Source organism: Gorilla gorilla, chromosome 23 (assembly GCF_029281585.2).
Source record: "Gorilla gorilla gorilla isolate KB3781 chromosome 23, NHGRI_mGorGor1-v2.1_pri, whole genome shotgun sequence".
Taxonomy (NCBI): domain Eukaryota; kingdom Metazoa; phylum Chordata; class Mammalia; order Primates; family Hominidae; genus Gorilla; species Gorilla gorilla.
In genome coordinates, this window is record NC_086018.1 from 14,904,387 (window position 1) to 15,048,565 (window position 144,179).

The 144,179-nt window shown below is 40.6% G+C and overlaps 2 protein-coding genes and 2 pseudogenes across 2 annotated transcripts; 1 reads left to right on the top strand and 3 right to left on the bottom strand.

Annotated features, from left to right (window-relative positions):
• Nucleotides 1-6,083: 6,083 nt before the first annotated feature.
• On the bottom strand, nucleotides 6,084-44,385 carry XKR3 (XK related 3). Its single transcript, XM_031005514.2, has 4 exons — nucleotides 44,319-44,385; nucleotides 30,440-30,784; nucleotides 22,497-22,750; nucleotides 6,084-7,091 (listed from the first exon to the last, which is right to left on the bottom strand). Exons 2-4 carry the CDS (start codon nucleotides 30,772-30,774, stop codon nucleotides 6,379-6,381), a joined length of 1,302 nt encoding a protein of 433 aa, XP_030861374.2. The 5' UTR covers nucleotides 30,775-30,784; nucleotides 44,319-44,385; the 3' UTR covers nucleotides 6,084-6,378.
• A 5,868-nt stretch (nucleotides 44,386-50,253) lies between these two features.
• LOC101136391 (heat shock transcription factor, Y-linked-like) lies at nucleotides 50,254-51,920 on the top strand (annotated as a pseudogene).
• Nucleotides 51,921-69,159: 17,239 nt separating this feature from the next.
• On the bottom strand, nucleotides 69,160-120,000 carry GAB4 (GRB2 associated binding protein family member 4). Its single transcript, XM_055374848.2, has 10 exons — nucleotides 119,827-120,000; nucleotides 98,715-99,016; nucleotides 94,807-95,019; nucleotides 76,783-77,033; nucleotides 75,141-75,226; nucleotides 72,695-72,959; nucleotides 71,771-71,861; nucleotides 71,359-71,455; nucleotides 70,318-70,422; nucleotides 69,160-69,471 (listed from the first exon to the last, which is right to left on the bottom strand). Exons 1-10 carry the CDS (start codon nucleotides 119,998-120,000, stop codon nucleotides 69,328-69,330), a joined length of 1,728 nt encoding a protein of 575 aa, XP_055230823.1. The 3' UTR covers nucleotides 69,160-69,327.
• Nucleotides 120,001-133,319: 13,319 nt separating this feature from the next.
• LOC129523526 (putative vomeronasal receptor-like protein 4) lies at nucleotides 133,320-134,556 on the bottom strand (annotated as a pseudogene).
• Between the last annotated feature and the right edge of the window lie 9,623 nt (nucleotides 134,557-144,179).

The following is a 144,179-nucleotide window of genomic DNA, read 5'->3' on the forward strand; positions in this document are numbered from 1 at the left end:
CACATGGGTTACTGTGTATTGTTCTTACATTCCTTACTTCATCATATTTTGTAAGGCCAATCTAATCGTGATGTACTCTCTTTAATTGTTTGCTTGGAAATGCCTTACTCATAAATTGAGTAATTGAGTTCGGTTTTGCCAGATATTGAGTTTATGACTGATTTATGTTTTCTTTCAGCACTCTAAATATGTCACCCCAGTGACTTCTTCCTTCCATAAATTTTAATGAGAAATTGGCTGTTAATATCATTGAGGATAACTTGCATGTGATCAGTTACTTCTGTCTTGCTTCTTTTAAAGTTCTCTATTAATTTATCTTTTGTCAATTTCAGTGTATGTGTTTCAGTGTAGATATCTTTGAGGTTATTCTTCTAGGAGTATTTTTGTTCTTCTGGGATTCTTGAATAAGTAAATTTGTATCTATCAGCACATTTGGGAAGTTTCAGCCATTGCTTCTTCAAATTATTATTTTTTATCTCTATGTCTCCTTTTCCTATGGGGCTCCCATTATGAATATGTTGATATACTTGATGTTGTTCCATGGCTACCTTAGTTTTATTCATTTTTCTTGTTTTTCTCTTCTTATACCTTCCTTAGACTGAATATCAAACAATTCATCTTCAAGTTCCTTGATTATCCTTCCTGCATGCTCATGCATACTCTTCAGTCTTTCTAGTTACAGGGTATGAATTTCATTTTTAAAAATAATTTGTAGGTCTTTATTGGTATTTTCCATTTTTGAAACACTGTTCTCCTGGCTTCTCTTAGGTATTTGAGAACATTGAAGTCAAGTAAATTAAAATATTTGCCTAGTAAATACCATGGCTGGGATTCCTGAAGTACAGTTTCTTTTCATTATTTTCCCATTGAGGGTGCCATTTTTTTGTCCTTTTGAATGCCTTGTATTTTATTGTTGAACAGTGAACACTTTGGAAATCATTCAGCATATCCAGAAAACATATTCCTGCCCTCCACAATTGCTTAGTTTTGGGGGTCATTTACTTGTTTTGCAACCCTCTAAAGCTATTTTTGTATCCTGTATTCTTTGTCATGTATGGACACTTAACCTGTGTTCTGTCACTGTGTTTGCCATCTACAGTTTTTGACAAATTTTTAGAACACTCCAAGCAAAGAAAAGGAAAAGGAGAAAAGAAAGGAAAGAAAAACTGCCCAGACTTTGCAGATTGACTTTTTGAGGAACCCCAGTGTTTAGCCCAAAGTCAGGGAAAAGTGAAAGCTTCAGGAGCTTCTCTGTGCATACATCCAATACTGGAAATATTTATAACCTTCTAAATATACCAGTAGGAGGCTGGGCATGGTGGTTCATACCTGTAATCCCAGCACTTTGGGAGGCTGAGGTGAACAAGTCACTTGAGCCCAGAAGTTTGAGACCAGTTTTGACAACATGGCAAGATCTCATCTCTATAAAACATACAAAAATAAGCTGTGTGTGGTGACCCATGCCTGCACTGTGGGAGGCTGAGGTGGGAGGATCACGGAATCCAGAAAGGTTGAGCTGCTGAGGAAACTGAGGTGGGAAAATCACTTGAGCCCAGGGAGGTCGAGGCTGCAGTGGGCCAGGGTCATGCCTCATGACTCCAACCTGGGCCACAGGGCAAGGCTCTGTCTCTATTTAAAAACAAAACCAAAGCAAACAACAACAACAAACTGTGAGAGTTTTTCAAAGCTGATTTTCCACAGCAATTTCCTTCCCCAACCTCTTCCTTCCAGGCATTTTCTTTGTGTACTGCTTGACCTGAGTGCCAGGTGGCTCTCACTAGTACATTTCCCTTCCGCAAAGGCCTCTTGGGAGTTGACTTCTCACCCCAAGAAAGCTATGAGGTGGGCTAAAGAATCTGAGCTAATAATCTTCAAGATAACTTCAGAGAGTTCAAATCATACAATCATTATTATTATTACTATTATTATTATTATTTGAGACAGAGTCTCAATCTGTTGCACAGGCTGGAGTGCAGTGACAGAATCTCGGTTCATTGCAAACTCCACCTCCTGGGTTCAAGTGATTCTCCTGCCTCAGCCTCCCCAGTAGCTGGGACTACAGGCTTCTGCTGCCAGGCCCAGCTAATTATTGTAGTTTTAGTAGAGACAGGGTTTTGCCATGACAACCACAATTCTTTGAGATAAGCTCCATATTTTTCCCACATGCATCAAAAGCTGCACCTAGAACTTAGTCTTCTTCACTGTTGCCATGAAGTCATGGAGTGGGTGATAATGGACAGTTAAAATACCACATACTGGCTGGGCGTAATGGCTCACGCCTGTCATCCCAGCACTTTGGGAGGCCGAGGCAGGTGGATCACCAGGTAAGGAGGCTGAGACTATCCTGGCTAACACGGTGAAACCCTGTCTCTACTAAAAATACAAAAAATTAGCCAGGCATTGTGGCACGCACCTGTAGTCCAGCTATTCGGGAGGCTGAGGCAGAAGAATCGCTTGAACCCAGGAGGCAGAGGTTGTAGTAAGCCGAGATTGCACCACTACACTCCAGCCTGGGTGACAGAGGGAGAGTCTGTCTCAGAAAAAAAAGAAAGAAGAAGACGAAGAAAAAAAAAAGACACACACTGTCTTGCCTAAACTCAGGGGTAAGGTCTTCTTTAACCACTCCCGTGAGTTATGTTATTAGACTTCAGAGCTCCAAGAGTCAAGTCTGAGGTTTTTTTCTCTGCCTTATACCCCTTAATTTTTAACCCAATTAAATGTAATGACAGCATAAAATACAAACTTGCTTAAATTTACCTTGCTTTTTAATGTTAAGGCGGCGTTCAGCCTGTTTAGTAAGATTTCATACAAGGCTGCATCCATCATTATTATGAGAGCCATTCTCTCTTTCATTTAATAACAAATAGTTGGCTGGTCACAGTGGCTCATGCTTGTAATCCCAGCCCTTTGGGAGGCTGAGGCGGGTGGATCACAAGGATGAAGACCATCCTGGCTAACACAGTGAAGCCCTGTCTCTACCAAAAATACAAAAAATCAGCCGAGCGTGGTGGCGCATGCCTGCAATCCCAGCTACTCAGGAGGCTGAGGCAGGAGAATCGCTTGAACCGGGGAAGCTGGGAGGCAGAGGTTGCGGTGAGCCTAGATCACACCATTGCATTACAGCCTGGACATCAAGAGTGAAACTCCTTCTCAAAAAAAAAAAAAAAGAAAAGAAAAGAAAAGAAAAAGTAATGATACAGGGAGATAATAAATAATAAGTAAATAAGTGTTTTAAGAAGCTGTGAAATCTAAAGTAAAGGTAAAGATGGTCACAGGAGCAGGAAAAATTACACAAATCCACATGAGCTTAACTTTTGGTGGTGATTTCTCATCAGAAAAAAAAAAACATAAAAGAAAGTATGAATAAGAAAATTGTCCACATTGCTTTGGTAGAAAAAAGTAGGAGGAAAAACAAAAACAACAAAATAATGAGAATTATACAATATTAAGCTTTAGTGTTCTTCATCATTTATCATGGTGATTGTTTCCCCAAGAAATAACAGAAGCAAAATAGTCAAAATAGAAGGACACATAGGCATATATTACTGTCTACGTATATCAAGCCAAGTTTAATTTTAATTCGTTCTTTCAGAAATTTTATTTTAAATTAACAATTGTAAAGATTTATGGGACACAAAGTGATTTTATAATACATGTATACACTGCAAAATAAATTGGGCTAGTTAACATGTACATCACCTCACACACTTATCATTTCGTTGTGGTGAGAATATTTAAACTCTACTTTTCCAACTTTTTTTTTCAGATGGAGTTTCGCTTTTGTCGCCCAGGCTGGAGTGCAGTGGCACAAGCTTGGCTCACTGCAACCTCCACTGTCCGGTTTCAAGTGATTCTTCTGCCTCAGCTTCCTGAGTAGCTGTGACTATAGGTGTGTGCCACCAAACCTAGCTAGTTCTTGTATTTTCCGTAGAGACGGTGTTTCACCATGTTGGCCAGGCTGGTGTTGAACCCCTGACCTCTAGTGATCTGCCTGCCATGGCCGCCCAAAGTCCTGGGATTACAGGCATGAGGCACCATGCCTGCCTTTTTCAGCAATTTTGAAGTGTACATTTTTTAACTGTGATCACCATTCTGTGCAACAGATCACCAGAACTACTTCCGGCCTCACAGAAATTTTTTACCCTTTGACAAATGTCATCCCTTCCGTATGTATTCCTATCACTACCCCACACTCCAATCTCTGACTACTTTCTGTGTATTTGTATAAAGAGTCACGATCTTGCTGTGTTGCCCAGGCTGGAGTGCAGCGGCACAACTATGGCTCACTGTGGCCTCAAACACCTGAACTCAAGTGATCCAACCGCCTCATCCTCCCAAAGTGCTGGAGATAACAGACATGAGTCACCACACTTAGCATATTCACTATTTTTATGAGTTCAACGTTTTTAGATTTTACATATAATTGTGACCATGCTATATTTGTTTTTCTGTGCCTGTCTTATTTCACTGAGCATGTTTTCCAATTCCATTCATTTTATCATAAATAAATAACAGCACTTTCTCTTTTTTTAAGGCTGTATAGTATATTCCATTGTGTATATGTGCCACACTTTATCTGCTGATCTGTTGATGAGCACTTGGGTTGTTTCCTTATCTTGGCTATTGTGAATAATGCTGACATGAATATAGGTATGCAAATATCTCTCTGAAATACTAATTTATATCATTTGAGTACATATTCAGAAGTAGAGTAGCTGGACCATGTTGTAATTCTATTTTTAATTTAATTTTTGAAACCTCAGTTCTATCACCCCAGAAGCACAGGCTACAAAAGCACAAGAAAAACAGCAATTGGATTGCATCACATCAAACTAAAAAGTTTCTGCACAGCAAAGGAAACAATTAGCAGAGAGGGTGAAGGGACAACCCCTACACTGGGAGGAAATGTCTGCAAATCATATATATGATAAATGGTGAATAATAAATACATACAAGAAACTCACACCACTCAACAACAACAAATCAAGTAAGCCTATTAAAAATGGGCAAAGGACCTGAATTTACGTTTCTCAAAAAAAGACAAAAATGGTCAAGTCTATGTTTAACTATGTTTAATTTTATTTATTCATTTATTTTATTTATTTATTTATTTATTTTGAGATGGAGCCTCACTCCGTCACCCACGCTGGAGTGCAGTGGCGCGATCTCACCTCCCCACAACCTGCGCCTCCCAGGTTCCAGCGATTCTCCTGGCTCAGCCTCCTGAGTAGCTGGGACTATAGGTGCATGCCAACACGCCCAGCTAATTTTTATTGTATTTTTAGTAGAGACGGGGTTTCTTCGTGTTAGTGAGGATGGTCTCCATCTCCTGACCTCATGACCTGCCCATCTTGGCCTCCCAAAGGGCTGGGATTACAGGCGTGAGCCATCAAGCCCGGCCTTATTCATTTATTTATTTATTTATTTATTTGGAGACAGAGTCTCACTTTGTCGCCCAGGCTGGAGTGCAGTGGTGCGATCTTGGCTCACTGAAACCTCCATCACCTAGGTTCAAGCAATTCTCCTGCCTCAGCCTCCCTAGTAGCTGGAATTACAGGTGTGTGCTACTGTGCCTGGCCAATTTTTGAACAACTGTATATTTAATGATGCTTCACCACCAATCATCAGGGAAATGCTAATTAAAACCAACAATGCACCTTCTCTCAAAAATGTTAGAATAGCTATTATCATGAAGATGAAAGATGACAAGTGTTATTGAGAATGTAGAGCAAAGAGAATCCTTGTGCACTGTTGGTAGGAATGTAAATTCGTATTTCAAATTATTAACATGATTATTTATTTTTAGTTGAAAAGTTTTTGTGCCTTGAGATGCATTAATATGAGTTGCTTTCTGTTAGTCAAAGTTCAATGAGAAATGCCTTAGTTACCCTAAATTAATATAAATAGGAGCAGTCTCATAAGACTTGCCTTTCAGATTCTCCTTAAGTACAGAATAAAACCTGTGGTAAATACTCTTTCTGAAGAAAACATGTTCACTGATAATGTATACACTACAAACACTTGTTAAAGGCATTCCAAAAATGTACTAGGTGAAAAATGCATTACGGTTATTTTTCCTGCTCAGTTTTTGGATCCAGATAGATTTTTTATTTTGTTTTATTTAATGAATTGTATAATTATAGTTAAGAAAACAAAAATTACTAATGCACATTCACAGGAGAACATAAATGAATTTTATTAGAAACCACTTCCAAGATTTTGCTGTGTATATTTTTTAAATTTAAGAGCCTCTTAACAAGTCACATTCAGCATCTTTACTCATTGTTCTGTGAAAGTATATATGTATATTTTATGAATATGTCATACTTTTTCTGATTGAAAAATATCCAACCCTACTGCAGGAGTGACAGTAATTCCTCAGCTGCTTATTTTTATTCTTTTCAGTTTTCTCGAATAGTACGGTGCTTCTGGCTGATTTTCAGTACGTCCTGGCAACACTTTGCCTGACTGCCATGGGTACAAATACTGATAGAAGAGGAGCATAAAGCCAATGGCCAATAGGTAGCTTATGATGAGCTGCACGGCAATTAATGAATCACAGCAATTCAGCGAAGTTTTCCCTCCAAAGAACCTAAATACCAATATCATTATCACATTTTCTAAAAACTGAAAGCTGTAGTGTAGGATTCTATGGCCCCACCTCTGTCTCCCATCAATTATTTTGTCATCTGACAACTGCAGTTTCACTGCTGACCAGCAGGAGAAGTTGATGGCAGCATATAGCAGTGTGATCAAGAAAAGCATCAGTACTGTACCCACCATATTGGAATTATTTTCTTTGTTGCTAGGAAGATGAGCTCCACTTTTCCAAAACTCCAGCCACGGTGCCAACAATGATACAAAATATATGATTAACAAAAAGGGTAGGCTGTTCAGTTTCAGAGATGCAATGAAAAATGCCAGAGTCACTACACGTGAGATAACCTCCAAAAAACGCCACATCACGACACAGAAGAATTCTATCGGCGGTAGCTTAATGGTAGTATCATCATTGCTGATCTGGATGGCCAGTATATTGCAGCGAATGGCCCCATAAGTAACTGATAACAGGGAACATGTCATCAGTAATGCTATTAAAGACAAACATGAAAATGTTAGAGAATATTTTTCATTAGTAATGACCACTTTCTTTTTTAAACTTGCCATTTTAAGATATATTCTTCCTCACCCACCTCCTTTAGAAAATCATTTACTTATAAAAAGAAAGGTTTGTTAATCTTCCATTTTCAGGGACACAGTAAGTATAGGCATGCAAAACATATATTGCACCTTGGAAAAACAAATAATAAGCAAATACATACATATCTACATTTATACATGTATATACACATTCCCTCAAAGAGAAGACTGGCACAGATAAAATGGAAGAGACACATTCAGATCTGATGCTATAAGGTGTGACAGCACATATAAAGCAGTCTCAATTAAAAAAAATACCTGAATTAGACACTGAAAAGACAGTTCCATTCTTTATAGAAAGTTAAGAGTGTCAACTAGGAAGTTAGCATGTGAAATAGGAGACTAATGTAATATAGACTGTGTTTTAGACTATGGTGGTAACAGAAAAGAAGAAATAAGCTGTGGAGTTAAAGTAAATCCTGGAAGTGGAGCTGACAGATTCTGCTGAGTGATGGAATACAAGGTACTAGAGAAGCAGAAAAAAATAAAAAGTTACAGAAATTAAGAAGTATGTGTGGCCGGGCGCGGTGGCTCACGCCTGTAATCCCAGCACTTTGGGAGGCCGAGGCGGGCGGATCACGAGGTCAGGAGATTGAGACCATCCTGGCTAACACGGTGAAACCCAGTCTCTACTAAAAATACAAAAAATTAGCCGGGCGTAGTGGTGGGCACTTGTAGTCCCAGCTACTCGGGAGGCTGAGGAAGGAGAACGGCGTGAACCCGGGAGGCGGAGCTTGCAGTGAGCTGAGATCGCGCCACTGCACTCCAGCCTGGGCGACAGAGCGAGATTCCATCTCAAAAAAAAAAAAAAAAAAAAAAGAAGTGTGTGTGTGTGCATGTGTGTGATTGTATGTATCCATGCAACTTTATGAGAAACTTTTTCATAAGAAAAATTATTTTAATTTCAACATTGTTCTCTCAACAATTAGACAAATAAGCACATGGAAGAAAACCAAAATTATGAAGTAGTTGAATAATTGGTTTAAGCACTTTTGTACTACATTCAGTTGAAAGAGAAAAAATTCATTTTACATATACATGCAGGTTAAAAAAAAATACACTCTTCAGCTGGGCATAGTGGCTCACACCTGTAATCCCAGCACTTTGGGATGCTGAGGTGGGTGTATCAAGAGGTCAGGAGATCAAGACCATTCTGGATGACACAGTGAAACCCCATCTCTACCGAAAATACAAAAAATTAGCCGGGCATAGACCCAGCTACTCGAGAGGCTGAGGCAGGGCAATTACTTGAACCCAGGAGGCAGAGGTTGCAGTGAACCAGGATAGCGCCACTGGACTCCAGCCTGGGCAACAGAGCGAGACTCCATCTCAAAAAACAAACAAACAAATAAACACTAACAAAAAACACTCTTCATACACAATGAACTTAAGCCAGAAAACAAAAAGAGGCCAAATAGCAAAATAGTCATTCCTCGTCTAAATTTATTATTCACTTTCTAACACCATTTAGAAAATGAATATTAACACTCCATTTATTCCTTAAGGAATACACAAAGTGAAACTCTAAAACATTAGCATTGTAACTGCATTTATGAGAAATGAGACTGAATATAATAAATGACCTAAAAATTAAATGTTTGAAAGTAAAATTTGGCCAGGTATGGTGACTCATACCTGTAATCCTACCTTTAGGAGGCTGAGGTGAATGGATCACTAGAGCCCAGGAGTTCAAGATCAACCTGGGCAACATGGTGAAAACCTGTATCTACAAAACACGTGCGCACACACACACACACACACACACACACACACAAATACACAAATTTAGCCAGGCATGGTGGCACATGCCTGTAGTCCCAGCTATTCAGGAGGCTGCAGTGGGAGGATTGCTTGAGCCCAGGAAGTAAACATAGGACTTTCACTTGGGTCTTTATTTTTCTGTGCCTTCACCCCAGCACTTTGGGAGGATGATATCAAGGGGCAAACTTCTAGACACATCCCGACAACAGATGAGAAACTGTGGCCTCAGCAGGATGGAGTCGAGTTCCAGTCAACGTTCCTACTGGTTGACTGAATAAACCTCAGAGGGAAGACCATGGCAGCTGCAGGCCTTGAGTGCATCCAGTGCTCTACTGTGGGCTACAGGTGCAACCTGGCACTGAGTCAGCTTTGGTGGTCAAATTACTTTAGCCATCAAAGTCTAGGCATTAGGATTCCCCCTACTTCTACCAGGGCTGAAGCTATCATAGACTTAAAGACCTTAATTTCCTTCTTCTTCTTGCCCTGAATCTCTGGACAGGCTTACTGTAGAAAGAAGCTTCCAAACAGAGCCCAGACATGAACACTGAATCAGGCACCTATATCATTGTGCAGATAACAATGCGTAGCCACAAAGATCAGGATCAATGACGAGAACATCATGGCGCCAAGTGGACAAAATAAGGTGCCAGTTGTGAGTGACCCGAAAGAGATGGGCATGGACACATAGCCTGACAAAAAATTCAAATACTTATTTTAAGACAATGTAGTGGACTTAAGGAAAACGCAAACAATTCAGAAATTTATCAGAGAACCTTAGCAAGGAGATTGAAATAATGGGAGGAAAAAACTAATAAAAATGTTGAAGATAAAAACACAATAAAATAAAAAAAATGCAGTTGAGAGCATTGACAGAAGTGGCCAAGCAGAAAAACTCAAGGACAGATCAATTAAAAATATACAGTCAGAAGAAAAAAAAAGAAATCTAGAAAGTTCATAGGATTTATGTGATAACATCCAAAGAACAAATGTATTAGTCACTGGTGTTCAAGGAAAAGCTGGGTGCAATGGCTCACACCTGTAATGGCAGCTATTTGGGAGGCGGAGGCAGGTGGATCACATGTGGTCAGGAGTTTCAGAGCAGAGTGCCCAACATGGTGAAACTGTGTCTCTACTAAAAATACAAAAATTAGGTGTGGTTGGTGGACGCCTGTAATCCCAGCCACTCAAGAGGCTGAGGCAGGATAATCACGGAACCCAGGACACGGAGGTTGCATTGAGCCAAGATCATGCCATTGCACTCCAGCCTGGGCAACAAGAGCAAAACTCCATCTCAAATTAAAAAAAAATAATAAGCGTATTGTAGGAAAAAAAAGTAAAAAGTCTATTTAGAGAAATAATAACAAAAAATTTTCCAAATCTAAATAAAAATATAAATATTCAGGTAAAGGAATATTGAAGTCTTCCAATAAGATTAAATCCAAATAATATCGCCATGGCTTAATATAATCAAACCAACAAATATCAAAGACAAAGAGCATACAGAATTAAGCAGGATAAAAAAGAAAATATCATATCAGGAATATACAGATATATTTAATATATGCATATATGTAATGTAAATATTAATAGATGCAAAGGGAGAAAAAAACTACAAGGTACTAATAGAAAACTTCAGCACCTTACTTTCAGAAATGAATAGATCATGCAGACAGAAAATCAGTAAGTAAACATCAGATTAAAATGCACTGTAGGGCAAACGGACAAAACAGTTACAGAACTATCCATCCAAGAGTTATAGAATACACATTCTTCTCTACTGCATACATGGAACATTTTCCTGGATATATCATACATTAGGCCAAAAAACACATCTTGATGAATTCGAAGAGATCAAAGTCATACAGGGTATCTCTTCTAATATCACTAATTCATAAGTACATGAAAATTAAATTACATACTCCTGAACAACCAGTGAGTCATTGAAGACATTACACAGAAAATACCATATTTCTTGAGACAAAAATAGAAACAGAACACATCAAAACCTACTGGATATGACCAAAGCAGTTTTAAAGGGAAAGTTATGGCAATAAATGTCTTCATCAAAAAGAAGATACGAAATACACCAAACCAAAGAATTAGAAAAACAAAAAGCTAAAATCAAAAGTATAAAAACTCACTAATAAATATAATCAGAGACAAAAAAGGAGATGTCATAACTGACACCCAGAAACAAATTAATGGTAAGAAATCAAATCAGCAATAAAAAGTTACCCATTAAAGAAAAGCCCAGGACCTGATAGATTAACTGCTGCATTCTACCTACCACTAAAAAATAACTACTATCAATTCTTTTTAACCTAGTGGAAAAAAATAAAAAAAAGAAGATAAGTGAACTGTTCCAGTTCATTCTGTGGGGCCAGCAATATGCTCAATACAAAACCAGTCAAGGACACAACAAAGAAGAGAAAACTACAGGCTAATATACCTGATTAACATAATGTAAAAATCCTCAACAGAATACTGGGAAACTGAGTTATAACACACATTTAGAAAATCATTCATGATTTTCCATGATCAAGTGAGATTACAGGAATACAGGAATGGTTTAATACACAAGAATCATTAAGTATCATACATTACATCAACAAAATAAATAACAAAATCTAGGTGGTCATTTCAATAAATAAAAAAGCCATTTGACAAAATTCCACCTTTTTATAATAAAATCTCTCAACAAATTATGCATAGAACAATTGTAACTCAACACAACAAATGACATAAACGAGAATAACCAAATAATGCTCTACATGACAAACCCATAGCTAACATCACACTCAGTGGGAGTTCAAAGTTGAAAGCTTCTCTCTGAAGATCTGAAAGGAGACTAAGAAGTTCACTTTAGCTGCTTATATTAACATAATCCTGAAAGTCTTTAGCCAGAGCAACTGGACAAGAGAAAGAAAAGGTACCCAAATTGGAAAGAAAGAAGTAAAATTGTCCATATTTCCTAATGATATTATATGGAAATCCCTAAACACACCACTAAAAAGCAGTTAGAACTATTTCAGAAAATCAGTCAAGTTTCAGTTTACAAAATCAACATATAAATTAAGTAGCATTTTCATATACTAATACGAAAATGTCTACCAAAAAAACCTCAAGAAAATAATCCCATTTACAATAGCTATGGGAAAACAAATGAGTGAACAAAAAACCTTTAAATTTTACCAAGGAGGTAGAAAATAATCTGCATTCTGAAAATTATGAAGTATTAATAAAAAAATTAAAATAACATAAATCAATGGAAAGATATCTATGCTAATTGATTGGAAAAAAGTAAAGTGGTTAAAATGTTTATAGGACCCAAATAGGTCCACAGATTAAATGCAATCTCTATCAAAACACCAATGGCATTTTTCACAGAAATAGAAAGAAATTCAAAATTAATATGAAACCGCAGAAAAAAAACCCTGAATAGCCAAAGCAATCCTGAAGATGGCCATAGGTTTGGGGAGTGAATCCATAAAGCTGGAGGCATCACAATGCTATAAACCAATGCAACTGAGTATAGTGAGCACAAATAAATCCACACATGGATAGCCAACTGATATTCTACAGAGGTGCCAAGAACACAAAATGAGGAAAGTCAGTCTCTTCAATAAGTGGTGCTGGGAAAACAAGAGAGCTACATGCAGAAAAACAAAATCAGAACCCTATCTCTTACTACATACAAAAAATAACTCAAATGCACTAAAAGCCTATAGTGCAGTGGCATGTACCTATAGTTCCAGCTACTCTGGGGTCTGAGTCAGGAGGATCACCCGAACCTAGGAGTTCAAGGCTGTAGCATGCCACACTCATGCCACTGCACTAACCCTAGGCAATACAGTGAGACCTCATCTGTAAAAATACATTTTTAAAAACGTTTAAAAATAAATATGTAATGAAAACCCTAAACTGTCAAACCTAATAAAACACAGGGCAAACTTAATGACCTTGGTCTGGGCAAGGATTTTTTTTTTTTTTTTGGATAAGATTTCAAAACCACAAGCAACAAAACCACCAACAGACAAATGAGGTTTCATCCTACTAGAAAGCTTCCACGCAGAAAAAAAACAAAACAAAACAGAGTGATAGAATGAGAGCAAATATTTGCAAATTATACATCAGACAAGGGGTTAATTAAAATATACAAGGAACTTAAAAATATTCAAAAGCAAAACAAACAAATACCACGTGTTCTCACTTATAACTGGGAGCTAAATTATGATTACACATGGACAAATAGAGGGAAACAACATACACTGTGGCCCATTAGAGGCTACAGAGTGGGAGGAGGGAGAACATCAGTGAAAACAACTAATGGACACTAGGCTTAATACCTGGGTGATGAAATAATTTGTACAACAAACCCCTAGCATACAAGTTTACTTATATAACAAACCTGCATATGTAGCCCTAAAACTAAAATAGAAGTTAAATTTTAAAAATTAGAAAGAAAAAAATAAACAATTCTCCGTAAAGAAAGCAGGTCTCTTAATAGGCCTCTCTCAAAAGGCATTTTTCAAAAGAAGACATGCAAATCAAAACCTGTATGAGACTTCACCTCATCCTGGTTGGAACAGTCATTATTTAAAGAATAAAAAGAAAAAAGAAACGTTGGAAAAAAAAAAGAATATGGAGGAACGAAAACTCTTGCACATTATGGGTGATAATGTAAATTATTACACCCATTTTACATCACTAAACCCATTTTACTCCATGAACGGTTTGGAGCTTCCTCAAAAATTAGAAATTAGTACTAATGCATTATCCAGAAATTCCACTTTTGAGAATGTATCAAAAGGAATTGAATCCAGTATGTTGAAGAGATATATATACTCTCATGTTTATTTCAGCATTATTCACAGTAGCCAAGATATAGAATCACCTCAAGTGTCCATCAGTGAATGAATACATAAAGAAAATGTGGTACATATACACAATGGAAGAGTATTCAGCTATAAAAAAGAATGAAATTCTCATCTGCAGCAACAGGGATGAACCTGGAGGACATTACATTGAGTGAAAAAAAAATGGTCTCACTTTTATGAGAAAACTTAAAAAAAAAAGACTCTGTAGATATAGAGAGTGAAACAACGGTTACCAGAGACTGGAGTGGTTACAGAAAAAGAAAGAATGAGGAGAATTTTATCAAAAGATTTATAATTACACTCAGATAGGAGTAATAAATTTAAAGAGATCTATTGTATAGCAGGGTCACTACAGTTAGTGAAGGTATATTGTTGAAATATGTACACAGAATGGATATTAATTGCTCTTACCAAAATAAAAAAAAACAGATAACTACGTGAGAAAATGCATTTGTTAATTCTCTGGATTTAACTATTCCATGTTATATATATACTTCAAACATCATCTTGTACACAATAAAAACATACAATGTAACCTGTCGATGTAAAAAAAAAATAGAGAAAGAAAGGAGGCGGGGGGGAGAGAGAGAGAAGAGAGGGAGAGAAGGAGAAAGAGGGAGAAAGAGGGAGAGAGAGGGAGAGAGAGGGAGAGAGGGAGAGAGAGGGAGAGAGAGGGAGAGAGAGGGAGAGAGAGGGAGAGAGAGAGAGAGACAGAAAGAGAGAGAGAGAGAGAGACTGACTCTGAGACTAAAGGGGAAAAACAGCCACACCATAAAATTGTATTACACTGACCACTGGTACCATTTTCTTTTTGTTTTTTTTCTTGTTTTTTGCTTTTGTTGTTGTTGTTGGAGGGGATGGAGGTTTGCTCTTGTTCCCCAGGCTGGAGTGCAATGGCACTATCTCGGCTCATTGCATTCTCCGTCTGCTGGGTTCAAGCCATTCTCTTGCCTCAGCCTACTGAATAGTTGAGATTACAGGTACCTGCTACCATGTCCAGCTAATTATTGTATTTTTAGTAGAGACAGACAGGACTTCACCATGTTGGCCAAGCTAATCTTGAAACCCTAACCACATGTGATCCACCCACCTTGGCCTCCTAAAATGCTAGGATTACAGGTGTGAGCCACCATGCCCGGCCTACACTGACACAATTTTCATATGTTTATAAATAGGTGTCCGTCTACATTTTGTCAGTTAATAGAAAGCAAATAATTATGAACCTTGTTAAAAAAATTAGTGGTAATAGGAAAAGTGAACACACAAATACACGCAGTCTACAGATCTGTGCGTACAATGAAAACTGCATCTAATGCCATGAAGCTAGTAGAACTTATTTGTAAAAAAATTTCCAACTATAGATCCTATCCCATGGGATATGGTTGTGGTTGTATAGTTATAGGTTTATTCAGCCATCATTTGTTTTACTGCTGAAGGTCCCATATAATTCAATAATTTTGGACACATGTAAACATGTACCTAACTGCTTCTCATTTGGTTTGAATGCCCACTTGTCAAATATCTATTGATTTGGCAAACAACTTCTTAGTCTTAGTTTGTTGTTCACATATATGCTAAAAACTTCCCTTGTTATGAAAGAATTTCAAATGACATCTGATGTCAAATGACATCTTTGTAATAAAATACTGTATATTTCATGTCTTTTAGTGATGTTTTGTTCAAGTCTATATTTATCAACTCCGAAAATAAAAAATGATTACCTTCCTTTTACATGTTGCAACCAGCACTTCCCTCTTCAACGCCAAATAAAAATGTTTTGATTTTATTTTACCTTTGCAGATAATCAACATGCGTCTGGTTCAACTAGTTATCTTCCTATTCACGTATACTTGAATGGCATATATCTAAATGTCTACATTCCTGCTGACTATTTTTTATTTTTTATTTTATTTTATTTATTTTTTGAGGCAGAGTTTTGCTCTTGTTTCCCAGGCTGGAGTGCAATGGTGCCATCTTGGCTCACCGCAACCTCTGCCTCCCGGTTTCAAGCGATTCTCCTGCCTCAGCCTCCCCAGTGGCTGGGATTACAGGCATGCTCCACCACGCCCGGTTAATTCTGTATTTTTAGTAGAGGCAAGGTTTCTCCATGTTGGCCAGGCTGGTCTCTAACTCCTGACCTCAGGTGATCCGTCCGCCTCGGCCTCCCAAAGGGCTGGGATTACAGGCGTGAGCCACTGCCCCTGGCCCTGGTGACTATTTTTTGAATTTGACATGATAGGGTAATGAAAAGGTGCAAAGACAGTGCAGACATGTTCAATGTACACTTACATATTCCCCCAAAGGCTGCATTTTAAATAATTTTGCGTAATTCCAGTACACGGGTTAAGAGAAAACTGACATTGGTTCAGTGTGTGTGTTGGGGGTTCTATTTCATGTTATTTAGGTGTAGATGCAGGTAACTGCCACTACAATCATGTTATTGAAGAGAGCAGAAATCTCCTGGTGACCATAAAACAGACCACCAAGAGACAAAACTTCTTATCTGAGGAATTTAAATGGGAGCAAAGACCACCTGGTGACCATCAAATAGGCTGTCAAAGAGGCAAAACTCCTTGCCTGGGAATTTAGAATCAAATTTTCTGAATATCTAAAGTCAGCATGTCGTTTTGGGTCTCTTTCAACATTTACTGCAAGTTACTAAAATTTCAAATCAACCCAAGGAAGCCAAGCAATGCAACAAAGAAATTCAAGAGCTGAAAGATGAAATAGCCACTTAAAGAAACACCAAAACTTGACTTCTTCAGCTGAAAACTTCACAATAAGAACATTATAATACAAATGGAAGTGTTAAGAGGGGAATAGACCAAGCTGAGAAAAGAATTTCAGAGCTCCAAGACTGGTTCTTCAAATCAACTTGGTCAAATAATAATGAAGCAAAAATAATTCAAAATGAATAAAACATCCAAGAAATATGGGGTTACGTAATAAAGCAACCAAATCTATGACTTGACTCACCAGCATTCCAGAGAGAAAAGGAGGAAGAATAAGCAACTTGAAAAAGAAATTTGAGGAGACAGTCATGAAAGTCTTCCTCATCACACTAGAGAGGTCAACATCCAAATCCAAATAAAATAGAGAACCCCAGCCAGATGCTATGTAAGATGACCATTCCCAAGGCACATGGTCATCAGATTCACCAAGGTCAGTGCAAAAAGAAACAAACAAACAAACAAAAGAAAGGAAACAAATGCGAAAATATAAATGCAGCTAGAGAGAAGTGGCAGGTCACTTACAGAGAGAACACCATCAGGATGGCAGCAGACCTCTTAGCAGAAACCAGAGACTGGTGGCCTGTTTTCAACATTAAAAAAAAAAATCCAAGAATTTTATATCCCACCGAACTAAGATTCATAAGGAAAAAAGAAATACAATTATTCTCAGACAAACAAATGCTAAGGGCATACACTTCAAGTAGATTAGGCTTTCAAGACATCCTCAAGGGAATGCCAAATGTGCATTTGAAAGAATGGTATCTGCTCTCACAAAAGCACACTTAAGCGCAAGCCCACATGCACTTTAAAGCAGCTACACAATGAAGTCTACCTAACAACCAGCTAACAACATAACAGGATCAAAATCACATATCAGTACTAACTTTGAATGACACACAGTGGTAGGCTGAATAAAAAGACAAACCCAACCATCTGTGGTCTTCAAGGCACTCATCTCACATCCAATGACACCTGTACCCTCAAAGTAAAGGAGCGGGTAAGATCCATCATGCTAATGGAAAACAAAGAGAGCAGGAAAACAGATGTGAAACCAGTGAAAATTGAGAAGGACAATGAAGGTCATTACATAATAATAATGGGTACAATCAAACACTATCCTAAATACACATACATACAAAAATGGAGCACCGATTTGTAGAACAAGTTCTTGACTAAAAAAGAAACTCTGAACTTAAACTCAACACTTGACCAAATGGAACTAACAGACATCTACAGAATGAACATGCCACCCAACAAATGAAAAATTGTCATTCTTCTCATCTGCACAGAATATAGCCTAAGATGGACTCTGAGCAATTTACTAAGGCAAGCCTCATTAAATTCAAAAGAAACAAATCACACAAAGCACACACTCTTGGTCCATGGTGCAATAAAAATAGAAATCAATACCAAGAAGATCTCTCAAAATACAAAAATACAGGGAAATCAAACAACTTACACCAGAATAACTCCCAGGTGAATATAAAAATTAAGGCAGAAATTAAAATAATTATTTGAAATAAATGAAAATAGGAAAAACTTTCCCAAATCTCTGGGATGCAATCAAAGCAGAGTTAATTGGAAAGTTTATAGCCCTAAAATGCCTTCATCAAGAAGTTAGAAAAATCTCAAATTAACAATTTAACTTTGCACCTAAAAGAACTGGGAGGGAGGGGGAACCAACACCAAATCTAGCAGAAGAAAACAACTAAAGCTAGAGAAGTTAATGAAACTGAGATGCAAAATAAATATAAAAGATCACTTAAACCAAACCAAGAGTTGGCCTTTGAAAATAAAATAAATAAATAAATGGGTAGTGTGCTACCTAAATTAACAAAGACAAAAAAAAAAAGGCTGCGTATGACGACTCACCTCTGTAATCCCAGTACTTTCAGAGGTTGACATGGGAGGATTACTTGAGGTCAAGAGTTTGAGACTAGCTTGGCCAACATGGTAAAACCCTGTCTCTACTAAAAATAGAAAAATTAACCAGGCATGGTGGTGCATGCCTGTAATCCCAGCTACTCAGGAGGCTGAGGCATGAGAATTGCTTGAACCTGGGAGGTGGAAGTGTCAGTGATGCAAGATCATGTCACTGAACTGCAGCCTTGGTGACAGAAAAAAACTCAGTCTCAAAAAAAAAGGGACCAGAAAATCCAAAGAAGCACAATCAAAAGAATATAGGCTATATATGACTGATCCCACAGAAATACAAAAGATCCTCAGAGACAACTATGGACAACTCTATGCACACAAATTAGAAAATCCAGAGGCAACAGATAAATTCTTGGAAGCACACAATCTCCCAAGACTAAATCAAGAAGAGATTGAAACTGAATAGGCCATTATCTATGCCTTAAATTGTTTAGGTAATAAAGAACCTACAATATTTAAAAAAAAAATCCCTGGAGCAGATGAATTCATAGCCAAATTTTTCCTGATGTACAAAGAATTCATAACAACGCTATTATAATTCAAACAAATGGTGGAGGGGCCTTTTTCCCATCTCATTCAATGAGTCCAGATTCTATGAGCCCAGCATCAGCCTGATACCAAAACCTGGCAGAGACACAAGAAAACTTCTGGCCAATAGCCCTCATGAACACAGATGCAAAAATCCTTAACAAAATCTCAGCAAACTGGATCTCACAGTGCATCAAAAAGCTAGTACACCACAATCACAGTAGGCTTTCTTCCTGGAATGCAAAGCTGGCTCAACATATCCAAATCAATAAATGTGATCACCACATAAACAGAATCAAAAGTAAAAACCAAAACAGAAAAAGGGATTGATAAAATCAAACATCTCTTCATGATAAACTCAACACATTAAGCATCAAAAGAATGTACTTGAAATAATGAGAGTCTTCTATAATGAACCCATAGCCAACATCATACTGAATGGGCAGAAGCGCAAATTATTTAATGCTATCCCTGTCAAACTGCCAATGTCATTCTTCACAAAATTAGAAAAAAATTCTATTCTAAATTTCATGTGGAACAGCAACAACAAGAAGCCCAATTAGTCAAAGCAATCATAAGCAAAAATAACAAACTCAGTGATGTTACACTACCTGACTTCAAACTACACTTAAAAGCTGCAGTAGCAAAAACAGCTTTGCACTGGGGCAAAAACAGACACAGAGACCAAGAAAACAGGTCAGGGAACCCAGGTATAAAGCCACACACCTACAACCATCTGATCTTTGACAAGGCCAATGAAACAGGCAATGGGAAAAGGATTCCCTTTTAAATAAATGAATCTAGGATAACTGGCTAGCCATACGTAGAAGAATTAAACTGAACTCCTACCTTTCACCATATACAAAAATTAACTCAAAATGGATGAAATGTTTAAATGTAAGACCTCAAACTATAAAAATTGTGGAAAATAACCTAGGAAGCATTATTTTAAACACTGATAGTGGCAAAAAAATTTTAGCTAAGTCCCCAAATGCAATTTTGCATAAAACACAAAAATAGAAAATTGGGACCTAATTAAACTAAAGGTTTTCCGCACAGCAAAAGAAACTGTAAACACAGCAAACAGACAACCTACACAATGGGAGAAGATATTTGCAAACTATGCATCCAGCAAAGGCTTAAGATCCAGAATCTATAGGGAACTTAAATCAACAAGCACAAAACAAATAACTCTGTTAAAAAATAGGTAAAAGTGGCCAGGCGCAGTGGCTCACGCCTGTAATCCCAGCACTTTGGGAGGCTGAGGCGGGCAGATCACGAGGTCAGGAGATCAAGACCATCCTGGCTAACATGGTGAAACCCCGTCTCTACTAAAAATACAAAAAAATTAGCTGGGCATGGTGGTGGGCGCCTGTGGTCCCAGCTGCTTGGGAGGGTGAGGCAGAAGAATGGTGTCAACCCAAGAGGCAGAACTTGCAGTGAGCCAAGATTGCACCACTGCACTCCAGCCTGGGCGACAGAGTGAGGCTCTGTCTCAAAAAAAAAAAAAAATAGGTAAAAGAAAATGAACAGATACTTCTCAAAAGAAGACATACAAGTGTCCAACAAGCATATGAAAATCTGCTCAGCATAAGTCCATGTGCGGTGGCTCACCCCTATAATCCCAGCACTTTGGGAGGCTGAGGTGGGTGGATAACCTGAGGTCAGGAGTTCAAGACCAGCCTGGCCAATATAGCAAAACCTTGTCTCTACAAGGTTTTACAATGTAAAAATTAGCTGGGCATGTTGGCACATGCCTGTAATCACAGCTACCTGGGAGGCTGAGGCAGGAGAATCATTTGAATCTGGGAGGTGGAGGTTGCAGTGGGTCAAAATCATGCCAGGGCACTCCAGCCTTGGCAACAAGAGTGAAACTCCATCTCAAAAAAAAAAAACCAACAACAAAAACCCCCACGATTTCAGCATCAGTAATCATCAGAGAAATGCAAATTGAAACCACAATGAGATAGTATCTCACACCAGCAAAAATGGCTACTATTAAAATGTCAGAAACCAACACATGTTGGGTGAGGATGCTTTTGAGAAAGGGGAATGCTTACACACTGCTGATAGAAGTCTAAGTTAGATCAGCCATTGTGGAAAGCACTCTGGAAGTTTCTCAAAGAATTTAATACAGAGCTACCATTTCAACCCAGCAATCCCATCAGTGGGTATGTACCCAAAGGAATATAAATCATTCTAGGTCCAAGACACATGCAGTCATATGTTCATTGCTGCACTATTCACCATAGCAAAGACATGGGATCAACTCAGGTGCCCATCAATGGTACACTGGATAAGGAAAATAACTGATTAATTTCTTTCATATGGTTGCATAGTATTCCATGTATGTGTATGTGGAATACTGTGCTGCCATATAAAATAAATAAATCATGTCATTTGCATCAACATAAATGCAGGTGGAGGCCATTATCCTAAGCAAATCAATGCAGGAATAGAAAACCAAATAGATTTATTACTCATAAGCAGAAGCTGAACATTCAGCACACCTGAACATAAATATGGAAATAACAAACATTGTCAACCACTATTGGGTGGAGAGAAGAACAGGGTGGCCTAAGAAAAACTCCCTATTGTGTACTATGCTTACTACCTGGGTGATGGGATCCACACTCCAAACCTCAGTATCTCACAATATTCCCATGTAACAAACCTGTACGTATACTGTACATATACTCCCTGTATCTAAGGTAAAAATTTAAAATAAAATATACAGAACTATTTGCCTGGTGACTTTTATACAATTTTATAGTCTTAGGCACATTCTAATTTTCATGCAGTTTCGACTTCTATTAAAAGCAATGCTTTTTGGCTGGGCGCGGTGGCTCATGCCAGTAATCCCAGTACTTTGGGAGGCCAAGGCAGGTGGATCACGAGGTCAGGAGATCGAGACCATCCTGGCTAACACAGTGAAACCCGATCTCTACTAAAAATATGAAAAAATTAGTCGGGCGTGGTGGCGGGCACCTGTAGTCCCAGCTACTCAGGAGGCTGAGTCAGAAGAATGGCGTGAACCTGGGAGGCGGAGCTTGCAGTGGGCCGAGATCGGGCCACTGAACTCCAGCCTGGGCGACAAAGTGAGACTATGTCTCAAAAAAAAAAAAAAAAAAAGCAATGCTGTTTATACAAGGCAGATTATAACAAAAATATGTTTTAAATAAAAACTTATTCCTCCGCTTCATCTCTAAATATTATATCAAGCTTAATTTAACTCTTCAGGGTCAATAAAATAAATTGATGCTAACTTTTAATTATATTAAATTTCTATGGATTCCAGCAGCATCTTTTTATAATCTGCTAATCAAATAAATTCATAGAAACTCAATCTTATAAAAAATTTAGTGCAATTATGGGATTACATATTTCAACTTCTCAATTTCTATTATACTAGTACACCTTATTGACCTTTGTGTGTCTTTCAGCATCAAGTAACTCAACTTACCTCTATTCAAAGGCCATTCTCGTATAGTGAGACTGATATATATCTGCAAAATTAATTGTGGAACAGAACCGAGAAAAGCCTGAATCACTGACATGTACTTGAAAGCCTTCTGCTGCATGAAATTATCCCGGATTGAGAATGCAATCTCCCTTTCCAGCATCGTGTTTCTCTTTGTGATGCTAACTTGAGTCTCTTCCTTCTCCTGTTTAAGATTTTTCAACCATTTGTGGTAATTTCTAATGGTGTGCAAACACCTGTTAACATGAAGTAACATCCAAGATTAACATTTATTGGTGACAGACATCTAGAAATATTTGAAAGTTTATCAGGAGAGGAACTCTTAATTTTGAAATTATACTATCAAATGGCAAATATTAATCACTCTGGATAAAAAATAAGTTTCTAACAGTTTCTAATATTATTATTTATGGTAGTTCTTCCCCTCATTTTCAACTTCAAATAATACATAACTGCAGTCTGATAAACAAAAATTCAAACAGCAGATGAAAAGTAAAAATTTCCTCATTCATACACAATTCAATTCACTTTCTCAAGGTCAGTTTGATTAAATAATATCACAATGTTTTTCTAATGCATTAATATTCTGACACATACAAAAGCTATTTCTCCAGAAACATACTATTCTGACAACTTTTAAAAGACATCAATGTTTTTAGGTGTTCTTCCCATGATACAAGTGTCAACTGCCTCAAAGGAAGGACCCCAAATTTTCATTGGAACACATTTTGACTTATGATTTTTCTCTAGTGATGAAATTTAGCTCATTTAGCATTATTTTAAGACAGCAGTCTAAAAAAACTCAATGAATGCTTAAAACAGCCACACGTAAGTGACAAAAACATACACAGATATGATCTATAGTGGAGTTTAACTTCAAAGTAGTCCTCAAAGAACTTTCACAAATAAAAATCTATGGGAAATAAGCAGATCTTTATAAAAAATCACAAAACATGAATAAAAGCAAGATACCATGAATAAGAAGCACAGGATGACCCCAACGTATTTCCTATGTAAAATTTACCAAACCAAAAAATATTTACTTTTTGAAGAAATAATGGAGTACTTCAGAAGTATGAAAAAATAATGCTTCTCAATGATGAGCAAGTATTAAAAAGAACCAACAGAATCTCTAGAAAACAAAATATAAAAAACACTGGGTAAATTAAATAGTTGAAAGCTAATTCGATAATTGAAAAATAAATAACTTTAACAAAATTACAAAAAAATGTAGCAAAGAGAGAAAGAAGCATCTAATATATGATGGAGATTATAGGGCATTTAAGAAAAGAGTGACAAAGCCTACACTTCTGATCAGAATTTTAAAAGAATACAGGAAGTGGCAGTATTTTTAAAATAATGACTAGAAAAAGAGTTTCAAATTGTTACAATCATGAATTCTCAGATTAAGGAAGTCTTATATATCCTAAGCAGAAAAGATTTATAAAGAATAAAATTAAATAAGTGTGGCCAGGTTCGCTGGCTCATGCCTGGAATCCCAGCACTTTGGGAGGTCAAGAAGGGGCGGATCCCTTGAGCTCAGGAGTTGGAGACCATTCTGGGCTACATGATGAAACGCTATCTCACCTAAAAATACAAAAATTAGCCTGGTGTGGTGGTGCGTGACTGTAGGTAGTCCCAGTTATTGCTGAGGCAGGAGTATCGCTTGAGCCTGGGTGGCAGAAATTGCAGTGAGCTGAGATTGCACCACTGCTCTCCAAACTGCACAACAAGGCAAGATGCCATTTCAAAAAAATAAATATATAAGTAAGTGTAAGTTTTAAAATAATGCAATGCGGGCAAATAGACTAAACGTACATGTTCAGAACTACAAGTTGTCAGGTGTTAAAGAGTTATAATTAAAGCATAAGAACAAGAAATAAAAGCTATCAGCAAAAAAAAAAGCAAACAACAGAAAAGGCAGAAAAGGCTGTTTGTGCTTTTATAAAATCAGAAGAAACATTTCAATGCAAAAAAAGCATCATCAGCATAATAAAGGTCAGTGCAAAATATTATTTTGTCAGAAAACTGTATTAATTTTAAGCTTCTATACACCCAATAACTTGCAAAAATGAACAAATCCAGCACAAATCTAAAAGAAAAGTATGTGACTGGTATGGAGCCCATTTTCTCTAATACAAACTGCAATTTTCCAAAAAGGAGACATTGTTAAAATTTATAAAAAAAATCATTAATGTAAGTAACACCCTTCTTTAAACAAACAGAATATTTTCAATATCTCCAAAGTCTCCTCTGTCATTGTCTACTGTTGTACCTCTCTCTCACCACATAATCCAATGGCCATAATATATCATTTCATTAGACCCTATTAACTAGCTCTTCTTTAGCAATTATGAAACGCATGATAAATTAACTAGAAAATCATATCACTATACCTTTTAGATACTTTTGACCTTTAAGTACATACTATCATTTATTATCTCTATCTTCTGACCAAATAGAAAACAGTTTTTCTCCCATCCCTTGTCTTTCATTATCTTATATGAAGAATTTTATCAGGGTTTGGGGAATGAAAAATTTATAGATACTTGATTGAATTGTCTTAGCTTCAAAAAGGAAAAAGAAAGAAGGTAAGGAGTAAAGGAAAGAAAGAAGATAACTGACAACATTTAGAGGTAGAATGTCTAATATTTAATCCTAACAGATAATTCATGTAAACCAACCCAGTCTTTCTTTTTTTTGAGACAGAGTTTGCTCTGTTGCCAGGCTGGAGTGCAGTGGCATGATATTGGCTCACTGCAACCTCTCCTTCCCAGGTTCAAGTGATTCTCCTGCCTCAGCCTCCCAAGTATCTGGAACTACAGGTGGGTGCCACCAAACCCAGCTAATTTTTGGGTTTGTAGTAGAGACAGGGTTTCACCATGTTGGCCTGGATGGTCTCGATCTCTTGACCTTGTGATCTGCCTGCCTGGGACTCCCAAAGTGCTGGGATTACAGTCATGAGCCACTGCGCCCAGCAGTCATCCCAGTCTTCCTACAAACTCATTAACTGACACCAAAGGTGATGCTTGTGAAAAACAAAAAAAGGTTTTTCCTTCATCCTTTTCTTTTTATTTTTTTGACATTAAAATAAGACATTAAGACAGCTTTGCAGAAATAAAATAGTCACACAAGTTAAAAAGTTGGCCATGAAAGTAAGACTTTCTAAAACCTTGTGGAGATCGTGGAAAGGATGTTAAGCTGTAAAGTTATGTTAATCAGGGACTTCCATGTCAATCCATCTTAAGGTTGGTAGTGTCCTCAATTGACATATATATATATATACACACAATTTTCCTTAGTTACAGTAGACCAGAATTTAACAATCATTATGTTTTCATAAATTACCTTTCCACTTTTGCATACACTTGTTTTGTTGTCTTAAGGCATAACTATAATAAAATCTATTAAAAATGCTATAGCCTGTCAAAAATGAGAAAAAACTAGAAGAAACTGCAGACCAATATCCTTTATGAACCACAGACAAAAAAGTCCTCAACACCACACTAGAAAGCCACACTCAGCGACATATAAAAAATGATAATACACAACAACCAAATAGGATTTATTTCCGCAACAAGAAGAGATTTGTCAGAGGCATGTGAACTAGAGCAACTCCATCTTAAACAGGAGCTAGGAAAAATGAATGTGAAACATACTGGGCTGCATTCCCAGATATTTAAAGCATTCTAAGTTACAGGATAAAAAGGAGGTTTTATAATGGCTGCCCTTAGAGAATACATGGCAAATGTGTTCTAAAATGTGTGTAATAAAAACTACAGGTCATAATGAACTTCCTAATAAAACAGGTTGCAGCAAAGGAGCCAGTCAAAATGCACGAAAACCAAAATGGCCACAAGAGTGACCTCTGATCGTCCTCACTGCTGCACTCCCACCAGTGCCATGACAGTTTACAAACGCCATGGCAACATCAGGAAGTTACCCTATAAGGGCTAAAAAGGGGAGGCATGAATAATCCACCCCTTGTTTAGCATACCATCAAGAAAGAACCATAAAAATGGGCAACCAGCAGCCTTCGGGCATGCTCTCTCTATGGAGTAGCCATTCTTTTATTCCTTTACATTCTTAATAAACTTGCTTTCACTTCACATTGTGGACTTGCCCTGAATTTTTTCTTGCACAAGATCCAAGAACCCTCTCTTGGGGTCTGGATCAGGACCACTTTCCCATAACAGATGCAACATATAAAAATCAGTGAAATACATCATGTTAACAGAATAATGAACAAAAATCACAGGATCATCTCAACAGGCAGAAAAAATCATTTTGCAAAATCCAACACATCTCAAAATAAAAACACTCAACAAACAGTACTTTCTCAGACTAGCAAAGGCCATCAATTAAGAAAAAAAAAGCTAGTACAATATTTCATGCCAAAAATGAGGACTAAGCTCTCATTTTGTAATCTTGCCCAAATCCCTATATAAGGGGTCTGGGTACTAATGCCCTACAAACCATAAATTCTCATCAGATGGATTCTAATTAACCCTATATAATGTGACTTACTTTCTAGTCTGACTCTGGCATAACAAAACAAAATAAAGAAGAAAGTAAAAATATTTTACCCCAAAACATGTTTTTTTTCCCCGCATGTTTTGAAATGGCCCTACAAAGCTGTCCTATGTGGGGGAAAATTTGGATCTGCACGGAATCTCTATAAATTTCCCCAGATCTTTTACTTCCAGGCCCTCCCAAATCTGAAGAGATTAACTGAAAGTCTAGCACTTTTAAAAGGTGTGAATAGAACACATTTGTCATGTATTCTCTAAGGGCAGCCATTATGAGACTTCAAAAGAACCTTGGTCTCCACAATATTTTATCTTAACCTATTTCCTTTCTATCATCCCAGCTGTTTAGACACACTCACCCAGTTGTCAACCAGAAAATGTTTAAATTTACCTATAGCCTGGAATCCACCCAACCACCCCACTGTTTTGAGCTGTCAAGCCTTTCTGGAACAAACCAATGTATTTCTTAGTTTATTTGATTGATGTCTCATGCCTCCCTAAAATGTATAAAACCATGCTGTACCCTGACCACATTGGGCACATGTACTCAGGACTTCCTGGGAACAGTATCATAGCCCATGGTCACTCACATTTAGCTCAGAATAAATCCCTTCAAAATATTTTACAGAGTTTAACTCTCTTCATCGACCAAAGACTGAAAACTTTCTCCCTTATATCAAAAATAAGTGAAACATGTAAACTCATTTTCAATATAGTACTAGAGGTTCTGACCAAAACAATTAGTTAGGGAAGATGTGAAAGGCAAACAGATTAAAAAAAGGAGATGTGAAACTACCTCTATTCAAGATGGCATAATTTGTATATAGAAAATCTGGAGGAATCCACACAAAAAAACATTAAAGCTAGTAAATAGTTTCAGCATAGTTTCAGTACACAACATCTGTATGCAAAAATGATTTGTATTTCTACATACTAGCAATGAACGATTGAGAATGATGCTTTAAAAACCTTATTTATAATAACCTAAAAAAGAAAATATTTAGAAATAACTTTGACAAGTAACTGTAAGACCTGTACATTTAAAACTACCAAACATCAACAAAAGAAGTTAAAGACCTAAGTAAATGGAAATACATCACAGGACCGTGAGTTGAAAGACTTCATATTATTAAGATGACAATACTCCCCAAACTTATCTACAGATTCAATTCATTCCATATCAAAATTCATTGCCTTTATTGTTGTTATTATTATTCACAATATTTGGCAGAAACAAACAACTGATCAGTTGGGAAATGCAAAGGACTCCACACAGCCAAACAATTTTGCAAAAATAATATTATCAACTTAATTAATTTGTTAATTAATACGTTCGACTTAAAAACTTATTACAAAACATTATTCATCAAACTGGTAATAAGGATTAATACATAGATCAATGGGATAGATAAGACACTCCAAAATATACACTCATATTTACCGTCAGCTGATTTTCAACAAGGCTGCCAGGACCATTCAAAAATCAAATAGAAACCAAAATCACAATGAAATTTTATTCATTCGCATTAGGAGCTATGATTTAAAGAGACAGTAGGAGTGGAGACATAAGAACCCCTAATTATTGCTAGAGGGAGGTAAGGGTGAGGAAGTACAGTTACTTTGGTAAACAGCCTGAGAGTTTCTCAAATGTCAGTCTGACAGTCTGCCAATTCCTCACTAGAGGTCAGGAGTTGGAGACCAGCTTGGCCAACCTGGTGAAACACTATCTCTAATAAAAGTATAAAAATCAGTTGAGCGTGGTTGTGGGCACCTGTAATTCCAGCTACTTGGAAGGCTGAGACAGGAGAATCTCTTGAGCTTTGTAGGCAGAGGTTGCAGTGAGCCAAGATTGTGTCAATGCCCTCCAGCCTCGGGAAAAAGAATGATAGTTCATCTCAAAAAAAAAAAAAAAGAAAAGAAAAAAGTCAGTTAAGCAATACTTTCTTATTTAGCTCATGTGAAAAACCTTTGTAACATCTGACATCACATCTGGTAATAGTTCAAGGCTCCCTTTATATATTTATATTTTTAAATTTACATGTTTATATAATTCATATATAAACATGTATTTCCACTTTATAATGCAGATCACATTTTGTGATGGAATATAGTTAAGGTTTTTTTTTTTTTTTTTTTGACAGAGTTTTGCTCTGTTGCCTAGGCGCAACTTCTGCCTCCCAGTTTCAAAAGATTCTCTGGCTTCAGCCTCCCAAATAGCTGGGATTACAGGCATGCACCAACACGCCCGGCTATTTTTTTTGGTATTTAGCAGAGACGGTTTTTCACCATGTTGATCAGGCTGGACTCTACTCCTGACCTCAAATGATCCGCCTGCATTGGCCTCCCAAAGAGCTGGGATTACAGGGATGAGCCACCACGCCCAACCTACAGTTAAGTTTTAAATCAATAACAAAACAGTTAACAATAATAAAAAGTAAAATGAAAATATACTTTGCATTGTATTAACCTAAAATGTAAATCCATGATGCAAGAATCCTAAAAAATATAAAAACTTCAATAAAGAAAACACACCAAAAAAAACCACTTAAGATACATCAATCTTAAATAAATATTAATTCCTATGTGGTCCATAAATATGAAGAATTGTTCTTTCAAAGCACGTTAGTCTTTCCTAAAGTTAATCTATAAGTTTAATTGGATAAAATAAAATTTATCAACATCTAGCTCTGAAATTCACACAGAAAAATAAACTTGAGTTTACCTAAAACACTCAGTGAAAAGAAAGTTATAAAAGAAAGAATTTACCTGCCAAATTTTTTGTTTATTCACATATATAGTAACTAAGAATTTAGAACTATGAGTAAGACAGATTAACATAACAAAATTTACAGTACTCATGCAAATCAGTGTAGTAACAGACAGAAGTGATATGGAAATGAATTGCTAAGCTATGTTTTGATATTCCAAGTCACAGCTACAAATTCCAGGATGTCTGGAAAATTACCACTAAAAAGTTCAATTCGCTTCAGTTGACAAATAAAATTTATGAGATTATTTTCAAGCCTTTCTCTCTTCTCACTCACTCTACTCTCATTCCTTAATTTAAGGTTATATTTCTAGGCCTCGTAACTATTTAAAATGCCCGTTAGGCCGAATGAGAAAAACAGTAAAGACTGGACTACAACACATACATGGAAAGAATAGAAGAAATGACTGACTTATTCCCATTTGCATTTTTAAAAAACTATCATTACCTTATAACTGATGACAATTAAATAGGAACAGTTACGAAAGTGTGAAAACTAAATAAATCTAAAGAGGGAAATATTTCCATTCAGTAAACGATAATTATGGCATCCTTAATCTTTTTAGCCATCTATTTATATTCAATTTACTTGTTGGAGGCAGTGAATGAGAAATATTTGTGTCACTTACCTCACAATAGGTCCTAAAAGAAGAATGTGCCAAAAAAGTAATGCAGCCTTATTTCTCCTCAAGTCTTTGTTGAAAAACATCAGGATAATTTGATCCAAAATTACCCCCACAATAATAAAGCTGATGGTAAATGACATCCAGAATGTGTCATTAGCTTTTCGATAAATTTCAAACATATATAAACCAAAGGCAACCTCACCACAGTAGAGAACAGTTGAGAAGATAATGCTAAAAGGAAAGCTTATATGGAGTCTCTGGCCAAGGACTATTTCTTCTTTCGAAGATGAAACTCCTCCTGTGTTTTCTTCATCCATCTCTTCAAACACTGTCTCCATTCTCAGGGTGCTGCTAATTCAAAGTCATCTTGTCAGTGAATCCAGTAGAGTTCCGTATTAAATTTAAACAGAAGTAAACAAGATTCTCTATAATTCACTATTCATAGAAAATGTTAACAGGTAGATATGGATCACTAATCAGAATAGAAAAATCTATGTCTGGTTTAGGGAATATTGAACTATGATGTCTAATTTGACATACTATTTCTTCAGAAAACATTGTTTTAAAGAAGTAGACGATCAAACTTCTATGAGGCATCAACTACCTCTTAGCACTGAGATGATAGTCCTATCTCCAAGTAGTATGAAAGAAATGTTCATTACTCATAAGTTTTCTTTTTGTGCTTTTCAGCCAATGTCTGCAGCTGACATCCACTAAAATAAAACGGCACAATCTAAGCCAAGTCTAACCATGATGACACTAAGAAAACTATCCCCAGATATTCCTGATTAGTAAAAGAATACAGAATAGTGAGGCCTTTAAGTTCCATTTATTGCTAGATGTTGGTTATTTGCATTTAAAATACTGTTTCTTGGCTGAACTTAACTCCATGAAAGTTATTAATCTAGTAAAGTTTCAATTTAAATAGATGTAAAATCCAGACTGCACGGCAATAGTAGATTTAAACTCTCTTTTGTTGGGGGGAAAAACAGCTCATTTTAGGTTCTCTGTAGACAAACCGCCAGAAAAATTACTGACATACTGTGAACATCAATTAGTCACTATGTGTGGGAAGCAATATAAAACAAAATGAATAAGAAGGAAGATAAAAGGCAACAGTACTTTTAAATCAAGTAAATATTAAAATGAAATTGTTTTAGAGAAATATTTTTCTGACTAAAAATGCTGTTAATATATTGAAAGCACAAAAAATGAGTAAGCATCTAATGCAAATTTCCAGAAAGAAAGATAATATTTCCCCAGAAGATGCTGGTCGTTTTTAAAAATACATTAATGGGAAAAGTAAAAGCAGTAGTTAAAAAAAGTGGGAGGGAAGAAGCAGGAAGTTATCTATTTTATTTGATAAGTTGTTCATTTCTTGAACTTTCTTTGCATTGCTTTGTCATAATTTATCATAAATATTCCTCAAATTCTTTAAATTTTATGCTGCAGAATATTAAATTCCTCAACTTCTTTTGTTTGTTATTCTGATCTAAATCACAGCTTTATCTATATGCACTTATTTATTCAAAGACAAAACTTTCATCCCATTTTAAAATATGTCCTCCTGGACCCAATCCATCAATATGATTGATCTTTTTCTCTTTTGTGTAATTTATTTTATTCTCCTCGTCAGTGCTCTGATTTCCTTGTCAAACATGTATTTAAAAAACCATATTTTACAATTCAAAACAAAAACTGTCTCTCATGGTGCTGAACTTTTTCTCTGCTTTTAATTGCCACAGAGAATTTCTATTAGTTATTTCCTTTCCATCACTTCTTATTATTTCTCAGGTTTTATCCCACAACAGTGAAGTCACAGTGGTTTCTCAAAAGTCATCAGTGACACCCTAATTGCTAAATGTAATCTGTTACCTTAAACTTCAGTTGAATATTTTTGCCATTGATAATATGCTCTCATTTGAACATTCCACTTACCTTAACCAGTCAGGCTTTCATCCCCAACAGTCCACCAAAAGTACTATATTTAACTTTCTTTTTGCCAAATATAATAGTTTTTTTTTTTAATTCCTATCATTGTTTGTTTACTGAGACACGGTCTGGTTCTGTTGTCCAGGCTGGAATGTAGTGGTGCGATCAAGGACTCACTGCAGCCTCAACCTCCCAAGCTCAAGTGATCTTTCCACTTCACCTTCCGGGTGATTGTGACTGCAGGCCACCAGGCCTAGCTAACTTTGGTATTTTTGTAGAGACAGGGTCTCTTCATATTGCCCAGGCTGGTCTCGAGCTCCTGGGCTCAAGCCTTCTGCCCGCCTCAGGCTCCCAAACTGCTGGCATTGGAGGTGCAAGCCACCACACCTGGCCAATTATAAGAGTTATTTTTCAGTCTCCCTCTTACTTGAATTATTCCTGATGCATTTACTCTCAATCTCCTGGTTATCTTTTCCTGTACAATGGATTTCTGAATGGTACTGAGTCCCATATTTATATCTCCAGCCAGTCTCTTACCAATGCCCCAAACTTATAGGAGTCTGTTGTACATATTCGAGTTTAATCGGCAATTTGAACTCAAGGCTACAAACTGAATTCTGATCCACTTTCCAAACAACTTTCCCCATATGTTTCCCATTTCACCTGATAATAATTACGTCCTGCTGCTAAGGTACATAAGGTCATCCTTAATGCTTTTCTTTTCATTGCATCATTTCTATTAATCATCAAATTCTGCATGTTTTACTTTTAAGACACATGCAGAATCTAGCCACTTTTCCCTGTTCCTCCTGCTATCACCCAGATGCAGGCCATCCACATTTCTCAGGCGATTAACTCAGCTTCTTTAGTGATCCCCTACCTTCCTCGATTACCTCTTATGTTATGTGAGTTGTATCTCAGATACTGTAAAAGTAACCATTTTAAAGTACACATTTAGTGATTTTTAGGGTATTCCCAAAGTTACAGGAAAGATCAACACTATTTATATATAGAATGTTGCCATTACCTTAAAAAGAAACTACCCATTAGCATTCAATCCCAGCCTCCCCCTTTCCTAAGCTAAAACCATGGTCCTTATAATGTAACAAAAACACATATGTAATTTTATTCTTATTCACTTTTACATATCTTCTTCTACCATTCTTTTTCTTGGTCAAGGCCCCAATACATACTACAACCTCAGAGGTTCTGCTCTCCTTGCCATTTCAAAAAATTTGCTCAAATCTCCTTTGAGTTTATATTATGCACCTGCATATACATGAACCCACGAGCCTTATGCTTCTTACTTAAAAGTCACTAGTTGTTGTCACTGCTTCCTACTAAAGCCAAAATGTAAGTTCTATCAGTACATGGATATTTGTCTTTTGTCAGGTGAACTGTGGAAAACAATACGTGATATATTTTCAGTTCACTTTGATCTTTTTTTTCTTTTTCACTTTCTTCTTTTTTTTTTTTAATAGGAAGTAACAAAGTCTTGCTCTGTTGCTCAGGCAGAAGTGGCAGGATCTTGGCTCACCACACAACCTCTGCCTCTTGGGTTCAGGTGATTTCCTGCCTCAGCCTCTCAGTAGCTGGGACCACGGGCGCCCACCACCCGACCTGACTACTTTTTTTTGGTAATTTTAGTAGAGATGGGGTTTTGCCATGTTGGCCAGGCTGGTCTCGAACTCCTGAGCTCAGGTGGTCCACCCACCTTGGCCCCACCAAAGTGTTTGGATTCACCCTGAGTCCACCGTGGCTGGCCTGATCTTTATTCTAAAAGGTTCACAGACTTAATTTCTGTAACAGGCTTACTATTCGGTCTTCTTATTAAACTAAGGAGACTAAAGCAAGAAAAGATTAAGTAATTTGACTTGATTCTTTATCCTGGTGGTTTTGTTATCAAAATAGAAAACTCTGTTTGCTTATATGTATGTATAACATGAACTAAAATGTAAGTTATATTCTTCATATGTACGCTGAACAATTTATAATTTAATGTTGGTACTGCCAACTCCTTTCTAGATTCTGAACTTCACTTTCTTATTAAAAAAATGATTTAATATGGCCGGGCACGGTGGCTCATGCCTGAAATCCCAACACTTTAGGAGGCTGAGGCAGCAGGATCACGAGGTCAGGAGATGGAGACCATCCTGGCTAACATGGTGAAACCCTGTCTCTACTAAAAATACAAAAAAATGATCCCAGCATGGCGGCGGGCACCTGTAGTTCCAACTACTCAGGAGGCTGAGGCAGGAGAATGGTGTGAACCCGGGAGGCAGAGCTGGCAGTGAGCTGAGATCACACCACTGCACTCCAGCCTGGGCGACAGAGCAAGACTCTGTCTCAAAAAACAAAACAAACAAAAAACAACAAACGAAGACAAAACAAAAAAAGGTTTAATATTTAGGGGCATATTTACAGGCATTTGTTATAAGTGAAAAATTATCCAACTACATGGCCACTTCCTCCAGTTTTTCCTACATAGACTGGAGAAAGCATTCTTTCATACTCAATGCCAATTTTGAGTTTAGCTCTCACTGTTTTCCAGTTGTTCACTTCCCTGCCCCTTTATGTCACTGGGGCACATTCAGTACTTTTGTTTGTGTGTTTAACCCGCATATACATTCCTGTTAAGGCTGGTAGTGCACACAACTTTAACCAAGATTTAAACACTTTTTGGATTGAGAGATAGATAACTCACATAGTATAACATTAGCCATTTTAAAGTACACACTTGCTGGGCGCGGTGGCTCACGTCTGTAGTCCCAGCACTTTGGGAGGCTGAGGCAGGCAGATCACGAGGTCTGCAGTTTGAGACCAGCCTGACCAACATGGTGAAACCCCGTCTGTACTAAAAATAGAAAAATTAGCTGGGCATGGTAATGTGCACCTGTAATCCCAGCTACTCAGGAGGCTGAGATAGGAGAATCACTTGAACCCTAAAGGCAGAGGTTGCAGTGAGCTGAGATTGCACCACTGCACTCCAGGCAGGGAGACAGAGTGTGAATCCATCTAAAAAGTAATAATAATAAAATAAAGTACACACTCGGTGATTTTCAAGGTATTCACAAAGTTGTACAAACATCACCACTACTTACATACAGAAGATTTTCATCACCTTAATGAGAAACTCTGTACCATTAGCATTCTATACCAGCTTCCCCCTTTCCTAGAGCCCTTGGTATCCAATAAGCCATTTTCTGTCTCTGTGGATTTGCCTATTACAGACACTTAATATAAACAGACTCATACAATAGAAGCTGTTCGTGATTTACAGCCTTTTGTTGTAAATTATCTTCATGGAGCTGTGTATAACAATCACTGTAGAAGATAAAGATAATGGGCCGGGCGCGGTGGCTCACGCCTGTAATCCCAGCACTTTGGGAGGCCGAGGTGGGTGGATCACGAGGTCAGGAGATAGAGATCATCCTGGCTAACACGGTGAAATCCTGTCTCTACTAAAAATACAAAAAATTAGCCGGGCGTGGTGGCAGGTGCCTGTAGTCCCAGCTACTCGGGAGGCTGAGGCAGGAGTATGGCGTGAACCTGGGAGGCGGAGCTTGCAGTGAGCCAAGATTGCACCACTGCACTCCAGCCTGGGCGACAGAGCAAGACTCTGGCTCAAAAAAAACAAAAAACAAAAAACAAAAAACAAAAAAAAAAAACAAGAAGAAGATAAAGATAATGCCTCTTTCTGAGGCAGAAGTTAAGCAGGTTTGCTGTTACCTCCCTTTAAAAGGCTGGGGTTTCCTAAACTCGAGATTTCTATAACTGGCTTGCTATTCTGTCCGATTTTTAAGCCGAGCATACTGAGGCAAGAAAGTTTAAGTAATTTGTCCAAATTCTTTATCTTGGTGGTTTTATTATAGAATATGTGGATTTGCACCAATTATATCAGATATATGGTGAGTGAATGTATGATGCAAACCCACTGCAAGGGTAACATCAACCTAGGCCCACCTCCACATCTGGAGTTGATGGAAACATTTATATTGTGAATAATGCTACTAGTAACATTCATATACAAATGTTCACAATTATATCTTAATTTTAGGAACATATGGTGAATGTATGTCCAATCTTTTGAGAAACTACCAGACTGTTTTCTAAAGAAGCAACCTCACTTTATGTTCCCGCTAGCAATTGGATGAGGTTCCCAATTTTTCCATGTATTCACCAACATCTGTTATTTCTTTCTGATTACACTCCATTCTATTCAATATATTTCATTGTGGTTTGAGATTCATTGTATCTCATTGTGGTTTGATTTTCATTTTTCTGATAGCTAAATATCATTTCCTATGCTTAGCTCTAGATATGATGTGACAATATTTTTCTCCCATAGTGTCATTTTACTTCATAATCTCTTTGAAGCACAGAAGTTTAATTTCAATGAAGTTCAATTTAATTGATGTTTATTATTTGTGTTTTTGGTTACATAGTGAAGAAACATTTGCCTAATCTAAGGTCACAAAGATTAACGTCTACCTTTTTTCTAGAGTTTTATTTTATTGTGTTCAGCTCCTGAATTTAGGTTTTTGATACATTTTGAGATAACTGTGGTAAAAGACAGGGTTCCAACTTCACATGAATATCTAGTTGTCTCAGCTCCATTTCTTGAGATTTTGACTATGTTTCCCCATTTACTTATCTTGGTACCTTTGTTGGAAATCAATTGCACACAGGTGGGAAGGCTTCTTTCTGAACTCTCAATTCTATTTCATTGGTGTATTGTGTCAGTACCACACTATCTTTACTGCAGCTTTGTGGTAAATTTTGAATGGAAAGTGTATTGTTTTGGCTATTCTGCATCCTATGAAAGTCCATAAGAATAGTAGAATTGCCATAGCTATTTTTATAAAGAAGCCACCTGGGATTTGGTAGAGACTTAATTGAAACTGTAGGTCAATTTTGCGGTGTTGTCACTTAATGTTATCTTCCAATCCATGAATATTCGATATCTTTCCATTGATTTCAATTTTCTTTAATGTCTTTCAACAATATTTTAGTTATTAGATTATAATGTTTGCATATTTGTTAAATTCATTCCTGAGTATTTTATTCTCTTGTTATCTTTGTGAAATGTTTTTCTTAATCTCATTTTATTTTTGGATTGCTCTTTGTTACTGTGTAGGTATATAATTGACTTTTGTATACTGATCTTGTTATCTGCAATTCTGCTGGACTTAATTATTAGTTCTGATTTATCAGATTTTTTTGTATACAGGATCATGTCATCTGCAAACAGAGATAGATTCACTTTTTTCCCTTCCAATTTAGATGGCTTTTTTTTTTTTAATTTTCTTGCCCAATTGTCCCTCATCAAAATCAAACTCCCAGTAAAATGTCAAAGAGAAGTGGCAGCAGTGGACATCCTAGCCTTATTCTGGATCATGAGGAAAATGCATTCAGGTTTTTGCATTAAGTTTCATGTTAGATTTGGGGTTTGTGTAGATGCCTTTTTTCAGGCTGAGGTATTTTCTTTCTATTCCCACCTAGTTGAGTGCTTTTATCGTAGAAAGGTGTTGGATTTTATAAAATATTTTACCACGTCTGTTGAGATTGTCATATGGTTTGGGTTCCTTAATTGTATCAGCATTGCATAGCTGATTCTTGAATATTAAGCTAACCTTGCATTCCTGAGATAAATCCTACTTGGTTATGAAATGTACCTCTTCTCATATATTGCTGGATTTGATTTGCTAGTATTTCCTTGGGAATTTTTGTCTGTATTCATGAAATATATTTGTCTGTAACATTCTTTTCTTCTACAATCTTTCTCTAGTTTTGTTATCAGAGTACTACTTGCCTCTTAGAATGAGCTGGAAAGTCTGTTAATTTTATATTGGTTACATTTAACCATAAAATCAGATCTATATGAAATTATCTATCTAAAACTTGTTGAGATCACATTTTTGAACCAAGTAAATCATCATTAAAAAAGAATGCTTTCTTGGTAAGTAGAAGGTATATAGTGGTTAAGACACATATTTACTTTTTAAGAGTGAAGGTAGCAACATTTATATACATATAAAAGGATTGTTAATTGTTAATTGCAAAGTATTCCTATTAACAACTAAATGTCTGTATACTCATCAGTCTAGATGATTGATATATTAATCACCTCTCACTACAATTGTGATTTGTCAATATAAATAAATATCCATCAAATTTAATTCTGGCATATATTGTGACAATGCTACTGAGGCATTTAAATTTGTGACTGTTATATATCTTTAAAATTTTTTCACATTTTGATATTTCACATTTTGCCTGTCACCTCTTCTGTTATCTATTATTGTCCCTCCTTATTGCTTGCATTTTTTCTAAAATTCTCTTCTGTCTTATACAATTGTAGTGGCCTATCTTTTTAAATAAATATTTGTTAATTTTCTCTACACCTTTGTTTTAATATTTCAGTGTGATTATTCCCAAGTAAAAGCATATTTTCTCAAGCCAGTGTTAGAGTATTTAATATTTTAACACATAATTTGGAAGCATTTGCATCTAATATGATTACTCTCTTATCTACATAATATCTGATTAGATATCTTTTTATTTACCCAAGATTTTCTCTCTGCCTTTGCCGCCTCTTTTTCAGCCTGTTGTTCAATCCCTCTCCTTACCCTGAACCTTTTTTTCTAATTGTATTATTTTTCTTGCAGAAATTTATTTTTTCCTGCTTTTGACATTAATTACCATATTTTTACACTTTCTGTAGTTATTCTTTTTTTGAAAAAATATTCATTTTTCCTGGTTTTGACATTAACTACCATATTTCTACACTTTCTGTAGCTAATCAAAAGGACCCAGTTAGTTGACATTTTTTTCCTAAAAATGTAAAATGTATTTCTAGCCCCCACAAAAAAAACCCACACAAATTCCTACGTACCATTTTAATTTTGATATTTGTTTCTGTCCCTGCTAAAAAATAAAAATAATAGGTTTTATACTTCTTTTCCTTTGGCTTTCACTAAGTCTTTAATATTTGCTTAATCTTTGTGAGTTGAAAAACGTATTTTTATTAAATGACAACTTATGTGGAATAATATCCAGTGTAGAATTTATTTTCATATTCTGCCCTTTGGCCCTTCTATACATGTTTTCCTTCTGGTGTATCTTGTAATTTAATATGAAAGTTGTCTACTCTGAGCTCAATTTTTATTAACTTATCTTTCATGTATGGTTATCAGATATAACATGGAATTCCCAGTTGCATTTTCATTTTAAATAAACAATAAATAGCATTTTAGTATAATTATATTCTCAATATTGCAAGGAAGAGACTCATACCAAAAACAAATTATATGTTGTTTGTCAGCAAACTATCAAATTTCAAAATGAAATGTGACATTTACATTTATGTATTTTCCCCCACAACTGGCAAACTTACTTTCAGATCCACTTAGAAAATTACTTATTCTTGCTATATTTGTGCTGAATCTACTATACAAGAAACAAAGAAACAAAAATTTGTTTGACTTTTTACTATATGGTTCATTTTTCAACGAGGTATAATTCTCTATTTAAAAAATTTATTTTTGTACTCCTACTCACCTGTTTTGCCTTTAGATTCCATTTATTCATCTCAGAGAACACCAAAACCTACTTATTATGAAGAATCTTTAAATTCAAATTTTTATCCTTGAGTGTTCCCCTTAGTGTGTCTTTTTTGGCTGTTTCTTAGGGCATCGAACGTCCACCAATCAATCAGTTTCTGCTTTTGAGGTAGTTATATCTTGTACGTAATATAAAAAATCTGACCTCAGTCTTGAATATCACATAGGATGGAGGTTGAGATATGAACTTTCCCCTCATGGCTTTGAATAAAAACCTCATTCTGTGTTAGATCCTAGTATCTGTGGTCAATGGCTTTCTATATTGGCTCAAATATTCCAGCTAAATGTCTAAACAACACTTTCTTTAACAAATTATTTAGGCAGGAAGCCCAACCCCACTGGACTCAGAAATGGTCTCTTCCCTGGAAATATATCCACATTTACTCCTCAGCTGACTATTTCAATGAACTATCCAGTTTATCCCAAATTAGTGATATTGGAGTTCAAATCTCACAGATGTTTTCTTTCTTGACAGCCATTTTTATTTTTTAAAAAAGAATATTATATTACACTTTTAATCTTTGGTTTTCATAATATTTGGTTTTGCAACTGCTCACATTGCCCCAGAGAACTAGAAACAAGTGCTTGATTTCAATTAAATTATTTGTTACTTAACAAATAAAACCTATGAAAAGCCATTATTACTATATCCCTTCTGCAGTTGAAAAAGAACATATTTTTGGTAATATTTTCTGGAAGCACTGCCAACTTTATTTTTTTCCAAAGTGTATGGCAGGTATTTCATCTGTTCTTCATTGACCTATATTATTTATATGCTATAAATCATTGGCTTTTTCACATATATTATAAAACTTCTTCGAGATTAATTTTGGTGAAAAGTTTATTCTATAAAATCACTTTATTATAGGTAAATCATATCATTTCATTCTCTGCAATCATACCTCCCCATGTTTTGCTCTATGAGATTTGGTTTGCTTTGTACTTTAAAGCCTTCCTCAAACTTTGACTTCCTAGGACTTCCAGGTACAATGCAACACCCCAGTGTTTCCTCTGAACAACTAAAACACCACGGACATAATGACAAGAAACAAAGACAGACTCTGAAAGGTCTTGTCTAGGGATTTCAGGACTTGAAGAGTGATACTATGGTAAAGATACTAGGTTTTCTTATTGCCTTCCATGTATCCCACATAATGGACTATAGAAGTTTCCAATTCTGAATCTCCAATAGGCACAGACAAAAAGAGCTTCAAGAAAATCCTGTTCTCTCCGAGCCCAAGGACCAGGAGAGGATAACCTAACTACAAACAACTACACAAAACCATTCTATGGGGAATAACCAAACTACTCCAGACGAACACCACAGAAAAAAAACTACTACTTCAGTTTCTCTGCAGCCATGTACAGAGACAAGCTTCTCCCAGGTCAGTGATGCTCTGATTCCCTCTAAAGTCAGAGGAGGCAGCTAATCTTCTATTTCCCAACCAGCTAAAACAGAGGACAGCATTCCAATTCCAATTCCCTAACCAGTGTCAGCAGAGTCCAATAGCAAGCTGAGCACCCAGGTCCACCCAACAACAATAGTGGTTAAAGAGCCAGATCTAAGTAGAGATGATTGCACTGTGCTTCTTGACTGCTCTTTCCACTACCCTACCCTATTCTGTCAGTGGGCTCCGCTGGGGAGTTAAGCATCTACCACCACCCAACCCCCTATCCTCTGAACAGTTGAAATGAATCTAAACTAGTCAGCAATCTGCTATTTCCCTATGCTACAGGTCAGGAGGACCTCAAATTTGCAACAGAATCATCCACAACTGCTCCAAAAAATGTGATATGCTCTGATATACATTAAAAAAAAACAGGTATGGGCTGGCTCTGTATGCTGAAACATATAAAACACTGGTGAAAGAAATCAAAGTAGTAATAAAGAAGGATACATTGTGTTAATGGATTGGAAGACTCAATATGTTGTGTTAATCTTCCCCAGCTTGATCTATATATTTGATGCAATTCCTATCAAAATCTCGAAAAGGATTTTTTGAGATAAAGCAAACTTACATCCTTGGATAGCTAAGACAATTTTGAAAAAGAAGTATATAATGGGAGGAATCTGTCAACAATGTTTTAAAGACTTATTACACAGCCAAAGTAATCATGACAGTGTGGTATTTGCCTACGGATAGATTCATAAAAAATGTAGAAGAGAAAGCCCAGAAATAGAGTCACACTGATTTGAATATGATGCAATATCTCACAAAGCTGGCAAACACAAATCAGTGGAGGAAAAATAGCCTTTTAACAAATTGTGCTAGGGCAGGTGGACATCCATAGGTTAAGGAAAAATAGCCTTAACATAAAACTCACCCTACAGAAATTAATGCAAAATGGTTCATGAACTTCAATGCAATCTGAAATTCTAACACTTTTTAGGAAACTTTAAAAAATAATAAAGAAAATTCAACCCTCTTAGGTGTGGCAAAGAGTTATTGGATTTGATACCAAAAATACAAGCCATGAAAAAATCTGATAAATTAGATCAAATCAAAACTTAAAACTTCTGCTCTGTGAAATAACTTATGAAGAGACTAGAAAGCCAATGTGCAGATGGAAGAAAGCATATATGAAATGTGTACCCAATTACTATACCTAGGTAAAAATTAATTAGCTAATGAACAAAGGGTACAAAGACATTTCATTAAGAAGGATATAAACATGGGAAATAAATGCACAAAAAGTCACTGAACATTACTAGCTACATCACTGCATCTATTAAAACCACTACAATTTTAACAAGTAATGACAACACCAAATGCTGGTGAAGATGTAGAAATAACAAGCCACTCATGCGTTGTTTGGTGGCATGTAAAATGGTAGGGTCAGTCCAAAACTGTTTGCCATGCAGCTGTCAGACAACCTTGCAACTCAGTGCAGCTATCCTAGAGAAAATAAAACTTACGCAAAAAAACCGTACATGAAGGTATAAGGCAACTCAACTAAGAACATCCCTTGTGTTCTTCAATTGTGAATGTTCAAACAAGCTGTGGTACATTTATACCATGGGTTGCTACTCAGCAATAAAAATGAAATAGACTATTAGCATGTATAATTGGAAGAATCCCAGGGAGTTAAACTGAGTGAGGAGTCTTGGCAGGGAAGTGTTCCTCCTGTTTCTGCCACACTATGCAACACAGGGAGATGGAAACAGATCTACTGACAAGTAAAATGACATGAATGTTCATACTCCTTTTGCTGGATTCCTTCATATTTAACATGGACCTGGGTGCTGCAGCTTCTCAACTGGTCTCTGGAGCTCTCACAAAGGTATTGTGGTCCAAATATTGTTATTAATTCACTGACTCTGTGAAGGCTTGAAGGCCTGACACTTCCTAGTATGCCATCTTGTTGACATCCCTCTCCAGTATATAATACAGAGACCATTCTTTCATTCAGTCACTTACTATGCTTACTTAACAAAAAAACAGTTGCATAATATCTAAGAAATGACAGAGTAATCAGGAAAGAATTGTGATGACAGGTAAATAATATACTCATTTTTTAAAAAAGATTTGATGTTACCCCTGAAATGTCATGCACAGTTATAGATGAGAAAGCAAACCTAACAGATGCTAGAAATAGGATGACTGTTTCACAATCTCTTGTAAGTTATAACTCCTTCATGAATACCCCTCTTTTGTGATAGAATACCCTTTTTCCCGTTTGAAAACTAAAACACAAACTATTATCATCCATAAAACAATTATGACTAAGACAAATAAGATATATGACTGACATAGATTTCAAGTAAATGGAAATATTATACAAAGATGTTAGAGTTAAGTCTTCAACTCTGATGTTATCTGATGCTCAAGTTTAAGACTAATAATATTAAGCAATATCTTCATGTTTAAGAGTCACAAATCAGACTTTCAACCCACAATTTAAAAATAAAATGTAATTTTCTATGATAGCATTGACCTTAACTGAAAAAATGTATATATCAAAGCTGTTAAGCAACTTTACTTGCTTTCCTTCTAGAAAGCTCTATTATGACAGTACAGCCAAACTTAAGAAAAATATCAATAGAAAGAATACTTAAAATAATTCTAACAGATTATCTTAAGAGTACTATAGAAGATAAACAAAGCATCTCAAAAATCAGGAGCCTAATTATAAGGAGTATTTTTATTGGTTACTGTGTTTCAAGTACCTGGAAACAGCTGCAACTTTGTACACAAAGTGAATTTGCTTTCCAGGTATATTGGCAATAAACAGGTACAACTGATGAGAATTTTTTTTCATTTGTTGAACAGTAATACTCAGCAAGATTTGGAAGGTAAAAAAATAAACACAGCAGAAATTTTTTTTACCTTATTTTTTCTCGCTTCCTTGATGCTAATACAAGAGACAGTGGGAAGGAGTTTCACTGATACGTTCTGCATCAGAATTTAGAATTTCAAAAGATTTTGTTACAAGAATAATCAGAAGAATTAGATTCTAACTCTGTAGGCAGCAGGTATCTAGGAAACCTCGTGCTTCAATTTCATATAAATTGAATTTACACTACATCTTTAAATTTTTTGGACTTCAATATGATTATTTTATGTGAATTTCAGTTCAAACAAACTGTGCTATAGCTGTTACATGCAGTTACAGTTTAGTTTTATAACATACTCGTTCTGGGCATTTATTTTTATTATTTTTTGCCACCTAATAAGAAACTTTAAAATCACTATTAAAAACTTTAATAAATACATGACATTCTTACTGTATCTACAAATTAATTTATCAAATGGCTGTGATAGGTGCCACAAAGATATAACAGATCTTATAAAATGACAAAAACTGAAAATGGCAATTTCGTATGTTAATTTTAGACTTTTTTCTTTAATCAACTCTTTGAAAAATGCAATTGACTGTTGAAATAATAAAATATTGTGGTTATATAATTTTAAAAGTGCATGTAGCACAGAGGCTGAGAGGGGAGAATGGTACATGTTATTTTAGTGTTTTAACATTGTCCATAGAGAAGTGTAATACCTCTTCAAGGTAGGTTGTGGTAAATTTGAGATGTACACTACAAACCTCAAAGCAAGAACTAAAGTAACAGTAACAGCTAAGAAACCAACAAAGGCCATAATAGGAAATTAAAAAATAAATAAATAATAGAAAAGAAGACAGATAAGAGAAAATGGAACAAATAACACATGGAGAAAACAGAAAGCTACATCAATGAGCACATTAACTGTAAATGGCTTATATACCACAACTAAAAGGTAAAGCCTATAAGAGAAATAAAAATAGTAAAATCCAGTTATATGTTGTCTCCTGGAAACACATATTTGACATAAAGACACAATTACTACAGAAGAGATGGAATAAAGCTGTGCACTACTAACCCTAGTGATAAGACCGCTGGAATGGCTATATTAATATCAGACAAAGTAGAGCAAAAAAATGGAAAATATCAACTGATGCTCAAGTTGTTCTGGTTAGCAGTACAAACTCTGGAACCAGACTTTCTGAGTTACAATACTGTCACTTCTATTTTTTTCTTTTAACTATAAAATAAATGTCCACATTTCTAACAAGCATATTAACTAGCTTATTATGCTTGCTTTCTTTGCTTTTGGTTGTGGTGGGTATTTATTTGTTTATTTTTTAAGACATGATCTGCCCTTGTCACCCAGGTTGGAGTGTAGTGGCATGACCTAGACTCACTGAAGCCTCAACCTCCAGGACTCAAATGATCCTCCTGCCTTAGCCTCCCAAGTAGCTGGGACCACAGGTGCGTGCCACCATGTACACTAATCTTTGTGTTTTTTGAGGATATGGGGTTTGACCATCTTCCTGGTCTCAAACTCATGAGCTAAAGTGATCCACCTGCCTCAGCCTTCCAGTGTTGGGATTACAAGCATGAGCTACCACACTGCCAGAATCCTGTCATTTCCTTGAATTGCAAAATTAAAACCTAATAAGCTACAGTTTCCGCATCTGTACAATAATAACATCATTAGAATCTTCCTGGGGAGATAGTAGTGTAGAGAAAATAATACATCGGCAGCAGGAAGAAGAGTTTGTGGTACACAGTGAAGTTTGGAAAGGTGTTCCTATTGATATCATTATAATCATGACCACCATCATCATTTCTTAGAAACACAGAATTGACAGGACTCACTGATTAAGAGTAGTTGACAGTGAAATATGAGAGAAGAGATTGCCTTGGTCAATTCTTGAGTATCCATCTGGTAGAGCTTGGAAAAGTGGTGGAAGCAGAATTTTTGGGAAAAACATTTAAAATAAACTTAAACACCTTACTTTTGATCTGTGTGATGTACATAACTGGTGATGAACAGGGCAACCTTGTCACTTTAAAATATATCTGATTGCCAATTTGCAGCATCACAAGACTAGTAAACATTTACTGTGAAACATTCAGAAAATACAAATTACCAAAAGAATAGAGTTTACCTATTGCTTAGTTTTCTCCAGCAATGGAGAGATCAATAATAATAAATCTGACACCAATTCAAAATATGAAACTTTAGGGTACTCAAGTACTAAAAGGTTTTTTTTTAAATGTAAACAAACTCACAGGTAACAGAGTGTCCAAAGTAGAACATTAGAAATTAGAGATTCTTGATGTAACAACAGGTCCAGGTGATGATAATTCAAGGCTGCTGAAACAAGTGAATGAAATCTTGAAGGGATCTTAATGATGAGAACTAATTCTTGCTTGTTGGAGTGATGAGACAAATAGTCCAAAAATTAAAAAACAAAACAAAACAACAACAACAAAATAATTTGTTGCTTGCAAATAGGCCCTAGAAGCAATATGAAACAGTCTTCAAATGAATAGATGAGAAAAATCGCATCTGATGTAATTAATTCAATGTCACAAAAAGAGAGACAATGTGTTATTTAAAGGGATGACACAGAAAAAACACTCTTGTAAATAAAGAGAAAAGAGTACAATGAAGTACCCATTTCCACCTACGAGGAACGGGCATGTAAGAAAATACGGGAATCATGTGCAGATGATATAATTACTTATCTAGAGGCACCATAAAAATGTTTTTTCCCCAAATAATGTCCATTAGGGATAAAATTTTAAGAAAGAAAGGATGTTACTTTTAAAGACAATTGTTAAATACCTAGTAAATAGAGTAAGTGAGTAAGAAAAGCAGAAAGAAAATAAGTTGCAGCTACCAGATACCCACAAAAAGAAAGAAAAGGGAAAAAGAAGGAATGGAGGGAGAGAGCACAAATGGAAAGAAAAAGAGTGGGAAGGAGGAGGGAGAGTAGAGAGAGAAATTACAGAAGTAGGCAAGGGGTATAAAGGAAAGCATGGAAAGACAACTGCAGAGACATCAGAGTTTCTGGGCCTCAGGATAGGGGAAAAATATATCCAACATTATAAGAAATATATCCCACTCTCTCCCCAGCAATCCACACATCGAATATGATATTAATGCAGATTGCATCTTTCTGGCTGCCCCAACCACTTCCTTCTCCTTTCGACTCACAGAAGGACCTCTATAATTTATTTCTGGAAAACACTTATGAAAATATGCACATATGAAAAGGGCCACAGAGTTTAGAAATGGGTCTTCCAGAGTCTAAAATTCAAGGTAGAAAGTGAAAGTCACTGAACAATGGAATTTAGGCATGTGTTTGTGATTAAGTGAACTTGTTTCTTGTACTCACATAGCCAGTGCCTCACTGCATCTGAATAACAAAGAATATGGTAGATTTCTGCCCCTTTGAGATTTCACTTAAATACGAAGCACTTTCTCCTTCTGATGTTTAAAAACATGCTGAAATTTGTAATATATTAGTGACAACCACTGTCCCACCCAAATGCTAAGCAGCTGCTTCCCTTCTCTGAAAATCAGAATCAAGAGAGGGAGTTTCTAGGCTCAAGACTCGGGAAAAGCCACCCCTGATATCCAGAGATTTATGTTAAGATCCCCAGCTGAGACAGGCAGAGGTCAAGGTAGGCTGAAGTAGCTGATTTGAGATGGTCGAGGGCTGCTCCTACCTACCTTTCCTATTTGCCACCCTCACAGTTTTGAAACTTGTTCAAAAAGTAAATGCTTTTGTTCACCTCTTTAACAGCACCATTTCTGGTCTCGTTTTCAATACTACGTCCTTTGCTTTGCAGGTAAAATTGCTTATTTTCTTGCCTTTTTATGACTAAAGTAGGCTTGCAGTTTGGAGTCAGGTGACTACACTAGCTGAGCCATCTTCCCCTGAAAACACCAAGGCATTCTTCCTCCCTACACAGTCACACATCTTAGCTCCCCAAAACGCTCAGCCACAGTTTGACTTCGATTGTCCTACATTTAAGGTGATATTTTTCTGATTCTCCCATTAACTCCCTCTTTTCTTCACACCCATGGCCCATCTTTTGCTGCTGTCTAGTAGCCATTCATCCCCTCCCATCACAAAAGAAGTCTGTACTTCCTTCAGACAGAGCAACAAGAAAATTCCCCAGAAAGCAAACAATTAAACAAATTTTAATTTTGCATTTTTTAAATGAAAATTCTGTCAAAATTGATGAACCACATCTGGTAGGAGCACCTGTTTTATTTTCACAAAGAGTTTTCTGATCTGGACATTTTTGTTACTTACTGCTAATATGGAAAATTTTGAACTAAACAAAATACACCCCCAAAACTTAAACTATGTTAAACCAAGACAAGCTTCTAACAATGACACCTCTTTCCAGTATGAGAGAACTGCCTCCTACAGTATAAGAAATATCAAAATCATTATTTTTTTTATTCCACACATATTCAACACTTACCAAAGCCAAGGCATTAGAATTTTAATATACCACCTCTCAACGATGAACATATAAAAATTCTTACTGTAAATGGGGCATGATTATTTTTCAAAGAGAAGAAATATTTTATTCAATTCTAAGATTAATTCACAAATTTGACTCCTGTTTTATAATGATAACTTTACGTTGCAGGACACAGAGATTATTCCTTAAGAAATATTTTTTAAATAGATATTTGGCTCTTGGAACCAAATAATAAAATTCTCTGCTTAGACATACATACAAATTTACTTTACTTAAAACACTTTCTTGTTATTATTACATTTTTAAATCTCCCACTCTTTGGGATCTCCTTATAAGTAGGTCACTTGCTTTTAAAATCTTACATAATTAACATGTCAGATATTTACAGACATACCAAATGAAAGTATTATTTATTCTATGATATGAATAAAAAATGTTTTGAATAGATACATACATGAATAACTTTTTATTCTGAAATCTAATCAGTTTTATTCATATTTGATTTTATTTTAATTTTTTAAGGTATGTATCACATAATATAAAATTACATTATTCAAAATTATATTATTAAAACATTTCTATCATCAAACAGGAAACCCCATATCTACTTAACAGTTCTTTCTATTCCCCAGCCCCTGACAACCATTAACCTACCTTTTGTCTATATGGCCATGTCTTTTTACCATATATGTTTTACACTGCATCAGTTTTCAATCCAACATGCCAAGCTGAGAGAGTTTTTAAAATATTTATTTTTATTTTTTTGCACCATCCAATTACCAGGCCCTATGCTCCTCACACCAATCTAGTAAGACTGTGTGTGTCAAGGAGAAAATTATGTTTATTTCAGGGATTGAGGATATTAATCTCCTTATTTATTTATTTATTTATTTATTTATTATTTTCTTAAGACAGAGTCTTGCTCTGTTGCCCAGGCTGGAGTGCAGTGGCGCAATCTCAGCTCACTGCAGCTTCCGCCTCCTGGGTTCAAACAATTCTTCTGCCTCAGCCTCCCGAGTACCTGGGACTACAGGCACATGGATCACACCTGGCTAATTTTTGTATTTTTAGTAGAGACAGGGTGTCACCATGGTGGTCAGGCTGGTCTCGAACTCATGACCTCATGATCCGCCTGTCCCGGCCTCCCAAAGCACTGGGATTGCAGGCATGAGCCACCATGCCTGGCCCTCCTTATTAATTTAAAAGATTCTGCAGGCATGAAACTTTCACAGAATAAACTGTGTAAGTAATCATTCTATACTTTATTTTTACCAGATACATTTCTGAGACTGGGAAGTAAACAGTCTTGGCCAAATTTTTATGTTTGTTGCTAGGTGACCAAAGTCCTCTTGTGATGCCGTTGCTACTCAGGTTGGAAACCACTGTGGTGATCTCGATTACTTTACCTGAGTAGGCTACTGAAGCAGCATTTGAAGCTGCAGTCTTGAAACACATGCAAGCTGGAAAAGTAGCTAAAGAATTACTTATTTGAGATGGCACATGTTTCTGCAGAAACTCAAGATGTTTCTCCTAAAGATGAATCAACTGGTTCAGAAGCCTCCTCTGGGTCTCCATTGTGTGAACACATAATCCCTGGGGATTCAGACTTAAGGTCAATGACTGAATAAATGATTTTCAGGTTTTGCCACAAGGATCCTTGATAAAAAGGCCACATTACACTTTATGTCTCTGAGCCAGATAAAGATTATGATTTTCCTTCTCTGACCTTTCCCAGTAAACTTTGGAAAATAGCTGAAAGTGACCAATTCAAGTCTAATTCATGGGATAAGAATGAAACTTGCATAGTGATTAATGAAGAACTTTTCAAGAAAGAAAATTTGGAAATAAAGGCTCCTTACAGAATATTTCAAACTGACAGTATGAAAAGCTTAATTTGACAGCTCAACCTTTATGGATTTAGTAAAATTCAACAGAATTTTCACAGATCTGCTTTTCTAGCCAACTTCCTGGCAGAAGAAAAAGAAATTTCTGTTTTAAGCAAGGTATTCAAAATATTTCAGTTACCACTTTGAGTATATATGTAATTTCATTTTATATATCAGTAACTATGTTAATACATGCAGTAAGATCAGATTTTAAAAATTATATCAAATATTAAGGTAAAAATTACTTAATTTTTTTGAAATTATTGAGTGCAGGCTGAGCATTAAACTTTCAGGTTTTAAGAAATGTTGCTAACAACATTCAGTCTTACCAGTGAACTCCAAATAAAGATACCAAAGCCACTTAGTGAAATGTTACTATTAAATGTATAACATGTTTTCACCAGAGGGCTTCAAAACTTGAGTGTTTTTTTTTTCTCAACAAGCATGTTCTTAAAAATAGTAAACAATGTTCATTCATTATTTGATGATATTAACTTTGTGTGATAAAACAGAAATCTGAGATTGTATGTGTTATGTTTGTTATTGTTACTTGTCTCTTGGTTTAAAAAGGCACTGAATTACCTTCTCCTTGGTTTTAGTTAAAGTTGTATTATCATCCGAATTTCAAACGTGGCTGTCCCCAACTTTTAATAAGAACGAAAAGAAGAATTCAGATTAAAAACACTTCTCTTGTATCTACTTCACTGAATATTTCAAGAAACACTTTAGAGCAGGGGCTAACACAGATAAACATAATTCTGTCTTAGCTGCTGAAACTAGTGAAGAAAGTTCATTTTCAACATCTACAAATTTAAATATGACTCTAACAAGGAAATCTTCTGTCAGCCAGGGAATTGCTGGTTCACCTGACCCAATTAGAAGTGGTTTCCCTCCTCTTCCATTTCAACCTCAGTTGGACAATCAGAACAAATTACAACAAATCAACATGCTATTTTAAATCAATTGACAAATATTCACATGCACTCTCATAGCACCAACATGTAAGCAAATGGCCACGTTGTGAATTTTGTTACAACCACAGTTTCTCAATACTACATCATATCTCCCTCCTTTGGGGCTGATAGTGAAACCATCTACTCTTTCCCACCAGATATCCTGAGGTATTAGCCAATGAGGCTCCTCATTCTAACCTGCTACCAGCAGGCAACCTGTGGTTGTAAATGACTGCGATAGCTGATACATCAGTTGCCTTTCGTTACAGGCCAGCTCTTCAACCATCTTTACTGGAAAAATATCACCCTAGTTACAACTGATCTTCCACTAAAAGAGTACCAGATTATGCATGACAACAGAGACTGAAATTTATGTTGACAAGAACATTAAAAATTCCTGCAATAATCTTACTGAACAATAAAATTACATGTTGACCTTTATGGTTGCTTTTCCTTTATTTCTAAAAATACAGTTAGGAGTAAAATGGGGCTTTGTTTCAGTGGCAGGCTACTGTACTGCATTTTAAAAAATATATATGTGCTTTTTTATCATTTGATGGGAAATGTGACATGGCCCTTTGTAAGCTAGTTTATTTAATTATCTAAAGAGGAAGAAATAATAGAGTGTTTTAGTCCATTTGCTGCTGCAACAACACAATACCACTGACTGGGTAATTTGTAAGATGACTTATTTTGCTCATTATTCTGAAGGCTGGAAAGTCCAAGGGGCTGCATCTGGTGAGATCTTCTTTCTATGTTGCAACATGGCAGGAGGCCATCCTACGGTAAAGGACATGTGATAAACAGAAAATCAGGGCCAAACTCATCCTTTGTTCCAAAGCCCACTCACACAATAACTAACCTGTTCGCCAGATAATGCTATCAATCCGGCCATGAGGGTGCACACTCATGATTTTATGGTTTCTAAGTCCACAGTCAACGTTGGCTAATTCACATACATATGTTTATATATCAAAACCATGGCAGCAGGCAAGGGAAAAAGAAGGAATTGGAGTTAGAAAAGAGTAATAACTGACTTCTCAAGTAGTCTGGCATAAATCAAATGAGGGCCTAAATTACGATGGCACAAAAAGAAAAGATGTGCACACACACACGCACACACAGAAAATCTAGAGAAACATTAACACACACTATATACTTCAGCATTTTCTCACTTTTTCTCAGTTATTTTAAACTTGGATTTTAGTTGGCAAAGATTTTCTTCATTACAATTCATACCTAGTGAGCTCAGTAACCATGATCACAATTATTTGTGCCATCACTTGCGCAATAAACTTCACATATTTTACTCATGGATTGTATCACTGTAGGCACATGGTAGAATTTTATAGCTGGCATTATCAATAGACCTTTTTGATCTTCCATCAAAGCTTGTGCCTTTAATTACTTCCTGTAAGAGTCCACCTTTCATGTTTTCTAATGCACATTTTCCTTCTTTTCTTTTGAGACAGTCTTGCTGTGTTGCCTAGGTTGGAGTGTAGTGGCATAATCTCAGCTCACCGCATCCTCAACCTCTGAGTTCAAGCAATTCTGTGCCTTAACCTCCTGAGTAAGTAGGATTAGATGTGCACCCACACCGTGCAAAATTTTGTACGTTTAGTAGAGATGGGGTTTCACCATGTTAGCCAGGCTGGTCTTGAACTCCTCGCCTCAGGTGATCCACCCACCTCAGCCTCCAAAAGTGCTGGGATTACAGGCTTCAGCCATGACACCCGGCCTCTAAATGCACATTTTCATCACACTGGTTTCATGCTCCATCCAAAATCTGATTTAAATTCTTTTGTTGGCATTTAATACTTTCTAGATTATGAGCCTATATCCCCAGCATAACTGAACAAATCCCTTCAAGACCTGATATTTGTCTGCCTTGCAGCTTCATGTGTTTCTGTTTCATCACCGTCCTATTTGAAGCAACATTCAGGCAACTCCACTTTCAGCCATGCCTTTTATCATCTGGTAACTTTGCCCCCATTTCTTTCCTGGAGATAAAAACTCTCTCCCTCTTTGCCTACTTAAGACTCCTATAGCACAGACATCACTTCTTCCAGGAGGTGCTTCTTATCTATCAGATTAGTTTTCTCGTCTGTCTTGGACACTCAGTACTGATGTAACACAGTACCTGATGTATGTATGTATGTATGTGTATTAGTCAATGATGACTGTGGAGTTAAAACCATAAAATCTATCTTTATTGTCAAAAACAAACATTCCTGGTGTTGCGGCATTACACTTTACTCTTCGTTCTTCACCAGAACTTTTCTTTAAAGATTAGGTCACAGTAGTGTTCATTAGAGAGGCAATAATTTTGACTTACTAAAACTACTGTCACTAGTTATCACTTCAACTATCACACTTTCTTTTTAGGTCTAGTTCTGATTTTCCCCTGCTTCTTCTAAAATTTCTTTTTCATCTTCTGCTTTGACTCGCAGTCTTTGCCTGAAATAACTAGGTGTGTGCTTACTACTCCTTCCTTTATTTGCAGCAGAAATAACCAGCTGTTGTGCCGAAATGGATTACACTGAGAATCCCAGCTGCGCAGCTTTTCAGAAGCAGCATTCATGGTGGATTTGGTGTACTATACAACTTCTGGTGTCACAAGCTAAGGCCTGACATGATTTATCACTCAGTTTTCTGGGAAAGCTGGGGTTGGAATGGGGTTAGAATTGGGTATGAATTTGGACAGCCATATTCCTCAGGCTGGAAACCTACTGCCGCCATCCTACCATACACATATATTTTCAAGTTATGCCTAAGTAGAAAAAGTTCAGAATCAATTATGTACACGGGGAATACTGATTCTTTATCCTGGCATACCGTGACACAAGACAATGGTCATTTCACCTATGTCCACAGGGTATTACGATATATACCACATTTTAGTTCTCAAAACTGTATTTTCAGAGGGTACTGTGATATACACGGTTAAATGCTGAACATGAAGAATGGTAAAAAGAAAAAAAAACTGGGACAAACACGGTGGCTCACGACTGTAATCCCAGCACTTTATGAGGCCGAGGCGGGTAGATCGCCTGAGGTCAGGAGTTTGAGACCAGCCAGGTCAACATGGTGAAACCCCATCTCTTCTAAAAATACAAAAATTAGCCAAGCATAATGGTGGGCACCTTTAATTCAAGCTAGTCAGGAGACTGAAGCCAGAGAATGGCTTGAACCCAGGAGGCAGAGGTTGCAGTAAGCCAAGACAAAAATTTCCCCTAAAAGCCCAATTTTTATAGCCAAAGGCTAGGAAACGAACATTTTACTAAGGCAAAGATAATTTTTATAATAACCATCCTACTTTAGCCAAACTACACAGCACAAAACAAAGGAAAATAAAAAACCTAGCCAGGACAACAAAGTCCAAGTCGGAACATCCATTGTACCAGGCAGTAATGAAGCATCCCAATCCCCTGCTGGAGTGGAATTAGAGAAGGTAGAGTAAAGAGCTAGAGTTTTCAACCCTGCCATGTAGTAACAAGACACCCTTCCCCTCCTAGACAGGGAGGTACAAGTAAGGCCTAGGGTGAAGCTACAATCTGGATATTTATTTGTCAGTAATGAGGAGCCCTGCCTTTTGTGTCAAAGAGAAAAAGGGAAATTGGAATTGTGCCCCTACTTGACAAGCATACCCTTTCCTCTGTTAGGTTGGTTTCAGACAAAGCCAGCTACACATGAAAAATAGAATGTCATAATAAGATCCAGAGTCTCCTAGTAGTCTCCCAAATGTTTAACTTGAAAATAAAAATCTCTCATCTTGGCAAGAAAGAGGAAGCCCTGCACATCAATGAAATAACATGATAAATATAAACACAGAAATTTCAGTGCTATTGTTACAAGATCCATGAGATGTTGATTTTTCCGGCAGGAAACCTCTGTGGCCATTGCGCCTTTGCCTAAGTTCTTGTCCTGCATGCAGGAAGAATGAGGTACACAGACAAGCAAAGGGTGAAGAAGAAGAGTTCTATTTAGTATTAAAAGAGCTCAGAGGAGTGGGTAGCTCCTCTCTATAGGCAGCTCCTCCCATGGAGCATTCAGTTCTCAGCAGAGAGGAGGCCCTGGAGAGGGTGTCTTCTCTCTGCAGGCAAGTTCTTTAAATGTCTCTGCAGGTCTCTGAAGCTCTCTGCTGCAGCTGCTGCTCTCAGCAGAGAAGGTACTGCTCTCTGCGGCTGGTCCTCCCATTGTCCCCAGCTATCAGCAGGAAAAGTACTCTTTTCTGTAGCAGATTGGCTTTTTAGTCTCTTCATAAGTTCTTTCACAAAGCGAAGTTTTTAATTTAGATTTGATCCAGTTTATCAGTTTTCCTTTTATGTCTTATACCTTTGGTATAAAATGTAATAACTCTTTGCTACACCTAAGAGGCTTGAATTTTCTTTATGAGTTTTTTCTAAAATGTTTCATAAAAACTGTTATAATTTTATATTACATTCAAGTTCATAAGCATTTTGAGTTAATTTCTGTAGTGTGAGGTTTATGTTAAGGCTTTTTTTCTTTAGCCTATTGACGTTCACTTGCCCTAGCACCATTTGTTGAAAGGCTATTTTTCCTCCACTGATTTGTGTTTGCCAGCTTTGTGATGTATCAATTGGTAATAGCCATACCAATGTGGCTCTATTTCTAGGCTTTCTCTTTGGATCCATTTTTATATGAATCTATCCCTATGCCAATACCACACTGTCATGATTACTTTAGCTGTGTGTAAGTCCTTGAAATACTGATGGATTCCTCCCACTCTATACTTCTTTTTCAAAATTGTCTTAGCTATCCAAGGATGTAAGTTTGCTTTGTCTGCAAAAATTCTTGCTGAGATTTTTATAGGAATTGCATCAAATATATAGACCAAGCTAGGGAAAACTAACACAACATATTCAGTCTTCCCATCCATGAACATAGTGTATCTCCCTTTATTTCTGCTTTGATTTCTTTCACCAGTGTTTTATATGTTTCAGCATACAGATCCCATATCTGTTTTGTTTTGTTTTAATGTACAACAAAGCATTTCACGTTCTTTGGAGCAGTTGTAGATGGTACTGTTGCTAAATTGGGGTACTGCTGACCTGTGGCACGGGGAAATAGCAGATTGCTGACTAGTTTAGGTTCACTTCAACTGTTCAGTGCCTAGGAGGTTGGGTGGTGGTAGATGCTTAACTCCCTCACTGGAGCCTGGTGACCGGATAACATAGGATAGCGGGGAGGGCAGGTAAGAAGCACAGTGCAATGAACCCTACTTAGATCTGGCTCTTTAAAAACTGTTGTCATTGGGTTGACCGGGATGCTCAGCTTGCTACTGGACTCTGCTGACACTGGTTAGGGAATTGGACTGCTGTCCTCTGTTCATGCCAGGTGGGTAATAAAAGATTAAATGCCTACTCTGCCTTTAGAGGGAATCAGAGCATCACTGATCTGGGAGAAGCTTGTCTCTCTACATGGCTCCACAGAAACCGCTGTAGTACTTTTTTCTGTGGTGTTTGTCTGGAATAGCTTGGTTGTCTGGAATAGCTTGGTTATTCCCGTAGAAGGGTTTTGAGTCATTGTGTGTGGTTAGGTCATCCTCTCCTGTTCCTTTGGCTGGGAGAGAACAGGATTTCCTTGAAGTCTGTGCCTAATGGAGATTCTGTATTGGAAGCTTCTATAGTCCATCACCTGGGATACATTGAAGGCAATAAGAAAATCCAGCAAATTTACCCTAGTATCACTCTTCAATTCCTAAAGACCCTAGACAAGCTGTCTTCCTCTTTGTACCTTTCAGAGTCTGTCTTTGTTTCTTGTTGTTATGTCTGTGGTGTTTTAGCTGTTACAAGGAAACACTGGGGTACTGCATTGTAACTGGAAGTCCTAGGAAGGCTTTTAAAGTACCATGCAAACCAAATCCCATAAAGCAAAATGTGGGAAGATATGATTACAGAGAATAAAATGATACATCTACAGTGAAGTGATTTTATAAAATAAAGTCTTCACTAAAATTAAAAAATCTCAAAGTCTTTATAATATATGTGAAAAAGCCAATGATTTTTAGCACATAAATAATATAGGTCAATGAAGACCCAATGAAATACCTGCCATACACTTGGGAGAAAAACAGTGTCAGCACTGCTTCCAGAAAATATAACCAAAAACGTGTTCTTTTTCAACTGCAGTAGAGATATAGTAATAACACCTTTCTCACAGGTTTTATTTGTTAAGTAACACATGATTTAATAGAAACCAAGCACTCATTTCTAGGTCTCTGTTGCAAAGTGAACAATTGCAAAAGCAACTCTTATGAAAGCCAGAGATTACGAAAGAAAATTCTTTTTTAAAAAATCAAACTGGGTATCAAGAAAGAAAACAGCTCTGAGGTTTGGACTCCAATACTATTAATTTGAGATTAAACTTCGCAGTTCATTGAAATAGTTAATTGAGAAGTAAATTTGGATATATTCCCAAGAAAGAGACCATTTCTGTGTCCAATGGGGCTGGGCTCCCTGCCTAAATAATTGGTGAAAGAAAGTGTTGTTCAGACATTTAGCTGAAATATTTGTGTCAATTGGAAAGTCATTGCCCATGGATACTAGGATCTAACACAGAATGAAGTTTTCATTCAAAGCCATGAGAAGAAAGATTCATATCACAACCTCTGACCTGTGTGATATTCAAGATTGAGGTTAGATTTTCCATATTACCTATATTATATAACTACCTGAAAAGCAGAAACTGGTATAACATACTAGATTGAATAATTAAGTTCTTAAAAACCTGGAAAGATTAACATAAAACTGCCCCCCCAAGAATAAATTTACATTTAAGAACTTAAGATTGCTTTACCACCTCAAAGGCAACATTACTAATTCATGGATGGACATTCCATGCCCTAAGAGATAGCCAAGGAAGACACACTTAAGGGTCACACTCAAGGATAAAAAGTGGAGTCAAAAAAGTCATCATAATAAGTAGTTTAGGTGTTCTCTGAGACCAATAAATGGGATCTAAAGGCAAAACAGGTGGGTAGGAGGACAAAAATACATTTTTTAAATAGACAATTACACGTCATTGAAAAATGAACCATATACTAAAGGAACGCAATTTTTGTTTGTTTGTTTCTTATATAGTAGATTCAGCACAAATATAGAAAGAACGAGTAATTTCCTAAGTAGATCTGAAAGTAAGTTTGCCAGGTGTAGGGGGAAAATTCAAGAATTTAAATATCACATTTCAATTTGAAATTTGATAATTTGTTGACAAAAAACAAAGAATTTATTTTGAGTATAAACCTGTCCCATGCAATATTTAGAATAGTGCTAAATTACTAGAATATTGAAAATTATATTAAAGGCTATTTGTTGCTTATTTAAAATGATAATGTTACTGGTAATCCTGTATTATATCTGGTGACCATACATAAAACAGAAGTTAGGAAAGATGAACTCGACACTTTTATATATTCATAAGAAACACTAGAAGACAAAAATGTATAAAAAGGGCAACATGCAAATTATGAAAATAATCTCTACCCAGGATATTATTCCACATAAGTTATCATTTAATAACATTTAATAACATTTTTCAACTCACGAAGATTATGCCAATATTAAAGACTTATGAAAAGGCCATGGAAAACAAGTATAAAAGTTTTTTTTTTAGCAAACAGAAAAATAAATCTCAAAATGAAAGAGGTATGCAAGAATTTTTTCTAAGAGGGCTAGAAATATGTTTTAGCTTGTTTAAAAAAAGTCAACTAACTGGGTCCTTCTGATTAACTACAGAAAGTAGAGACATATGGTGATTAATGTCAAAAGCAGGAAAAGAAATAAATATGAGTAAGAAAAGTAAATCAATAAAATTAGAAAAACAGGTGGCAGGTGGGGAGACAGAGAAAAACAAAAGCAGATAGGAGGCAAAGGCAGAAACAAAAAAATCTAGGGTAAATAAAAAACTGTCTAAGCAGGTATAAGTTATGTAGATAAAAGAGTAACCATATTAGATGTAAACTGTTTAAACTTATGTTTAAACATTAGATTGGTAAAAATTTTCTTCTGCCTAGGAATAATCACACTGAAATATTGAAAATAAAGGTTTAGAGAAAACTAACAAGTATTTATCAAAAAAGTTAGGCCACTCGTATTATATTAGGCAAAAGAGAATTTTAGAAAAAATGCAAGGAATAAAGAGGGACAATTATAGATAACAGGTGACAGACAAAATATGAAATATCAAAATATGAAAAAAATTTAAAGATAATATAACAGTCACAAATTTAAATGCCTCAGTATCATTGTCTCGATATATGCCTGAGGCAAATTTGATGGACATCCATTTATGTAGACAAGTCCCAACTGTAGTGAGAGGTGTTTAATGTATCAGTCATCTAGACTGACGAGTATACAGACATTATTTAGTGGTTAATTAAAATACTTTGCAATGTTTGTGTACTAACTTTTCATCAGCCTTTTAAGGTGAAGCCAACTAGTATAGCATGCTTTAATGATTTGACAGCTCTGCTAGGAGAGCAAGTATTAATACAGAGTAGCCCTCATCCTCTTTAAAGTCAAGTCCATCTAATATAACTAGCACCTCGCTTTGCCTTCTCATATGCTCACTAGCCATCATGCTTACCCTTCCCTTCAAGATCCACTTTCTCATGATACAGTTTTCTAACTGGGCTTACTTGGATGCTAGCAAAATGCAGGCTTACCAGGATATCAAAGCAAAGAAAGAACAGGAACTGCAAGATATCCAGTCTCAGTACAAATAATAACTTAATTTTTACACACAAATATTTGCCACAGTGTTTCAGCCAATGCATTTACAGCTCTGACACATCATCAGACAACTGCTCTGCAGTACAGATGCCTATCCCACCAAACTAACGCAGACGTTCAAACACCTCGCTTTATGTCTCAAGCTGCTGGGCTTTTAAGAGCAAATACTGGCAGTTTCATGTTAATCATTTTAAAAGGCAACACTTTGACAAAATGATTGTTCATACTTTGGAAATTTGTGGAAGGTTCATATTTATCGCTAGAGGATTTCTACCAAGACACTCTATGGAATATGTTATACTCCTTGAATAGGTACCTGTGACATGCCAGCATCAAAAGATGAGACCATAAATTCACATATATGCCATCTATCCTAAAATAAGTATTATCTACATAGAAAATAAAATGAAATTGGTGTGAAGTTCCAATTCTGACAGCTGACATTTGTTAAACTTTGGCTCAAAGATAATGTGATTCTCATACTGACTTTACAAATTATCTTTTCTTCCCAAGTCCAGGGCCAATTAACTTCCTGAGCCAGTAAGAAAATATTTTTCAATAATGCTAATATTAGCTACAATTCTGCTGACTTGACTACTAAAGAACTTGATTAAGACTCATTGACAAGCTTTCCAGAAACAATTTTATAATCTATTACTAAAGAATCTGGATTCTGACTCATTGAAAATCTTCCAAGTGCAATTTTATAATAGGTCTTATTTCAACAAAATACTGATCCAGTTTCCATTATCCTTCGGAAATACACGTCAGCTCTGTCTTAAGGAGTATTTGTTTTAAATTTCTAAGAATTTATATTATAACCAGAGACCCAAATATCTTTCACAGAATTTTGTTCCATAAATGTTTTTCTTAATTAAGAAGTGTTACCTTATTAAAATGAGCACCATTTTAAATAATTTTTCAGTGGTCTGGGTAAAGTTTCATACCAACTCTCTAAAACCTAATTTCAAACTGACCACAGACTTCTAATCTTTTATTTTTATAGATTTGAAGACATAATTTAAATTAGGGTTGGTATTTCTTTTTGTCTTATCTAAATCTTAGTTTCCTGGAATAATAAAGTTTGATGTTCAGCAAGAAAACTGCTTGACTTTAAGCCATTTTCAAAAGAAACTTTACTTCTTCATTATTGTGTTCCAGACATTAAGTGACTATAGGTACTGGGTATTAGTGTTGATCTTTCAGAGTGTATCTAACTTAGATTTAACAACAAATTGGTAAAGGCTGTTATGGTTCATTTTCCTATATTTAGAAATAACTCTGGAATCACAACTCCAATTGAAGGGCTAAAACTTAAGCTGAATACATGCAGAGACAGTTTTTGTGATCTACATGCCTAAGCTCTTTATGAACTGTCTCCATCTCAGTCACCTTTACCAACATGGGCCTAGAGAAATTAGGATGCTAGGTTTGCATTTTCTTTGAATAAAATTTCAATATCTGAGTTTCTCTAGACTTCAGCTTCTTCACTTCATGCAAAACAGAAATAACATGATATGATCAAATGTTATCGCTGGGCTATTATGAGTGGCTTAAAATTATAAAAGTTTTACAGACAGACCAATAGGATGGACTAGAGAGTTGAGAAGTAGACCCCAAGAGATGACAAACACGTGACTTATATAGCCCTGTTCCCATGCTGTTAATTGGTATCATTCATCAATCACAGCATTCTTCTTCAAAGACAAGATACAGCCTCAGAAATCCTTCTCAGCACAGCACTCCAAGAAGCCACTACCAACAGAACAAAGGTGGCATCATAGATAAATCCTATCTAGCCTTAACTGCCCTGGTACATATAAAAACTATATAGGAGTGGCCGGGCGCGGTGGCTCACGGCTGTAATCCCAGCACTTTGGGAGGCCGAGGTGGGTGGATCACGAGGTCAGGAAATCGAGACCATCCTGGCTAACACGGTGAAACCCCGTCTCTACTAAAAATACAAAAAATTAGCCACGCGTGGTGGTGGGCACCTGTAGTCCCAGCTACTCGGGAGGCTGAGGCGGGAGAATGGCGTGAACCTGGGAGGCAGAGCTAGTGAGCCGAGATTGCACCACCGCACTCCAGCCTGGGCGACAGAGTGAGGCTGTCTCAAAAAAAAAAAAAAAAAAAAAAAAAAAACACAAAACACAACTGGATAGGAGAAATCAAAGGATTATTTAATGATGCTACAATAATTTGTTTAACTATGTGGGATATTTTCCTAAAATCAAGAAATACTTCTATGCTTACAGCACTTCCCACTCTAACATCTAGCAAATCTATTAGACAAACAAAAAAAGCAAGATCGGTGTGGCAGACTGGGAACAGAAAACCCGTGCTGAATGTGTATTCTTTTATAAATACAAACCATATTCTAATAATCTATTCTAATTTTCCCTAGGTAGCCAGACTAAGGTAGAAAGGTGTATCTGGGCCAGGCATGGCGGCTCACGCCTGTAATCCCAGCACTTTGGGAGGCCGAGATGGGCAGATCACGAGGTCAGGAGGTGGAGACCATCCTGCCTAACATGGTGAAAACCCCGTCTCTACTAAAAATACAAAAAAAACAAAAACGAAACAAAACAAAAAAAATCAGCCAGGCGTGGTGGTGGGCACCTTTAGTCCCAGCTACTCGGGAGGCTGAGGCAGGAGAATGGTGTGAACCCAGGAGGCGGAGCTTGCAGTGAGCCGAGATCCCGCCACTGCGCTCCAGCCTGGGTGACAGTGCAAGACTCCATCTCAAAAAAAAAAAAAAAAAAAAAAAAAGGTGTATCTGAAGAGTTATGCCAACAGGACACCCCAACTCTCAGAGTTCCACATATAAATATATTGCCTAATCTACCTTCTTTTACCCTAGAGGCTTAATCCCTCCATCTTCTAGACTCTGATGAGTTGCCAGCTGTAATTCAGAGGGACCATCACCAACATCTTACAGACAGAGTCCTTGTTCTCACTGCCTGACAAAAAGAACAGGCAAAATCCATAAGAAGCATGTGGAACCTCAAATTGCAAGTATGAATGTATTTTCAACATTAAATATGGTATTAAGTAATAAAAGCAACTCTTGGGGGGAAAAGCTTGTTTCTAGTCTCATCGCCTCAGTATAACCTTACAAAGAATAAAGATAAATGACATTTATTACTGTCATTGCAGATTACTATTTACTAAGTATCCTACTTTAAATAAATAAACCAAAAGTCGTCTGCTTTTAATGTTTAGGTGTAGAAGAAAATGAATTGTGTTACCATTGGAGAACAGGATTAGAATAGGAAGGGGTAGAGTTTGTAATAATAAGCATGTATTACTTTTCTTCCTGACATAGAAGGTTCCACTCCACTTCTACCTTCAGTGAGCTTATAAATCAATTTAAGAAATTAACAGAAAACCAAAGAAGTTATGGGTTGCATAGGATGCCTAAGTAGATTAGAAAAATGAATAAACTGTCACTTCAAAAACCATTAGGAGGGCCACGACACAAACGGACGTGGGATTCTTTATACTGTGGCTAAAAAAATAGTTACTAGCTCTTAGTTCCATTCTTTTTCCTCCTAAAGTTCCTGAATGTGGAGACTAAATGCTTCTGCAGAAGTTAGGCTTCACACAGTTTGAAACTGATCACTTTTTACATACATGTATAGTCTCTGGGTTGTTATTACACTTAACTGGTGATGACGAGAATACTGATAATAATGATGGCAAAGAAAAATAAGGGCCAAGTGCAGTGACTCACACCTGTAATCCCTGCACTTTGGGATGCCAAGGCAGGCGGATCGCCTGAGGTCAGGAGTTCAAGACCAGCCTGACCAACACGGAGAAACCCTGTCTCTATTAAAAATACAACATTAGCCGGGTGTGGCAGTGCATGCTTGTAGTCCCAGCTACTTGGGAGGCTGAGACAGGAGAATTGCTTGAACCCGGGAGGCGGAGGTTGCAGTCAGCTGAGATTGCACCATTGCACTCCAGCCTGGGCAACAAGAGTGAAACTCTGTCTCAAAAAAAAAAAAAGAAAAAAAAAGGAAAAGAAATAAAATAAAATAACATTTTTAAAACTTGTTCTACTTGACATTTTAATAGGATAACTTTCAGCTTTCCCTATAGAATGCAATAAGTTATGCTTATTCACTGCTACACAGAATTAGGTTGTTAAAGTCCTTTTCGGCATATAGCTATTTGAGTATAGCTGTGAAAATTAATGTAATATAATGTAAAAAATAAGCAAAACTGTTAAAACCAGTGATTTGCTTAGAAATATTTTTTCCAAAAAAACTAAAAAAAAAAAATTCTTTTTTTTTTTTTTTTTTTTTTTTGAGACAGAGTCTTGCTCTGTCACCCAGGCTGGAGTGCAGTGGCGCGATCTTGGCTCACTACAAGCTCCGCCTCCTGGGTTCACGCCATTCTCCTGCCTCAGACTCCCGAGTAGCTGGGACTACAGGCACTCGCCACCAGGCTCGGCTAATTTTTTTTGGATTTTTAGTAGACACGGGGTTTCACCATGTTAGCCAGGATGGTCTCGATCTCCTGACCTAGTGATCCATCTGTCTCAGCCTTCCAAAGTGCTGGGATTACAGGTGTGAGCCACCATGCCCAGCCAAAACTGAAAAAATTTTTGAGTGCAGTGGCATGATCATGGCTCACTGCAACATCAAATTCCCGGGCTCAAGCGATCCTCCTTCCTCAGCCTCCCATGTAGCTGGAACTACAGGTGTGTGCCATCACACATGGCTAATTAAAAAAAAAATTTTTTTTTTTAGATATGGGGTCTTGCTATGTTGCCTAGGCTGGTCCCAAACTCCTGGCCTCAAGTGATCCTCCCACTTCAGCCTCCTGAGTAGCTGGGGTTACAGGCACAAGCCACTGCACGCAGCACAGAACTGCTATGATCTGCACTAATTAGAAGACAGTATATTTATTATGTTGTTTACTTAAAAAGACAACAGTCTACTGTTTAGGAATTTCTAGTAAGATCATATGTAATAGTTTTAATAATTAGTTTATAATTTAAATTGATATCACTAACAGAAACATATAGCATCATGATTCAAGGCATTATTTAATACTGAGCTATGAATAAAGTATTTCGATGGAAAAATAATATCTCAATGCCAGCATCCCACAGAAATCACAAGGGACTACACAATTTCTAGATGATCAGGACACAGAAGAAGTGTCATAGAAATTTAGGCTTTTCCTTTTACTATGGTAAATTAAGAAACATGCTATTACTACTTGTTTGGATAAGAAAACTTGGAAGTTACTACTTGAATTTCAAATAATTTCCATGGCAGGGCTTTACCAGTAGAGTACTACTGAATAGTGGTGATGGAAAACAACAATCTGGAAGTAATAATTTGAGTCTCTGATGGAGCCCAAGAAGCAGAAGGCATAAAACACACAGAGGTTACACTTAGAAAGCACTTTATAGTTAAACAGATCATTTTTGCACATAGTGTCTCTTTGTTCCTTACAAAATCCTCCATGGTTAAGATGGCTATTTATAACAATCCTCATTTTACAAATGAAAAAACTAAGCCTGAAGCATTAAGAAACACAAATAGTGGCAGAACTGGAGCTTAAACCCAAGTCTTTTAGGTCCAATCTGCTTTATATTACTTTACTTTCCTCCTCTCTATTCATAAACTAATGTGAAAGAGAAAATGCAAACATTTTCCTAGACAAAGCAAAACATGTCCTCATATCTTACTTAAAAAAGAAGGAAAAGGAGTAGGAGGAAGAAGGAAGGAGAGAGAAGGGAGAAGGGGAAGAGGAGAGAAAAGCAAAGAGAGAGGAAAAAGGGGAAAGAGGAAAGAAGAGAAGAAAATGGAGAAGGGAAGAGAAAGAAGTGGTTACTTCGAGACATTTCTCATTCCAAGAAACTGCCATGGGAAAGTCAATAAGCTTATAAACATCTGAACAAAACTTGAGAGGAACCCTAAACAATTTTGAAGAAATCTAATGGAAGAGTTCTGAAAGTTTGCCTACCAAAACAATCCTGACAAGAGAGACAAAAACTGCATATATTAGAGCTGATGCTAGTTGCCATCAGGCACCATGATATGTCTGTCAATTCTATTCTCTTGTAACAACCAATAACCCTGCATTGTTATAACACACAATATTTACTATATTCATCTGCCCCATAGAAAACTTGTCCTGTTCAATGAATGAATAAAAAGTCAAACAGTGAGGAATTTCAAGAGAAAGCTACTATATTAAAAATATTCTCAACTTGAAATCAATATTATAAACTCTCATAAATGTCTCCAAATTCATGAAAAAGAAAAAGTTAGAAAGTCAGCTTCAAATAAAGACTCTGCACAAAGCCTCCCATTCACAATTGTTACAAACAGAATAAAATACCTAGGAATACAGCTAATGAGGGGTGTGAAGAACCTCTTCAAATAGAACTACAAGCCACTGCTCAAGGGAATAAGAGAGGACACAAACAAAGGAGAAGGCCAGGGCATTGACCATGATCACCACGAAAGGTGTGGTGCCTGGTGGCTCTGCTGAGAGCATGCCCTCTGTGTGCCAGTGACCTCTGTAGGCAGAGGGAGGAGGGCTTGCCCTGGCACCAAGATCATTAAATGCACCATCACAGGCATGACAGGGTGAATCGTGTCATCTCATGGGAAGCATACCTCAGTTCCCCTCACTCTTCTGAGGACAGATACTGGGTCCATCCCTGGACCTAGTTGCTCAGCAGTGGGGCTGAGATGGGCTCTGGAACCTAGCCCAGCCCTGCATTCATCCCCCAGACCGCTCGGCCAGCCACAACCCCATGTACCAGAAGCAGCATCTGTTCAACAGCAACCTCCACTGGGACTCCAGGGCCTTCCGCAGACTCAGCCACCTGGTGCGAGAGACTCACCTCAACTTCTCAAGGTAACACAGCTGAGCTCCCTGGAGTTTGGGAGGTGGGAAGGAAAGGGGTGAGGTTCCTCCGTGCAACTCACAGCCTCTCCCTCGACTGGCCAATAGGAGAACACAGGAGACTGCAGACCATGCAGGTGACCAGGCCAGAGCCCAGGGGCAGGAGAGGCCTCCTGTTTACGAGGCAGAGGGGAGCTTGGCAGGCGGGGCCTCCTGGTGCCCAGCAGGGGTCATGGCAGCTTCCCTGGACCAGAGCCTCCAGAGAGAAGTAACAGAGCAAGGAGCTCCGAGACCAGCAGAGCCTCAGCCTAGGAAGGGGCCAGACAACATCGAATCCAACCACCCACTCCACAGATGGGAAAGCAAAGTCCTAGGGAGATGTCCTTGCCCGTTTCTCATTGTTCCCACCTGACTGCTCTCTAACTTTGCAGGTGGTGGGGGTGGGTGAAGACGGCTCCCCTGGAGAGCCCAGCAGGACAAGCCCCCATGTGAGCTGCATTGGCTGAGGTGTCCCTTTTTGGGGTCTCAGTCCTGGCCAGGCCACCAGGGGAGGTGGACTTTAACCTCAAGATAGGTCCAAGGACCCCTGTATTAAGCTGAGTTGACTTTTCCTTCTGGGATGGTGGGTGGAGGGGGGGATACATGCTAGATGCTAGACATGGCTGGAGTCCAGGCTTGGGAGTAGAGCTCTGCTTCCAATAGGCCAGTGTCCTCTTCTCTTGTCCTTCTTTCCATCTCCACCCCTACTTTCACCCTCAGGGTTTGGTGGTCACAGGAACCAAGAGCTGGAAGGAACCCCTCTGGAGATGGGACTTGAACACCTCAGTCTCTGAAGCCTCCACCAGGTTCATGCACACCATGCACACTCAGAACATGCAGCACTTTCTTAGCAGCCTGGGATCAACAGGGAAGGTGGCTGGGCTGGGAGCTGAGATCAATACTGGGCCCCACTGTAGTCAGCTGAGGACAGTGGATGGCAGTTAAGAGCTGCGCTGTATGGGACCCCTTGTAGAGGACCTTACAGGGACACAGTCAGGGCTGGGCCAGTGAGCCAGCACCCTGCACGCTCTGCCCAGTGTGGTCACACGGCCATCACCATTCCACCCGTGGGAGCACAAAGGCCCGGCCCCTGCAGTTCTGAGCAGCTGGACCTGCCCTCCAAAGCTCCTGTGGCCCCTCAGCACAGGCTTTTCCAGTCTGTCGTTCCTTCCTCCACTGCAGCCTGGCCCTGCCCTCCTTCCTTGCAAAAATCTGACCTAACCTCTCAAGACTAATTCAGGCACCCCTTGTCCTAAAAACCACCTTCTCTGCCTCCACTCCCTGAGGAGTTTTCACTTCCTGTGCACCCCATCAGCATCTTCAGCCTATCTTGGCCATCACCACTGTCTGTGTCCTTGTCCTTTCCCTCACTGATGTGACCTTGTCACGTCTGGGAAAAGGTCTGATAGATTCCCCGTGTCCTCAGTGCCTAAGCCTGGGGCCTTGCCACCTGAGCCTTTGAGCTGCCAGGGGAGAGGGCTCCTGCTGAGGGATGGATCCCCAGAAGCCAGCCAGGCCCCTGGTCTGGTGAAATGTGGTGCTCACAGGTGCTGACAGGGTGTGGAGGCCGCCTCCATCAAACCCTATGGGCAGTCATTTTTTGGAGGAGGAAAGTCTGTTCACCCCAAGGTAGGATGAAGTGTCCGCTCTGCCCTGTTCATTCTGAAACCCTTCGAAATTTTGGTCAAAAACTTTCAACAAAAAATTCAGATCCCTACCTGAACTTTGGCACAAGAAGCCCTGGGTGAGGGCCTACCTTCTGAACCTGCGATCTGAGAATCTCTCAAGTCACAGGAGGAGGAGACTGGCTTCTCCTGTCCCCATAGCCAAGTTTGAGTCCAATGTGGCACTGGAACGCCAAGGAAGAGGGCGAAGTGAGAAGGAAACATGGCCTGGCACAGAGCCAAAGGCACAGGTGGGCCCCAAGCAGGCAAAGGATGTATATTGATCAGGCCTCTGCTCTCTATGTAAGGGATGCGGTCCCTGGTATTACAGAGCTTTAGAGTGTGGAGGAGCAGCTCTGAGGCACTGTCCTGGCCCCACTCTGGTTTTGGTGGCCCGAGTCACAGCTTGGCGCCCCTGGGAGGCTCCGAGGACTGCCGCAGGCACATCTGTTCATGCATGGTCTTCTGCAGGGCCTGGGTCTTCTCCAGATCCACCCGGACATAGTCCACCTTCTTGCCGGACGTGACAGAGCCTATGGATGGCTGAGGGACAGAGGGTGGAAGTGGGAGTGGCAGTGTCTGTGAGTTCCTGGTGAGGAAGGGCAGGCCAAGGAGTGGGCTCTCCCAAACTTTCTCAGGGGGAAAGGAACCTCTGCCTCCTGCTCTCAGCAGCCTGGGGGGGCCTGGGCTTTAAAGCCTCAACTCCAGGCTAACCTCTCCTGCTGGATGCCATAGCCCTGGCCAGCACTTCTCAACTCCCACCTCGCAGGAAGAGCCAGGCCCTTCTCTGGCCCAAGGACTGGCCAAGGCCTTCCCCTCTAAACACTCATCCATGGCAGGAAATTTCCCAGGTGTCAACAAGCACCAGCCTAGGCCTTTCCAGGGGTGCCCTCGGTGAGCCCTATCTCCCCAAGGGGCGCAATGCACAGAGATGGAGCTCTCCACCCTGCTGTCTAGACAGGCTGGCTATATGTGCTTTCTCGGGAGGCTTTCCTGGACCCAGGAGTTCCTTCTGAGGTCCCCCCCATCAATGGCCGGGCTCTAGAACCCTCCCACACAGTGAGTTCTCCTCACAGAAGAGTTTGGCCTGGAGCCAGGTTGCCGGTCCTGGGTCTCTCCTGATTTATTCCACAACCTCCACAGATCAGGTCTCCACACAGTCATCTGTCTCTATGGGGAGTCGGGGCAGGCTGATGAAGGCACCACGCTGAGAGGGAAGGAACAGGAGCCCCGAGATCCAGATCAGAGCACCACTGAGCATAAGAGCCAGGCACTGGGCTGGGAGTGGCAGCCCAGCAGCCCGGTGCTGCCAGTGCTGAAGGGCCTGGCCCCACAGTCTCTCCCCCAGGGCCCAAGGGCTCTGCCCAACCCCAGCTCCACCCCAGGCACCTTGCTCGGCTGGAAGTCCAGGGCCACGTAGTGGATGTTACCAGTGCTCCTCGGCGGGGCTGAACTGCTGGTGCCACCGGAAACAGGAAATGCAGATGCCGGGTTCTGCTGTCACAAGGAGGAAAATCCTGCAAACGAGTTCAGGACACAGACCCAGCACCCAGTGGAACACACCTGTGGGCGTAGCTACGAGCCCACTGGGTCCTACTCTGAGCCATGCACTGGGGCACTCTCTGCTCATTCAAACCCTCTCAGCAGTCCTGTGAGCCAGGTGTTACTACTGTGCCTCTCCTTCACACACTGGATGCTGCACCCAGTCAGTCATCTGCAACTCCCACCCATGGCCCAGAGTAGGTCCATACTATGAAGCAGCTGCCTCCCCCTCCAGCTCCCAGAGATCGGCAGTGCCCACCACCTGAGGCTGCATGGAGCCTGCCCCCTTGGCAGCTCTCCAGGAGACACGCGGGGTCCCGCAGCCTCCTCTCTAGAAGGCTGCCACCTTGCTGGGACATTCCTGAAGTCCGGCTCTGGTGAGAAAAGTGGCCGCCCTGGGCTCTGGGTTTTGGCTGCTTTGCTGGCTGGCTCATTCTTCCAATATCTATGCAGCAACTATCAAATGTTGGTCATGATGCCCTCTTCAGTGCCAATCTAAGGGGCATCCTGTGTTCCACCTGCATCTCCACATCTCTCACAGCCCTCACCAGGGTGAAGCATGTACATGTGTGTCTCCCCATGGCGAAGCAGACACCTCCAACTCTGCCTCTTCCAGGGCAGGGCACCACCTGTATCACCGTCATGAGGGCGAGGTGGGCTGCCTCTGCTCTTCAAGTTCCAGACTTCCTTGAGGGGAGACCATCATCTTCCTAACCCTAATGATTGCCTGATACACCTGTGCTCAAGAAGAGCTTGCAATAGGAGACCAAATCACACCTGACTGGGCTGGGGTGAGTCAGCTGAGGTAGCTAAGCTGGGAAGCGGGGACATGAGTGTGGGTCCCAGGGGACTCTGATAGGAGCCTTACAGTGACCCCCAAGGACTCACCGGGAAAAGATACCTCTCTCCACTGTCTTCTGAGTCTGTGTTGGTGATGCTCTGCATGGAGATGGGGTGTTGGGAGGAGCTGGAGTCAAAGGTGTGGCTGTCATGGGAAGAAGGCAAGGAGTACATCCTGGGTGGGGCTCAGGGCTGCTGTCAGGGCTCCAGCCTCCAGCTGGGCCCTGACTTCAAGCATCCAGGCCTCACACTGTTACCAGATCAAGAACTGATAGGGACAGGGATCATTATTCCCCCTTTACAGATGAGAAGGCCGTCACGCCTCATGAGAGGGAGACAGGATCAGCTATGTCCACATCAACATCAGCATCCAGTTATCCTGACCACAAGCCAATGACCATCCCACTCACTCCTCCACCGGCCCGGTCCCAAGCTCCTGTTTCCACTGACAGACACTCACCTGGTCCCAGACCAGGGCTCTGTGACAGGTGGCTTGAAGGAGAGCTCATTGATGACCCTGTTGTTTCTCAGGTTGGGCGGTGTTGGGTTTGCTGGAGCAGGAAAAGAACCTTCAGTCATCAGCCAGTGATGACACCACACCCATCTCCACTTTGCTACAAGGCCCAGGTGTGCTTAGAAAGGCCCACCCCGTCCACCCAGTCCACCCAGCTGTGTGCGGGGGACTGAGGCTTGGCAAGGCTCTATCGGCTGGGTCATGCTGAAGGGCCTTAGAGTTCTGTTCTCAGATTCCAGATCGTATGCTCCTCCCACTGTATCTATAGCCACTGTATTTTCAGAATCCAAAATGGGGACTCATAGTCTGACAATAGATTTTTCTGCCTAAATTTGACTTGATATAAAAAACAGACACAATGTTTGAAATGGATTTAGTCCCCATGCCTGCCCCTGCTTGCCTTGGACAGGGCTGTGTAGCCCACTGTGGAAGCAGGTAGACACCATGAGGTGCTGAGGCTCCAGCGCCACTTGCTGGGTCTGGTTCCCTGTGGCCAGACCCACAGGACTGATCCCCACCCAGTTATCCCACTCCTTCCTTGAACCCCGTGCTGGGCCAAGGCCACAGGGTGAGGTCATGGCAGCCTGGAACCTGAGCTCTAGCTCTTCTTCCTGGTCTACATGTGGAGGGCACAGACCAAACTTCACTGGACACCTGCTGTGAGCCAGGGCCACTGTCCCAGACACTCTCCTTCCAAACAAACCCGGGAAGTAGGAGTTACTATCTCCATTTCACAGACGAGAAAACTGAGGCTCAGAGAATTCACATGACTTGCCAGAGTCAGACGTTCCACATCCAGGATCCACCTGACACCTAAGCGAATGCAGAGTCCCTGGACATTGTCAAGAAATAGAATGGGGAAAGACTTACCTTTCTGGTTAGGCTTGAGGCTGCGGTTGACAGGGGGCAGCTGGACCTCATGTCGCTGGCTGAGGTCTTGGTGCATAGAAAGCTCTGTGAGTGGGGAGCCAAGCAGGTCAAAGCGAACAAGACATGAGCCCACAGGGATGCAGACACCCTGGGAATCATCGCCTGCTTGCTTCACAGCCGGCAGGGTCGGGGAGCCTGGGTTCATGGGCACACAGCTGTCCTCAGAAGCAATGCTGTCTGACAGGCCCACAAGTGTTTTTCCTGGCTAGGAAGAGCACAGTGAAAGAAACACAGCTATCACCAGCAAGAACAAGATAGGAATGAGAATTTCTAGACAAGGCCAAAAAGAGTCATGACGGGGTGTTTTGAACGAAACTTTTGATCACCTTGGCTGGGGGCTGCTGTCTTCAGCAGCCACCTGCGGCCCAGATAGAAGTGCTCCAGCCAGGAACCCCATGCATGGGGCCCCTCTGGGCAGCCTCAGGGGTCAGACTTTGGAGCAGCTTCCATGACACAGTCAACATGTAAAAGTGGAAGAGTTTTCAGTTCTTACAGGTCCTGGGAGGTTAGGGAGTAAGAGGAGAGAGGGTGGCAACTGTAAGTGTATCTTGCAGAATGGGGTGTGGGATCACTTAATTAAGGTCGGAGTAAATGCCTGGATGGTCCATTTAAAGGGAGCAGCAAGAAAGTGGCGAGCCCAGTCTGCTGCATGGGGGAGGTAAGTCTAAATTCCTATCTCTGGCCACTGACTGAAGCCACATGGGTGTGGTGTAGAACTGGAAACCATCAGGGAGACTAAGTCCTCTGCCTCTGGTCTGAGAAAGTTAAACCTCCATTCGATGTGGATGCCAAGGCAGCATACAATTATAAGCCTTCACTACATGGGGAGGGCTACACTTTGAAGCTATCAGAGTGACCTTGGAAAGACTCTGAAATCAAAGTAAAGGCAAGAAAAAAATGAGACGTCTGGGCACTTCTAGCTCTCAGGACCCCTTGGGGTCCAACTACAATTTGTGACAAATCTATAGGATAAAATATCTTTAGTGGCTGGGTCCACTCAGGTTTCTGGATGCTGGGCCCAGGCAGAAGGCAGCACAGGCCATGCACCATGCAGGTGTGGCTCAGCACCCAATGTCCACGTGGGTTTCCGGATACAGGAGCCAGGCAGAAGGCAGCACAGGCCATGCACCACGCAGGTGTGGCTCAGCACCCAATGTCCACGTGGGTTTCCGGATACGGGAGCCAGGCAGAAGGCAGCACAGGCCATGCACCACGCAGGTGTGGCTCAGCACCCAATGTCCACGTGGGTTTCCGGATACGGGAGCCAGGCAGAAGGCAGCACAGGCCATGCACCACGCAGGTGTGGCTCAGCACCCAATGTCCACGTGGGTTTCCAGATACGGGAGCCAGGCAGAAGGCAGCACAGGCCATGCACCATGCAGATGTGGCTCAGCACCCAATGTCCACGTGGGTTTCCGGATACGGGAGACAGGCAGAAGGCAGCACAGGCCATGCACCACGCAGATGTGGCCTCGAGACCCACCATCCACCTCAAGTCCTGACTCGGCACTGGCAGGTCAGCATCTCAGGCCCTGATCAAGGCAAGGATCACACATCAGATGTCTTGGCCCTGGAAGGTGACGTATGGGGTGAGGTGCACTTCCCCAGACAAGGAGATTCCTCTCCCCCAATGGCTGTGATTAGCAGACAAGGTATCAGGGAGGTATAGAGAGCCTGGGGCTCACTCGGGCTCCTGGGTGACCACCAAGCTGCAGGCAGAGCTGCCACAGAGTTGCGCAATGCAGCAGACCTAGGTACAGCCTTCCTCCAGCTCCTGCCTCATCTGCCCTCTGCCTTGGTTACCTAATTCCCACCATCTTTGTAAGAAGCCTGACGCCAGGCCTTGTTGCTTGTCTGACACCTTGGAGAACTGTGGTTACCCTTTCCAGGTGGCAGCCTGGAATCCATCCACCTCACCTGACTCTGAGTACTGCCCTTGCCTTGAGGCTCACACAGAAGCACCCCTGCTCCAGAGGATCTCCTGGATAAGGTTGCTGAATCAGATCACCCACCACCCCAGCAGCCTGTCCCCTCTGCCTACCCATACCAAAGGCTCACAGGGAAGCACTCCTGCTCCAGGGGACCTCATGGGTTAGAGCACCTGCTTAGAGCACCCAGAACCCCAGCATTCTGCACCCTCTGCTACCCACAGGGCTGGTAAGACTTGTGATCCCATCTACTTAAGTACTCACTTTCTTCCAGACCTGGATACCTGTATCTCACTTATCCAAAAACTGAACCTATGGTTCTGAACTGAGGCAAGAACCTAGGCAGGCTCCTAGGAGGGAGATGCTGTCACCCTTTGGGGGATGTGCTTTTAGTTCCATGGAGTGTGACCTTTACCTCCCTGAGCCAGTCTGGGGACCCCTGGTTAAGCCATACTCACCAGGAAAGAACAGACTCCCTCATGCATGGACTCAGCAGGCCGGCTGGCATTCCCTCCACCATGCTGGGTGTACTTGCCGGAGGAAGCTACGACAGAGGAAGGAGATCCACATGCATCACAGCTGATCCATGTGTTGATGCCTCCCACGCCCTCCCCAGTGCTGCTTAGGGTCTCACTGATGCTCTAGAGGACATGACTCTCAACCCCAAATGACAAAGCGTTACCTCTAACACATCCCTGCTCCCTACCACAACTCCTGGGCTTCCAGGTCCAGCTCCAGTGTTACCCACACAGTGTCCCTCCTGGACACCTGCCCTCAGGACACACCTTTTCCTTCAACTCCTACAGCACCCACCACCCATCCCTTTCACCCACCTGCCACCTCCAGGAATAGTAAAGAGTGCTTATACTGACTTCTGCATGTCGGTTTCATTTTATTTTATACATAAATGTGAGCTCTGAACAGCAAACATGTTTTATATATACCTCTATCATTTCAATTTCACAGCACGAGGGCCTTGCTCAAATTGCTGAAACACTAAAAAGACTGCAAAGAACTCTAACCCAGGATCCAGGACCTCAGGGTGAGGCTCATCTTTACCACTTATGACTTTCAACCCTGAATAAGCCTAAGTACCATGGGCCTCATATAAAATGGAGAAAACAAGGCTTTGCCCCACCAGACTCTCTCATAACAGGAAGAATAAACAAAGGCTTTGCAAGGTATAAGAATGGATGCAAAAGGAAAGGAGTTACTATTGATCTATTTTTTTTCATTGAGGAGAGGAGGTTATATGCAGATATAAAATACTCTCAGTGGAAAACAAACGAGAAAAGAATCTAGGTATTTCAAATACAAGTTTAGGCTTCAAACAAAGAGTCCCAAATATAGGCTGGAAAATATTTTGACGATCTCATTTTGTTTCAACAGTCTGTTAGTCCACACTGGTTTGGCTCTAGTTTTGGACTGATCTCCTAAACTTCTGTTTTAAGTCTTTACTCGGATTTAAACATACATACACTATGATGATTTAGAATTCCAAACCCATAATGTGCTGTACTGTAACTAAGAATGTTCTGTCTCCCTTAGTGGAGGCCAAGTCTGCCAGTCTTGCCACTGGGTATCTATTAGCAGCCTCCAGTGCTGGGGTACCCAGTGGTCAAGGTCCATGCAGGAGATGAACTTGACTATCAGTGACCTGAGTGGCTCCCAAGTCTCCCTTGGCCATGGGAGACCAAGGACTAGCTAACCACTGAGAACCCGGTGCCACCTCCCCTCTCCCTCTGGGTCTCAGTGAGGGCTCATACTGACCTTGGTGACATCGGCTGTTGTCTACTGCAGGAAGGGTATTCCGCCTGGGGATGGCAGCAGCAACAGACCACCTGCTACTTTCACTGACTAAAGGTCTCTGCTGAGGGCTGCCCCACTGACATGCTTCTGCCTGACTTGCCTTGGGCAGGGGAAGGGAGGCTATGGGCCCAGGAGTGGCCACCGCCATGGCATAGAGGTTCTTGTCTAACGTGACTGTCCTAGGAATCTGGTGCACTGAGAGTGGGGTGGCCGGAACACCACTATTGTTCACCAGGTGGCCCCCAAACTCCTGGAACAGGGTGCTTCTGGGTGCCTTGAAGGGGTACACACCCTCATTATCCGCCTCAGAGCCTGTGAGGCTGCCTCTGGTGTGGCCATGGGAGGCCAGGCTCCAGGGGATTCTGTGGGTGCTGCCTCTGAATTCTGTATTGTGCTGGCTCGGCTTGGAAAGGCTATGGAAGCCATGGATGTGACCGCTGACCCCATCAACACTGTATCCACTGTGCTGGGCAAGATTTTGCATGGCTGTGTTTCTCCTCATGATGAATGGGGCCTCAGAACCCTGGGAGAAGCTGGCACTCCTAAGAGAGAGAAAGAAGGGAAGGGGCAGGGGTGAGAGGAGGCCAGGACTGCCCCAGGGAGGCAGGCGGGGAAGTTCACAGCCCCATGTAGTGAGATGATATGGGGAAAAAACAGGAAGAGGAATTGGGCAGACCTGAGATTTGTCTAGTTTGGGAGCTTACTACCTTGTGGCCTTGAGTATTTTCCCTTTCTGAATTAGTTTCTCCATCTGTAAAATGGTGATTAAAAACTCACTTTGCAGGTTGCTTAGAAATCAGACTCTAGTATATCTAGAGTCTAATTCAATCAAGGCAAGACCTTATTCCTCTTCCCCAATGGCTGTGATTAGCAGGGTGGTCAGTTTCACCCCCACAAAACAGAGCAGCAAGCCAGGTACACTGGCTACTGGTTCCCTGCTGTGAGCATTGCAGAATGTGCACAACTGAATGCCCAGGCTGAGAGACAGTGGGGAGAGCTTTGAAGTGGGTGGCAGGAAGCAGCAAGCGGGTCATCTCATCTCTGAGTGTCAGTGTTCCCCTCTAAAGTAAACCAGCTCATGGGTGTCAATGGGTAAGTTATAAAGAACTATTCAGACATAAGCAACAGATCCATCTTCTACCAGGTTTTACGGTGGTTAGAGAGGCAATTCGAAGGAAAAGTTTCTCTCCCCAGAAACCTAAACATCTATAGAAAAAATTGTTTCCTGTTTGGCAACTCTATTTGGATAGAAAAAGGTTTGAAGCCAGGCACGGTGGCCCACACCTGTATTCTCAGCACTTTAGGAAGCCCAGACAGGCAGATGGCTTGAGCTCAAGAGTTCGAGACCAGCCTGGACAACATGGTAAAAACCTGTCTCTTGAAAAAAAAAAAAAAAAAAAATTAGCCAGGCATGGTGATGTAGTCCCAGTTACTTGGTTGGGAGGCTGAGGTGGGAGTATGGCTTGAGCCCAGGAGGCCGAGGCTGCAGTGAGCTGAGATCATGCTACTGTACTCCAACTTGGGCAACAGAGCCAGACCCTACCTCGGAAAAAGAAAAAAGAAAAAGTTTTGAATTATTAAAACGTTAAGTTTTGGGAGATAAGGCAAGTAGTAAAAAGAGAATCAATGAATGAGGAGGGAGCTGTGGCAGGTTCCAGCGCTGCCACCGATAAGCTCTGTGTGCCTTTCTGATCACCCCAGACACGACCCAGCATCACAGTGATTTCCAAGGGTCCATCTTGCTCTGCAACTCTACAGCCTTCGGCTTTATGAGAGTGGTTTTGGAACTGGGTTCTACGTTCTGTGTGGGCGCTCTAGGAAATTGCAGGATGTAGTTCTGAGCAAGTATGGATCTAGGTCTTCTTCCCTATCTTTTATATTATTATTCCTCCTAGGATTTAATGTGGGGAAAAAAGTAAGACTGGATCCTTATAGCAGCAGTTCTCAGCCTCTTGATGGCCATAGGCATCTTTGAAAAGCTGAGCAAAAGCTCTTGGGGTGTCTCCCCAGAATGAGGCACGTCTCACACACATGCACATTTGCATGCGGTTTCTAGGGGTCACAGCCCTCTGAGACCAATCCATGGAACTGCCTCACTGGTATGCTCTCAGCCTGTGGGGAGCTGTTCCTTGGGGACATGGCCACAGCTGGCCCAGAAGCTTAGAAAAATGAAGGGAAGCAGGTGTGCAGGCCAGGCTACCTCCTCTGCCAACATGGGCCACCGAGCTTCACAGCCTTCCTTCCTGGGCCTCTGCATTCCTTCTCCCTTTCTATTCCTCTCCACACACAAGACCAAGCCAACAGCATGGGCCTCCATAACTGAACACATCTCTAGAGCATGCTGTGCTTCACCAGCAGACAGGAGAGCAGGGGAAGATGCAGGATCCTCGTGTTTATATTTGTCTTTGGTGCCTTTCACTTGGTCTTTTGGAGTTTCCAGCTCTCTGGTCGATATGCCACCTGGATTTGCTCCTGTAATGTTTGCTCACGCCCCACTTTCCATCTGGGCCAGGCACAGTGGACACAGACGCCACCTGCCCTGCAGGACAGGCATCACAGCAGTGGAGGAGGTGTCATGAACACACACCACCACAATCAGGTGGGATGAGCACACGGCTGCAGACAGATCTGGATGAGCCCTCCCTGGTGGTGGTCAAGAGTGCCAGGAAAGCCTTATGCAAAGCCTTCCATCTGAGTGAGCCCGGAAGGATCTGCAGCAGCTGGCCAGACAAAAGTTGAGACAAGGGAAAAGCTGTTCCACTTGGAAACAGCAAGATGCAGAACACAGCCTGGCAGTTCAAGGGGCTGCAAGCTGCTCAGGCTGAGAGATGACAGTGGAGGGGCCAGGCCAGCACTGAAGGGATCAAGAGCTTCGGAAGGATGTCAAGGTGGCGATGGGGTGGGGGAAAGCACCTCAGGTGTCCTGCTGTAATCTCACGCATATTCAGAATATGCCCATCATCTTCCTCCTGAAATCTACTTCTCCTGACTGTTCTGTCTTGGGATTGGCTCCAGCCTCTCAAGCCCAAAACACTGGAGTTACCCACACTCTCACTCACTCACCAGTCAGCCTTAGTGAGCCCACCCTACTCATTTCCTCCTGATCCTTCCTCTGGACCACAAAAGGTCTCATAACACGACTTCCTCACATCTTCCCAGGGCCTCTCCAGCTCTCTCCATCCTGCTATTACCCTCCTAACCTCCCAGCTTAAACATCTCCACCACTGTCACAGTGCTTTTAGGATGAAAAACCCCCAGCTTTATTCCATCCCATCTCTCCAGTCTTTTCTTCCTAGTTACCCTTCCCACCTAGGATCCACTCAAACCAGACGTCACTGTGTCCCCAGCGTGCTCCTCTCAGTCACACTTCTGGGCTTTGTCCTGTTGTCAGCTGTCCCTGGATGGCTTCTGAGGTCCCTCTGGCAAGCTCCTACTCCACTTATCCTTCAAATTCAGCTCAAAAGGCACATTTTTAAAAGCCTGTCTTAGATCCTCTATCTCCAAGCATAACCAATCACCTGCATAACTGTTCTTGGAGCAGCAGCAAATTGCTATCTGAGTCACACTCCATTGTTATTTATCTTCTCCACCAGACTATGATTTCCCTGAGGAAGGAAACCCTGTTTTATTCATCTTTCTTTCCTCAGCACCCAGGTTAGTGCTTGTCACATAGCAAATAATGAATAAATGTTTGCTGAAGGAACAAGCAAATGAATGAAAAAGTAAATAAAGAAAAGTGGGGTGCTGCCATCCTTTTTCCTGAGCTTGGCCCAAACACTTTGGACCAGCAGATCCAAACTCTTCCTCCTTAAACCCCACTTTCTTATGTCCCAACATCCGCCTGCCCCAGGTCCTTTACTCCAGCTCAGATACTCACCCCTGAGTAGGTCCCACATGGTCTAAACCCCATCCCTGGGTGTACATGCCTCACCTCGCCCTGGAATGCTTCTCTCTGATGCATCAAAATGTTACACCAAGTCCAAAAGACTTTCCATCTACAAAAGAATTACTGGTCCCTAATTCTCCCTCTCATCTTAAGCATACCCTTCTCTGTGCCCCCATAGCACCTGGGCTCCCATCAGTACATGCACTCACTCTGTCTGGCGTGTGTTATCAGTGTGAGTCTCCCCACTCCCAGCAGACCCTGTGCTCTTCCTCCCTGTTCCCACAGCACCTGGGCTCCCATTAGAACATGGACCTTGCTCTGTCTTGTGTTGGTTTCTGGGTCTGTGTCTCTCTACTCCTAGCCAACCATGTCCTCCAAGACAGCAGACGGCCACATCCTGTCCCATGGAATTATGCCTGGCTTATGGTAGATGACACTGATGCATTTTGAGCAGGACTATATCAGGTAAAAGGTAATCAAGGGAAGCCAACATGCCTGAAATTACCTACTAAAAGAACAGGAGCACCGTGCCAACACCCAGGGCTCTGGACACCCTGCTCAATCCCTGCTGCAGTGTGCTCCCCTTGGGCAAGAATCAGGAGGAGAACTCTGAGGACTCAGAGGTCCTGGGGACTCCATTACTGCCATGCACACCCATGTGAGGCCAATGTTACTATGATGTCCTGCATTGCTTTTGTTGGACGGATAACTGGGAGCAGTGGATTTGGAGAGACGCTTGTCTTCCAGGACTGCAGGCTGACAGAAGCTGCATAAAACAGGTAAGACCCTGTGTCAGGTGCATGACATGTGATGCCACTTTAAATCTTCCTAATAGGTCTGAGAAACACGTTACCCCTGCATAGCAGATGAGGAAGGCAGAAATGGCCAAGTTGGTACAGGGAGACACTAAAGCACTAGTGTGCAGGGTGCTTCCTGGAGTCAGCAAGTAGTTTGGGAGTAAACACTCACTCCAGCCAGCAGCGCAGTGCACCTGCCCTCCTGTCCTAGGCTTCTGGCTGCACAGAGGCTGGTGGCATGTGAGGCTGTCACACCACCTCCTGCATATTCTTTGGTGTCAATATCAACCCAGAGCTCTCCCCTGACTTTTAAAAATGGTTTCCTAGGTTTTGTAGCCACTTCCTTTTGCACTTGGTCACTGCATTTAAATAAATAAACACTTTAAAAATCTAAATGATGGGTGGCTGGCAAGATGGCCAAATAGGAACAGCTCTGGTCTGCAGCTCCCAGCGAGATCAACACAGAAGGTGGGTGATTTCCGCATTTCCAACTGAGATACCTGGCTGATCTCACTGGGACTGGTTAGACAGTGGGTGCAGCCCACAGAGGGTGAGCCGAAGCAGGGTGGGGCGTCACCTCACCAGGGAAGCACAAAGTGTTGGGGAACTCCCTCCCTTAGCCAAGGGAAGCCGAGAGGGACTGTGCTGTGAGGAATGGTGCATTCTGGCCCAGATACACTTTTCCCATGGTCTTCACAACTCACGACCAGGAGATTCCCTCGGGTGCCTACACCACCAGGGCCCTGGGTTTCAAGCACAAAACTGGGCAGCTTTTTGGGCAGACTCCGAGCTAGCTGTAGGAGTTTTTTTCCATACCCTAGTGGCGTCTGGAATGCCAGAGTGACAGAACTGTTCATTTCCCTGAAAATGGGGCTGAAGCTAGGGAGCCAAGTGGTTTTTAGCTCAGGGGATCCCACCCCCATGGAGACCAGCAAGCTAAGATCCACTGGCTTGAAATTCTCGCTGCCAGCACAACAGTCTGAAGTCAACCAGGGACACTGAAGCTTGGTGGGGGTGGGGCATCCGCCATTACTGAGGCATGAATAGGCGGTTTTCCCCTCACAGTGTAAACAAACCCTCCAGGAAGTTCTAACTGGGCAAAGCCCACCACAGCTCAGCAAAGCCACTGTGGCCAGACTGCCTCTCTAGATTCTTCCTCTCTGGGCAGGGCATCTCTGAAAAAAAGGCTACAGTCCGAGTCAGGGGCTTATAGATAAAACCCCATCTGCCTGGGACAGAGCACCTGGGGGAAGGGGCAGCTGTGGGTGCAGTTTCAGCAGACTTAAACGTTCTGCCTGTGGCTCTGAAGAAAGCAGCATATCTCCCAGCACAACGCCCAAGCCCTGCTAAGGGACAGACTGCCTCCTCAAGCAGGTCCCTGACCCCTGTCCCTCCTGACTGGAGAAACCTCCCAGCAGGCATCGACAGACACCTCATACAGGAGAGCTCCAGCTGGCATCTGGCAGGTGCCGCTCTGGGATGAAGCTTCCAGAGCAAGGAACAGGCATCTATCTTTGCTGTTCTGTAGTCTCCACTGGTGATACTCCACTGGTGATATCTGCTGGTGATACAGAGTCTGGAGTGGACCTCCAGCAAACTCCAGTAGAGCTGCAGCAGAGGGGTCTGACTGTTAGGAGGAAAACTAACAAACGGAAAGGAATAGCATCAACAACAACAAAAAAAACATCCACACAAAAACCCTATCCGAAGATCACCAACATCAAAGATCAAAGGTAGACAAATTGACGAAGATGAGGAAAAAACAGTGCAAAAAGGCTGAAAAGCCAGAACACCTCTTCTCCTCCAGAGGATCACAACTCCTCACCAGAAAGGGAACAAAACTGCACAGAGAATGAGTTTAACCAACTGACAGAAGTAGGCTTCAGAAGGTGGGTAATAACTCCTCTGAGCTAAAGGAGCATGTTCTAACCCAATGCAAGGAAGCTAAAGACCTTGATAAAAGGTTACAGGAACTGCTAACTAGAATAACCAGTTCAGAGAAGAACATAAATGACCTAATGGAGCTGAAAAACACAGCATGAGAACTTCATGAAGAATACACAAGTATCAATAGACAAGTCCATCAGGCAGAAGAAAGGATATCAGAGATTGAAGATCAACTTAATGAAATAAAGCATGAAGATGAGATTAGAGAAAAAAGAATTAAAAGAAATGAGCAAAGCCTCAAGGAAATATGGGACTATGTGAAAAGACCAAGCTACGTTTGATTGGTGTATGTGAAAATGACAGGGAAAATGGAACCAAGTTGGAAAACACTCTTCAGGATATCATGCAGGAGAACCTCCCCAACCTAGCAAGAGAAGCCAACATTCAAATTCAGGAAATACAGAGAACACCACCAAGATACTCCTTGAGAAGAGCAAACCCCAAGACACATAATTGTCAGATTCAGCAAGGGTGAAATGAAGGAAAAAATGCTAAGAGCAGCCAGAGAGAAAGGTTGGGTTATCCACAAAGGGCAGCCCATCAGACTAAGAGCAGATCTCTCTGCAGAAACCCTACAACTCAGAAGAGAGAAGGGGCCAATATTCAACATTCTTAAACAAAAGAATTTTCAACCCAGAATTTCATATCCAGCCAAACAAAGCTTCGTAAGTGAAGGAGAAATAAATTTCTTTACAGACAAGCAAATGCTGAGAGATTTTTGTCACCACCATGCCTGCCTTACAAGATCTCCTGAAGGAAGCACTAAACATGGGAAGGAAAAACCAGTACCAGCCACTGCAAAACCATACCAAAATGTACAGACCATCGATGCTAGGAAGAAACTGCATCAACTAGCAGTCAAAATAACCAGCTAGCATCATAATGACAGGATCAAATTCACACATAACAATATTAACCTTAAATGTAAATGGGCTAAATGCCGCAATTAAAAGACACATACTGGCAAATTGGATAAAGAGTCAAGACCCATCGGTGTGCTGTATTCAGGAGACCCATCTCACGTGCAAAGACACAGATAGGCTCAAAATAATAGGATGAAGGAAGATTTACCAAGCAAATGGAAAGCAAAAAAAAAAAAAGCAGGGGTTGCAATCCTAGTCTCTGATAAAACACACTTTAAACCAAGAAAGATCAAAAGAGACAAAGAGGGCTTTACATAATGGTAAAGGGATCAATTCAACAAGAAGAGTTAACTATCCTAAATATATATGTGCCTAATACAGGCACACCCAGATTCATAAAGCAAGTTCTTCTAGACTACAAAGAGACTTAGACTCCCACACAATAATAATGGGAGACTTTAACACCCCACTGTCAATATTAGACTGATCAATGAGACAGAAAATTAACAAGGATATTCAGGACTGGAACTCAGTTCTGGAACAAGCAGACCTAACAGACATCTACAGAACTCTCCATCCCAAATCAACAGAATATACATTCTTCTGAGCACCACATAGCACTCACTTATTCTAAAATTGACCACATAATTGGAAGTAAAACACTCCTCAGCAAATGCAAATGAAGGGAAATCATAACAAACAGTCTCTCAGACCACAGTGCAATCAAATTCGAACTCAGGATTAAGAAACTCACTCAAAAATGCACAATTACATGGAAACTGAACAACCTGTTCCTGAATTTATTTGCTGGGTAAATAACAAAAATAAGGCAGAAATAAATAAGTTATTTGAAACCAATGAGAACAAAGACACAATGTACCACAATCTCTGGGACACAGCTAAAGCAATGTTCAGAGGGAAATTTACAGCACTAAAGGCCCATAAGAGAAAGCAGGGAAGATCTAAAATCAACACCCTAATATCACAATTAAAAGAACTAGAGAAGCAAGAGCAAACAAATTCAAAAGCTAGCAGAAGACAAAAAATAACTAAGATCAGAGCAGAGCTGAAGGATACAGAGACACAAAAAAACCTTCAAAAAATCGATGAATCCACGAGCTGTCTTTTGGAAAAGATTAACAAATTAGATAGACCACTAGCCAGACTAATAAAGAAGAAAAGAGAGAAGAATCAAATAGACACAATAAAAAACGATAAAGTGGATATCACCACTGACCCCACAGAAATACAAACTAGCATCAGAGGATACTATAAACACCTCTATGCAAATAAACTAGAAAATCTAGAAGAAATGGGCAAATACCTGGACACATACACCCTCCCAAGACTAAACCAGAAGGAAGTCGAATCCCTGAATAGGCCAATAACAAGTTCTGAAATTGAGGCAGTAATTAATCGCCTACCAACCAAATAGAGCCCAGGACCAGATGGATTCACAGCCGAATTCTAGCAGAGGCACAAAGAGGAGCTGATATCATTCCTTCTGAAACTATTCCAAAAAACAGAAAAAGATGGACTCCTCCCTAACTCATTTTGTGAGGCCAGCATCATCCTGACACCAAAACCTGGCAAAGACACACAAAGAAAGAAAATTTCAGGCCAATATCCCTGATGAACATCGATGCGAAAATCCTCAATAAAATACTGGCAAATTGAATCTAGCAGCACATTAAAAAGCTTATCCACCATGATCAAACTGGCTTCTTTCCTGGGATGCAAGGCTGGTTCAACACACGAAAATCAATAAACGTAATCCATCATATAAACAGAACCAATGACAAAAACCACATGATTATCTCAATAGATGCAGAAAAGGCCTTCAATAAAATTCAACACCCCTTCGTGCTAAAAAATCTCAATAAACTAGGTATTGATGGGATGTATCTCAAAATAATAAGAGCTATTTATGACAAACTGACAGCCAATATCATACTGAATGGGCAAAAGCTGGAAGCATTCCCTTTGAAAACTGGCACAAGACAAGGATGCCCTCTCTCACCACTCCTATTCAACATAGTATTGGAAGTTCTGGCCAGGGCAATCAGGCAAGAGAAAGAAATAAAGGGTATTCAATTTGGAAAAGAGGAAGTCAAGTTGTCTCTGTTTGCAGATGACATGATTGTATACTTAGAAAACCCCATTGTCTCAGCCCCAAATCTCCTTAAGCTGATAAACAACTTCAGTGAAGTCTCAGAATAAAAAATCCATGTGCAAAAATCACAAGTATTCCTACAAACCAGTAATAGCCAAATCCTGAGTGAACTCCCAATCACAATTGCTTCAAAGAGAATAAAATGCCTAGGAATAGAACTTACAAGGGATGGGAAGGACCTCTTCAAGGAGAACTACACACCACTGCTCAAGGAAATAAGAGAGGACACAAACAAATGGAAAAACATTCCATGCTCATGGATAGGAAGAATCAATATCGTGAAAATGGCCATACTGCCCAAAGAAATTTACAAATTCAATGCTATTCCCATCAAGCTACCATTGACTTCACAGAATTAGAAAAATCTACTTTAAATTTCATAAGGAACCAAAGAAGAGCCCATATCGCCAAGACAGTCCTAAGCAAAAAGAACAAACATGGAGGCATCATGCTACCTGACTTAAAACTATACTATGAGGCTACAGGCACCAAAACATGGGACTGGTACCAAAACAGATATACTGACCAATGGAAGAGAACAGAGGCCTCAGAAATCACCACACATCTACAACCATCTGACTTTTGACAAGGCTGACAAAAACAAGCAATGGGGAAAGGATTCCCTATTTAATAAATGGTGTTGGGAAAACTGGGTAGCCATATGCAGGGAACTGAAACTGGACCGCTTCCTTACACCTTATACAAAAATTAACTCAAGATGGATTACAGACTTAAACGTAAGACCTAAAACCACAAAAACCGTGGAAAAAAACCTAGGCAATACCATTAAGCACACAGGCATGGGCAAAGACTTCATGAATAAAACACCAAAAGCAATGGCAACAAAAGCCAAAATAGACAAATAGGATCTAATTAAGCTAAACAGCTTCCGCACAGCAAAAGAAACTATCATCAGAGTGAACAGGCAAACAACAGAATGGGAGAATATTTCTGCAATCTATCCATCTGACAAAGGGCTAATATCCAGAATCTACAAGGAACTTAAAACAAATTTACAAGAAAAATCCAAACAATCCCATCAAAAAGGGGCCAAAGGATAATAGACACTTCTCAAAAGAAGACATTTATGCAGCCAACAAACATGAAAAAAAGCTCATCATCACTGGTCATTACAGAAATGCAAATCAAAACCACAATGAGATACCATCTCATGCCAGTTAGAATAGTGATCATTAAAAAGTCAGGAAACAACAGATGCTGGAGAGGATGTGGAGAAATAGGAACACTTTTACACTGTTGGTGGCAGTGTAAATTAGTTCAACCATTGTGAAAGACAGTGTGGCGATTCCTCGAGGATCTAGAACCAGAAATACCATTTGACCCAGCAATCCCATTACTGGGTATATACCCAAAGGATTATAAATCATTCTACTATAAAGACAAGTACACCCGTATGTTTATTGCAGCACTATTCACAATAGCAAAGACTTGGAACCAACCTGGATGCCCCTCAATGATAGACTGGATAAAGAAAATGTGGCACATATGCACCATGGAATACTATGCAGCCATAAAAAAGAATGAGTTCACGTCCTTTGCAGGGACATGAATGATGCTGGAAACCATCATTGTCAGCAAACTTACCCTAGAACCGAAAACCAAACACCACATGTTCTCACTCATAAGTAGGAGGTGAAAAATGAGACCACATGGACACAGGGAGGGAAACATCACACATCGGGGCCTGTCAAGGGGTGGGGAGATAGGGGAGGGATAGCATTAGGAGAAATACTTAATGTAGATGATGGGTTGACGGGTGCAGCAAACCACTATGGTGCGTGTATACCTATGTAACAAACCTGCACGTTCTGCACATGTATCCCAGAATTTAAAGTATAATAAAAATAAATAAATAAATATAAATATAAAATATAGTAAGGAGTAGAAAAAAACTAAATGATGCCCCTTAAAAAAGTTGAAAAGAAAAAACCAAACCCCAAATTAGAAGGAAATAAATATTACAGTTCATAGCAGAAATAAATAAAATTTAGAGTGAAAAAAATAAAATATTAATGAAACAAAAACTTTGCTTTTTTGAAAAGATAAAAAAATTGATAATCCTTTAGCTAGATTAACAAAAAATGAATCAAGCCTTAAATAAAATCAGAGCCAAAAAAGGAGACATTACATCTGATAAGACAAAAATTCAAAGGCCCATCAGAGACTATTATGAGCAACAATATGCCAAAAATTGGAAAACCTGGAAGATACAGATTAATTCCTACACAAATACAACCTAGCAAGGTTGAATCATGAAGAAATAGAAAACCTGAACAGACCAAGAAGTCACAAGATAGACACAGTAATAAACTCCCATCAAAGAAAAACCCAAGACCTGATGGCTTCCCTGCTGATTTCTACCAAACATATGAAGAACTAACATCAATTCTTCTCAAACTATTCCAAAATGTTGAGGAGGATGGAATACTTCTAAACTCATCCTATGAAGCACTATCCTGATACCAAAAACAGACAAAGATACAACAAAAAAAGAAAACATCCCTGATGTTTATAACAATATATTATAAAGATAATTAATCTTGATCAAGTGAGATTCATTTCAGGGATGCAAGGAGGGTTCAACATATGCAAAGAAATGAACATGATACACCACATTAATAGATTCAAAAACAAAAACCATATGATCATTTCAAAATATGACAAAAAGTTATTTGATAAAATGCTACATCCCTTGACAATAAAAACTCTCAACAAACTGGGTATAGAAGGAACATGCCTCAAAACAATAAAGGCTTTACATGCAAAACCCACAGCTAGCATCATACTGAACAGGGAAAAATGAAAATCCTTTCCTCTAAAATCTAGAACAAGACAAGAATGCCCACTAGAAGTCCTAGCCAGAGCAATGAGAAGCAAGAAAGAAAGGGCATCCAAATTGAAAAGGAAGAAGTAAAATTGTCCTTGTTTGCAGACAATATAATCTTATATTTAGGAAAACTTAAAAATGCCAAAAGGCTGTTGGAACAGATAAATTCAGAAAAGATGCAGGATACAAAATCAATGTGTAAAAATCAGTAGTATTTCTATATGTCAACAACAAACAGTCTAAAAAAGAAATTAAGAAAGCAATCCCATTTACAGTAGCTACAAAAAATACTTAGAAATAATCTTAAAGAAGTAAAAGATCTCAACAATGAAACTATAAAATATTTATTAAAGAAATTAAAAAGGACATGAAAATGGAACAATATCCCATGATAATGATTGCAGAAATTAATATTGTTAAAATGTCCACACCACCTAATCTGCAGAATCAATGCCTATCAAAATACATTCAGTATTCTCTACAGAAATAGAAACAAAAATTCTAAAATTTATATGAAACCACACAAGAATCAGAACAGCCAAAGCAACCCTGAGCAAAAAGAACAAAACTGGAGGAATCATATTACCTGACTTCTGTTGGGGAAAAGCTGAGTGTTGGGAAAAAAGCTGAGGCAGGGCTTGCATGTCTGACATAATGTAAAAGAGTCTCGGAACATGTCCAGGGTCCAGGGTCTAAAACCCCTCTCGGCCTTTGGAACACCAAATTCTGTGCCAAAGGGTGGAAGGCTGCCCTGCCGCACCATAATCTAAGCCCAGGGCATAAAACCCCTCGTGGCGTGGATGGAATCCAGGGCTCAGGGCATAAAACCCCTAGTGGCCTCTGGAATGTGTCTAGACTTGCTGGCTCCTTGCTTCTAGCATTCCCAGGATCACAGGTTGATTGTATCTTAAACTAGAAGAACATGTTTCCATTATCTCAAGTAGCAGAACGTGTTCCATATGCTTCAAAGAAAATGCTAAACCGTCACAGGTGTAGATCATACGCTTGATGCATCACTACCTTTCAACCCCACATCCTCACCACCTGTTTCTTTGATCACCAATAAATAGCATGGGCTCCCAGAGCTCAGAGCCTTCACAGCCTCCATACTAGCATTGGCCCCCTGGTCCCACTTTCACTCTTGTCTTTTCTCATTCCTTTCACTCCACCAGACTTCATAGCCCTCATGGTCTGGTGTTGCATCTGATCACCCCAACACTACCTAAAGAAATCTGCAGAGTCAATGCCTATCAAAATACCATTCTGTATTTTCTACAGAAATAGAAATAAAAACTCTAAAGTTTATATGAAACCACACTAGGATCAGAACAGCCAAAGCAACCCTGAGCAAAAAAGAACAAAACTGGAGGACTCATATTACCTGACTTCAAAATATACTACAAAGCTATAACCAAAACAGCATGGCACTGACTTAAAAATGGACACACAGGCCAATGGAACAGAACACAGATCTCAGAAATAAATTCATGCATTTACAGTCAACTCATTTTCAACAAAGATGCCAAGAGTATACACTGGGGAAAGAACAGTCTCTTCAATAAATGGTGCTGGGAAAAATAAATATCCATATGAATGTATGAATGAAACTAGAGCCCTATCTCTCACCCTATACAAAAATCAACTCAAAATTGATTAAACATGTAAATGCAAGACCTGAAACCATGAAACATGTAGAAGAAAACATTGAGAAAACACTTCAAAACATTGGTCTAGCCATACGTTCTTGAATAGCACCTCAAATGCACAGGTAATCAAAGCAAAAACTGACAAATGGGATTATATCAAGCTAAAAAGCTTTGCTGTATAGCAAAGGAAAAAATTAATAAGGTAAAGAAACAATCTGCACAATAGGAGAAAGTATTTTCAAACTATTCATCCAATAAGAAATTAATAGAACATATAAGGAACTCTAACAACTCAATGGACAAAAAAATCAAATAATCAGATTACAAAATGGACAAAAGATCTGGATAGACATTTCTCCAAAGAAGACATCCAAATGGCCAACAGGTAAATGAAAAAATTATCAACATCACTAGTCATTAGGAAAATGCAAATCAAAACCACATGAGATATCATCTCCCCCAGTTAAAATGGCTATTATCAAAAAGATAATAACAAATGCTGATAAGGGCATGGAGAAATGGGAATGCTCTATATACTCTTTGTAGGAATGTAAATTAGCACAGCCACTATGGAAAACAATATGGAGGTTCCTCAAAAAACTAAAACTAGAACTACCATATGATCCAGCAATCTCACTGCTGGGTATATAGCCAACATCTGTATTATCTTGAGGTTCACATCTGTGTCTTCCAATTAAAACTGGTTAAATTCTGCTAGTTCTCCGTAAGCTGAGAAAATGTGAATTACATCCTGAATGTTGTGCATGTTGTGTTTTGTGTAGACTGTGGGTTGCCATAATCCTTGGGAGAATGTTGATGTTTTGGTTTCTGCAGGAAATCAAGCTGGTTAGGTTGAGACTGCAAGTTCCATCTCTCCTATGTGTGGCAGTTCCAAGCTGTGCTCAGTTCATATAGCTCTGTTACACTGGTTTGGGACTTTCTACACACATGTAGCTCAAGGTGAACATAAGACTTGGGTGGTTTTGTGCTCAGAATTAGCAGATCCCTTCTCCAGCTCACTCTGCTCTAGAATCCTTTCCAGCTCCATTGGGCTCTTTCCTGGTTCCTCTACCTAGAAAGATAGAGTTTCCAGGAAAGTTTTAACCACTGGCCCCACTGTGCTGCTTTGTGTGGGTGCACCCTGGAGGCAAATCCATGGAAGACAGAAAATTGACCTCTGTGTATTTGCTGCTCCAAGTTTTTCTCCAGTCCACACCCTGGCTCCTTTCATTTACCTCCCAGGGTCTTTGGGTAATTGTACTTTGTATGTGTCCAGAGTTTTAAGCTGTGATCTGGGAATGATATCCTGCAGTGGGTCTGCCACCACAGTGGAGCTGGAACTCCTAAGTCCTTTACCAGGGTCCCTGTATCTCTCCCAAAATCCATCATCTCTTCACCCATTACATACATTTTTTGCCCACAGATTTAAAAAGTTAACATACTTATTTTAAAGTCTTTGTAGGCTAGCTCCAAAATCTGGGTCTATTCTGGTCTGTTTCTATGTACTGAGTTCTCTAAACTGTGGGTCAACTTTTACCATTTACTCATACGGCTAGTAATTTTTCATTGGATACTGAATATCTGGGATCTGTTCTAGGAAAAGCCACGGAAATTGAATCTCAGTTCTTTCAAGAGTCAAATCTGTTCCAGAGTTTTGATTGTTCTTCAGTGCCTTCAAACAATTGTTTTCTAATGTCTCAGTTTCTAACTGTTCAGTAGGTTTAGTATGATGCAAGCTATGCCACTACCATCAGAAACAATATCATCTTTCAGGACTTAAGAAAGCTTCCTTCCTATTCTCTATCTCCCCTTGGAATTTGGCAAACAGTGTCTAACTTTTCTGTAGAAACTACACTGAGATATTGCTAATTGTCCTCTCACTCCCTCATCCACACAAGCGAAAACAAAGAGGACAGCACAGCTTGGCCAAGGGCCCATGGCAGTGCTGTTCCTAAGCTTTAGACAGTTCTTTCTCCTCAAATGTGCCATCTGACTACAGCACACGACCATCAAACGCTGATCACGTACTGATAAAGACATACTATATGCCCTGCCTTGTGTCCTCAGAGCATCTTAACACAGAAATCCATAACACGACCTCCATAACATCCAGAACATCTTAACACAGAAATCCATTAACATGAGGCAGACAGCCCCAAATGCTGGGAGAGAGAACATAAAAAACTGCTGTGGTGATTCAAAGAAACCAACTCCTGCTGGTAAGACTAACAGGAATTTCACAGAGGAGGAAGGAATACAGAAAGTGTACCCTCACTGCTCATGCAGGCAGACATTTACCTGTCTGTCTCCTTTTGCTTCAGCTGTGTCATGGGAGTACAGGTGGTGGTGGCTGTTAGTATACCAAGCCTTCTACATAAAGTGTGTCCTGCAGATGAGCTGCACTGGTATCCTCAGTCTGTGTCAGCAAGGCAGGACTGTAGGACCCACCCTAGGTTCGCTGATGAAAACAAGCATCTCAGCAAGCTCCCCAGGTGTTCCATGTGCATGTGAAAGTATGAAGGGCACCAACACGAAGCACTGTGTTTTTTACAAGAACAACGACTGGAAGACCTCAGTTCTCTCTGTCCAGGCATTCATACATGCAATAGAGGGAAAGGGGCACAGGGAGAACCACAGGTAACATGGACTGGGCATCTGCCACTGTGCACTTCATGTGTGTTCTGCCACCTTACACCCATCAGCCTTTGAGTTAGTCATTTCCATTCTGAAGATAAGGAAGTTGAAGGTCAAAGAGGTTAAATAAGTGGCCTAAGATTCCAAGAAAAGTGGCAGAACCTCAATTTGAAACCATATCTGGCCGATGCCAAGCCTGTGCCATGCTTTCCATTGCACTGTACTGCCTATCCCTGGTCTGGGACTCAGGAGAGGCAGGTACTGGTGTGGTTCTGCCACTAACTAGTTTAGTGATCTTGGTTAATTTGTTCTATCTTTCTAGAACACAGATCTTCATGTATCAGTTGATGAAGGTGGAACTGCTGAAAGTTCACAAACGAAGGAATCGCATTGCTTCAGGAAAATGGGTGATGGAACTAGCCTTCAGATTGAGTGCTGGAGCCCCTGCCATGTTACAGAAAAAGGATTAGTAAACCAGGGGTGCAGCAAAGTGTGGGGCAAAGAGTTCAGGACAGATGTGAGGACACCTGGGTTCTAGTCCCGCCTCTACCATTTGATAGCTGTGAGCCTCAGGTGCTTCACCTATAAAATGGAGATAAATGATCTTCCTAGCTATCTCTCATATGTTTGACTGGTTCAAGTGAGATTATGTATGAAAATATTCTCACAGATGTCATGAAGTCATCTATTAACACAGCCATTTATCTGTCTGCCTTCATTTTCACAGCATGATTTAGGTATTTCTAAACTAACAAACCAAGGAATGTGACTGTGATCTGTGTGCCACAGTAGCAACTGAGCACCAGCTCTGGCCAAGCCCATCCCCTCTGCACATTTGCCTGACCTTACACTGGGAATAACAGGTGATAAAACTGGTGCAGGCCCTGCCCCTGTGAGAGAGCCAGTGGTGTCAGAGAAGCAGAGGTCATGGTTCCAGAGCAAGGAGTTACTTGTGAAACCATCTGTGATGATGGACATGCTGCCTATCTTTGCTAGTCACTTTGGTGGCTACTGAGCATTTGACTTGTGGCTACTATAACTGAGAAACTGAACTCAAAATTTAATTTAATTTTAATTAGCTTAAATTTAAATAGCCATGACTGCAGCTACTGTGGAGCAGCACAGCTTAGAATTCAACTGAGCTATGGATCTGGTCATCAATCTTAAGGTTTCATAGCTGTCCTCTTAAGGCCAACACATAAACCGACTTTGTTATTTGCAGTTCTGAAACTCTAGCCTCTAATGCTTTTTTCCCCACAATCAAACAAAATTTTCATGGCATGGTTTTTTTATAATGGTAGGTTTCTTAGGAATCCAATTATCACTTTGTAGCAACACAAATAAAACAAATAAAATGTGAAGGCTACATAAACAAAAAATTAAATGTTGTTATATATGTTTGCTTACCTGGAAAGATATAATATTTTATGTCCTTCTCTTTGAAATTTAAAAAAATCAGGGACTGAATAGAACAAGACCTTGTGGGGGTCACTGCCCCCACTGGCCATAGTAGCCCCCTACCTTGCATGTTCTGCTCTCTGGCTGGCGTGCTGGTGCGAGCGGAGACACCCCGGAAGTGCAGGGATGGGCCAGGTGGGCGGCACACAGTGAGACACCGGGGGCTCAGATGTGGGTTCTTGTTCTTGGGGGAGGTGCTGATGGGAGCGGCTGGGCTCAGCTGGAGAAGAGCAGGCGCCGTGACTGGCTGAGGAAATGTTTCCCAGGAAGCCTGTGAATGAAACAGGAAGGAAGGGCATCCTTGTCCTAAAGTGGGCTGCTAGAGGCAGAAACACATGAAGACAGTGGCGGTAATCCAGCACCAGCACTCGTCCTCTCACATGCCTGCCTCCTCTGTCCTCCCAGAGGAGGGCTGGGGCCTCTTGGCTATCCTGGCTGAGGAGCAGACGCTCTGCCTCTTTCCTACCCTGGAGCAGCCTGGAGGCCTCATAGTGCCCTGGGCCCTGACTGCTCCACTCCCAGACGGCGTGGTTCCCCACAGTCCAGGAGTGTGGTCCAGGCCCCCAGGCAAGACAGCCTCTGCAGTGGTGAGTGCTGCCACCTCCCTCCTCCATGGTGGCTCCTCTGTCATGGCCTCCCTCAAAGCTAAGGCTGTCTGGGTGAAGCGAGGCTTGCCAACTGAAGCCGCATTCTTGGAAACCCAGCTTTCCTGCCTGTCCTTCCATGGCATCTCAGACTCTCCTGTGGTGTTGGCAAGGAAGAGAGGTATCATGGACAGGTGGTACTTTGCTGCACCCCAAGCCCAGCACACTGTTCATCTGGCTTGCTCTCCAGGACCTGTCCACACTACTCAGCAGAACCTACAAGGCCTTTCACAGTCTGACCTGTTTCCTGCTTTCCTATACCCACGACCAAGGTATATGGCAGCATCAGCCATCCTGCACACACCGGCCTCTTTCAGGCTTCTTTGCTTTGGCTTATGCTGTTCCTTCTGCCTGGATTTCACTTCTACTCAAATTCACATGCAGACTTTAAGACCCTGCTCAAATATCATATTCTCTCTGAAACTTCAGGGACCGACTTTCTTCTGGGTGTCACAGCACTTGGCCCATGTTCCCGTTACATGCGTGATCCCATCATAGGCACTTCCTTGCCCAGTCCATGGGTTTTTGAGAACCGCTACTGATGTTGTTACCTCCACAGCCCAAGCATTTACCCAACAGAAGCCAGGTACATAGATAGTTTTTAGTTTGTGTTTGCAGAATAAATAAAAACATACTTTCAGCAATCAAAAACCCCAACAGCAAAACTTCTTGTTCAAAAGAAATGAAGGTCTACAGGTGTAATTTCAAATGATGTGATCGCTAAGTGGGGTTATGTTTGGGTGGTGTTGATGGTGGCTTTCTAAGGGTTCAAGTCATATCAGAGGGGGCAGAGTTCTCTTTCTGCCCCCTGATATCTGGCCTATTTCTGGCTGTGCCACCTCATGGCCTGAGGCAGGAACCCCAGCTGGCTAATGCCCCTGAGTGTCTGCTCCTCTCCAGCTGTTTCTGATGCTAGGCAAGACACGTTCTGCCAGTGAGCAACAGAAACATATGGCAGGGCTCTGGGAAAGATGGCTCCACTCACAGCTATGTGCACTCCAAGATGAGCTCCCATGCAGGTCTCCTGGTGAGTGGGATGTCTGCTAACAGAATCAATGGCCTTGTAGCTCCAAAAGACCTGCAAGATGAATGCTCTACCAGTGGAGGAGCAAGGGTCTATGCTAGGGGGCCAAGCAGCCACAGCACCAAGGATGAACACAGCTGCTGCCCAGGGAGGGTGCAGCCTGGGAAGCTCTGCTGAGCCTCTGCTCCTGCCATCTTGTTGGATCTGTTTCCTCTGCCTTCAATGGAGGTATTCTTCAGGGTTCTGCTCTAGACCCTCCTCAGCCTCACCCTGACTCCGGATACCGCAGGGTGATCCTGTCCTCCCACAGCCCCCAGGACCACCTAAGTGATGGCAACTCTAAAATCTGAACCTGCAGCTCAGGCCTTTCTGGGGCTCCCTGCCGCAAGGCAGACACCCCACAAGCAAGTGCCCCAATGCTCCAAGTGAGCCCCTCGCATGCCTGTGTTCCCTCTCGGTGAGGCACATCAGCATGACTGTCCACTGCACTCTCTAAGCCAGAGCCCAGGCATCACTGTGACTCTTCACTCTTTCCCACCAACCATGTCCTGTCCTTATGGCATTGCTCATGGAAAGCTCTTCCACAGTGCGCTGCATCCTTAAGATGACTCACAAAGCACTCTCTCTCTTTCTAAAACCATATTTCTGTTTATTTCTTCAACCAGTTTCTTGCCAGTAATTCCTCGTGTTTCAAATGGAATTCTAGTAAAATACCAACCTCTTTCTCATCACCCCATACATTCAGCTCAAAACTCAGTGAGGGCAGAGATTTCATCTCTTTTTGAAATGCTTTTGTTCTCAGAATCAAGCCCAGTGTGTAACACAGTATGTGTTGATCAAACAAAGGATGTAGTATAGTAAGGAACTACTCCCCTGGTGACAGTCTCTGCTCCTCATTGCCCTCCCAATAAAGTCCAGGCTCCTCAGTCTGGTAGGAAAGGCCACTTTTCCACAACCCACTAACCCTGTCCTGTCACCCCATGCATCCTTCATGCCCCCAGTTGTATGTGTGGGCTGTGAGGATGAAAGAGTGACTCACCCTCACCTCCAAAGCCCCTGTCTAGCACTCGGGCAGTAGAGTCCTATCCATGACCCAGAGTCCATTTATATGCAGACCTGGGGGTCTATCAGCACCAAGCCATGGCTATAAAATTGGTCAGCTCTCTCAAATGGGCTATAGCTCCAGAAACATCCTTTCAAAGCAGTTCTGGCAATAAACATTGCCTGGAGAGTTCTTAAAACCAGACTGCTGTGTTTTGTCCCAGAGTTTCTGATTCAGTAAGTCTGGAGTGGGGTGCAGACTGACTTACAAGAATGAATTACTTACTGACATTCTCACGAGAATGTGCAGGTCTAACAAGTTCCCAGGTGATGCTGATGCTGATGAGCTGAGAATGGTTTTTACATTTTCAAAGGATTGTAACATTAAAAAAATAGGAATATAAAATAGAGACTATCTGTGGCCTTCAAAATCTAAAATATTTACAGGAAGTATCTGCTGAGCCCTGGACCCTTGCTACTCAAAATGAAGCCTTACTTTTTCAATTTTATCCTCCCAAAAAAAGTGGGAAAGAGTGGAGCTTCCAAAAGACACTAATGCCTGGGTCCGCCACCCAAGAGATTCCTGGGTAACTCACTTGGCACAGGTCCTTGGCATCAACGTTTTACAAATGTCCCTCCTTAATTCTGATGTGCAACCAGGTTCAAGAATGGCCAATTTAGACCATACATCTGCCTCAGGAAAAAAAAAAAAAGCCTGCTGCTCCTCAACCTTCCTGGTGAGTAGAGGATGAGCCTGAACAAATGTGAAGGTGCATTTCTGCAACTTACAACTCATTTTAAAAAGCTGAACTACTCTTTTGTGAAGGTTATTAAAACCCAAGCATAAGTCTGTATTTGCTCCTCTCACCTGTCCCCTCCTAAGTGATTATAAATCAGTAAGAATCAAAAAGCAACCCCAAACAAACCCACCAAGGGTCAAGTGCAACTGTGCCAGGTGGTCTGAAGTAGGGCCAGAACAGCCAGAGATGGATCAGTAGAAGGCGAAGGAGAGGTCTTCCCTACAGGTGGCTGAGAGGTGACAGGGCAAAGTGCAGAGAGCTCAGGGAAGGGGGAGAGGTGGAGGACTGAGGATGGTAGTGGTATCGAGGTGTCTGAAGAAACACCAAAAATGCCTTTAGCTTCATCACGAGCCCAACACTTCTTGGCAGTGTTGGCAGCTAGAGCTGCCCTCCTTGCTGGAGATTGGAGGGCCTCATCTCAGCCCCTCCTGAGACAGGGCTGTGTGTGCTCCCATATCTGTGCTTTCCTCAACCTGCCTGAAGCCACAGATCTGACAGATGCTCTGGACCCACTCGTTCATGTCCTCCCTGGTCTCAGCCTCCAGGTAAAAGGTACGCTCACTGGTGTTGATGTCAAACATATAGCCCTTCTGAATCTCCTTCTTGTTGAAGTTCAGAGTCACACCAACATCCAGCTGCTCACAGAGGTTCAGGTTGATGGTGCGCAGGGGCTTCTTGGAGCCATCATTCTTGTAGTATTCCAGAACATCTGGGTCACTGCTAGTCTGGCCCCTCCGCAGGATAAACCAGCGTTTCCTCCAGGCCTAAGGAAGGAGTAAGAAGAGGGGAAGCATTCATTTGTTATTACAAAGCTTTTAACAGGTCTGAGACATCACTAAGTTAAGGATGGGACTCGGACCTGCACTCAGCCTATGTCTCCCTTTCGGATTTCCCCAGTTTCAAAGGTGGAGAGTGACTTTGAATGCATTTTACTGCAGCATCTCACTATGTCAACAGAGTCTCATCACTACAAAATAAGATGTGCATTTCCACACTTTAGAGCAGGAGGTTGGGTGAGGACACTTTATATCAACAATTTCATTAGGCTAGAACACTGACCTCAATGCATAGCACTTTTAGACAGAGTAGAACTCTCAAAGCCACAACACCTTAGTTGATAGATGGGGACCTCCACTAAGCATGGTGAGTTGAAGCAACAATGTCAGAAGCAGAAGTAGTAGCAGTAAACAAGTAGCAGAAAAACATGTTTCCCAACTTTTAGTAAAATGTGCTTTTTACCATATCATGATGCTTTAGAAGAGTCACAGAGAAACCCTTCTAAAACTTCTCTGAAGCACAGGACTTCAGGATGCTTCTTTTTTAAGGGACACAGTCTTACTCTGTCACTCAGGCTGGAGTGCAATGGTGGCACAGTCACAGCTCACTGCAGCCTCTAATTCCTGAGCTTAGGTAATCATCCCACTTCAGCCTCCTAAGTAGCTGGGACTAGAGCATACACCACCATACCTAGCTAATTCTTTAATATATTTTTTTGCAGAGATGGGGTCTCACTATGTTGCCTAGGCTCATCTTCAACTCCTGGCCTCATATGATCCTCCTGCTTCCGCCTCCCAAAGCACTGAGAGACCTTTTTTCTATCTTGTTCACTGCTATATCCCTAGTACTTATAATAGTATTACTGATCAGATAAACTCCTTATACTGCTCCATCCCATAGAATTGAATGCATTATTACATTCTGTCTTAGGCTGTCTTCTACCTTCCACCTCTTCAACAAGACTGAGTGATCCATGAGCAGACACCACACACAGGGATAAAAGACTACCCATAGTAGAGAACTGTGGATGAGTCTATGCTTCTCCACTGACTCCAGGTGTGACTTTCCAGTAAGCCATTTACCTCTTTGGAGCTTGTCTCGGCTATTGGAATCACCACCACCACCACCTGCCCTAAGTACCTCATAGTTTTATTATGCAAACAAACTCGAACCACTTGCTATACAACCCTGAAGGACTACAGATGCCAAGAATTGGGTTATTATCACAACTCTTTAGAACCCAAGAGAGTCCTACACTCTAGGACTCCTACCACCTTTTCCCACTCACCTTTTACCCCTGTTATTTTCCCCCTTATCAAACTTCCTTTCCATGGCTCTATTATAATCATACCTTTGCTTCTTTCTCCATTCCTCTTATTTATCTGGCAAAACCACAGCCCCTGGCTAAGCCTAATGCTTTGCCTACTCCACCTGTTCCCATTCAGCTGTGAACAGCTGGAGAGAAATACACAACCATGCTGCCTGGTCTCACTTTAACTTCAAGGGGCCCTCATGTGGCCCAATGTCCTACCATATTTACCTAGTTCATGGTTTTCTCCTAGTGTTTTGCAACAATTTCTCAACTTCTCTCCCTTTAAACCTCCAACACCCCTATTTCTTTGCTTCTTATTCCATGAGAAAATATAAGCAATGCAAAGAGAATCTGCACCTGATCCGCCTCCACACCCACCAGCCTGCCTGTGCCTATAGCCCTGGACCTTGTCACTGGGGAGCAGAGAGAGTTCATCCATTCTAAGGCCAACCTTCTTGCATTTGTGAACACCCTCTCGCTCACAAACGGACATCACTTCAACAGTTCTCCACCTCTACTAGGATCATTCCCATCAAGACACAAATTTCTCCCATCTTAGAAAAAAAAATTAAAAATTTGGTTTCAGCCCGCATTCTCTTCCAACTATGGCCCAGTTTTTCTACCCTCTTTACCTTAAAACTCTGAAGTTTCCTCACTGCTAATCTTCATTTCCTCCTCTCCTGTTTTGTGAAATCACTCTAATCAGGCTGTTCCCCTTCTACACCACTAAAATGACTCATGGAAGGTCCCAAAGACTTCATTGCTGCTATATCAACTCCTGGGCCTCACTTAATCTCCCAGCATAAACCGTACCCAATAAGCCTTGGACTGAAAAAGATTGAAGATTGAGGCATAGCCAGACAGGATAGAGCTGAGGAACATAAAAATAAATGCTACTTATTTACAGTCACCTGAAGTCTTGCCGAGGCTGCTGCCTTCATGATTCTGCGTGTGCATGGTGCAGGTGTTATGTATATACATGTAGTGTGAGCATAGCAGGTGTACTGTTACTACTCTAGCTGGTGTTTACTCTCATATATTGTAAGGGTTTTTATGCTACTGCATTATTTCAATTTTGTGTAAATTATGCAGCTGTATTTCCATATATTAAGTTTATATGTTCACCCTAAATTCTGTGATCTTGCTATATTCACCTAGCTCTGGGAGGGTTTTTTGAAGTAGATTTCTTAGAAGTTCCTGTATATCCAATCATGTCTTTTGAGAATAAAGACAATTTTACTTCATCTTTTACAATCTGTATGACTTTCATTTCTTTTTAATGCTTGTTACACTGACTAGACCCTTTGGTACAACACTGCATAAAAGTCATACGCACAGACATCCTTGCTTTGTTCATGATCTTAGGGTAAAACGTTCAGTATTTTATGATTAAGAATGTTGTTAGCTGTAGGTTTTTCATAGATACGACTAATTTTCTATGGTTTGTTGAAATTTGGTCAAATACTTTTTTGCATCTATTCAGATGAGCAGGTGATTTTTCTTCTTTATTCTCTTAATGTGATGAATTGCACTGGCCTGTTTTTAAACGTTAAGCCAACTTTGCATTCATCCTATAAACGCCTTGGTCATAAAGTGGCAGAGCAAGACTTCAAGCCCAGCAGCCTGGTTTCACGGGCTCTGCTTGTTCTCTCACCAATATTGCTTTACATGTAGAATTTGGGCTGAGGGTAGAGGACAGGGAACAGTGATGAGGATGACTCTGCAAAGACAGTTGGGCGGATAATGGAATACGGTTTCCCAAATCTGTAAGCAGATCCTTGAAAGCTGTGGATTGCTCCGGCTCCAGTCTTCATCCTCCCAACACTTTCTTCCAGTGCCTGTAATTTACTGGAAATCCTCCATCCATGCTGTGTATCAATATCATTACACTCCCTAGAAGCATACTGCTGAAGTATTTCTTTCAGCATTTTTCGTATTGTGGGTTGTCTGGTAACATATTGTCTTAGTTTGCTGGGTTGTTGCTGTTTTCTATCTGATGCTCTGACAGTGTGTTTCTTTGGCCTTCATATTTTAAAACAGAAATTTCCACTGGACAGAGAATCTAGGATGATGGCACCACAGACTGTGTCATGGCCTGTGTTCTTCATGTCTTCACTTCCTCACCTGAGAAATGAGGACAATACTGTGCCTATGCTATATGAAGTCACTCAGATAAAAGCCTTGGTACTGTGCTTCACACCTAGCCAGTATTCAATGAACACTTAAAGAAAAACAAATGCATGCCTACAGTGATCAGATTCTGTTAGGCAGACTATATATAGGATAAAAGCCACAGCTCATGGTTTCCAGGAGCCTGAAGTATTTATTTTAGCATTTCTTATATTGCATGCTTTCTGATAACACCCTGCTTAGCTTTTTAAAAAATGTGACAATGTTTTTATAGTGTCTTCACTTAAAAAGAAAATTGCACTGGGTGCAGAATCTCAGATGATGGTTTTCTTCCTCCAGGGCTGTTGACATGTCAGTGCACTGTCTTCTGGCCTCCACTGTTTCTGATAAAAGCTGGCTGTCATTCTGGTACAGTGTGTATTACCCCTTTGGCTGCTTTTTTTATTTTTAGACAGAGTTTTGCTCTGTTGCCCAGGCTGGAGTACAGTGGTGCAATCTTGGCTCACTGCAACCTCCACCTCCCAGGCTCAAGCAATTCTCCTGCCTTGTTTTCCTTATCTTTGTCTTTAGCGATTTGATTATGATGAGCTTAGGTATATTCTCCTTTGTTTATCCTGCTTGGAATTAGCTGAACTTCTAGGAGCTGTGGACTACTGTTTATGACCAAATTTGGCAAAACTTCAGCTAAAATTTCTTCAAGTATTTTTTCTCTCCTCTCCCTCATCCTCTTTCTGGAACTTCAGTTATACATATGTTCAATTTCATGATACCATCTCACAAAGTGCCTATTCATCTTTCAATTCATTTTTTTTCAAGCAAGATAAATAGCATGAAATAAGATAACAGAAATATACCCAAGAATGTCAGTAGTTACATATCCAAATATGACAGTAATCACAGCAGTCTGGGGGAGACTGCTAGATGACCTGGGCAAGGAAGGTCTCTCCGAGGTAGTGACATTTTATAATAGCAATCACTTCTACAGAGCCTTACTACACACCGAGCACCATTCTAAATGCTAAACATGTGTGTGTATGTACACATATATATGAATTTATTTAATCCTCACAACGACCTAGTCAAATAGATATTACAACTCCAATGAACAGTTTACGAATTGGGGTGCAGAGAAGTAACTTGCTCAAAGTCACAGAGCCAGTGAGTGGTAGAGCCAAAATTTGAAGCCAGAGCAAATGCTCTCAATCACCTTACAACACTGCTTGAAAAGACCCGCCGATACTAGAAGAATGAGAAGGAGCCAGGCATGTGAAAGTGGTGGAGGAAGCTGCTGTGTTCCAGGAAGAGGGAACTGCAAGTGCAAAGGCCCTAAGTGGGGAAGAACTTGGCTCTTTCCAGTGAGAGATGGGACAGTGTGGTATGGGAAATTTGGAAGGTAGCACATGCCACACCAAGCAGTTTATTTGATAGCTAACTCTACCTCAGGGATTGAGCTCAATGCCTTGTATCAACCTTACGTTATACAATTTCTTAATACAACGGTCACCTGTGATACATATTATTTGCCCCCCACATTTTGTAGAAAGTGAAGCTTCATTCACTAAGTAAATCTGCCTATGATACACAGCTATTAGGTAGAGCCACGATTCAAACCAGGTGGACTGCCTGCAAAATTCAGGCCATAACTATACATTACCTCAGGTCAGGCTAAATACAATCATTTGTCCAAGAATCATCTCCACCTCCCTGGAGAAGCACCTGGCTATGAACAGAAGATGCACCCAGACTTCTAAGAGACTCTTCTGAATAAGGTGACTGTGAGGGAAATGTTTTGCACTATGGGACTTCAGATCAGGATTACCTTTATTCTGAACTCGGCTTTGTCCCAGAAAGCCAGAATTTCTTGTTAATTTCTTCCTTTGTCTAGTAGCTCTTGGTTCTAAAACTGCATCTGTATTTCAGATTTATGTCAATATTTAATATATTTAACATTTATTTATTTATTTTATATAAATATTTATATAATTATAAATATATATTTATATATAACTATATATAATATATATATTATATATATAAATATATAAATATATTTATAATTATATAAATATTTATATATATAAATATATATTTATAATTATATAAATATATATTTATATAATTATATAAATATTTATTTATATAATTATATAAATATATATTTGTATTTATTAAATAATTATTTATATAATTATATATTTATTAAATAATTATTTAATAATTATATATAAATATATATTAAATAATTATATAATTATATACACATATATATTTATATTTATATCTAGAAAACCCCATTGTCTCAGCCCAAAATCTCCTTAAGCTGATAAGCAACTTCAGCAAAGTCTCAGGATACAAAATCAATGTACAAAAATCACAAGCATTCTTATACACCAACAACAGACAAACAGAGAGCCAAATCATGAGTGAACTCCCATTCACAATTGCTTCAAAGAGAATAAAATACCTAGGAATCCAACTTACAAGGGATGTGAAGGACCTCTTCAAGGAGAACTACAAACCGCTGCTCAAGGAAATAAAAGAGGATACAAACAAATGGAAGAACATTCCATGCTCATGGGTAGGAAGAATCAATATCGTGAAAATGGCCATACTGCCCAAGGTCATTTACAGATTCAATGCCATCCCCATCAAGCTACCAATGACTTTCTTCACAGAATTGGAAAAAACTACTTTAAAGTTCATATGGAACCAAAAAAGAGCCTGCATTGCCAAGTCAATCCTAAGCCAAAAGAACAAAGCTGGAGGCATCACACTACCTGACTTCAAACTATACTACAAGGCTACAGTAACCAAAACAGCATGGTACTGGTACCAAAACAGAGATATAGATCAATGGAACAGAACAGAGCCCTCAGAAATAACGCCGCATACCTACAACTATCTGATCTTTGACAAACCTGAGAAAAACAAGCAATGGGGAAAGGATTCCCTATTTAATAAATGGTGCTGGGAAAACTGGCTAGCCATATGTAGAAAGCTGAAACTGGATCCCTTCCTTACACCTTATACAAAAATCAATTCAAGATGGATTAAAGATTTAAACGTTAGACCTAAAACCATAAAAACCCTAGAAGAAAACCTAGGCATTACCATTCAGGACATAGGCGTGGGCAAGGACTTCATGTCCAAAACACCAAAAGCAATGGCAACAAAAGACAAAATTGACAAATGGGATCTAATTAAACTAAAGAGCTTCTGCACAGCAAAAGAAACTACCATCAGAGTGAACAGGCAACCTACAACATGGGAGAAAATTTTCGCAACCTACTCATCTGACAAAGGGCTAATATCCAGAATCTACAATGAACTCAAACAAATTTACAAGAAAAAACAAACAACCCCATCAAAAAGTGGGCGAAGGATATGAACAGACACTTCTCAAAAGAAGACATTTATGCAGCCAAAAAACACATGAAAAAATGCTCATCATCACTGGCCATCAGAGAAATGCAAATCAAAACCACTATGAGATATCATCTCACACCAGTTAGAATGGCAATCATTAAAAAGTCAGGAAACAACAGGTGCTGGAGAGGATGTGGAGAAATAGGAACACTTTGACACTGTTGGTGGGACTGTAAACGAGTTCAACCATTGTGGAAGTCAGTGTGGCCATTCCTCAGGGATCTAGAACTAGAAATACCATTTGACCCAGCCATCCCATTACTGGGTATATACCCAAAGGACTATAAATCATGCTGCTATAAAGACACATGCACACGTATGTTTATTGCGGCATTATTCACAATAGCAAAGACTTGGAACCAACCCAAATGTCCAACAATGATAGACTGGATTAAGAAAATGTGGCACATATACACCATGGAATACTATGCAGCCATAAAAAATGATGAGTTCATGTCCTTTGTAGGGACATGGATGAAATTGGAAACCATCATTCTCAGTAAACTATCGCAAGAACAAAAAACCAAACACCGCATATTCTCACTCATAGGTGGGAATTGAACAATGAGATCACATGGACACAGGAAGGGGAATATCACACTCTGGGGACTGTTGTGGGGTGGGGGGAGGGGGGAGGGATAGCATTGGGAGATATACCTAATGCTAGATGACGAGTTAGTGGGTGCAGCGCACCAGCATGGCACATGTATACATATGTAACTAACCTGCACAATGTGCACATGTACCCTAAAACTTAAAGTATAATAAAAAAAAAAAGAAAAAAAAAGAAAAAAAAGAAAAAAAAATTATATAAATATATATTAAATAATTATATAATTATATATAAATATATATTAAATAATTATATAATTATATACACATATATATTTATATTTTTATATTTTTATATTTTATATATATTTTTATATATGTTATATATTAATATATAAATATTTATATTTATTATTTATATTTATATAAATATATTTAATATTTATTTATTAATATATTTAATATTTACTGCTGCTGGAGTTGCCTCCTTTCAGGGCCTCAGTTGAGCCCTGGTACCCTGTGTTGACCTGTGGTGTTCGTCTCTACATCAGGCCAGCAGAATGCAGTCTAATGGCTAAGGATCCTCATAAAAAGGGACAATGGCCCGCCCAAGGTAAAAACAGAGAAAGAGGTCACTGGGAAGTTTGAACATGGTGCAGAACCCACCACAGCACAGGAAAGCTGCTGTAGCCAGACTGCCTCTCTAGATACTGCCTCTCTGGGCAGGGTATCTCTGAAAGAAAGGCAGCATCCCCAGTCAGGGGCTTATAGATAAAACTCCCATCTCCCTGGGACAGAGCACCTGGAGGAACGGGTAGCTGTTGGCACAGCTTCAGCAGACTTAAACGTTCTGCCTGTGGCTTTGAAGAGCACAGCGTATCTCCCAGCACAGCACCTGAGCTCTGCTAAGGGACAGACTGCCTCCTCAAGTGGGTCCCTGACCCCTGTCCCTCCTGACTAGGAGACATCTCCCAGCAGGGGTTGACAGACAACTCATACAGGAGAGCTCCAGCTGGCATCTGGCAGGTGCCCCTCTGGGATGAAGCTTCCAGAGGAAGGAGCAGGCAGCAATCTTTGCTGTTCTGCAGCCTCCACTGGTGATACACAGGCAAACAGTGTCTGGAGTGGACTTCCAGCAAACTCCAGCAGACCTGCAGAAGAGGAGCCTGTCAGAAGGAAAACTAACAAACAGAAAGCAATAGCACCAACATCAACAAAAAGGACACCCACGCAAAAACCCCATCCAAAGATCACCAACATCAAAGACCAAAAACAGACAAATTCACAAAGATAAGGAAAAACCAGGGCAAAAAGCCTGAAAATTCCAAAATCCAGAATGCCTCTTCTCCAAAAGATCACAACCCCTTGCCAGCAAGGGAACAAAATTGGATGGAGAATGAGTTTGACAAACTGACAGAAGTAGGCTTCAGAAGATGGGTAAAAACAAACTCCTCCGAGCTAAAGGAGCATGTTCTAAGCCAATGCAAGGAAGCTAAGAACCTTGATAAATGGTTACAGGAACTGCTAACTAGGATAACCAGTTTAGAGAAGAACATAAATGACTTCATGAAGCCGAAAGAGACAGTACGAGAACTTCGTGAAAAATAAACAAGTATCAATAGCCGAATTGATCAAGCAGAAGACAGGATATCAGATATTGAAGATTAACTTAATGAAATAAAGCATGAAGACAAGATTAGAGAAAAAAAAACTTAAGGAATGAACAAAGCCTCAAAGAAATATGGGACTATGTGAAAAGGTCAAATCTATGTTTGATTGGTATATGTGAAAATGACAGGGAGAATGGAACCAAATTGGAAAACATTCTTAAGGATATTATCCAGGAGAACTTCCCCAACCAAGCAAGACAAGCCAACATTCAAATTCAAGAAATACAAAGACCACCACCATGATACTCCTCGAGAAAAGCAACCCCAAGACACGTAATTGTCAGATTGACAAAGGTTGAAATGAAGGGAAAAAATGGTAAGGGCAGCCATAGAGAAAGGTCGGGCTACCCACAAAGAGAAGCCCATCAGACTAAGAGCAGATCTCTCTGCAGAAACCCTACAAGTCAAAAGAGAGTGAGGGCCAATATTCAACATTCTTTTTTATTATTATTATACTTTAAGTTCTATGGTACATGCGCAAAACGTGCAGGTTTGTTACATATGTAAACATGTGCCATGTTGGTGTGCTGCATCTGTTAACTCACTATTTACATTATGTGTATCTCCTAATGCTATCCCTCCCCCCTCCCCCCACACCACAACAGGCCCTGGTGTGTGATGTTCCCCACCCTGTGTCCAAGTGTTCTCATTGTTCAATTCCCACCTATGAGTGAGAACATGCGGTGTTTGGTTTTCTGTCCCTGCAATAGTTTGCTGAGAATGATGGATTCCAGCTTCATCCATGGCCCTACAAAGGACATGAACTCATCATTTATTATGGCTGCATAGTATTCCATGGTGTATATGTGCCACATTTTCTTTATCCAGTCTGGTTGGTTCCAAGTCTTTGCTATTGTGAATAGTGCCGCAATAAACATACGTGTGCATGTGTCTTCATAGTACAATGATTTATAATCCTTTGGGTATATACCCAGTAATGGGATTGCTGGGTCAAATGGTATTTCTAGTTCTAGATCCTTGAGGAGTCACCACACTGTCTTCCACAATGGTTGAAATAGTTTACACTCCCACCAACAGTGTAAAAGCCTTCCTATTTCTCCACATCCTCTCCAGCACCTGTTGTTTCCTGACTTTTTAATGACTGCCATTCTAACTGGTATGAGATGGTATCTCCTTGTGGTTTTGATTTGCATTTCTCTGATGGCCAGTGATGATGAGCATTTTTTCATGTGTCTGTTGGCTGCATAAATGTCTTCTTCTGGTAAGTGTCTGTTTATATCCTTTGCCCACTTTTTGATGGGGTTGATTTTTTCTTGTAAATTTGTTTAAGTTCTTTGTAGATTCTGGATATTAGCCTGTTGTCAGATGGGTAGATTGTAAAAATTTTCTCCCATTCTGTAGGTTGCCTGTTCACTCTGATGGTAGTTTCTCTTGCTGTGCAGAAGTTCTTTAGTTTAATTAGATCCCATTTGGCTATTTTGGCTTTTGTTGTCATTACTTTGGTGTTTTAGTCATGAAGTCCTTGCCCTTGCCCATGCCTATGTTCTGAATGGTATTGCCTAGGTTTTCTTCTAGGGTTTTTATGGTTTTAGGTCTAACATTTAAGTTTTTAATCCATCTTGAATTAATTTTTGTATAAGGTACAAGGAAGGGATCCAGTTTCAGCTTTCTACATATGGCTAGCCAGTTTTCCCAGCACCATTTATTAAATAGGGAATCCTTTCCCCATTGCTTGTTTTTCTCAGGTTTGTCAAAGATCAGATGGTTGTAAATGTGTGGTATTATTTCTGAGGGCTCTGTTCTGTTCCATTGGTCTATATCTCTGTTTTGGTACCAATACCATGCTGTTTTGGTTACTGTAGCCTTGTAGTATAGTTTGAAGTCAGGTAGTGTGATGCCTCCAGCTTTGTTCTTTTGGCTTAGGATTGTCTTAGCAATGCAGCTCTTTTTTGGTTCCATATGAACTTTAAAGTAGTTTTTTCCAATTCTGTGAAGAAAGTCATTGGTAGCTTGATGGGGATGGCACTGAATCTATAAATTACCTTGGGCAGTGTGGCCATTTTCACAATATTGATTCTTCCTACCCATGAGCATGGAATGTTCTTCCATTTGTTTGTGTCCTCTTTTATTTTGCTGAGCAGTGTTCTGTAGTCCTCCTGGAAGAGGTCCTTCCTATCCCTTGTAAGTTGGATTCCTAGGTATTTTATTCTCTTCGAAGCAATTGTGAATGGGAGTTCACTCTTGATTTGGCTCTCTGTTTGTCTGTTATTGGTGTAGAGGAATGCTTGTGATTTTTGCACATTGATTTTGTATCCTAAGACTTGGCTGAAGTTGCTTATCAGCTTAAGGAGATTTTGGGCTGAGACGATGGGGTTTTCTAAATATACAGTTATGTCATCTGCAAACAGGGACAATTTGATTTCCTCTTTTTCTAACTGAATACCCTTTATTTCTTTCTCTTGCCTGACTGTGCTGGCCAGAACTTCCAATGCTATGTTGAATAGGAGTGGTGAGAGAGGGCATCCCTGTCTTGTGCCAGTTTTCAAAGGGAATGCTTCCAGTTTTTGCCCATTCAGTATGATATTGGCTGTCGGTTTGTCATAAATAGCTCTTATTAATTTGAGATATGTCCCATCTAGTTCATTGAGAGTTTTTAGCATGAAGTGCTGTTGAATTTTGTCGAAGGCCTTTTCTGCATCTATTGAGATAATCACGTGGTTTTTGTCTCTGGTTCTCTTTACATGATGGATTACATTTATTGATTTGCGTTATGTTGAACCAGCCTTGCATCCCAGGGATGAAGCCAACTTGATCGTGGTGAATAAGCGTTTTGATCTGCTGCTGGGTTCGGTTTGCCACTATTTTATTGAGCATTTTTGCATTGATGTTCATCAGGGATATTGGTCTAAAATTCTCTTTTTTTTGTTGTGTCTCTGCCAGGCTTTGGTAACAGGATGATGTTGGCTTCATAAAACGAAGTAGGGAGGATTCCCTCTTTTTCTATTGATTGGAATAGTTTCAGAAGGAATGGTACCAGCTCCTCTTGGTACCTCTGATAGAATTTGGCTGTGAATCCATCTGGTCCTGGACTTTCTTTGGTTGGTAGGCTATTAACTATAGCCTCAATTTCAGAACCTGTTATTGGTCTATTCAGGGATTCAACTTCTTCCTGGTTTAGTCTTGGGAGGGTGCATGTGTCCAGGAATTTATCCATTTCTTCTAGATTTTCTAGTTTATTTGCATAAAGGTGTTTATAGTATTCTCTGGTGGTAGTTTGTATTTCTCTGGGATTGGTGGTGATATCCCCTTTGTCACTTTTTAATGCATCTATTTGATTCTTCTCTCTTTTCTTCTTTATTAGTCTTGCTAGAGGTCTATCAATTCTGTTGATCTTTTCAAAAAACCAGCTCCTGGATTAATTGATTTTTTGAAGGGTTTTTGGTGTCTCTATCTCCTTCAGTGCTGCTCTGATCTTAGTCATTTCTTGCCTTCTGCTAGCTTTGGAATGTGTTTGCTCTTGCTTGTCTAGTTCCTTTAATTGTGACGTTAGGGTGTCGATTTTAGATCTTTCCTGCTTTCTCTTGTGGGCATTTAGTGCTATAAATTTCCCTCTACTCACTGCTTTGAATGTGTCCCAGAGCTTCTGGTATGTTGTGCCTTTGTTCTCATTGGTTTCAAAGAACATCTTTATTTCTGACTTCTTTTTGTTATGTACCCAGTAGTCATTCAGGAGCAGGTTGTTCAGTTTCCATACAGTTGAGCGGGTTTGAGTGAGTTTCTTAATCCTGAGTACTAGTTTGATTGCACTGTGGTCTGAGACATGGTTTGTTATCATTTCTGTTTTTCTACATTTGCTGAGGAGTGCTTTACTTCCAACTGTGTGGTCAATTTTGGAATAAGTGTGATGTGGTGCTTAGAAGAATGTATATTTTGTTGATTTGGGGTGGAGAGTTCTGTAGATGTCTATTAGGTCCGCTTGGTGTAGAGCTGAGTTCAATTCCTGGATACCTTTGTTAATTTTCTGTCTTGTTGATCTGTCTAATGTTTACAGTGGGGTGTTAAAGTCTCCAATTATTATTGTGTGGGAGTCTAAGTCTCTTTCTAGGTCTCTAAGTATAGGCTTTATGAATCTGGGTGCTCCTGTATTGGGTGCATGTATATTTAGGATAGTTAGCTCTTCTTGTTGAATCAATCCCTTTACCATTATGTAATGGCCTTGTCTCTTTTGATCTTTGTTGGTTTAAAGTCTGTTTTATCAGAGACTAGGATTGCAACCCCTGCTTTTTTTTTGTTTTCTATTTGCTTCGTAGATCTTCCTCCATCCCTTTATTTTGAGCCTATGTGTGTCTCTGCACGTGAGATGGGTCTCCTGAAAACAGCACACTGATGGCTCTTGACTCTTTATCCAATTTGCCAGTCTGTGTCTTTTAATTGGAGCATTTAGCCCATTTACATTTAAGGTTAATATTGTTATGTGTGAATTTGATCCTGTCATTATGATGTTAGCTGGTTATTTTGCTCGTTAGTTGATGCAGTTTCTTCCTAGCATCAAGGGTCTTTACAATTTGGGATGTTTTTGCAGTGGCTGTGCAAAGGTTGTCCTTTCCATGTTTAGTGCTTCCTTCAGGAGCTCTTGTAAGGAAGGCCTGGTGGTGACAAAATCACTCAGCATTTTTTTGTCTGTAAAGGATTTTATTTCTCCTTCACTTATGAAGCTTAGTTTGGCTGGATATGAAATTCTGGGTTGAAAATTCTTTTCTTCAAGAATGTTGAATATTGGCCTCCACTCTCTTCTGGCTTGTAGAGTTTCAGCCAAGAGATCAGCTGTTAGTCTGATGGGCTTCCCTTTGTGGGTAATCTGACCTTTCTCTCTGGCTGACCTCAACATTTTTTCCTTCATTTCAACTTTGGTGAATCTGACAATTATGTGTCTTGGAGTTGCTCTTCTCGAAAATTATCTTTGCAGCATTCTCTGTATTTCCTGAATTTGAATTTTGGCCTGCCTTGCTAGGTTGGGGAAATTCTCCTGGATAATATCCTGCAGAGTGTTTTCCAACGTGGTTCCATTCTGCCCGTCACTTTCAGGTACACAAATCAGACGTAGATTTGGTCTTTTCACATAGTCCCATGTTTCTTGGATGCTTTGTTTCTTTTTACTCTTTTTTCTCTAAACTTCTCTTCTTGCTTCATTTCATTCATTTGATCTTCAATCACTGATACCCTTTCTTCCTCTTGATCAAATTGGCTACTGAAGCTTGTGCGTGTCATGTAGTTCTCGTGCCATGATTTTCAGCTCCATCAGGTCATTTAAGGACATCTCTATACTGTTTATTCTAGTTAGCCATTTGCATAATCTTTTTTCAAGATTTTTAGCTTCTTTGCGATGGGTTCAAATATCTTCCTTTAGCTCGGAGAAGTTCATTATTACTGATCGTCTGAAGCCTTCTTCTGTCAACTCGTCAAAGTCATTCTCTGTCCAGCTTTGCTCCGTTGCTGTAGAGGAGCTGCTTTCCTTTGGAGGAGAAGAGGCGCTCTGATTTTCAGAATTTTCAGCTTTTCCCTGCCCCTAGAGGTGGAGTCTACAGAGGCAGGTAGGCCTCCTTGAACTGAGGTGGGTTCCACCCAGTTCAAGCTTCCAGGCCGCTTTGTTTACCTACTCAAGCCTCAGCAATGGCGGGCGCCCCTCCCTCAGCCTGGCTGCAGCCTCGCAGTTTGATCTCAGACTGCTGTGCTAGCAGTGAGCGAGGCTCCATGGGCATGGGACCCCCCGAGCCAGGCGTGGGATATATTCTCCTGGTGTACTGTTTGTTAGGGCCATTGGAAAAGTGCAGTATTAGGGTGGGAGTGTCCCGATTTTCCAGGTACCATCTGTTATGGCTTCCCTTTGCCAGGAAAGGGAATTCCCTGACCCCTTGTGCTTCCCGGGTGAGGCAATGCCCCACCCTGCTCCGTGGGCTGCACCCACTGTCTGACAAGCCCCTGTGAGATGAACCCAGTGCCTCAGTTGGAAATGCAGAAATAACCCATCTTCTGCATTGCTCATGCTGGGAGCTATAGACTGGAGCTGTTCCTATTTGGCCATCTTGGAACCTCCGTTTTCAACATTCTTAAAGAAAAGAATTTTCAACCCATAATTTCATATCCAGCCAAACAAAGGTTCATAAGCGAAGGAGAAATAAAATCCTTTACAGACCAGCAAATGCTAAGGGATTCTGTCACCACCAGGCCTGCCTTACAAGAGCTCTGGAGGAAGCACTAAATATGCAAAGGAAAAACTGGTACCAGCAACTGCAAAAACATACCAAAATGTAAAGACCACCGACAGGATGAAGATACTGCACCAACAGGCAAAATAACCAGCTAGCATCATAATGACAAGATCAAATTCACACATAACAATATTAACCTTATGTTCTCACTCATAGGTGGGAATTGAACAATGAGAACACATGGTCACAGGAAGGGGAACATCACACACTGGGGCCTGTTGTAGGGGGCGAGGGGGGAGGGATAGCATTAGGAGATATACCTAATGTTAAATGATGAGTTAATGGGTGCAGCACACCAACATGGCACACGTATACATATGTAACAGACCTGTACATTGTGCACACGTACCCAAAAACTTAAAGTATAATAAAAAAAAATTAACCTTAAATGTAAATGGGCTAAATGCCCCAATTAAAAGACACAGACTGGCAAATTGGATAGAGTCAAGATGCATCAGTATGCTGTATTCAGGAGACCCATCTGATGTGCAAAGACACACATAGGCTCAAAATAAAGGGATGGAAGAATATTTACCAAGCAAATGGAAACCAAAAGAAAGCACGGTTTGCAATCCTAGTCTCTGATAAAACACACTTTAAACCAACAAACATCAAAAACGAAAAGAAGGGCATTAAATAATGGTAAAGGGATCAATGCAACAAGAAGAGCTAACTACCCTAAATATATATGCACCCAAGACAGGGGCACCCAGATTCATAAGCAAGTTCTTAGTGACCTAGAAAGAGACTTAGACTCCCACACAGTAATAGTGGGAGACTTTAACACCCCACTGTCAATATTAGGCAGATTAACAAGACAGAAATGAAACAAGGATATTCAGAACTTGAACTCAGCTCTGGACCAAGTGGACCTAACAGACATCTACAGAGCTCCCCACCCCAAATCAACAGAATATACATTCTTCTGAGCACCACATAGCATTCACTTATTCTAAAATTGACTACAAAATTGGAAGTAAAACACTCCTCAGCAAATGTAAATGAATGGAAATCTTAACAGTTTCTTAGACCCCAGTACAATCAAATTAGAACTCAGGATTAAGAAACTCACTCAAAAATGCACAACTACATGGAAACTGAAAAACCCGCTCCTGAATGATTACTGGGTAAATAACAAAATCAAGGCAGAAATAAAGATTTTTTTTAAACCAATGAAAACAAAGACACCATGTACCACAATCTCTGGGACACAGCTAAAGCAGTGTTTAGAGGGAAATGTATAGCACTAAATGCCCACAAGAGAAAGCAGGAAAGATCTAAAATTGACACCCTAACATCAAAATTAAAAGAACTAGAGAAGCAAGAGCAAACAAATTCAAAAGCTAGCAGAACACAAACTAAGATCAGAGCAGAGCTAAAGGAGATAGAGACACAAAAAAACCCTTCAAAAAATCAGTTAAGTTTAGGAGCTGTTTTTTAAAAAATTAGATAGACCGCTAGCCAGACTAATAAAGAATAAAATAGACACAACAAAGAAGAATCAAATAGACACAACAAAAAATGATAGAGGGGTATCACCGCTGATCCCACAGAAATACAAACTACCATCAGAGAATACTATAAACACCTCTATGCAAATAAACTAGGAAATTCATAAGAAATGGATAAATTCCTGGACACATACACCCTCCCAAGACTAAACCAGGAAGAAGTCAAATCTCTGAATAAACCAATAATAAATTCTGAAATTGAAGCAATAATTAATAGCCTATCAACAACAACAAGAAAAGCCCAGGACCAGACCGATTCACAGCCGATTTCTACCAGAAGTACAAAAACGAGCTGGTACCATTCCTTCTGAAACTATTCCAAACAATGCAAAAAGAGGGACTCCTCCCTAACTCATTTTATGAGGCCAGCATCATCCTGATACAAAACCCTAGCACAGACACAACAAAAAAATAAAATTTCAGGCCAATATCCCTAATGAACATCAATGCAAAAACCCTCAATAAAATACTGGCAAACCAAACCCAGGCACATCAAAAAGCTTATCGATCACGATCAAGTCGACTTCATTCCTGGGATGCAAGGCTGGTTCAACATATGCAAATCAATAAACGTAATCCATCACACAAAAAGAACCAATGACAAAAACCACATGTTTATCTCAATAGATGCAGAAAAGGCCTTCCATAAAATTCAACACCCCGTTCGTGCTAAAAACTCTCAATAAACTAAGTATTGATGGAACGTATCTCAAAATAATAAGTTATTTATGACAAACAATCAATAAACGTAATCCGTCACATAAAAAGAACCAATGACAAAAACCACATGATTATCTCAATAGATGCAGAACAGGCCTTCGATAAAATTCAACACCCCTTCGTGCTAAAAACTCTCAATTAACTAAGTATTGATGGAACATATCTCAAAATAATACGTTATTTATGACAAACCCACAGCTAATATCATACTGAATGGGCAAAAGCTAGAAGGATTCCCTTTGAAAACCGGCACAAGACAAGGATGCCCTCTCTCACCACTCCTATTCAACATAGTATTGGAAGTTCTGGCCAGGACAATCAGGCAAGAGAAAGAAATAAACGGCATTCAAACAGGAAGAGAGGAAGTTAAATTGTCTCTGTTTGCAGATGACATGATTGTATATTTAGAAAACCCCATCATCTCAGCCCAAAAACTCCTGAAGCTGGTAAGCAACTTCAGTAAAGTCTCAGGATACAAAATCCATGTGCAAAAATCACAAGCATTCCTATACACCAATAATAGACAAATAGAGAGCCAAATCATGAGTGAACTCCCATTCACAATTGCTACCAAAAGAATAAAATACCTAGGAATACAACCTACAAGAGATGTGAAGGACTTCTTCAAGAACTACAAACCACTGCTCAAGGAAATAAGAGAGGACACAAACAAATGGAAGAACATTCCATGCTCATGGATAGGAAGAATCAATATTGTGAAAACGGCCATACTGCCCAAAGTAATTTACAGATTCAATGCTATTCCAATCAAGCTACCATTGACTTTCTTCACAGAATTAGAAAAATCCACTTTAAATTTCACATGTAACCAAAAAAGAGCCCGTATAGCCAAGACAATCCTAAGCAAAAATAACAAAGCTGGAAGCATCACGCTACCTCACTTCAAACTGTACTACAAGGTTACAGTAACCAAAACATGTTACTGGTACCAAGACAGATATATAGACCAATGGAACAGAACAGAGGCCTCAGAAATAACACGACACATCTACAACCATCTGATCTTTGACAAACCTGACAAAAACTAGCAATGGGGAAAGGATTCCCTATTTAATAAATGGTGTTGGGAAAACTGGCTAGCCATGTGCAGAAAACTGAAAGTGGACCCCTTCCTTATATCTTATACAAAAATTAACTCAGTTCTGAAGGAGGTCGGGGTCAAGATGGATTAAAGACCTAAACGTAAGACCTAAAACCATAGAAACCTTAGAAGAAAACCTAGGCAATATCATCCAGGACATAGGCATGGGCAAAGACTTCATAACTAAAACACCAAAAGCAATGGTAACAAAAGCCAAAATTGACAAATGGGATCTATTTAAACTAAAGAGCTTCTGCATAGCAAAAGAAACTATCATCAGCGTGAACAGGCAACCTACCGAATGGGAGAAATTTTTTCCAATCTATCCATCTGACAAAGGGCTAATATCCAGAATGTATAAGGAATTTAAACAAATTTACAAGAAAAAAACAACAACACTATCAAGAAGTGGGCAAAGGATATGAACAGACACTTAACAGAAGAAGATATTTATGTGGCCAACAAACATGAAAAAATGCTCATCATCACTGGTCATTAGAGAAATGCAACGAGATACCATCTCACGCCAGTTAGAATGGCCATCATTAAAAAGTCAGGAAACAACAGATGCTGGAGAAGATGTGGAGAAATAGGAATGTTTTTACACTGTTGGTTGAAGTGTAAATTAGTTCAACTATTGTCAAAGACAGTGTGGCGACTCCTCAAGGATGAAGAACTAGAAATACCATTTGACCCAGCCATCCCATTACTGGGTATATACCCAAAGGATTACAAATCATTCTACTATAAAGACAAGTGCACCCGTATGTTTATTGCAGCACTATTCACGACAGCAAAGACTTGGAACCAACCCAAATGCCCATCAATAATAGACTGGATAAAGAAAATATGGCACATATACACTATGGAATATTATGCAGCCATAAAAAAGAACGAGTTCATGTTCTTTGCAGGGACATGGATGAAGCTGGAAATCATCATTCTCAGCAAACTTACACTGGAACAGAAAACCAAACACCGCATGTTCTCACTCATAAGTGGCAGCTGAACATTGAGAACATATGGGCACAGGGACGGGAACATTACACAATGTGGCCTATTGGGGTTGGGGGGCAAGGGAAGGGATAGCATTACGAGAAATACCTAATGTAGATGATGGGTTGATGGGTGCAGCAAACCACCATGACACGTGTATATGTATGTAACAAACCTCCACGTTCTGCACATGTATCCCAGAACTTAAAGTATAATAAAAAATTGAAAAAACAAATGGAGAAAGACAAGAACGCAGAATTGATCATAACCCATACCTCAGGGAAGCAGAGGAAAGGGAAGATGACTATAGGATCAGCTTATTCTGGAATAGATTCTTGAAGGGCTGGACCTGGGGCTAAGGAACAGGAGAGAAAAGCCTCTTCTATGTACCTTGGTATAATCATAGTGACTCCTAACAATTACCGCTTCCTCAATAAAATTGTTGAAATTTAGAACAACACTCTTCAAATTAGCCACTAGGGGAAAGGGCAACCAATCTTCTTTTTTTCTAAATCGTTTAACCACATGAATTAATATATAGAAAACTACACTGCAGTGCACACTGTCCCTCAGCAGGCGTGGTGGCATGGAAGGACGCGAACGACCCCGGGAGTGGCGGGTGAGGAGGGAAGGGGAGCGGGTGCGAGGTGCCCGCGTTTTCCTGGGGCCCGGGAGGGAAAGGGAGAGGGTGTGAGGTGCCTGCCTTCTCGGGGCTTGGGAGGGAAGGTGAGCAGGTTTAAGGCGCCTGCCTTCCTTGGGGCCTGGGAGGGAAGGAGAGAGGGTGCGAGGTGCCCGCCATTCTCAGGGCCTGGGAGGGAAGGGGAGCGGGTGCGAGGTTCCTGCCGTTTTGCGAGGCTGCGGAGCCTGCTGTGTCCCCTTTCCCGCCCACTCTCCGACCTGCAGGCCCACGGCGCTCAAGGTAATAGGGTCCCCAGCCCTGGAATCAACTCCCTGGGTCTCCGAACGCAACCCACACAAACCTGGACCCTGTCTCTCACTGGCGGGGAGTCGCCTTCGCATGCAGACGTAGAGAAGTCGCCTCCACCCGCAGCTCCTCCCGTGGACCCAGGCCGCCTCCCCCACGCCCCTCCGGGAGTCCCCAGACCCTCCGTGGCGCTCCTGGTACCGCCCCCACTGCCCGCACTCACAAAGAGCCTCAGCTTCTTCTCGGGGGGCGACTTCCTCAGCCAGCCGCTGTACAGCACGTGGCCACTTCTTGTGCTTCCGCCGGCGGGGCCACTTCCGGGCCACAAAGACAAAGGCGCAAATGCCGGGTCAGGTGGGCACAGCTCCCGGGAGAGTGAGGGGGACGGCAGGGACATGGGGGCTGCAGCTCACAGTGAAGGTGGGGGAGACAGGGCGAGAGGGCGTTGCTGGAGGTGGGGTGTGAGGGACGGCTTGCGATACCCTGGGACTGCGGGGTAGAAAGCGCAGTTCTAGGGGAGGTCGGGGTCAGAGGTGAAGCTCGTGGGGAGGGCGAGACCCGGGCGCAGGCGCTCACAGGCGAGGGCGGGGTTCAGGTTCCAGCTGGGCTTTGAGTTCCGGTTCAGGCTTCCATCTGTGATTCCGGTTCCAATTTGAGGTGGAGTTTGGGATTAAAGTTTAGACGAGGCCTCTGGTTCAGGGTTTGCGTTGGGGATTGGGGTGGGGATTTGCACCCTGGGTCAGCCTGGGTGCATCTCATCGGGACCACCGGAGCGGGGGACATGGGCTGGGTGGCTCCTTGGGAGAGGAGGGACAGGGAGCGCAGCTGGTGGGTAGGACAAGAACGAGGGGTGCAGCTCATTCAGAGGGCCACAACAGAGTCTCAGGTGCTGAGTCCCATGCGCCAGATGAGGAAAGACAATGGAAGAGTTCAGGTTCCTGCTGGGGTTTGAGTTCCAGTTCGGGATTCGGCCCATGGTTTACCTTCTGACTTGAGGTGGGGTTTGGGGTCAAGGTTCAGGCTAGGACTTGAGTTCCGGGTTGCAGTTTGGGGGTGGGGTTAGGTTTCAGAGTGAGGGTTTGGGCCTGTTTGTGTTGTGTATGTTTGTGAATGTATTGGGATGTCACCGTGTGTACTTATGTCACGTGTGTGCACGCATCAGTGTGTGCATGTGTGAGTGTTCATTGAGTGTGGCACCGACAGCCAACCCCTCTCCTCCCATTTATGCCCCACTGTCTTATCCTGGTTGGGGTGGGCTTTACAAGTTCCTTCCCTGGGCCAGTTGGAGGTTCTCATGTTGCCTGGGGAGAGAAGGGAAGGAGAGAACAGGTCGAAGATGAGGGCAGCTTGGCCTCAACCAGACCCGGTGTCACAGGGACCAGGAAGCCGGAGGTCCTTGTCTCCTGCCTCTGGAGGAGCTTGGTTTGCTTCTTTGTTCACACATTGTGTGAAAGCACAGTTGGGGGCATGTGATATGCACAGGATCTGTTCTTGCCTCTGCAGATGTTTTAGAGAACAGGACAGACAAGGGGACTCTTCAGTAAGCCATCCCCAATGTGCACTGCATGTCAGCTTACAAGAGGGGCACAGGGGCCCCATCAGGTAGCAGGGAGGATGCAAGGAAGAGTGTGTGGGGATGGGGGTGCTGGGTGGGGCCAGGTGAGTGGGTGCCTGGCTTCTCCTCAGAGCAAAGGAAAGTGCTGAAGAGTGTGAAACTTTGTGACATGTTATGCTTTATGTTTTGAGAATGGATTGCAGGAACAAGCAGACATGGGGGACCTGATGAGGGCCAATGGGATGTCCATAGAGATAAGATTTGGCTTGAGCTGGTGAGAAAAGTGGAGATGGAGCCACATGGAGGAAATTGCAGAGTCTTGAGACTGAGGAGACATGTGGGTGGATGAGATATGAGTAGTGACCCGACCCTGAGGTGGGGAATGGGGGGACAGCCCCGAGGGGAGGTTGGTGAGGTGTATTTGGACCTATTGGGTTGGAGCCCTAGGCAGCATCCTCATGGGAGGACCACTGGGTCCTGGTCAGGCAGACATGGTGCTCAGGGAGACACTGGATGAGGTGGGAGCCATAGACCCTCTGCTGATGGCAAGAATGGGGTTCCTGGAGGTGCTGGCTCCCTCTGCAGGCTGCAGTCATGGCGAGTCAATTCTAAACTCACCATCACAGCTCACACTGTAAAGGACACATACCTTAGCATAAATCAGTTAGCCAACGAGGCCACAGGGTACCCAGTTGGATCCTGCCCTGAGATGAGAGTAGGTTTGGATGGGGTGAGACGGGAGAGAGGCAGTGGCAGGAATGAGGCAGATGAGCTCTTCCTGGATGGAAGGGAGCTCAGCCCCTGCAGTGACCTCATGCCGACTGGGGCCTCAGCAGGAGCCCCGACCTGGGTCCACGTGGGCCTCTGACTGTCTTCTCCTGGCCTCAGGGTGGAAAGAACCCTCTTCCAGAATATGTCCTCTCCAGCAACATTCTTCCAGCCCCCTACAGTGCACACAATGGGAACTTCAGGAGAGTGCAGAGACTGCCACAGGGCGTGGAAGGCAGGTGTTGCCCCAAGGTCTAGCCTGCCCAGGATGTTGGCTTTGATGACGGTTGGGGGCCACTGTGGGCGACTTATGAGTGTTCTGAGCCTTTTTGTGTGTGTATACAGTGAATTTAAATTTATCCTCTGTGTCTCAAGTGGACAAAAAAAAACCACTTTATTTTCCATTGATGATTTATTTTTCTTGTGTCTTCCATTCCATGGTTGATGGAAAAAATATATAAGTTTCTCATAACTTATCTCTGTTTCCTCTGCTTTGCAGCTATCTGTGCCCACCATGGGTCTCACCTCCTCCTTCTGTGAATGTCTGTCCGGTGGCTGTGGGGGAGGGTCTCTAGCACTTGTGCTGCCCTTGGGACCCTCACTGACCCTGGGCTCCTGGTCTGCCCACCCCTTCGATTCCCCTGGGGTCACACATTGGCACCAGAGTCAGGAATGGGCTCTGCATTTCCCCCTCTGTGGGCTTCGTCTGGCTCCCACAGCCCATGTATCAGCAAACTACTTGGGGGTCACATAGGACCCTCCCCTCCCTGCTGAACTGGCAGTTCATGCCCCGTGGGTAGGAGGAAGGGCAGAGGGAGAGCTCCAGGGGTGGGCTCCAGTGTACTCCCTCAGGCTTCTCACTTTGGGCAAAGGACACAGGGCATGAGGGCCTCTCCCTGGGGTCTGGACCAAGCTGACCTGGGTCTTTACCAGTCAGGAAAATAAAATAACTTTTATCTGAGAAATGCAAGTGCTTTAATTATCAGGCCCAGAAAGAGGCATTAAAATGAGACCACAGTCATGTCCTACTCCCTCACATTGAGCTGTGTATTCATTTCTTGATACTGCTGTTGCCAGAAGTAACTATGAATTTACCTCATAATGCCACACCAGACGCTATACCCCACACCCTATAGCTTAACAGTGTACGGCCCATCACTAAGCAGTGTTATTGCTATGAACCAACTAAAATTCCTGAGGAATTGTATCTGCCCCTTCCCTGTCCCCCTTGTTTTGCCTTTAAAAATCAGCTCATAACTGCTGCTAATTGCAATGTATATTCAGGATAACTTGAATCTATGCTCCAGAGTTGCAATCCTGAAGTTTGTCTCAAATAAACTCTCTACTAAGATTAACTTTGTCTCAGCTTCTTCCTTGTAGGGTGACACCAGGATCTCCTTTCCTGGTGCTGCAGGGCTTCCCTGGACCCTGTGCGGCAGAGATATCCCCTCCACACAGTATTGCCAGCATATTATGTAGAAAAATCATTTTCCCTTTCAACAGGAAGCCCAGTTCTTAGGATTGTTGTTCAAAAATGTAATTTAAAGTTTAAAACTGAGCACTTGGGTCTTGGCAGAGTTCCTGTCTTTCCTCACAGTGGCAGATGTGACTGTCAAGAGCCTGGGCAGCTGAGGACAAGTCTGAGCGGGGCAGAGGTTGTGATCGTACCCTGGCCTGTGTCATCCCCTTGCAGGCACCAGCCCTTCTCTATAGAACCAGGGCATCTGCCAGGGATTATTTAGGCCTTGGGTGAGGGTCTGGCAGGGAGCAGTGCAGTGATGGAGGGTGTGGTGTGTGTGTGGCGTGTTGGATGGATACTTCTGGTCCCACCTAGGGAAGAGCTTCCTTTTGGAAGCAGAGGTCTCCTGTGTCCCCACAGAAGGATTCAGGTCTGCTGGCCTTTCCCAAGCACCTTGAAAGTCACCAGTCTTCGTGTCACCTGTCCGTCATGCTATGTGTGTGTGAGAGAGAGAGACAGAGAAAATTGTTCAGGTGGGGGTACCCAGTCTCTGTAACTGCTGAAAGGCCCTGGGACACATGCTGCATGCTGCCAAGTGTTTGTTTTTTCCTCAGCACATGTCACCATCTGTACCCTGGTGCAGGCTGCTGTGAGCACCAGGCTCTGTGCTAGGGGAGCAGTGAGGGGACTGAAGAGACTCAGGGTCCCATGTTGAGGCTGAGCTGGCACATAGTAAGGAAGACAGAATGCTCCTGGCACAGGTGCTGCTTGGCCTCTGGGTGTGGACATCAGGAGGGCTTCTTGGAGGAGGAGGGAGGGCTTGCTGAGGAGGAGGCTGCCACTCCCAGGGTGAGTTCTGATCATGCTGCCTGATCCCTTTCCTCATCCCATACTCTGCTTCTGACCTGGATGGGGGCCCACAGGGCCAGCGTGCAGCCGAGCCAGGACTGTGCCAGCACCTCACAAGGAGCCTTGGAATTCAGTGTGCGAGAGGCCACTGCAGTACTCACCTGTGACTCAGCATGTCCCTGGAAATCTGTGAGCCTGGAGGAGAGCAGGAGGGCATGGGGACACCTCCTAGGGGCCCCAAGTTTGGAGGATATGCTGCCAGCAGAGTGTGAGGAGTGAGAGGCACCGCTGCCTGCCTACCTGCCACTGGAGGACCAGGCCCCTACATCCCCGACAAGCCTGCTCACCGAGACTGAGTGGGGTAGCAGTGGCTACTATGCCTTGGGCTGCTCTGGGGGGATGCAACCCTTCAGCCCTCTCAGGAAGCACATGGAGCCCTGAACCCATCCCAGCCCTGCCCCGTGGCCTTTCACATGACCAGTGGGGCTTGGAGACCTAGCGAGGAGGTACCTGGGCAGTGAATGGTCCAAGCTAGAGGCATGGGCTGCACAGGGACATCCAGGGCCCACAATCCCCTCCTGTCTTCACCATGGCTCAGTCCTGAAATTTCTAGGGCCCAGACACGGCCACCTGCATCGTGTCCATCTTAGGGAAGATGGACAAAAGTCTCTGGAGCTGGCCCTTGGCTGGGACAGGACCTCCTGAGAAGGGGCCTCTAGCAGTGGTCAGAAGTCCTGCCTGGATGGAGGCTGGAAGCTCCTCCTTGCCCGACCTGCTCAGCACCTGTGGGGAGGGGCCTCTGCCCTCAGCATCCTGCCCACAGCACCACGTTCTCCTGTCCCCTTTCTGGCTTTATCTATAGCCACTCTGAGAAAAGAGGTGTAGTCTCCCAGCCTGTTCTGCTCTTACCCCTTAAAGGGCCAGCATGGGGCCAGTGGACACAGGTGAGACACCATAACCTGGAAGTGGTGACCTCTCCATGCCTTCCTGAGGCACCTTTCGTAGATATTAAAAGGTACATAATGGCTTTTCCAAAGTGCTGATGCCTGGGAGGAGAGACCAAGGGAGGGGTGGAGTTTGGCCAGCCCTGGTGGGCTTTCTAGGCTCCAAGAACAGCAGGGTGCAGACTCAGACCAGCTCCAAGATAGTAGGATGGAACATCAATGACAGCTCTGGGGACGGCGGAGTGGAGGCGCAAGGACAACTGCAGACAGTGGGTTGGTGGCTCACATGATCCAGCACTTCCCTTCTGGGTGTCTACACAAAGAAATTCAAAGCAGAGTCAAAGAAGTCTTTGTACATCTATGGTCATAGCAGAATTATTCACTAATAGCTTAAATGTGGAGACAACTCTAATGTCCATGACAGATGAATGGATATGTGGTCTATACACATAATGGAATATTCTTCATTTCTCAAAAGGAAGGTAATTCTGACAAATAATATTAAAATAACCCTAAAGATATTAGAGTAAGTGAAATAAGTCAGAAAAGACAAATACCATAGATTCTGCTGTTATAAGGTCCCAAGAATAGTCAAATGCATAGAGACAGAAAGTAGAATGGTGCTTGCCTGGGGCTGGGTGGAAGGGAGAACAGAGAGCTATTGTTTAATGACAGAGGGTTTCAGTTTTACAAGTTGAAAAGAATTCTGGAGATGGATGGTGGTAATGGTTGCACAACCATATGAATGTTAATATTACTGAACTGTTCACTTAAGCAAGGTTAAACTACTATAGTTTATGTTATGTGTATTTTAACACAATTTTAAAAATTGGAAAATAAAACAAAACACCTAGAGCCATGATGTCTAAGGCCATATGTGTTCTGCCCCTATTACTCCTCACTCACTACATTCCAGCCCCGCTGGCCTTTTTCTGGCTCCTCAGACATGCCAAGCACTCCCTGCCTCGGGGCCTTTGCAGTGTCTGTTGCCCTCACGTGGAATGCTCTTCCCACAGATCTCTCTATGACTCTCTCTCTCTCACTTGCTCTGCTCTAATGTCTCTTTTTCAGTGAGGCCTTTCCTGATCACCCTACAGAAAAGCACCCAGCAATATTCTCTATTCCTTTTCCTTGCCTTGTCTTGGTAGCACTTGCTCCTTGCTGACATATAGAAAGAATATGTGTTTATGCAATGGTGAATGTGATGACCACAGATTTTTCCCCAGCCTTGTTCTAGGCAGAGACTGGGAAATGGGTCATTCCTGTCCCCTATTGCAATTCTCTCCTTCTATAATGGCTTATTTTTCCTTTTTAATGTTCTAACCTAATGTTGAACAATTTCAGTTGATTTTTTCATAAGCTGGAAGGTCCATGAAATCTGTTTCTATGGCCATTATTTTCTCAAACACTGCAGTGTCTTTTTTCAGTGTTTTCCATATATAATGATATTCCTAGGAATATCTCCTTGGCCTTCCTATCTAAATTCACCCAATGTGGTGTTCTTCATATTTCGAGTGAATTCAGTACTGCCTTCATAATTGTTGGCACCTTTAAACTTTTATTGTCCCTGATAGGTAGGTGCTCATCTTATTGGTTAAATGAATGATTTCGGCAATTTCCCTTTTTAATTATTTTTATTTTTATTTTGAGACAGGGTCTCAGTCTGTTGCCCAGGCTGGAGTGCAGTGACATGATCTCAGCTCACTGCAGCCTCGACATCCCAGGCTCAAGCAATCTTCCCACCTCAGCCTCCCAAGTAGTTGGGATTACAGACATGTGCCACAGCACTCCACTAATTTTTTTCTATTTTTGTAGAGACAGGATCTTGTTATGTTTCCCAGGCTGGTCTGTAAGTCATACACTCAAGTAATCAGCCCATCTGGGTCTCCCAATGTGCTGGGATTACAGGCATCAGCCACAATGCCCAGCCTAAAATGTCTTTTTGATAGAGTGATTTTGAAGATTAAGCAGGCTAGTGCGTCAAGCACGTAGTACAACATTTGAAGCCCAAAGGCAGGGAGTGTGAGCCCCAGGTGGTGGTGGCGGGGATGAAAGGAGAAGCAGGAGGCAATGGGGAATGAGACACTTGAGACTGGAACTCAGGGCTCTTCAGAGAGAGAAGCTTCCAGGTCCTGGAGAAGGGGCGAGACGCATGCGAGTCCCCTGGACGCTCAAAAGGGAGGGCCAGGTTTCCCTGACACAGTGGGCTCTGTGGTCTCCTCCCCTCCTTTTCACCTCAGGAGGGAGGGAAAGAGGGGAAGAGAAGGTCCTGCAGAGGAGGCAGGATGGCCGGTTGAGGGGGGCCTTGGGCGCTTTTTCCCAAGGGCTGCCTCCTGTGGCAGCCCCACTTCCTTGAACAAGAACTCCCTGCTCTCCCGCTGAGAGCCAGGGTGGGTCCTCTGTCCCTCACCATGAAGTTCAATGAGGCGAAGGGGCTTCAGCCCAACCGCTGGTCCCTGCTGCACTCACTCTTCAAGAAGGACCACCAGCTGCCTGATGGTGAGCATGGAGCAGGTCTGAGTGGACCAGACTAGGGCCAAGAAACACACCAAAATTGAAACACAAAGAAATACAAAACATGAACAAACCAAAAACAAATAATGAGATCAAAGCTGTAATAAAAAGTCTCCCAGTAAAGAAAAGCCCCAATATTCTATGGCTTCACTACTGAATTCTAACAAACATTTAAAGAACTAACACCAATCCTACTGAAACTATTCCACAAAATAGAGATGGGGAATACTTCCAAACTCATTCTATAACACCAGAATTACCTTTATACCAAAATCAAAGACACTTTAAAAAAAGAAAACTACAATATCTCCAATTAATATTGATGCAAATATCCTCAACAAAATGCTAGCAAACCTTTAAGCAATACATTAAAAATATCATTCTTCATGATCATGTGTGATTTATCACACCCTTGTGATTTATCACAAGGGTGCAAGAATGGTTGCAAATCAATCCAAATGATACATCACATCAACAAAATGAAGGAAAAGATTATATAATCATTTAAATTAAGGCATTTAAAAAAAGCATTTGATAAAATTCAACATCCCATCATGATTAAAAACCCTCAAAAACCTGGGTAGAGAAAGAACATTATTAACATAATAAAAGCCATATATGACATACCCACAGCTAGTATCATACTGACAGGGGAAACACTGAAATCCCCTTCTCTAAGATCTGGAACATGACCAGGATGCCCACTTTCACCACTGTTATTCTCCATAGTACTGGAAGTCCTAGCAAAAGCAATCAGACAAGAGAGAGAAATAAAGGGCATCTAAAGGGAAGAAGACAAATTATCCTTGTTTTGCAGATGATATAATCTTATATTTGTAAAAAACCTGAAGACTCCACAAAAACTACTAGAACTGATAAATTCAGTAGAGTTTCTGGATACAAATCAATATATAAAAATCAGTAGCATTTCTTTTTTTTTTTTTTTGAGACAGAGTCTCGCTCTGTCACCCAGGCTGGAGTGCAGTGGTGCAATCTTGGCTCACTGTAAGCTCCGCCTCCTGGGTTCACACCATTCTCCTGCCTCAGCCTCCCAAGGAGCTGGGACTACAGGCACCCACCATCATGCCTGGCTAAGTTTTTTTGTATTTTTAGTAGAGACGGGGTTTCATCGTGTTAGCCAGTATGGTCTCGATCTCCTGACCTCGTGATCTGCCCACCTCGGCTTCCCAAAGTGCTGGGATTACAGGCGTGAGCCACTGCGCCCAGCAGGAATCAGTAGCATTTCTATATGCCAAGAGTGAACAATCTGAAAAAGAATTTAAAAAGAAATACCATTTATCATAGCCACAAATAGAACTAAATACATGGAAATCAACCAAAGAAGTAAAGGATTTCTACAACAAAAACTATAACACAATCATAAAATAAATTGAAGACACAAAAATTGAAAGATATTCCATGTTCATGGATTGATAGTGTTAGTATGTTAAAATGTCTATATTACCCAAAGCAATTCACAGATTAAATGCAGGAATCACATTAACTGACTTCAAATTATATTACAAAGCTATAGTAACTGTAGCAGCCTGGTACTGGCATAAAAATAGACACATAAACCAATGGAATTGAACAGATAACCCAGAAAAAAATTTTATACATTTTCACTGAACTCATTTTCAACAAAGGTGCCAAGAACTTAAATTAGGGAAAAGACAATCTCTTCAATAAATTGTGCTTGGAAAACTGGATATCTACATGCAAAAGAATGAAATTATAACCCCAACTCTTGCCATATACAAAAGTCAAATCAAAATGGATTAAATACTTAAATCTAAGACCTCGAATTAAAAAACTACTGCAAGAAAACATTGGGGAAAGTCTCTCCAGGTCTTGGCAAAAATGTCTTGAGTAATACCCCACAAGCACAGGCAACCAAAGCAAATATGGACAAATGAAGTTACATCAAGTTAAAAATCTTCTGCATGTCAAAGGAAATGATCAATAAAGTGAGGAGACAACCTACAGAATAGGAGAACATATTTGCAAACTATTCACCTGAGAAAGGATTAATAACTAGAACAGATAAGCAGCTCAAACTACTGTATAGGAAAAAAATCTAGTAATCTGATCTTTAAAATGGGCAAAATATTTCAATAAACATTTCTTAAAAGAAGACATATGAATTGCAAGCAGTTATATTATCAGAAACATGCAAATCAAAACTACAATGAGATATCATCTTATCCCAGTTAAAATGAATTTTGTCCAAAAGTCCGGCAACAGCAAATGCTAGTGAGAATGTGGAGAAATGGGAAGCCTGGTACACTGTTGGTGGAAATGTAAATTAGTACAACCACTATGGAAAACAGCTTGGAGGTTCCTCATAAAACTAAACTAGAGCTTCCATATAATCCAGCAATTTCACTGCTAAGTATATACTCACAAGAAAGGAACTCAGTATGTTGAAGAGATGTCTACATTCCCATGTTTGTTGCAGCATTGTTGAAAATAGCCAAGATTTGGAAGCAATGTAAGTGTCAATCAACAGATGAATGGACAAAGAAAATGTAGTATGTATACACAGTGGAACCAGAAAAAAAGAATGAGATTCTGTCATTTTTAACAACATGGATGAGGGTTATTATGTAAAATGAAATAAGCCAGGCGCAGAAAGACAAACTTTGCATGTTCTCACTTATTTATGGGCGCTAAGGATCCCATTGAGTTGAACTCAACGGAGATAGAGAGTAGAAGGATGGTTACCAGAGGCTGAGAAGCATAGTAGGGGGCAGTTTGGTAGGGCCATGGAGGGAAGTGAGGATGGCTAATGGGTACAAGAAATAGTTAAAAAGAATGAATAAGAGGTAGAGGTACTATTTGATTGCACAACAGTAGTATTTGTACTGATAGCACAACAGTAGTATTTGTACTGATAGCACAGTTTGTACTGATGGCACAACAGTAGTATTTGTACTGATAGCACAGTTTGTACTGGTAGCACAACAGTAGTACTTGATACCACAACACTGCAATTGTCAATAATTGACAATTATTATAATCAATAATAATTTAGTTGTACCTTTTAAAAAACTGAAATCATATAATTCAATTTTTGTAATACAGAGTAAATGCTTGAGGAGATGGATACCCCATTTACCATGCTGTGATTGTTACACGTTGCATGCCTGTATCAAAGGATCTCATGTACCCCATTTATACACACAACTACTGTATACCCACAAAAAATAAAAATAAATGTGATATAATAATCAGGTATGGTTTTGCTGGGGTATATATTACATTGTTGTATTTTGCCTAGTCTATAGGATTAGGGGGAATAGCTGTGGTAAATTCCCACAGAGGCAGTTGCAAAACTCCCTACACTTCTCTCTCCCATTTGCACTTTAGTTTGTTAAAATCTGCTAAAGCTGTTTCTAATTCACTACTTTGTAGCATTCTTTGGCTTTGTTTTGGAGGACTAGTAAATCAGTTAGCTGATATTGGTTTGAAAACCCTGAATCATGGGTCTTAAGCATTATTTGGAATTCGTTGGCAAACCTAAGGTGTCTTGAGTCAGATCAGGAAATCCAAACATCAGAGCACTTAATTCTGACTTGGTGTAAGGTGTATATCTTATGTTTGAACCCACTCTTCCTGTGGGTTTTGTTTTAAAAGAAATGACTACTATTTTGTCTTCTCCTGTAGCTATTTCTGGACCCTCTGTGGTTTAAGAAGGAATACAGGGAGGAGAAAGAGAAAAAAAATGAAATCATCCAGGCAAGGAAGTTTAGAAAGCAGAAGTTTAGGAGAAGAAAAAGAAGAGACAGTTTCTGGCAGCTTCCTGATTTTAGAAGCTGATTTTGCTACTTTTCTTTAATGCTGAGGTAGTTTCAAATATTTTGTTGCTACCTTTCTGGAAAGAAATAAGTTTATCATTTCTACTTTTGCATGTTTTTAGGTGCCAGCTAAAATACAACCCTCATTTATTTTCCTTGATGCAGAAACCTAACTTCTCTAATTTAGCATACGAGAAGACCAGTTTGGGAATATCTAAAGTTCTTCGCTTTGGGAACCTTAGACGTTGGTCGTCCTTAGTAAAATCCTCCCTTTACACAAATGTTTGCAAGAAGAGGTGCTATAATTATCACACATAAAACCAGCTGGGGTGCCCAAAGGGGGACACTCTCCTTGCCTGTCCTCGATTTTAGAGATTTTTTTTCTCATTTTTCTTTAAAAGGAGAAGTTGAACTGTGGCTTGTCATTTGGTTAGAGGATCAGAGTGTGCCGACTGTGGATGAGACTCCATGGTGTCTATCACTGAGTCATTTCTGTCCTCTTGTATCTCCCAGTTTCTCTGTCTTGGCGCTTATCACCTCCAGGGAGACGCAAATCAAAACAATACCAGATATTACCTTATCTTAACTAGAATGGCCATAGTCGAAATGACAAAAGAGAACAAGTGTTGGCAAGGATGTGGAATAAAGGGAACTCTTATAAACTGTTGGTTTGAATACAAATTAATACAGCCACTATGAAAAACAAGTATGGAAGTTTCTCAACCTAAAATGGAACTACTGTATGTTCCAGCAATTCCACAACTGGGCATATAGCCAAAAGAAATAAAATCAGTATATTAAAGAGATAGCTACCCTCCCATGTTTGTTACAGCACTATTGACAATGGCCAAGATATGGAATCAATCACAGTGCCCATCAAAGAATAAATGGATAAGACAACATGGCATGTAAACATAATGAAATGCTATTTGGCCACAAATATATGGCATAATAAAATAAATGGCAGAATAAAATTCTGCCATTTAAGACAACATAGATGAACCTGAAGGACATTACGTTAAGTGAAATAAGCCAGACACAGAGAGACAAATAACACAGGAATTTATTAAATGTGGAATCTAAACAAGCTTATCTCTTAGAAGTAGAGAGTAGAATGGTGGTTATCAGAGCCTGCAGTGGTTAGTGGGGAGGACAGGATGGAAAGATGTTGGTCAAAGGAAACATAATTATTATTAGATAGAAGAAATATATTTTACAAGATCTGTTATGCAGCACGGCAGACATACTTAATTATGATATATTGCAGTCCTGAAAAATGAAAAGGTAGTTGATGTTAAGTGTTTTCACCACAAAAAACAATAACTTTTAGATCATGCATTTGTTAATTAGCTAGATTTAATCATTTTATAATGTATATGTAATTCAAAACATACATAATAAACTTACACAATGTTATTTTCAATTAAAAACAAATTTTAAAATTATGCTTAAAAAATTTTTTATTCAAGCTAGAATTTGAATATAGCTAAATATCTTCAATAAATAAGAAAAATTAAAATAATTTCAAAAATTAAAACTAAGAGATTTGCTTGCCAATAGGAGCCGCATAAGAGTGTACTCAAGAAGAAAATAACATTTTCCTGTATAAAGGTAAAATTAAAATGAAGGGGTGAGAGACAGACCTTGAGAATACAAAATCATAGTGGACATTGAACTGAGGAAAGCACATAGTTCTTGGCACCAAAAAATTAAAAGATATTGAGATATTATATAAGTACAATTCACATGTTTTATTTAAATCAGAAAGAAAATTATGTGCTTTTTGTATAATTTAATTGATTACAAAGAAATAATTTTTAGAAAATTTTATCACCAACTTGTTAAAAATAGATGACACTTCCATTGAAACTTTTGCAGAATATTGATGATTCTTTTATCAGATCTGATTAGCACCAGAGGACTGACAGTGGCATAGGCATTGACCACAAACTTGTGGACACCATAGGTAACAGGGCCAATTACCCATAACAGCATTGTGGATGATGAGAGGATGAAGTCCACTGAGTACATCAGCACAAAGAAATTCACCAGCATCAGGATGGTCTTGGTGGCCATTTTCACTAGAGAGGTCCTTAATATAAGGCTGCTGCTGTGAAAGTGCTGGGAGTGCCTCTGATGCCTGGACAAAAGAATGACCATGTATACACTTGAGAGCAGCGTGATTCCTATGAAGAAGGCATCTCTGGATAATGACAGCACAAGAAATAGTGCCCTGATGCGGACATTCATTGGGAAAAATGTGCAATATTTGCTGATATTCAAAATTATCTGGGTCATTGGAATAACCTACAGTGTAGATTATCATGTCACTACTGAAAGACAAATTGCTAAACCAAAAAACGAATAAGCCCCAGGATATCGTATTTTGTAAATTTATGTTTAAATCTCACCAACCAGGAGGTGCTGGGGCTGATGGTAATTGCCTGGAGCATGCTCAGGAGGCAGGTGGTGCAGATGGAGAGGCCGCTCATCACCTTCTGCAAATAGAAGAAAGCTTTAGGCCGGGCGCAGTGGCTCACGCCTGTAATCCCAGCACTTTGGGAGGCCGAGGCGGGTGGATCATGAGGTCAGGAGATCGAGACCATCCTGGCTAACACGGTGAAACCCCGTCTCTACTAAAAAATACAAAAAAAAATTAGCCGGGCGTGGTGGCAGGCGCCTGTAGTCCCAGCCACTTGGGAGGCTGAGGCAGGAGAATGGCGTGAACCCGGGAGGTGAAGCTTGCAGTGAGCTGAGATCGCGCCACTGCACTCCAGCCTGGGCAACAGAGCGAGACTCTGTCTCCAAAAAAAAAAAGAAAAGAAAAGAAAGCTTTACATCTAAAGTTATTCTGAAAATTCAGTGACTCAAACATGTCTGGAGACAAAAACTCCATTGCAGTGAAGAGCATTACTAGGTGCACAAAGGCTAAATGACAGGTGACCAGGTCATGGGTCTTAGGCCTGTGATCCTGAAAGAATGTAAAAATGTGGAAGAGAAGATGGAAGATGTTGGCTGAGATTCTAATGCTAGCTTGACAATTAAAGGCATTTTTAAAAGATAACATAAGTGAAAACTGTGTTCATCCTAATGGCATAGAAGAAACATACTTTGTAGATCTGAAAAAAAATGACTTCATATCACCAATGTTCTTTCTTCAGTGTTTGAAATTATTACCATCATTATTATTTTTATTTTACTCACTTATTCTTGATTAACCTTGATGCTAAATTCTTGATAATGTACCCCCTGCACTCTTTTCTAAGCCAAATAATTATATATATATAATTGTTACTCTCTATATATAATGAATACATTTACAATCATGCCTGTATAGGGTGCACACTATCTATATTCCTAATGCCCTTTGCCCTCCATCTTTAGAAATCAATTTTTGTTATTTTGTGTTCTCTCATTTTATTTTTAGCACCCAATTCAGTGACAGGCATATAAAATGAATCACATTTGCACAGTCGAATTGAATAAAATGTATGCTAAAGTGGAAAGACTCACTAAAGCAAACAATTAAAAATATATCCAATTGAGTCTTTCTCATGATCTATCACTTTGATATGGTTTATTCTTCACTCTTCCATGGTTTTTGATGCTTATGATTCTACTGGGCCCACCATGATAATTCATAATAGTCTTCTTATTTTTCATCAGCATATCAGCAATTTTGATCCCATTTGCAACCTTATATTCTCTTTGCCATGAATTGTAATGTATTTCCAGTATCTAAGAACTTGGACGTAAATATCTTTTTTAGAGAGTGGGGAACATTATTCTGTTTATCCAAACCCTAATTAACTGTATGTCTTAGAAATGGTCCTGGTGCTTTCCCAGTTTAGTTCACATCCCAGAGACTTATCATGTGAACTCTCTTCGTCTCAGAACAAAATTTTTAATATTTGCTTCTCAGTTATCAACAAGATAAACACTACTTTTAATCATTTTATTTCAACCAAGAGGTTGCATTAAAATAGTCACACATAGTTCTTTTTCCTGAGACTTTACTTGATACAGGAATGTCAGTCTCCAATGAGAAAGATAATGCCTCTCAAGTTTTCTTGGGATATCCTCAATACCATAATACCTTGTAAAATTTTGCACAACAATTTTGCAGTTGCCATTTCATGTTATTTGGCCAGGATTCAGGTATCATTGTATCATTTTGCTTTAACCCATGGGTAAAAAAAATTTAGCTTCATGCATGAAATATAAAAAACAGTAAATTAGCACAGATTTGGGTGGGGGATGAAGGTGTGTCTGGTTATATATTCAAAGTCATTTATCATTAAACTGTCCCCTAAATAAAAATATGAAAGGCAATGCAAACATCTTGACACTTAGTATTCTTGTCTAATAAACACAAGTGACTGAGGTAAAAAATATTGCTCTAAAACCACCAGATATGTTTGATTTTATAAAGGAAATATCATCTAGGTGATTAAATGGTTATTACTCTCTCTACAAAACTTTAGTAAGTGAATCCATTTATCATAAATGTCAGAATCAAACAATGAAAAGTTCCCACCAACATGCGTCTGCACCATCAGCATGGTTGAGTTCTGCTGTCAAGTTGAAATCAGAAAAAAAAAAAAAAAACAAGGGGAGGCACCAAGATGGCCAAATAGGAACAGCTCTGGTCTACAGATCCAGCACTATCAACACAGAAGACAGATGATTTCTGCATTTCCAACTGAAGTACCTGGAACTGGTTGGACAGTGGGTGTAGCCCACAGAGAGGGTGAGCTGAAGCAGGGTGGGGCATCACCTCATCCAGGAAGTACAAGGGGTTGGGGGATTTCCCTTTCCTAGCCAAGGGAAGCCATGACAGATGGTACCTGGAAAATCGGGACACTTCCACCCTAATACTGTGCTTTTCCAACAGTCTTAGCAAATGGCACACCAGGAGATTATATCCCGCACATGGCTCGGAGGATCGCACGCCCATGGAGCCTTGCTCACTGCTAGCGCAGCAGTCTGAGATTGAACTGGGAGGCAGCAGACAGGCTGGGGGAGGGGCATCCGCCATTGCTGAGGCTTGACTAGGTAAACAAAGCCACCGGGAAGCTTGAACTGGGTGGAGCCCACCACAACTCAACGAGGACTGCCTGCCTCTGTAGACTCCACCTCTAGGGGCAGGGCATAGCTGAACAAAAGGCAGCAGAAACTTTCTACAGCAGAAGTTTCTACAGCCTTAAACTTCCCTGTCTGACAGCTCTGAAGAGAGCAGTGGTTCCCACAGAATGGAGTTTAAGCTCTGAGAATGGACAGACTGCCTCCTCAAGTGTGTCCCTGACCCCCAAGTAGCCTAACTGAGAGACACCTCCCAGTAGGGGTCAACTGACACCTCACACAGCCAGGTGCCCCTCTGAGACAAAGCTTCCAGAGGAAAGATCAGGCAGCAACATTTGCTGTTCCGCAATATTTGCTGTTCTGAAGCCTCTGCCAGTGATACCCAGGCAAACAGGGTCTGGAGTGGACCTCCAGCAAACTCCAACAGACCTGCAGCTGAGGAATCTATTACAAGGAAAACTAACAAACAAAAGCAATAGCATCAACATCAACAAAAAGGACATCCACACCAAAACCCCATCTGTAGGTCACCATCATCAAAGACCAAAGGTAGATAAAATGACAAAGATGGAGAGAAACCAGAGCAGAGAAGCTGAAAAGTCTAAAAACCACTGCACCTCTTCTCCTCCAAAGTGTCACAGCTCCTCCACAGCAATGGAACAAAGCTGGATGGAGAATAACTTTGATGAGTTGACAGAAGTAGACTTCAGAAGGTTGGTAATAACAAACTTCTCCAAGCTAAAGGAGGATGTTCGAACCCATCACAAGGAAGCTAAAAACCTTGAAAAAAGATTAGATGAATGGCTAACTGGAATAAACGGCATAGAGAAGACCTTAAATGACCAGATGGAGGTGAAAACAATGGCACAAGAACTACGTGATGCATGCACAAGCTTCAGTAGCCGATTTGATCAAGTGGAAGAAAGGGGATCAGTGATTGAAGGTCAAATGAATGAAATGAAGTGAGAAGAGAAGTTTAGAGAAAAAAGAGTAAAAAGAAATGGACAAAGCCTCCAAGAAATATGGGGCTATGTGAAAAGACCAAATCTACTTCTGATTGGTGTACCTGAAATTGACGGGGAGAATGGAACTAAGTTGGAAAACACTCTTCAGGATATCATCCAGGAAAACTTCCACAACTTAGCAAGGCAGGCCAACATTCAAATTCGGGAAATACAGAGAACACCACAAAGATACTCTATGAGAAGAGCAACCCTGAGAAACAGAATTGTCAGATTCACCAAGGTTGAAATGAAGGAAAAAAGGTTAAGGGCAGCCAGAGGGAAAGGTCGGGTTACCCACAAAGGGAAGCCCATCAGACTAACAGCGGATCTCTCAGCAGAAACTCTACAAGCCAGAAGAGAGTGGGGGCCAATATTCAACATTCTTAATGAAAATAATTTTCAACACAGAACTTCATATCCAGACAAACTAAGCTTCATAAGTGAAGGAGAAAGAAAATCCTTTATAGACAAGCAAATGCTGAGAGATTTTGTCACCAGCAGGCCTGCCCTACAAGAGCTCCTGAAGGAAGCAGTAAACACGGAAAGAACAACCAGTACCAGCCACTGCAAAAACATGCCAAATTGTAAAGACCATCGATGCTAGGAAGAAACTGCATCAACTAATGGGCAAAATAACCAGCTAACATCATAATGACAGGATCAAATTCACATGTAACAATATTAACCTTAAGTGTAAATGGGCTAAATGTTCCAATTAAAAGACACAGACTGGCAAATTGGATAAAGAGTCAAGACCCATCAGTGTGCTGTATTCAGGAGACCCATCTGACATGCAGAGACACATAATAGGTTCAAAATAAAGGGATGGAGGAAGATCTACCAAGCAAATGGAAAACAAAAAAAAGCAGGGGTTGCAATCCTAGTCTCAGGAAAAACAGACTTTAAGCCAACAAAGATCAAAAGAGACATAGAAGGCCATCACATAATGGTAAAGGGATCAATTCAACAAGAAGAGCTAACTATCCTAAATATATATGCACCCAATACAGGAGCACACAGATTCACAAAGCCAATCCTTAGAGATGTACAAAGAGACTTAGACTCCCACACAATAATAATGGGTGACTTTAACACCCCATTGTCAACATTAGACAGATCAACGAGACAGAAAGTTAACAAGGATATCCAGGATTTGAACTCAGCTCTGCACCAAGTGGACCTAACAGACATCTACAGAACTCTGTACCCCAAATCAACAGAATATACATTCTTCTCAGCATCCCATCTCACTTATACTTAAATTGACCACATAGTTGGAAGTAAAGCACTACTCACCAAATGTAAAAGAACAGAAATCACAACAAACTGTCTCTCAGACAACAATGCAATCAAATTAGAACTCAGGATTAAGAAACTCAATCAAAACTGCACAACTACATGGAAACTGAACAACCTGCTCCTGAATGACTACTGGGTACATAACGAAATGAAGGCAGAAATAAAGATGTTCTTTGAAACCAAAGAGAGCAAAGACACAACATACCAGAATCTCTGGGACACATATAAAGCAGTGTGTAGAGGGAAATTTATAGCACTAAATGCCCACAAGAGAGATCACAAAAGATCTAAAATCGATACCCTAACATCACAATTAAAAGAACTAGAGAAGCAAGAGCAAACACATTCAAAAGCTAGCAGAAGGCAAGAAATAACTAAGATCAGAGCAGAACTGAAGGAAATAGAGACACAAAAAGCCTTCAAAAAATCAATGAATCCAGGAGCTGGTTTTTTGCAAAGATCGACAAAATAGATAGACCGCTAGCAACACTAATAAAGAAGGAAAGAGAGAAGAATCAAATAAACACAATAAAAAATGATAAAGGGGATATCACCACCGATCCCACAGAAATACAAACTACCATCAGAGAATACTATAAACACCTCTATGCAATAAACTAGAAAATCTAGAAGAAATGGATAAATTCCTCGACACATACACCCTCACAAGACTAAACGAGGAAGAATTTGAATCCTTGAATAGACCAATAACAGGCTCTGAAATTGAGGCAATAATTAATAGCCTACCAACCAAAAAATGTCCAGGACCAGATGGATTCGCAGCCGAATTTTACCAGAGGTACAAAGAGTAGCTGGTACCATTCCTTCTGAAACTATTCCAATCAATAGAAAAAGAAGGAATCCTCCCTAACTCATTTTATGAGGCCAGCATCATCCTGATACCAAAGCCTGACAGAGACACAACAAAAAAAGAGAATTTTAGACCAATATCCCTGATGAACATTGATGCAAAAATCCTCAATAAAATACTGGCAAACCAAATCCAGCATCACATCAAAAAGCTTATCCACCAAGATCAAGCTGGCTTCATCCCTGGGATGCAAGGCTGGTTCAGCATACGCAAATCAACACACATAATCCAGCATATATACAGAACCAATGAAAAAACCACATGATTATCTCAATAGATGCAGGAAAGACCTTTGACAAAATTCAACAACGCATCATGCCAAAAACTCTCAATAAATTAGGTATTGATGGGACGTATCTCAAAATAATAAGAGCTATCTATGACAAACCCACAGCCAATATCATACTGAATGGACAAAAACTGGAAGCATTCCCTTTGAAAACTGGCACAAGACAGGGATGCCCTCTCTCACCACTCTTATTCAACATAGTGTTGCAAGTTCTGGCCAGGGCAATCAGGCAGGAGAAAGAAATAAAGGGCATTCAATTAGGAAAAGAGGAAGTCAAATTGTCCCTGTTTGCAGATGACATGATTGTATATCTAGAAAACCCCATTGTCTCAGCCCAAAATCTCCTCAAGCTGATAAGCAACTTCAGCAAAGTCTCAGGATACAAAATCAATGTGCAAAAATCACAAGCATTCTTATACACCAATAACAGACAAACAGCGAGCCAAATCATGAGTGAACTCCCATTCACAATTGCTTCAAAGAGAATAAAATACCTAGGAATCCAACTTACAAGGGATAGGAAGGACCTCTTCAAGGAGAACTACAAACTACTGCTCAATGAAATAAAAGAGGATACAAACAAATGGAAGAACATTCCATGCTCATGGGTAGGAAGAATCAATATCGTGAAAATGGCCATACTGCCCAAGGTAATTTGTAGATTCAATGCCATCCCCATCAAGCTACCAATGACTTTCTTCACAGAATTGGAAAAAACTACTTTAAAGTTCATATGGAACCAAAAAAGAGCTGCATTGCCAAGTCAATCTTAAGCCAAAAGAACAAAGCTGGAAGCATCACACTACCTGACTTCAAACTATACTACAAGGCTACAGTAACCAAAACAGCATGGTACTGGTACCAAAACAGAGATATAATCCAATGGAACAGAACAGAGCCCTCAGAATTAATGCCGCATATCTACAACCATCTGATCTTTGACAAACCTGAGAAAAACAAGCAATGGGGAAAGGATTCCCTACTTAATAAATGGTGCTGGGAAAACTGGCTAGCCATATGGAGAAAGCTGAAACTGGATCCCTTCCTTACACCTTATACAAAAATTAATTCAAGATGGATTAAAGACTTACATGTTAGCCCTAAAACCATAAAAACCCTAGAAGAAAACCTAGGCAATACCATTCAGGACATAGGCGTGGGCAAGGACTTCATGTCTAAAACACCAAAAGCAATGGCAACAAAAGCCAAAATTGACAAATAGGATCTAATTAAACTAAAGAACTTCTGCACAGCAAAAGAAACCACCATCAGAGTGAACAAGCAACCTACAGAATGGGAGAAAATTTTTGCAACCTACTCATCTGACAAAAGGCTAATATCCAGAATCTACAATGAACTCCAACAAATTTACAAGAAAAAACAAACAACCCCATCAAAAAGTGGGCGAAGGATATGAACAGACACTTCTCAAAAGAAGACATTTATGCAGCCAAAAAACACATGAAAAAATGCTCATCATCACTGGCCATCAGAGAAATGCAAATCAAAACCACAATGAGATACCATCTCACACCAGTTAGAATGGCGATCATTAAAAAGTCAGGAAACAACAGGTGCTAGAGAGGATGTGGAGAAATAGGAACACTTTTACACTGTTGGTGGGACTGTAAACGAGTTCAACCATTGTGGAAGTCAGTGTGGCCATTCCTCAGGGATCTAGAACTAGAAATACCATTTGACCCAGCCATCCCATTACTGGGTATATACCCAAAGGATTATAAATCATGCTGCTATAAAGACACATGCACACGTATGTTAATTGTGGCACTATTCACAATAGCAAAGACTTGGAACCAACCCAAATGTCCAAAAATGATAGACTGGATGAAGAAAATGCGGCACATATACACCATGGAATACTATGCAGCCATAAAAAATGATGAGTTCATGTCCTTTATAGGGACATGGATGAAGCTGGAAACCATCATTCTCAGCAAACTATTGTAAGGACAAAAAACCAAACACCACATGTTCTCACTCATAGGTGGGAATTGAACAATGAGAACACATGGACACAGGAAGGGGAACATCACACACCAGGGACTGTTGTGGGGTGGGGGGAGGGGGGAGGGATAGCATTAGGAGATATACCTAATGCTAAATGACAAGTTAATGGGTGCAGCACACCAACATGCCACATGTATACATATGTAACAAACCTGCACGTTGTGCACATGTACCCTAAAACTTAAAGTATAATAATAATAATAATAAATTTTTAAAAAAGAGAATTTCTTTGTTAGTTTTCATTACAATGATTGATCTGTCTAAAGCTGTCAGTGGGATGTTCAAATCCCCCACTATTTTTTTTTTAAATTATACTTTAAATTTTAGGGTACATGTGCACAACGTGCAGGTTAGTTACATACGTATACACATGCCATGTTGGTGTGCTGCACCCAGTAACTCGCCCCCACTATTATTGTGTGGCTGTCTAAGTCTTTTTGCAGGTTTAGAAGTATTTGTTTTATGAATCAGAGTGCTCTAATGTTGGATGCCTATATTTTCAGGATTTTTAAGTCTTCTTGTTGAACTAAATGCTTCATCATTATGTAATGCTTTTTATTTTTTTTTTTTACTGTTGTTGGTTTAAAGTCTGTTTTATATGACATAGCAACAGCAACCTCTGGTCTTTTTGTTTTTCATTTGTATGAGAGATCTTTCTCCAACCCTTTCCTTTCATCCCATGGATGGCATTACATATTAGATAGGTCTCTTGAAGACAGTATATGGTTGAGTCTTCCAACTTACCACTCTGTCCCTCTTAAGTGGGGTGTTTGGACCATTTACATTCAAGGTTAATATCGATATGTGAGATTTGTATCTTGTCATTGTTTTGTTAGCTGGTTGTTTTGTAGATTCAACTGTGTAGCTGCTTTACAGGGTCTTTGGGCTATGTATTTAAGTGTGTTTTATATTAGCAGGTTTTATTTTTCATTTCCCTAAAGAACCTCTTGTAAGACTAGTGTAATGGTAACAAATTCTCTTAGCATTTGCTTGCCGGGAAAGGATTTTATTTCTTCTTTGCTTATGAAGCTTAGTTTGGCAGGATATGAAATTATTGGTTGGAATTTATTTTCTTTAAGGATGCTGAAAATAGACTCCTAAGATTTTAAGGATTGTGAGGTTTCTGCTGATAGGTCTACTGTTAGCCTAATAGAGTTCCCTTCGTAAGTGACCTGACCCTTTCCTCTAACTCCTGTTAAGGCTTTTATTTTCATGTTGACCTTGGAGAATCGGATAACTGTGTCTTGGTGATTGTTGTCCTGTATAGTACTTCACAAAGGTACTCTAAATTTCTTGAATTGGCATGTTGGCCACTCTAACGTGATTGAGGATATTTTTGTGTGGATTATATTCCCAACAATTTTCCAATTTTTGTTTTTTTTAGATGGAGTCTCGCTCTGTCCCCTAGGCTGGAGTTCAATGGCACAACCTTGGCTCACTGCAACCTCCACCTCCCAGGTTCAAGCAATTATGCTGCCTCAGCCTCCCAAGTAGTTGGGACTACAGGCATGCACCACCACACGTGGCTAATTACGTATTTTTAGTGAGACTGGGTTTCTACATGTTGGTCAGGCTGGTCTCGAACTCCCAACCTCAGGTGATCAGCCTGCCTCAGCCTCCCAAAGTGCTGGGATTAGAGGCATGAGCCACCACACCCAGGCTGTTTTAACTCTTTGATTATCTGAATCTTCCAATTCCCCCCAACCACCAGTGAATTATTTCTGCTAATTTTTTTTTTTTTTAAAGAGAATGATGGAAACCCCACCCTGTTCCAGTGAGAGAGTACAGGGATTCCCTGGAAAGACTCTGGCTTGGAGCCCTCAAACCAGAGTTTAGGTCCAGGGGTCCACTTGGTGACTCAGGAGAAACCCTGGACCCCACCTCAAGGAATCTTGGATCCCCCGGTGGGGGTCTCAGAAGCAGGAGGCTGCTGGGCCACGGCAGGGACAAGGCTTTCTCCGGCACCCCCATGCAAGGTTCCTCAATAGAAAGAAATCATGTTGCCCGTTCCACAGCAGGCATGCCATCCCAGGCCCCTGAGACCCCCAGGGGACATCCCCGCTCTGCCAACTGTGTGAACACACTCCACCTCCCAGCCTCTGCCATGTCACAGATGA

Bases quoted from the DNA above. Each gene is read 5' to 3' on its own strand.
- XKR3 (XM_031005514.2), bottom strand. From the start codon at position 30,774: ATGGAGACAGTGTTTGAAGAGATGGATGAAGAAAACACAGGAGGAGTT. The intron at 22,751-30,439 runs GTAAGTGACACA...TCATGTTAACAG, and splicing joins CTTTTAGGACCTATTGTGAG to GTGTTTGCACACCATTAGAA. The intron at 7,092-22,496 runs GTAAGTTGAGTT...TGTCTTTAATAG, and splicing joins AGAATGGCCTTTGAATAGAG to CATTACTGATGACATGTTCC.
- GAB4 (XM_055374848.2), bottom strand. From the start codon at position 120,000: ATGTCCCTGCCGTCCCCCTCACTCTCCCGGGAGCTGTGCCCACCTGAC. The intron at 72,960-75,140 runs GTGAGTATGGCT...TGCTCTTCCTAG, and splicing joins AGGGAGTCTGTTCTTTCCTG to CCAGGAAAAACACTTGTGGG. The intron at 69,472-70,317 runs GTGCCTGGGGTG...TCTGTCCCTCAG, and splicing joins TGGACTTCCAGCCGAGCAAG to CCATCCATAGGCTCTGTCAC.